This window comes from Amblyraja radiata, chromosome 5 (assembly GCF_010909765.2).
Source record: "Amblyraja radiata isolate CabotCenter1 chromosome 5, sAmbRad1.1.pri, whole genome shotgun sequence".
Taxonomy (NCBI): Eukaryota; Metazoa; Chordata; class Chondrichthyes; order Rajiformes; family Rajidae; genus Amblyraja; species Amblyraja radiata.
This window is the reverse complement of record NC_045960.1, coordinates 59,482,124-59,626,302: the sequence shown is the minus strand read 5'-3', so window position 1 is coordinate 59,626,302 and position 144,179 is coordinate 59,482,124. Positions and strand designations below refer to the sequence as shown.

General features: G+C 41.9%; 1 protein-coding gene across 2 annotated transcripts; it reads right to left on the bottom strand.

Moving 5' to 3' along the window:
- Positions 1-24,685: 24,685 nt before the first annotated feature.
- clic5 (chloride intracellular channel 5) lies at positions 24,686-141,814 on the bottom strand. Of its 2 annotated transcripts, none has more exons than XM_033021330.1 (6): positions 140,644-141,814; positions 48,734-48,843; positions 46,742-46,867; positions 44,158-44,264; positions 29,900-30,081; positions 24,686-29,092 (listed from the first exon to the last, which is right to left on the bottom strand). In XM_033021330.1, the coding sequence occupies exons 1-6, from the start codon at positions 141,076-141,078 to the stop codon at positions 28,925-28,927; spliced, it is 1,128 nt and encodes a 375-aa protein (XP_032877221.1). In that variant the 5' UTR covers positions 141,079-141,814; the 3' UTR covers positions 24,686-28,924. The 2 variants fall into 2 exon arrangements, with proteins under 2 accessions (XP_032877221.1, XP_032877222.1); XM_033021331.1 differs by lacking the exon at positions 140,644-141,814 and adding an exon at positions 92,164-92,582.
- Positions 141,815-144,179: the final 2,365 nt, after the last annotated feature.

The window sequence follows — 144,179 nt, the reverse complement described above, 5'->3', positions numbered from 1 at the left end:
ATAAGATGAAGGAAAATTTGTGGAGCTACTGACAGACAAAGCACCAGGACCCGACGATCTGCATCAAAGGTGGAGGCTGCAGAGAAAGTGGACCCATTGATTGAAATGTTTAAAAACTCTCTAAATTTAAGGAACGTACCAGTAGAATATTCGAACAATGTGATTCCCCTTTTCAAAAAGGAAGACAGTGAGGGTGAGGAACTATTTATCAGTGAGCTTACCATCTATTATTAGCAATACGCTGCAGTATATCATGTATTGCCTTTCTGCTGACTGGATAGCACGCAACAACAGCTTTTCACTGTACCGCGGAATACGTGACAATAAACTAAACGGACTGACTGAACTATAGAATAAAGAAGTATATGGCCAGAAGATAGTCAAAAATGCTGGAGAAACTCAGCGGGTGAGGCAGCATCTATGGAGCGAAGGAATAGGCGATGTTTCGGGTCGAGACCCTTCTTCAGACTGATGTTGTGGGGGGGGGGGCGGGAAAAAGAAAGGAAGAGGCGGAGACAGTAGGCTTGTGGGAGAGCTGGGAAGCGGAGGGGAGGGCGAAAGCAGAAGTGTAATCCAAAGGGTCATGGGAGTCAGTGGGTTTGTAGAAGATGTTACCTGCGATGGAGATGGTGAAAAATCTTCTACAAACCCACTGACACCCATGGCTTTCTGGACTACACTTCTTCCCACCCTGCTTCCTGTAAGGACTCTATCCCCTACTCCCAATTCCTCCGTCTACGCCGCATCTGCATCCAGAATGAGGTGTTCCATACCAGGGCATCAGAGATGACCTCATTCTTTAGGGAACGGGGGTTCCCCTCTTCTATTATAGATGAGGCTCTCACCAGGGTCTCCTCTATATCCCGCAGCACCGCTCTCTCTCCCCATCCCCCCACTCGTAACAAGGACAGAGCCCCCCTTGTCCTCACCTTCCACCCTACTAGCCATCGCACACAACATATAATCCTCCGACATTTTCACCACCTCCAACGGGATCCCACCACTGGCCACATCTTCCCATCTCCTCCCCTTTCCGCTTTCTCTCTGTTCCCTCCATAACTCCCTCATCAATTTGTCCCTTGCCACCCAAACCACACCCTCCCCGGTACTTTCCCTTGCAACCTCTCGACTCCATCCAAGCACCCAAGCAGTCTTTCCAGATGAGGCAGAGGTTCACTTACACCTCCTCCAACCTCATCTACTGCATCCACTGTTCTAGGTGTCAACTTCTCTACATCGATGAGACCAAGCACAGGCTTGGCGATCGTTTCACCCAACAAATCTGCTCAGTTCACATTAACTAACCTGATCTCCCAGTGGCTCAGCACTTCAACTCCCCCTCCCATTCCGAATCTGACCTTTCTGTCCTGGGCCTCCGCCATTGCCAGAGTGAGGCCCAGCACCTCATATCTCGCTTGGGTAGTTTACACCCCAGCACTATGAACATTGACCTCCAATTTCAGGTAGTCCTTGCTTTCTCCCTCCTTCCCCTCCCCTTCCCAGGTCTCCCACAAGCCTACAGTCTCCGCCTCTTCCTTTCTTTTTCCCATCCCCCCCGACATCAGTCTGAAGAAGGGTCTCGACCCGAAATGTCGCCTATTCCTTCTCTCCATAGAAGCTGCCTCACCCGCTGAGTTTCTCCAACATTTTTGTCTATGGATTTATCCAGCATCTGCAGTTCCTTCTTAAACAAATATGGCCAGAAGATTGTGCTTTTAATGAAAATTGTAATTTTCATATAGACTTAGAGCAGTGCTCCTTAAACTATTTCAGTATCATTCACCCTTGAGTCTTTATCACAAAATCTCATTCACCATCGACTAAATTTTCTTATGTTTTTTGGAAATTTTCGTCATTCTCCCTTGTGTATAATTTTATATATCATTTATTTTGTCACATGAGCAAAAAACATAAATTAACTCATTTCTTATGTGTTTATTTTATTCAACTTTTTGAACATTCTAAAAATATGTAAACAAAACTAGGAGTGAAAAAAAAAGTTTAATTATCACTTGGAGTTGGAAAATCATTCTATTAGAATGATTAAAAAAAAACATTCCAACGTCTAAACACCGGGCTTTCAGCCCCATCCTACCCTTTCGGGCTTTGATTCCCGCAGTTGTTTTCTTGGAAAACTAGCTCAAAAAACCATGTGATTTAATATATTAGTAAGCTCACAATACAAGCAAATATCAGCTAAATTGCTACACCAAGTAAAGTTATAGTTCAACAGTTGCCTACAGCGATCCTCTAGTGTTGCCATTTATACATTTATGATTCCACTAGCTCGTCTGGTCTTCCCTAAAAGGTTATATTACAGTAAATTTGGCAAATATCCTGCTACTTTGAAATTAGAAAATCATAGGTAGAGAGAAAAGAACATATCAAATTTCCAGCTCCACTGCCATTAATACCAATAAGAGCTTACTTTAATGGCACTTTAATGGCAAAGCCTTTTTTAAGTATAGAAAAAAAATATATATATATCTGAATCAATTAAGTTATTCACCCTTCATTCATCCCTCTAGTTTTGTTCACCCAAAAATAATTTCATTCGCCCTTGGGTGAACCATTCACCATTTTAAAAAGCACTGACCTAGAAAACCAGAACAATGCATGGTGAAAACAAAAGATTTATAGAAGGTATTTATAGAGACTCAGGAAAATTATCAAAAACGTAACATTTACATTTTTGTCAAGTCGCTAGCATAAATCATTCATGCAGACGCTTTATTTCTAGATCCCATTCTCCTTTTGTCAATATATGGTGTAACAGTATTCCAAGAGGGTGATAGATTCCGGTCAGGTTCATACACTGTAGCCATTGAAATAATGGGTGTATTTGGTCGCATTTGTGTGGGTGCTTCAGAAGTGTCCCTGGAAATTTAATGCAAGCCATTGATTTAAATTTGGACCATTTTGGTCTTTGCATTCAGGATTGCATTCAGTTACTAGGAGCATTACCACGTCTGAAGAATGCAAAATTAAATGCAATTTAAATCTCATTTTGGTCATTAACTTGCAGTCATGAAGTATTTAAGTTGGTACACAAAATTGCTGGAGGAACTCAGCGGGTGCAGCAGCATCTATGGAGCGAAGGAAATAGGCGACGTTTCGGGCCGAAACCCTTCTTCAGACCGTTTTAAGTTGGTTCTGAATTCTGAGTGATTTGTGCAGAGTATCCAATAAGCCATTCTTAATGCCATGAACATGGTTGCCTTCAGGTGAATACACTCTTCCATATTATTAGTAACAGCTTTATTATGACGTCAAAAGTTATGCAAACAATGAACAAATTGGCCATTATGCAAACTCTTAAAGTTTGCAATGAATACCAGATGTGCTTGCAGTATTCAGATGAGACATTAAAGGCCAACATTTTTCTGGTATGGTTGCAAGGCATTTTGTAAACCTGTAAGAGAATTGTAGAAAATTTACAACACAAAGGCGGTGACATGACCCATCGTGTCTGTGCAGGTTGTAAAAGACCACTCCAGCCTAATCCCATCTACCAGTGCTTGGTCTGTAGCCCTGCAGATCATGGGCTCTTCAAATATACATCCAAGTACTTAAATGTGCTTAAATGTGGTGAGCGTTTCAAGCTCGCAGTCTAATCCATGATCAGGTGAAGCGTTAATCACATCACTTTCTAGAGTTAGAATCAGCAGTTGCAATATATACATCAAAATACTACAGAAATCTGCAATACCCATTATTGCAGTGGAATATACGTGGAGTAAGAAACTCCAGATAATTCCAGGTAAGCGACATTTCATCAGAACATGAACTATCTATGATCTACCAAGCACGACATTCATGTATTTTCATTTTAAAGCAAGTGCAGACTGCAAAGACCAATATTTAATCATGGTTCATATACACCCTGCTGTAGTTATGGAAGGAAGCTAGGATCAGATGCAACAAGGTTCATGTATTGTGGGAAATTCATGGAGTCATATGCTGAAGCCTGGCCATAGATTCAGAGACAGGAATTCAAACAAAGAAAACTATGGATAAACTGGAATCAAAAGCAAAAACTGTAGACCGTATTGCTTCATTAGCCATGTAGTTCATTTACTTCCCCCTGGGAAGAAAATGTATCTTTACTTCACCTAATCTGTATTCAGCTCCAGATCCTGCAATGTAGCTGGGTTAATGTGGATGGATGAAAAGTACCAATCTTGATATCAATTGTTTAAATATAATACCGGTTTATTGCATGGTATAGAAAAGAGATTTGATTTTTTTGCATCCACCCACTCTCTCACCTCACTCTACCCCACCCCACCAATAATCCTTGTCTTGTCTTGGAGGGGACAAACAGCAATCAAAGTCGAATCTAAACACAGGTATTGTCCAAGAGGAACCATCAGAATCTTACACAAAACTCATCTTCTAAGCACCTTACTTGCCAATAGCACTTCTGGAAACTTTGGGCACAAACTGCAAACATTTCCAAACATTAATTTTAATAACCACACTATAGCAACCAATGTGTATCAACATTTCCATTCTGTGCTCCTGGTGGGTATGGCTTTGACCAGCACATAAAGTAATATCATCATTACTTGCTCCACATACGAAAGCATTCACTCTTTTATGAAGAGTATCACACTGACAAATTGTACTGTTTTTTTTTAATGTGAGCATTGTAACTAATAGCATTTTTTTAAAATGGTCAGCAATTGCAGAAAGCTAACCATGCGAACCTTTTTTTTTGCTAAATAACACCACCCCGATTGAATGTCTATTTTACTAATTTGTTTGTAGAGCAACATTGTTAATGTGATAAATCTTTACAGGAAAGCAGATTTTTATCAATGTGACTGCAGCTGATTACATTCTTGTTCGTTGAGTAGTAAGAGTTGTCTGTTGCATTTCCTGCCACTGGTCTCTTTATATGAAAGCAGAATGTTTAAAATAAAGGATAGTTTTATATGAAGTTCTTGAGCTTGCCAGAAAGGAATGTTGTTCTGATATTTCAAAGGTCCATTATGAAATCCTTAGGAATTTTACTTAAAGTACAGGTTCTGTAAGCAAACAATATTTATTGAAAGCAGTTTTATTGAAATACAAACTTTGGAAAGCAATTATTCACTCTTTAATGTAGTCAAACACAAACATATTCCCAAGTGTCCTTTTTTAATAAACTGGTTTTATCTCTGCTTTCTGATGTGGATTAGCGTGCTATTTGCATGGGCACATGGATTTTATCCATGTACACAAGGTGCCTGGGGCTGACTCGCTTTCTGAAAGCAAACCAACATTGGCAAAGATGATCCATGCCAAGGAATGGTTAAGTATAACCATATGAGGTAACAATGAAACAAAAGAAAATCAAATATTTCACTTGAAATTTTAGGATCACAAAATCCATCTAACTCACAATTGAATTACTTCTTGATCATTTTAAAGCCATTTTCTTATTTTCCTTCTTTCTTCAATCAACAGGCCCGAATCCTGAAATTGCAAGAATTTTATCCTGAAGTGTCTTCCAACAGTACAAACATTTTAATTTGCTCAGATATACGAAGGCGCCGGAGAGTGGCAACATTTTCCTCCTCTTAAAGCAGTTTTCTGTGATTGTTATTTCTGAATACACTAAGAAAGTCATTAGTTCCAGCAATGAAAATCTCCTGTTGATCATCATTATATCAAAGCAATTCTTGGAATAACAAATCTTCATTATACTCAACCCTATCGGCACAGCTATGAATATGAAGAAACCACGGATGTGTGGCAATCAGGGATGGGGACGGAGGTGGGTGGGTGGGTGGGTGGAGGCGGGAGGGTGGGTACGGGTGGATACTTAGGTGCAGCTGGAATGACAGGGATCTCAAAATTTGTCGGCCCAGATGGAATTCCTGGACAGCTTCGGGAATCAAGTACCAACCAGTATAAAAATTAAAGCGAAGAAGTACAACGTAGCAAAGTTGAGCGGGAAGCAAGAGGATTGGGTAATGTTTAAAGAACAACAGAAGATAACCAAAAAGACAATACGGGGAGAAAAGATGAGGTATGAAGATAAGCTAGCCAAGAATATAAAGCAGGATAGTAAAAGCTTCTTTAGGTATGTGAAGACTATTATCTGAATGGTGGCCGATTAGACTATTATCTGAATGGTGGCCGATTAGGAAAAGGGGAGATGCAACGAGACCTGGGTGTCATGGTACACCAGTCATTGAAAGTAGGCATGCAGGTGCAGCAGGCAGTGAAGAAAGCGAATGGTATGTTAGCATTCATAGCAAAAGGATTTGAGTATAGGAGCAGGGAGGTTCTACTGCAGTTGTACAGGGCCTTGGTGAGACCACACCTGGAGTATTGTGTACAGTTTTGGTCTCCTAATCTGAGGAAAGACATTCTTGCCAGAGAGGGAGTACTGAGAAGGTTCACCAGACTGATTACTGGGATGTCAGGACTTTCATATGAAGAAAGACTGGATAGACTCGGCTAGTACTCGCTAGAATTTAGAAGATTGAGGGGAGATCTTATAGAAACTTACAAAATTCTTAAGGGGTTGGACAGGCTAGATGCAGAGAGATTGTTCCCGATGTAGGGGAATTCCAGAACACGGGGTCACAGTTTAAGGATAAGGGGGAAGTATTTTTGGACCGAGATGAGAAAAACATTTTTCACACAGAGAGTGGTGAATCTCTGGAATTCTCTGCCACTGAAGGTAGTTGAGGCCAGTTCATTGGCTATATTTAAGAGGGAGTTATATGTGGCTCTTGTGGCTAAAGGGATCAGGGGGTATGGAGAGAAGGCAGGTACAGGATACTGAGTTGGATGATCAGCCATGATCATATTGAATGGCGGTGCAGGCTCGAGGGGCCGAATGGCCTACTCCTGCACCTATTTTCTATGTTTCTATGTTTCTAAGAGGAAAAATTAGTTAAGACCAGTTGGACCCTTGAAGACCGAAAAAGATGAATTTATTATGGAGAACAAGGAAATGGCAGATGAGTTGAACAGGTACTTTGGATCTGTCTTCACTAAGGAGGACACAAACAATCTTCCTGATATAGTAGTGGCCACAGGATCTGGGGTGACAGAGGAACTGAAGGAAATCCACATTAGGCAGGAAATGTTGTTGGATAGACTGATGGGACTGAAGGCTGATAAATCTCCAGGGCCTGATGGTCTGCATCCCAGGGTACTTAAGGAAGTGGCTCTAGAAATTGTGGATGCATTGGTGATAATTTTCCAATGTTCTATAGACTCAGGATCAGTTCCTGTGGATTGGAGGGTAGCTAATGTTATCCCACATTTTAAGAATGGCGGGAGAGCGAAAACAGGGAATTATAGACCAGTTAGCCTGACACGGTGATGAGGAAGATGCTGGAGTCAATTATAAAAGATGAGATAGCCGAACATTTGGATAGCAGTAACAGGATTGGTCCGAGTCAGCATGGATTTACGAAGGGGAAATCATGCTTGACTAATCTTCTGGAATTTTTTGAAGATGCAACTAGGAAAATTGACAAGGGAGAGCCAGTGGATGTAGTCTACCTAGGCTTTCAGAAAGCATTTGATAAGGTCCCACAGAGGAGATTAGTGGGCAAAATTAGGGCACATGGTATTGGGGGTAGAGTGCTGACATGGATAGAGAAGTGGTTGGCAGACAGGAAGCAATGAGTGGGGATTAACGGGTCCCTTTCAGAATGGCAGGCAGTGACTAGTGGGGTACCACAAGGCTCGGTGTTGGGACCGCAGCTATTTACAATATACATAAATGATTTGGATGAAGGGATTCAAAGTAAAATTAGCAAATTTGCAGATGACACAAGGCTGGGTGGCAGAGTGAACTGTGAGGAGGATGCTATGAGAAAGCAGGGTGACTCGGACAGGTTGGGGGAGCGGGCAGATGCATGGCAGATGAAGTTTAATGCGGATAAATGTGAGGTTATTCACTTTGGTAGCAAAAACAGGAAGGCAGATTACTATCTAAATGGCGTCAGGTTGGGAAAAGGGGAAGTACAACGGGATCTGGGGGTCCTTGCACATCAGTCTATGAAAGTAAGCATGCAGGTACAGCAGGCAGTGAAGAAAGCGAAAGGCATGTTGGCCTTTATAACAAGAGGAATCGAATATAGGAGCAAAGAGATCCTTCTGCAGTTGTACAGAGCCCTAGTGAGACCACACCTGGAGTATTGTGTGCAGTTTTGGTCCCCTAATTTGAGGAAGGACATTCTTGCTATTGAGGGAGGTAGGTTTACAAGGTGAATTCCCAGGATGGCAGGACTGTCATATGCTGAGAGAATGGAGCAGCTGGGCTTGTGCACTCTGGAGTTTAGAAGGATGAGAGGAGATCTCATTGAAACGTATAAGATTGTTAAGGGCTTGGACACGCTAGAGGCAGGAAACATGTTCCCGATGATTAAATGTGATCATGGCTGATCATCCCCAATCAATACCCCGTTCCTGCCTTCTCCCCATATCTCCTGACTCTGCTATCTTTAAGAGACCTAGCTAGCTCTCTCTTGAAAGTATCCAGAGAACCGGCCTCCCCCTCTGCGGTAGAGAATTCCACAGACTCACAACTCTCTGTGTGAAAAAGTGTTTCCTCATCTCCGTTCTAAATGGCTTACCCCTTATTCTTAAACTGTGGCCCCTGGTTCTGGACTCCCCCAACATCGGGAACTTGTTTCCTGCCTCTAGCGTGTCCAAACCCTTAATAATCTTATATGTTTCAATAAGATATCCTCTCATCCTTTTAAACTCCAGAGTATACAAGCCCAGCCGCTTCATTCTCTCAGCATATGACAGTCCCGCCATCCCGGGAATTTCCTTGGAAAAATATGTTATTTCCTCATAGGCTACAATTTCAGAGAGTATATTATTGAGGTAACAGAGAATTAACTGATATGTACTTATGGAAGTACACAGTAGCCTGCTATGCCTGGCTTTATATGGGAATGCATATGCTTCCCACATGGGAACGCAAATGCATATGCAATAGTACTGAGCACATGTAGGTGCAGATGTGCATAATCTCACACACTGGCAAGTGGGGAGGGGGCATATGTCCTTGCTTTCCCTTATTCGATGCACACCACTGACCCACCATATCTTGTTTATCTCAACTTCATTTTAAAGATTGAATGAAGATTGAAGAGGAAGGCTTGTAGAATTTCGGAATATAGTTTGAATTAATGCAGGGGGTTCAAATTCTTAGAAAACATATCTTCGGAAGTACTGAATGTTTACATAGCTGAAATGAACCATATTCATCTTCAGTCAATTAAAATAAATTGTTCAATTCTAAATTACCGACTTTGGTGCACACAAGCTTAAAATGAGACAATGACAAGAAACAGACTGCATTTATTCAGAATAACTTCACATCATTAACATCTGTTGTAATATGTATTTTGGATTCAGTCATTTCAGTTGTTATTATTGTACTTATTTTGTTAGTTTAGTTTAGAAATACAGCATGGAAATAAGCCCACCAAGTCCATCGATCATCGATTACCCATTCACGCTAGTTCTGCTAACCCATTTTCTCAGCCATTATCGACACATTGGGGCAAATTTACAGATTAATTAACCTACAAATCTTTGGGGTGTGGGAAACAAACTGGAGAGGCTAGAGGAAACCCATACAATCACAGGAAGAACGTGCAATCTCCACACAGGCAGCAGCCGAGGTCAGGATTTAATTCTGGTTTCTGGCGCTGTGAAACAGCAGCGCTACCAGCTGTACCACTGTGCCGCCCAAAGAAAATCATTGTCATTAAAGTATGCTAGAATAATTTGCTTCCTTAACTTTGGTCCTGCCCTCGCAGACTGTGGAATAATTGTTGATCAGCACTCAGGTGCAGAGAATATGGTTACAATAATATACTTAGAAAGTGAAATAAAAGGAAAACCTGATGAAATCCAGCAAACTCCAAAAGGCCACAAAATCTTACTGCATCCTCTGTAGGACTAAAATGCACTTTTGGTGACAATTATCTTCATCCAGTGGTACAGAATTGTGTATCCTTTGAAAATAAAGAACAATTTTTTGTGCCTTTTTCTAAAATAGTTACTCTTGTTGTGAAATATAGAGATAAGGAAATTGAAAAAAAAATCAGCTGTCAAACCTTAGTTCTGTTTAATAACAGAATAAACAACAGTTCCAGAATAACATACTTTAATGAAAACATATGCATTAATATAGGATCCGTCACAACCATAGAATGTCCCAAAGCACTTAACAGTCAATGGAGTACTTTTAATGTGTGGTCTCTGTTGTTATACAGTGAAGTGCAGCAGCCAATTGTGTTCAACAAAGCCTTAAGATATTAGTGACCAGATAATTCTACGTGGAAATAGAAAAGAGAATGCTGGAAATATTCAGCAGGTCAGGCAACAAGCACCGAGAAAGAAACAAAGTTAATGTTTGAGGTCAAGGAATTTTCTCTGTTTTAGTTCAGATGTTCATCGTCAGCAATTTTCTTTGCTTTCTTAATAATTGCATTCCCGTATTTTAAGTGTTTTCATATGTTTTATTAACTGAAACAATCAACGATGAACGGCTTAAATGAACTATGAAAAGCACAATCTGTACAGTAAACTGTACGACAGAACCTGGCACATTAAGACACCATGTAGGGTAAACATGCTACATCACAGTCAATCACTACTCAAGCCCCCAGCCATTCTCAAAGCACTCCGAAGAATAGCAAAGTTGAACTGAACTGAAAATTGGTCTGAAGAATGGTCTCGACTCAAATCATCGCCTATTCCTTTTCTCCAGAGATGCCGTTTGAACCGTAGAGTTACTCCAGCATTTTGTGTCTATCTTGAACTGAACACATTTCGATTATTCCACCCCTGTCCCAGTCAGGGGATAGGAGAGAAAGAGACCTAGTGGGTGAGAGAATGGCTGAAAGAGAAATTGGATAAGAGACAATGTTGTCCTTCAGATTACCATCCGCTCTGGTTACTCACATACAAACCTACTTTCAACCTTTAAATTTATGGGAACATATAAAATAATTTCAGTTAAAAGAAAAACCCTAATTTATTTTTGAAGAACTAAATGGAATGAAAATTGCTGAAATAAGATTTCTTGTTTGTTCACAGATTTGCTGCTTGATTTAAAAGAAACACCCTCGATAAAAGCAAAAATCATAAGGTTACTTTTCGAGTTTCTTGCCCCCTCACTACATTTTGATGGAAGTATTCATAAACAAATTGTACGCATAATTTTTGCCAAATCACAGTTCTTAAGTAGCATTGGAATTGATCAATGATTAAAATATCATGAATCCAGCTCTGGCTGGCTTTGTGACTGGCACTGGAAAGGAAACATGCAACATTGTGCAAATTGATGGGATCTGGAAGTCAGTGGTGGAACAGGATTCAAATTACAAAGAATTCCAGAACAACCCAAATTAATGTAATCAACATTCAGAGTCCAGCTTGTCATTCATTCTATTATAAAAAATGACAATGAAAGAGACATTTGTAACCATCCCAAATTTTGAAATTAAATATATGGTTAATGCATAATAAAAATCATAAATGTGCATGGTTTTCATCACAGTCCAAAATAAAAACTCGAACTCCACAAGAGCATTAGCTATCTTACATTCACCATTTAACATATGTAAATAATTACTTTTTTATATTATACAACTGCTCATTTGTTTAAACCTTGGAGGTAATTAGTAATCTGCGTTGATCTGGCCTCTGGTAAATATGATGTATGTTGCAACAACCAGAAATAGATAAACAGGAAGAACTACACATGGTGACATTAATCTGAAGCTAATTTAAATGTATGGGAATTGTACATTGTATTTTTCAAACAGATGCCTGTGTAAAAGCAAGAAAGCAAGGCCTCGAGTCTCATTCTTGCATCTTAACAGCATCCTTACATAGTGTGAAGAATGGTCTCGACCCGAAACGTCACCCATTCCTTCTCTCCAGAGATGCTGCCTGACCCGCTGAGTTACTCCAGCATTTTGTGTCTGCCTTCCTTACATAGCCTGGTGATTTTTGTTTCTTTCTAATGTGAAATCCTATAACGTAAATTATCTTAGTAGAGATAGATATTTGATGGCAGGCATGGTCATAGTGGGCCAAATGGCCTGTTTCTGCACTGTATATCTGGCTTTATAACCATGAAATATAATTGCATAATCTCTAGGATCATATATGGTTTATTCCATAAAGTAACAGACATCAATTAATTGTTCATAATTATCTCTTCAATTTAATTGTATCAAAATATAATATGACAAAAATATGTTTACAAAATGTAATACATATGGTTAAGAATTGTTAATGCCATAGTCCTCAAGTACCTGCAATACTACAGATAATGTTGGGTTTCGACCCGAAACTTTGCCTATTTCCTTCGCTCCATAGATGCTGCCTCACCCGCTGAGTTTCTCCAGCATTTTTGTCTACCATCTATGTTGAAAAACAGGTTCTCTACTTGCATCATGGAACCTGTCCACAGCCTGGTCTAAAAATGAGAATGACGAACAGCCCTCTTCTGCTGGGAGTGCGTCACATTTAGCTCAGAAAGATCCCTGAGATATAACAGCACCTGTTATGGCATTTCAAACTTATTTTCTAAGTTCTGGAGAATAATTTAAATTAATAGCTGAAGAATTGGAAGCTTCCCTAACATACTCTGATCTGAAAGTCTTTTAGTCTGATTTACAGTCTGTACTCTTTTGAATTTAGTAGTGTTTTCACCAAATGCCTTAGCACAAAGGCTAGAAAGTGGCTATTGGTGCAAGTTCTTGGTATCTACCCAATGACACTGGCTGGATAGAACTCAACTGTGCATGAGCAGTCATATGGTCAGGTTCACAGTGAAGGCTCAACAGTTTATTGGGTGGCTTGAGAGCAGGTGGAGGGGCCATGGAATTTTTGAAGATATGACCTTCATCATCCTCTAACCTTATAACTTCTGAATAGTAATAGAGGCAGGGAAAGACACAAATAGCCATAAAAGTGTTGGGTTGACAATTTAGCCATTTTAATGAAGTTGCCTGCCTGCCTGTTGGCTCTTTTTCAAGTCAAATGAAATCTGAGGAATGTTTCACGTAAGAGAAAGAGTTGGTTGTAGATGGTTGGATCACAGCTGGGCAGGGTGTGAGTATTCCCTCATAACTCAAGCATAGCTCCCTCAAAACATCCTGCAATTACAAAGCCTTAACATTAGCAATGGAGATAAACACAACATGGAGGGATATCTAAATATCCAGGTTCCTAGTTCAAAGCCACATCCGACCTGCATGGACATAGACTCTCCACCTTCCCTCCTCTTTATCCAAACCCACCATAAACAGCTCCATTCATGCCCAGGCTTTAATTTTAGTTTAGTTTAGAGACACAGCATGGAAACAAGCCCTTTGTCCTACTGCGTCCTTGTTGAGTGTACAATCCCTGTACACTAGCACTTTCCTATACTAGGGACAACTTACAATTTAACCAAAGCCAATTAACCTACAAACCTGTACATCTTTGGCGTGTGGGAGGAAACCGGAGCACCCAGAGAAGACCGACGTGGTCACAGGGAGAACATACAAACTCCGTACAAAAAGCACCCATGGTCAGGATCGAACCTGAGTCTCTGGTGCTGTAAGGCAGCAACTCTACTCATGCCAGCCCTTTATTATCTGCTATGCGTGAAGGATGGCACTTGGGTGAGTGTGTAAGGAGAGGTAATGTGTACCACTGAGACTATCTCAGCCAAAATGAATGAGGACATAGGGAGAAAGCTAGAAAAGAAAAGTACCATTCATCTATTTATATAAATAAGCCTTTATGACAATACCATCATTCAGTAAGTATAGAGATTAACATCAAAAATTCCTTCCATCATTTGAAGAACAAACACAGCAAACTGACAAAATGACATTCAAGTTTATGGTAACACTTGCAATGATATGCGAGACCTTTCAATATCTGAAATAAGAGCAAGTGTATTTTGAAATTTTAATAAAAGAAAATCTATTCTCTGGCTCCAAAAGCCAATGCTAATATCCTGATGAAGGAAGGTGAGTTAGGGTAGTGTGTGCCTCATTGAAGGATTTTACTTGTACAGTAGGAACCACAAGCTGACATTGATTTTCTCGAGCAAACAGTACCTCCACACAGTGATTTATTTGGACGAACTTGCCCGAATAGTTCATGACTGAAGGATTTTGAACTCATTCTGTAAACTAACACCATATAGTTTATTCTGAAATTATGCTACGAGTTTCCCCCCCCTTTTGGCATAAGTTAGACACTATAACTCTAGGAGATTTGACGGAATACCACGCACCCCTGGGATTCTTTGTCTGTGTTTGCATTTAACACAGCTACACCCACAGGTGGTGTAACTCACTCAACATTTTCTTCCTAGATTTTAAGGAAAAGCAGCTATTTTCCTTACATCAATAACAATACGTGACCATTCTAAATCATCTACTTCATCGTGTCACACAATCCGCACACGGATCCAAAATTATCATTCTGTCAATGGCACCCACTTATCTTCCCAATATCATTGGACAACCACATGGCTCTCTAGACACGCTATGGAAGGCATTTACCAAGACTAGGAATTCAACATCATGCACAGAGGCATTAAATGACATAGGATTGCTAAGAATCAACCACTATTAATTAGTAATCATTGCCTAAATTTTGTGGATATCATTCCAGTCATGAAGCCAACCATACAGCATGGAAACAGGCCCTTCAGCACAAATTGGCCACGCTGACTAAGATGCCTTACCTACGCTGGTCCCACCTGTCTGTTTGGCCTTATACTGTATCTTTAAACCTTTCCTATCCATGGACGTGTCCAAATGGATTTTAAATGTTATAGTATCTCCCTCAACTACCACCTCTGGCAGCTCATTCCATCACCCACCACCCTCCATGAAAAAGTTGCCCCTCAGGTTCCTATTAAATGCTTCCCTCTCACCTTAAACTTATGTCCTCTGTGTTTTGATCTGGGTAAAAGACTCTGTCCATTCACCCCATCTATTCCCCTCATTACTTTATACCCCTCTATAAGATCTGCGCTCCACGCAATGAAGTCCTAGCCTGCCCGGCCTCTACCTATAGCTCAGGCACTCATGTCCTCGTAAATCTTCACACCACTTTTTCCAGCTTAACAACAATTTTCCTATAGCAGGGCGACCAGAACTGAACACAATAGTCCAAATGCAGCTTCACCGATGTCTTGTACATATTTGGATTATTTTGCTTCATGTTGCTTTGCTTTAATTGTTAGTGAAGCAGTTAAATGTAAACCTGGGCAAAAGCAGGCAACAATGCTCAAGTGGACATTTGTGCTGCTGACACACGAGGTCTCTGAGGCCTCTGAAAGGAAGTTTTGCTTCATGAACTTAAGGCTTTTTGCAGACATATCATGGCCAGTTGAGTCCTTTTGGTTTGCATTATGTGAAAGTATTTATGTTATAAATCAATGTCTATAATTTCATCTGTGCTGATTAATCTCCCATGATGCTGTCACAGGGAATCAAGGTGTGGAGCTCACAAGTTAAAAAGATAATGTGCCAGGACAGTTGTACCGATGCTGAGAGATATAACTGGTCCCCATTTCAACGACATACGTTAAATCCTAATATAATGGTTTGATTTAACATTAGCTATAGTTTAACATGACAATATGGGAAACATAGAAACATAGAAATTAGGTGCAGGAGTAGGCCATTCGGTCCTTCGAGCCTGCACCGCCATTCAATATGATCATGGCTGATCATCCAACTCAGTATCCTGTACCTGCCTTCTCTCCATACCCCCTGATCCCTTTAGCCACAAGGGCCACATCTAACTCCCTCTTAAATATAGCCAATGAACTGGCCTCAACTACCTTCTGTGGCAGAGAATTCCAGAGATTCACCACTCTCTGTGAAAAATGTTTTTCTCATCTCGGTCCTAAAAGATTTTCCCCTTATCCTTAAACTGTGACCCCTTGTTCTGGACTTCCCCAACATCGGGAACAATCTTCCTGCATCTAGCCTGTCCAACCCCTTAAGAATTTTGTAATTTTCTATAAGATCCCCCCTCAATCTTCTAAATTCTAGCGAGTACAAGCCGAGTCTATCCAGTCTTTCTTCATTTGAAAGTCCTGACATCCCAGTAATCAGTCTGGTGAACCTTCTCTGTACTCCCTCTATGGCAAGAATGTATTTTCTCAGATTAGGAGACCAAAACTGTACACAATACTCCGGGTGTGGTCTCACCAAGACGGAAGTAGAGCAAAAATGTATATAGCGTGAGGATGGATGGTTAATAGTCAGATGACATGAGAAGAGAGAAGGATGAGGTTCCAGAGAATCGTGCAGAGAATCGGGAAAAAAGATTAAAAAACAAGACCTCAGTGTTATCTCTGAGTTACAGATGGTGCTAAGGAACAGGAGGAAAGTACAGATGCCACTGTAAAGAGGACCTTTGATTCGTGGGCCATGGCACCTCGTTCTAGTGGAGAAGAGACCTCTACAAACCAGACAATTTGCACCTCACTAACCAGCATATTACTGATCAATTCTGCGGAGTGAATAGCAGAGAATATATAAATTCAATCGCCATGAGGGAACTGGATGTGGCATTAGAAGGTAAACCAATTTGCACAAATAATTGGATGAGACTTTCACCGTTTGCAATCTGCAGACACAAATAGTCACGGGGGATAAAGATGTCGCAGTAACAAGAGATCTAAATCAAAACACGACAGACTGATCAGTGGAGTTTTAGACATTAAAAAAATATGGGGTATATCATCACAGGCTGCAAGCTGAAATCAGGGCGATCTCTAGCAAACAAAGCACCTCTACCAGATGTTCAATTACTTTTATTCAATTACATTCTGAACAAAGTCCACTCTAAAGACTGGTAGTGGAGCACATTTGTACCAGTCTTCTGGACAACGTAAACCCCTGTGAATGGGAAAAAATAGGTCTACAGTGGACTCCATCTCTCTTGTACTACATTCAACCCCAGATCACCTGGGTAATAAGAACACCTATATCTGGACAGTATTCATTGACTTCAGCCAGCCTTCATCACCATAATACTAAATTAACTCATCTCTAAACTTACTAATGGTGCTTGTGGGATTAAGATGTGCAACATAATCTAAAGTTTGCTTTCTGAGTTCCACCACTCTGCCGTGGTTTCTGGAGGATAAATAGAGTCATAGAGCGATACAGCATGGAGACAGGTCCTTCAGCCCAACTTGCCCACACTGGCTAACATATACCAGCTACACTAGTCACACCTGCTCACATTTAATCCATATCCCTCCAAACCTATCCAGTCCATGTACCTGTCTAACTGCTTCTTAAACATTGGGATAGTCCGTGCCTCATCTACCTCCTGTGGCAGCTTGTTCCATACATCCACCACCCTTTGTGTGAAATCTCAGTATCTGGTGTGTAACTAAGATACACTGAAAAGCATGATGTTGATGTACAGAGAGTAGATGCAAACTAAAGCAGCAACAATTAAGTTCTGCAGAAACTAGGAATTACAGATACTGGTTTACAAAAAAAAATGGCAGTGCTGGAGTACCTCAGGCAGCAACCCTGGAGAATGTGGATAGGTGATGTTTTGGGTTGGGACCCTCTATCAGAAGAAGTTACACCTGACCATTCTAGGCAAGCCAAGCATACTTTTAACAATCCAAAATGTATTAAATATTTAGCAGACAAAATCGAAAAGCAAGTGTAGATTCCCATTCCATCGGGGTTTACAATTTGAAAGTTGATTATTTTCTAGATTATTTCCCCCTTTCTTATTCTTAAACTTTTTCTCTTTTTGTAATTCTCCTTCTGTGCCTGTTTTGATGCCAAATGTGTTCACTCTAATTAAAAGACAATAGACAATAGGTGCAGGGGTAGGCCATTCGGCCCTTCGAACCAGCACCGCCATTCAATGTGATCATGGCTGATCATCCATAAACAGTACCCTGTTCCTGCCTTCTCCCCATATCCCCTGACTCCGCTATCTTTAAGAGCCCTATCAAGCTCTTTCTTGAAAGTATCCAGAGAACCGGCCTCCACAGCCCTCTGAGGCAGAGAATTCCACAGACTCACAACTCTCTGTCTGAAGAAATGTTTCCTCGTCTCCGTTCTAAATGGCTTACTCCTTATTCTTAAACTGTGGCCCCTGGTTCTGGACTCCCCCAACACCGGGAACTTGTTTCCTGCCTCCAGCATGTCCAAACCCTTAATAGTCTTATATGTTTCAATAAGATACCCTCTCATCCTTCTAAACTCCAGAGTATACAAGCCCAGCCGCTCCATTCTCTCAACATATGACAGTCCCGCCATCCCGGGAATTAACCTTGCAAACCTACGCTGCACTCCCTCAATAGCAAGAATGTCCTTCCACAAATTAGGGGACCAAAACTGCACACAATACTCCAGGTGTGGTCTCACTAGGGCCCTCGAATACTTCCTCGAATTGCAATGTTAATTTTATAGTCCTTCAGTCTGATTGTTCACGGAGCTGCTTATGCTGTTCATTCAGCTTCCAGCTGCCTCGTTTCCTTCACTGCTGCGTTATAATCTCGTATTTTCAGCAGTTCACCATCCAAAAATTGAAAACTTTTGGATATCTTTGGATAACTATCATGATGGCAGAAAGCATTAGGTGTTCTACTTATTAGTAATACATGCTGTCCAGTATTATCCTTAAAATGTTTTTAAACAATTCAATTGCTTTTATGAGGAAGCTTTGAGGGCATGGTGATTAATACTAAACTGTTCCTGATTACCAGATTGTATAAAGTGATCACATTGTTCCTGTGGATGAACATCAAGAAATACTGGACCGTATGGAGGCATTTATGAGCAAACCACATGTCTAAACTTAGGTTTTGCTTTCATAAACTTCTTCCAGACAACCTTATGATATTTTTATGCTTTAAAGGGAGTTTGAGTCCATTCATGTGCCTACAGACAGCTAATCAAAGTTTTAAGACAATTATATATGTGGAACAAGAAATGTACATTTAAACGAGCTAAATCTGCTTAAACAACTTCAGGAAAAAATAAAAGGGAATTCACCTTCATTAATAGAGCTTGTGGGGCTAGCAGAATCAAGGGATATGGGTAGAAGGCAGGCACGGGTTACTGATTGTGGATGATCAGCCATGATCACAATGAATGGCGGTGCGGGCTCGAAGGGCCTGCACCTATTTTAACAAAAAAAAACAATTATTTTAAATGTTTATGCTTTAATCAAGATTTAACTGCTCTTCAGAGGTGAGCGAATTATAATAGTCATAGAATCACTTCCATACGGAAACAGACCAATTGGTCCAAGCAAGTCCCATTTCTTTCTTCTATCACCGTGACCTTTCTGGTTCTCTGTTGACAAATCACAATAAAAAACAAGTTTATGTATGTAGCAGATAGTGGAGATTTAATGGAGACATGTCTTTTTAACTCGGACTTCAGCTGTGGAAATCCCCTGCCAGGAGCGCAATCCTAATGTTGGACATGGAGGAACACTCGCCCCTCATAATTTTCTTTCCATTAATACCTTTCAATTCCTGACATCTTATCTCAACAAATAAAATTCTAATCCATGGCCTCAAACCTGTAACAAATGAGCTTTGGGGTAGTTGAGATACAAATTCTCATTCAAAATAATAAATTATTCATCAGTGAAATAAGATTGTTAGCTTTAGAAACAAAATATTTTTGGTAGTCTTTCTGTTAAAATGCAACACATGCAAGTCGTTCTCTTGTTTACTGTCCTTCCGAACAGCCCAAATTGCTTAGTCGATGGGGCCATCTGCACATGGACTGTGTGAACAACACTCACTTTATTGCAGTTCTGAAAACATTAATCTAGTTGGATTATCCTCTCGATGCTTAGGCTAGTAATATTTACTCATATCACAAAAATTAACATTGTTTAAGACTATGAACCTTGGGCTTCAGTCTAGCTTATGACAAAGTTCTCCAAATTTGTAGTGTCAGATTAACCCACTGGCTAGTGGTATTACCAAAAGGAAATTGTTCAAAATAAAGCAGTTTAAATCTTGTAATCTTGACAACCTGCTCTCATTTTATTTAAAATAGGGGAGTACAAGGTCATTGTTGTCAAGCATACTGGACTGGTTGAAAGAACAGGCAAAGTTATGTAGTTGGAGACACAAGAGACTACAGATGCTGGAACTCAGTGGGCCAGGCAGCATCTGGGGAGGATTTGGACAGGCAACGTTTCAGGTCAGGACCCTTCTTCAGACTGATTGGAGGAGAGGGGGGAAAATTCTGTAAAAGCTGGGGGTGGGACAAAGCCTGGCAAGTCATTGGTGGACTCGGGTGAGGAGATCTGACCAGAAGATGAGTGGAGTAAGTGACAAAGGCTGGAGGTGTAAAATATGTCAGGTAACGAGTGGAGAGGAGTGAAATGTAAAACCAGGAGGAGGGACCTGGGTGGAAGAGAAAGGGGTTGGGGAAAGAGGGGGTATTATAGGCAAATGGGGGACTCAGGAATGGGAGATGAGCGCACAAATGTAGGGCGATGGTGGGAAAAATGGGAGCGCTCTGGAGTGGGAGTAGGCGGGGGGACACAGGGAAAAAGGTACGGGGGCATTACCTGTAGTTGGAGAATTCAATGTTTAATATACTGTAATTATTAGCTACCCAAGCTGAATGCGAGGTCTGTTCCTTCAACTTGCGTGTGACCGCACTCTGGCAATGGAGGAGGTCAAGCACAGATAAATTGGCATGGGAATAGGAAGGGGAGTCGGAATGGGCAGCAATCTTCTAGGTACTGCACTAAACTCAACAGGCTGCCTTTGGTTACGAAGGGAATAACCAGTTTTCACCAACTGGTGAGGTGAGGGGATCTTACAAGTCCAGGCATGCTGAATAACAATACTGGCATATTTGCACTCTGCCCAGCTGCAGAGAACAGTTGTTCTGTGATTGCCAGCATGAAGTTGGACGATGAGCCTTCTATTATTATGTTAAACAAATCTGGCGCAGAAGCCGTAAACCGCCTCGATTTGAATGGTTATTCTTGCCATGTGAATCAGATGGGAGAGAGTAATCCAAGTTCAGGGAAAAGGGGACCCGGTGTGGGGGACGGTGGGGGGGGGGGGGGGGGGGGGGGGAGAACAAAAGGAGGAGCTGGTGTGCTTTGTAACTTTGTCAGACCATAGGTGGCCGCTATTTGTATACATTGGGGATGCAAGCAAAGAATTTCACTGTGCCTATTCACATGTGACAATAAAGTATTCCAATCCAGTTATAGTCATAGAGTCAGAGTGATACAGAGTGGAAACAAGCCCTTCAGCCCAACTTGCCCACATCGGCCAGCATGTCCCATCTATACTAGTCCCACCTGCCTGTGCTTGGTCCATATCCCTCCAAACCTGTTCTATCCATGTACCTGCCTAACTGTTTCTTAAACGATGGGATAGTCCCAGCCTCAACTACCTCCACTGGCAGCTTGTTCCATACACCCACCACCATTTGTGGGAAAAAGTTACCCTCAGATTCCTATTAAATCTTTTCCCCTTCACCTTTAACCTATGTCCTCGATGCCCCTACTCTGGGCAAGAGACTCTGTGCATCTACCCGATCTATTCCTCTCATAATTATGTACATTTATTGGTAGTTATTTATTTTTTCACAGATTCATAACATGGAAACAGGCTACAGCATATAGCATGGAAACAGGTCCGCCGGCCCAACTTCATTTTAGTTTGATTTACTGTCACGTGTACCGAGGTACAATGAAAAGCTTTTTGTTGCTTGCTAACCAATCAGCAGATGGGAGTTTTGCTCAAGAAGAATAGAGTATAAAGGGCCTGGCCCTCTTAGGTGGTTTTTTAGGCGACTGCCGGCGACTAGGCTGTCGCCACATGGTCGCCGGAGTGCCGCCTGTATGGTCATGAGTAGTCTCCTCAATCGCCCAAAGAGTCCTAGCATTTTTCTGGTCGCTGCTGGATTTTGAAATGTTCAAAACTCTTCGGCGACCGTGGGCTAGTCGTAGCTTGTCTTCTCCTGACGTGGGTGCTGTCGTAGGTTGTCGCCAGGATGATGTAGGTTGTTGCTGGTGCTGACTTCGGTGAATTCCATTGTCGTGGTCGCCGGCAGTCGCCTAAAAAATCGGCTAAGTGGGGCATGCCCATTAGTCCAGTCGCCGGTTATTCGGCGACCTGCTACGACTATGACGTTTATTTGCACTTTATCTTTTATTTATTCATTTGTGTATATATTTATATAATGGTATATTGATACACTGATCTGTTCTGTATTCATGCCTACTATATTCTGTTGTGCTGAAGCAAAGTAAGAATGTCATTGGCCTCTCTGGGACACATGACAATAAACTCTTGAATCTTGAATCTCCCTCTCAAATTGTAGACTAAAACTTGCCATATTATGGTCACTACATCCTAATGGCTCCTTAACCTGAAGTTCCCTTATCAAATCCGGTTCATTACACACTAAATCCAGAATTGCCTTCTCCCTGGTAGGCTACAATACAAGCTGCTCTAAGAATCCATCACGGACGCACTCCACAAAGTCCCTTTCTTGGGGTCCAGTACCAACCTGATTTTCCCAGTCTACCTGCATGTTGAAATCTCCCATAACAACCGTAGCATTACCTTTTCAACATGCCAATTTTAACTTGATTCAACTTGCACCCTATATCCAGGCTACTGTTTGGGGGCCTGTACATAAGTCCCATTAGGGTCTTTTTACCCATAGTTCTATCTGTACTGACGTCACATCTCCTGTTTCAATGTCACACCCCTTGCAAGGGACATTTTTAATACTGTCCCTGACTTCCCTTGTCAGTCACGTTTTAATACTATTATCCTATCCAAGATCATCTCCAAACTTGTGGAACTTGGAGTCAGCACTCACCTCTGCAACTGGATCCTCTACACTGGTGCCTCGCAGGGATGTGATCTCAGCCACCTTCTACATTACTTATACACTTATGACTGTGCAGCCCAATACCATCCAACTCAATCTACAAATTCAAAGACTACCATGGTGGGCCAGATATCAAATAATGACGAAACAGAGAACAGGAAGGAGATTGAGAACCTCATAACCTTGTGCCATGCCACAACTTTTCCCTCAATGCCAACAAAGCAAAGGAGATTGTGATCAACTTCAGGGAGCAAAGTGGCATACATACATTGATGGTGCTGAAGTAGACACGGTTGATAGCTTCCAGTTCTTATGAGTAAATAACACCAGCAATGTGTCCTGGGCCAGCCACATCAAAGCAATGGCCAAGAAAGAATACCAATGCTGCTACTTCCTTAGGTTTAGAAGTTCGACATGTACCCAACAACCCTCACCAACTTGCTCTGCAGAAAGCATTTTATCAGGATGCATCACAGCCTGGTTTGGGAACAGCTCTATCGAAGACCACAAAACATTTGCAGAGAACTTTGGACATAGTCGAAACCATCACAGAAACCAACCTCCCCATCCATTGACTCCAGATACACTTCATGCTGCCTTGGCAAGGCCACTAGCATAATCAAGAATGAGTCTCACCCTGGTACTCCCTCTTCTCCCCTCAGGCAACAGGTATAGAAGTTTGAAAACACATACCTGCAAATTCTGGGACAGTTTCTTCCCAGCTGTTATCAGGCAACTGAACCATCCTCTCACCAACTAGAGAGCAATCCTGACCTCCCATCTCCCTCATTGGCGAAATTAAAACTATCTTTAATCTGACTTTATCTTGCACTAAACACTATTCCCTTAACCCTGTATCTGTACACCGTGGATGGCTGGATTGTAATTTATATAGTACTTTCGCTGACTAGATAGCACGCAATAAACGTTTTTCACTGTACCTCGCTATAAGATAAGATAGATAAGATAGAATTTATTTGCCACACAACCAGGGTCGGTGGAATTTGGGTTGTCAGCAGCGATACAATAATAAAGAACACACAACCACAATAAAAAATGTAACACAAACATCCACCACAGCATTCATCACTGTGGTGGAAGGCACAAAATTTGGCCAGTCCTCCTCCATTTCTCCCCCGTGGACAGGACCAGAGTCCAGAGTCAGTCCAGGATCACAATAAACTAAACAGCTTTTGTTACTTCCAGCTCAACATTATTGTAAATGCTGCAGTATTGTTTATAGCACTTACATGGCAGATCCTGATATGTTTGAGGAAGGGGCTGTTCTGGGAGCCTTTTCCTTTTACTGTTGGCTACTTAACTCTCTACCACCATTTACAACTGGATGTGGTGGGACTGCAAAACACTTGATCTGAATGCAACACATGTTGCACCTAGTGTGGTTCAAAACCTGTGCGCTTCATCTCCAAGCTTGTTAACAGTTTAACAGACTGTCAGCAACAGGACAGTATGTGCATTAAATGACATAAAGTTAAATATATTACAGCTATGTTTTCTACATGAACCTTGGTCTACCTACTCCTTACAATGACTACTCAGGAGAAACACCTCGAATCACCTCCAAATCATCCCAAATGTACCTAGTTGTCTCATGTTTAATAATCAGAGGTGACAGAAGATGCAGAGGTAATAATCAGTGCTCCAGTTATGGACATACATTGAGAATGGGCAAGATTGTACACATGCAGCAGTGTTGCACTATTAGGGTTGAGGATTTAATAGCAGTCAGTGAAAAGACATTCTAATGTGTGGTAATGTGTTAATTACAAAGACAACAATTTCAATTAAATGTGAAAATATACAATTTTATTTCTTTAGCAGCTGCCAGTCAAGACTGCGGCACAATTATCTAACCAGTGCAAATAATCAGAGCAAAAAATTAAATCACTTCAGCATCTAGTTTTATCCAGTGGTTTCGTCATTGTACATTCGGTGTTCAGATTCTCAAACAGCCTACAAAGCCATACACTTGTACATAAAACACTTGTACACATCTCAAACTAACAATGGGAAACTTTTGATAGTCTGTGTTCTGCTGTAAAATGACAAGTCATAATTTATAATCACTTAAAATTTCCAGATATGAAAAGTACTAATTATGTAATCAACGAGAAATGAAAAAGGCCTTCATCATGTCTATGATTGCATCACTTAACTCTAAGTAAATTAAAATGAGTTTACACACTTAGCCCCCAATGCGAAGTTTCACTTCATCAGTTTTGTAGCTAACTAAATTTGAGTGGCCATTTCTGATTTTTATTCTAAAACTAAACTGTTTGTTTTTAGTGTCAATACACTGTAAAGATAAACCTATAGTTTGTGCTTCACATGTGAGTTGCACAGGACATAAAGCAGTGACAGGGACAGGTAAACCTTTTACAGCTGACAAATTGATGAACCATATAAATTTACTATAACAGGCAACCAATGAATCCCTTATAGTCTTTACTTGAATAACCCCAAAACTGATCTTGTTCCCCACTCGCACCCCATTAATCCTACTTCTCCATTTTGGACCTTACAATATTTACAATTGCTTTCTGCGGCAAACATTCACATCCTGAACAATTCCCATTGTTCAGACATTTCTCCTAATTTTTCTACTCACTTTCTTGGTAGCAATTTTTAACCTAATGATCTTGGCCAACTCCCCAACCAGAGGAAACTCCTTTTCCTTCACCAAGACCGTTCACAATTTTAAAATCTCCCAATTCTTTCTTTACCCTTCAAAGAGAAATACTCACAATCAGTTCTCAGTCTTGGCAATCAACCTGCTGAAACTACATTAATTATCAACGAAAGATGGCAGTCAAATAAATGACATTTCCCATCACCAGGGTTGTCTGCTCTCCAGTTGGTGTTATGACAAAAACAGTGGATCGTTAAGTTTTCAATGTTTACAACACCTGCCTACAAATAGACGGTGCTGTATGTACATGAAAGTGAAAGATAGATTTGTTTCTTGTTATACACTTCATTGTTGGGTTACTGAACAATGAGATAATATTAAATAGATTTGTATTTATTTCTAAGATCTGTAATGATATTGCCAGTTTTGATTATACATGAGCAGCATTCCCTCTTGTTTCAGTAGCTGTTAACATAGAGGTTGAGGCCACCCAAAGTAATATAATGAAATGCTCACTTCAAACACTTTTAATGGTGTTGCTAACTTGCTATATCCCTGGGAAGGAAGCATCCTGCAGGTTTACAAGGGAGATGGCCTCAAGTCATTCGGCTGATTTTGCAGGCAGAAATCTTTGTGGGGGGAGGACGATTCAGGAAGGAATTTGATTTATGAAATTCCAGCCTTGTATTTGGTGCCTCGCACCAGTCTTTCTTACTGTTACCCTTCTGTGTATTCCCAAATAACACAAGAATCCCAGCTAATGCAAACAGGAAAACCTCCCAATAGTTCCCTCTAACATTTATTTGGTGACAGCTCAATATTACCTGAAAAAAACATTTTTCTCTAAAAGTGTCTAGCAAAAATACAACACTGAGTGATTAATGAAATTAGTTCTCAGAGGAATTCACCTACTAATTTATGGAAATAAAACAAATTTATTAAATAATAGAAAAATTAACATGCATGTTTCAAAAACGAAAGAAATGTTTAACTTGAGCTGATTAATCGTGTCTCATGCCTAACTTAGTTCTTTCAGGAAGCAATTAAAATACTGCAAAAATAAAATGGCTGGTACAATATTTGTATATTTGACAACTCACAGTAAAATAGAGTTTAATTCCCTCCCTACATTATACCAAATTCTGTACTCTGCTAATATCAGGAAGAATTTGCAAGGGGCAAAGTATACTTGTGCTAATCTTCATTATCCCCATCTATTGAACTAACCAAAAATGGGCCACTGGATGACTCTTGATAACAGCTTCCAACTCATTAACCATCACTGTCCCCATGTGTGTGTGTGGGGGGGGGGGGGGGTAAAGCGAATCAAAATCTAAACTCTCTGCTTGCTGACTCTTGGTACCCATCGTGACAGCGAATTCACTAATTTACGCTTAATGTGAAAAAAGTGTCGCTTGGCCAGCTTACCAGGAGTTAGATACATTTTCCCTTTCTATGCAGCTCACAATTTCAATACTTCATCCTGGTAAGGTTAAAAGAATGTAAACAATCAAAGGGAAGTTAAATTAACAAGCACCATTTGATTCAATATTCAAGGGATATGGGGAGAAAGCAGGAACGGTTACTGTGTTTGGATGATCAGCCATGATCATATTGAATGACGGTGTAGGCTTGAAGGGCCGAATGGCCTACTACTGCAACTATTTTCTATGTTTCTATATTACACAAAACCTTTTGTCAATTTTCAGAAGCAACACCAGAGGGCGCAATTTAACCATTTGTGTTTTACCTTTCTTATGAACAAGATGCATCATTTCATTCAACAGATTTGCAGTATCCCCCCAGAAAACTAGCTATATTGCAAATTTCCATAACAGATCCTTAATGAAAATTGTTGTTTCTTTAGTTTTTTTTCCCCTCACATAAATTCTGCTAGTGTGAATTTTTATTCCTCTTCTCAATTTTATTTGGTAGCGATTTGCGAGTTCCTTTGGGGCATATTTCCATTACCTAAAGTACTGTAGTGCAGTGATACATTATAGTATCTATATTGTGTTAACTTTTAATTTGCTTACTATAACTTCATATTTTAAAATCAATTCGAACCAGCTGCTTGAATCCCTCCTGATAAATGTGATAAGATAACCTGCCACACTTTTGAAATTTAGTATTTGCACATTTCAGTGCAACCCTTTCAATGTCATAAGGGGTTGTGATGCAACTGACAGTCAATGATAAGAACAATTGGGGATGATGCCTGCTGTGGATTACAGCTGTTTTTCTGCTCCTCCAGTAAAATTATGGACAAAAATGTCACACAGTAAATCACATTAAATATTAATACTATACACAATGAGAATTCATAAATTTAGATCACAGTTCTGCATAATTTTACCTGCAAAACATTTCTCATTCAAATTATTTTCACAGGATCTCAAATTCTTAAAATAAATTATGCAAAGTATTATTTTTCCTTTGCAAAACACTTTCCTTGGACATTGTCTGAAAATCAACTTTTGTTAATAAAGGGGTTCTGTGAGTTCATGAGTTTACTTTATTTGAAGTAAAGTCAGTCCTCGTTTTATTTTAACTACATGGTTAAAAGTCAAAAGATAAAAAAATAACAAAACAAAGAACAAAAATAAAAGTCAATGAGACACCTTTATACGAGAAACCATCATCCTATAATATTATTGACAATGTAGATCAAGTATACCACCCTTTATGAAACAGTAACTGCGTACAAAAGTATAACTGATTAGTTTGGTGTTCAAGAATCTCTTCTTGTGTGTTCATATCTGATTTGAGATTGATTGGCTCTCAGATACAATTAAAGTACTACAATGCAAGAATTTATGGTATTCTGATTGACGTCTAGGCTATCACAAAAGAAAGTTACAATCAGTTGGGCGCAAAGTAATTGAACTTTAACACTGCTAGCTTGAAGTTGAACTGCTTGAGATTAGTATGGGCAACTGAGGAAAGACAGTCCCCTGTGAATCCTAATTCAGTTCCTCAACCAGCCTTCACAAATGACCAACAAGCTGAGTTTTATGGTTCAAACTCAATAATCCTTGTGTTGGAGGGAAATGAAATGGAATCACTGTGGCTGGGAATATTGATACAACTTGCAGCACTTGTGAAATCCCAAAAGAAAGACGATTCTAGTTTTGGAACAAATCCACTAATTTGAAGTTCTTATTAGGTCACATACAATTCTAATGAAAAGCAATATGCTCCAAACAAAACAAAAAAAACATTGGGCTTTGATTAATACAGGGAAAAAATATCCATAATAATCAGATGCATTTCTTATTTACAAGCATAAAACCAACTAAAATGAACACAGCTGAAATGCTATAGGTTTAAAAAGCAAGGCAAATAAAAAGAGTCTTGGGTCATTAGTGTCGATTTGCAATGACTCCTCACTGATTTACGATTTTGAAAGCCGTCTTGCCACATCTGCATAAGCAGCTTCAATTTCACTGTCTGCAGCGCATGTGTTGGTGAACTCATCCCTAGCATAGGCAATATTCAGGTATCGCCAGACTCCAACCATTTCCTTCGGGATCTCAAAGTTTCGATATTTCTTTGCCACAACCTGAAAAGCAATAGAAGCAAAGCATTTAATTTAAAATCCATGTTGGTCGAAAGGTACCTGTGCACCCCGCTTTGAGAAAAAAGTCTAACAACAACCTTCCTTGATTGTGTTCTCTTCCCATCTTCCAACCAGCCAAAGTTAAATTCCCTCCATCCACCTATATACACTATAAAAATTATTGTGCTTGATATTTAGTCAGGTTAAATATACTTCCCACAATTACAAAATTTATACTTTTAGTTTATGATCTCAACAAAATGCAAAGCTCCATAAAATTTCTGGTGAAAGAAATTGCTGGTCCCTGCAGCCCGCTGTCATCATGACTTTCTCTAAAGGCTGGAAAACCGTGGTTTAGAAAATATCCAGTCAAGTAGAAAATGGGATTTTCTGATCACTGACATCCAGTAAGTGAAACTTTAGATGGACACAAAAAGCTGGAGTAAATAACTGGCAGCATCTCTGGAGGGAAGGATTGGGTGATGTTTCGGGTCGAGACCCTTCTTCAGATTTGATGCAAGATAATGCTGTTTGGAACCATGCTTTCATCATATACCAAGTAACTAGCTTGGTATATTCCCCCCAACTGATGAATGCATAAATCTAATCTACTCTAATGATATAGAGAAGGCCCACTGGTCAATCAGCACCATAACTGCCTTTGGCCTCAAAATCCCCACAATGTCCATCCCACTTGGAATCCTTGGGTTAAAAACGCAAGGCAATTATGAGCAGAATAAATGGAAACCTCTCTCATCTTCTTTGGCACTCAAAAATATATACAATAAAGGATGGGTGGATGTTGGTTACCTTCATGATATGCAGCTTGGGTAGAAGATTACAATCAGCCAATGTTAGTTCATCACCATCAAGGAATTTGCGTCGAGACACAGTCACTTCATCAACACTGTCAGCATCAATCTCTTCAGGCAATGGAGAATTCAAGTATTCATTCAACATCTTCAAGGCTTTGATCAGATTTCGTGCAAGACCTGAAAGTTACCAAATATATATTCAGCATTTATTCTCAGATTATCAGTTCGGATAAAGGGTTTATGAGCTAAAACATCAACTCTGCCTCTCGTCACAGGTGCTGTCTGACTTACTGAGTCTGAAGAAGTGTCTCGACCCGAAACGTCACCCATTCCTTCTCTCCAGAGATGCTGCCTGCCCCGCTGAGTTACTCCAGCATTATGTCTAACGTCTGACTTGCAGTGTGTACACAGCATTTTCTGTTCTTATAAATGCCAATGTTGCCCAACTTCCCTTCATCTCCAATAACACCAGTGAATGAAAACAATGTCATTGGGAATAACAGTTGCAGTTGACTGATTATATGTGCTCTGCCCCTCATCAAGAGGAGAAAACTCTCAATCATTAGCAAGTCTTAATCACCGAATTGTAATTTTTTGGCACATTAGCACGTCAAAAAGATTTCAATGAAACACTTGGATTAGAGTGTCTAGTTTTTTTCATTTAGTTTAGAGACACAGTGCGGAAACAGGCCCTTTGGCCCACCGAGTCCACACCGACCGGCGATCACCCTGTACACTAACACTATCCTATACACACTAGGGACAATTTACAATTTTACCAAAGCCAATTAACCTACAAACCTATACGTCTTTGGAGTGTGGGAGGAAACTGGAGCACCCGGAGAAAACCCACGCAGGTCGCGGGGAAAACATACAAACAGCACTCAAGATCAGGATCAAATGCGGGTCTCTGGCGCTGTAAGGTAGCAACTCTACTGCTGTGCCACCCCGAGGTTGCAAAACTTTTAATACATTTCAAATATACCCCTTTTCAATGATCAAATTTCCCATTCAATCACTGGGCATTAAACATATGTTCATCAAACCGCTACTGACATATAACAATGTTATTGCCCAATAACTAAACCTCAATGTTTGTGTTTATGTGTCATTCCTTACTGACACTATGTCATGTTGTCCCTTGCGGGCGGAGCACCAAGGCAGATTCCTTGTATGTGAATACTTGGCCAATAAACTTGTTCATTCTTATTCATTAAATATAAATGAACTCCATAGAAGAAAAAACATGCACCATTCACTTTTATAATTCCAGCCTTAGAAGATTTCTTGAAGGCTTTATAGCTTTTAATATTAATAAAATAGCTAATATTTCACTAACGTTAAATGAAATTGGCAGGATAATGTTCATTGAAAGCGGATATTATATCCCCCTGATTTGATAGAAATATTGCACTGGGAGCATAACGACAAAGCAACTCCATGGAATCACAAAGCAATGTTAAATATAGTACTATGTGTTGGAGGACAGTCGATCAGGCAGCATCTGTGGATGTAGACAGGCTTGGTGGGACCCTTCTTCAGAATAGGTAGAATGGGAGGTGGGATGGTGGAAAAAAGAGGTGGATACAAGGGGTGTGGGGGGGGGGGGGAGGGTGTTAAAGGCAGATACATGAACTAAGTGACAAAGGTTAGAGGTGAAAAGGATACAAAAATATATCAGACAACAAAAGAGGAGGAACTAAATGTAACAGACAGATGGATAATGGTAGGAGACAGCATGGAGGAACAAGTGGGGATAAATAGGAAATAGGACTGGGGGATGTGAGAAGAGCGTAAGGTGGACTCTGTGGGCCAAAGGGCCTGTTTCCGCACTGTGTCTCTAAACTAAACTAAAAAAACTAGGTGAGGAGCAAGGTGACTGGGGTGGTGGGGAGTTTGGCGGTAACTTTGTTTTTTGTTCAAAATTCCAACAGCTGCAGTTTCTTGCGACTCCAGTTAAATACTGCGTAATTTTTTGGTGTAAATACAAGCAGGTGAAAAGCTGTAATCAGATGTGAACTGATTGTCCATTGTCATTTAAAGGCAATTACAAAGAATTAGTCTCAAATAATCACTTCCTGTAGAGCAAATGGTACAAAGCGAGGATGTATTTAATCTATTTAAACATCTTCAGTCAGTTTAAGAAAACTTAATTACTAAAGTTCAGTTACAAACCTTGTTGCAAATACTTGAAATGTTAGGTATTTTTCCATAACAGTTACCATCAAGACACACAATTTGCACCAGTTAACAGCTGCACATACCATACCTGTTCTCATTAAACAGTAATATTTATATACAGAGAAAGAGTAAAGTATGTTACTCAAAGAGCATGAAAGGTCACCTTAGGATTTTCAAAATTATATTTCATTTCCAAATATTAAATGGAGGAGAAATATTAGTGTTAATTTTGAATGGGTGAGTAATAAAACAAATTAAAAGAGCAGTTATTAGAATATCACCTTTTAAACAATTGCCAATGTAGTAACAGCAGCAACATCCACTGTGGTAGATGAATCTGCACTATATAAAGATATCATATCTTAAATTATTTCTCTGACTTACTCTCTGACTAAAACCTATCAAAGCTCAATGCATTGAAACTTTTCCCAAAGTCACATTCAGAGAGAATTGTGACAGAAGAATTCAGGAATTGAGACTAATTTGTAATTTGTTGCATTGCAACTAATAATTTTGTTAACCAGGGTGGTACTAATTGGCTGGAGTTTTTGCAGATATCTTCAACCTCTCATTACTGAGGTCTATGCTTTTCAACAGCACTCAATGACTGCTGACCAGTGGAACTAACATCCACTTTGGGAGGTTGGATATGGCACATTTTAACTCCTACCGCAACAAGAACCTCGACGAACTACAATTTGCCTACCACCATACCAAGTCAACGGAGGATGCGTTCTCACTGGCTCTCCACTGGACCACTTGGGACAATAAAAACACATGCGTCAGGCTGTTGTTCATAGACTACAGCTCAACGTTCAACCCCATCATCTCCTTCAAACAGGTTACCTAACTCACAGAACATGACATCCCTCTGCACCTAGATCCTGACTTCATCAACAGACCGCAAACTGTACGAATTGGCAGCAACACTTCTCCTCAATAAGCATCAGCACAGGAGCACCTTCAGGCTGTGTGCTCAGCCCCCTGCTCTACTCATTCTATACTCATGTCCATGTAGCCGGACAGTCCCAACTTTATCTTAAAATTCAATGATGACACCACTTGTTGGATGAATTAGACGAGTCAGAGTATAGGCGATCGATCGATTGACCAAATTGTGCCAAAACAACCACCTTGCTCTCAACGTCAGTAAAACCAAGGAACTGATTATTGATTTTAGAACAGGAATGTCAAAGATCCACAAACTGTCTTCATCGACGAGAAAGTCATGGAGAGTGTCAACAACTTCAAATTCCTGAACATACATATCTCTCAAGATCGGTCCTGGACTCAGAACATTGATGCAATCAAAAAGAAAGCTTATCAATGCCTCTATTTCCCTAGAAGTTTGAGGAGATTCAGTACGTCACTGGATACTCTCTTGAACATGTGCAGGCATACGGTAGAGAGCATACTGACATACGGTAGAGAGCATACCGACATACGGTAGAGAGCATACTGACATACGGTAGAGAGCATACTGACTGATTGCATCGTGGCCTGGTTCGGCACCTCAAACGCCCGGGAGCAAAGAAACATAGAAACATAGAAATTAGGTGCAGGAGTAGGCCATTCGGCCCTTCGAGCCTGCACCGCCATTCAATATGATCATGGCTGATCATCCAACTCAGTATCCCGTACCTGCCTTCTCTCCATACCCTCTGATCCCCTTAGCCACAAGGGCCACATCTAACTCCCTCTTAAATATAGCCAATGAACTGGCCTCGACTACCCTCTGTGGCAGGGAGTTCCAGAGATTCACCACTCTCTGTGTGAAAAAAGTTCTTCTCATCTCGGTTTTAAAGGATTTCCCCCTTATCCTTAAGCTGTGACCCCTTGTCCTGGACTTCCCCAACATCGGGAGCAATCTTCCTGCATCTAGCCTGTCCAACCCCTTAAGAATTTTGTAAGTTTCTATAAGATCCCCTCTCAATCTCCTAAATTCTAGAGAGTATAAACCAAGTCTATCCAGTCTTTCTTCATAAGACAGTCCTGACATCCCAGGAATCAGTCTGGTGAACCTTCTCTGCACTCCCTCTATGGCAATAATGTCCTTCCTCAGATTTGGAGACCAAAACTGTACGCAATACTCCAGGTGTGGTCTCACCAAGACCCTGTACAACTGCAGTAGAACCTCCCTGCTCCTATACTCAAATCCTTTTGCTATGAAAGCTAACATACCATACGCTTTCTTCACTGCCTGCTGCACCTGCATGCCCACTTTCAATGACTGGTGTACCATGACACCCAGGTCTCGCTGCATCTCCCCTTTTCCTAGTTGGCCACCATTTAGATAATAGTCTGCTTTCCTGTTTTTGCCACCAAAATGGATAACCTCACATTTATCCACATTATACTGCATCTGCCAAACATTTGCCCACTCACCCAGCCTATCCAAGTCACCTTGCAGTCTCCTAGCATCCTCCTCACAGCTAACACTGCCCCCCAGCTTAGTGTCATCCGCAAACTTGGAGATATTGCCTTCAATTCCCTCATCCAGATCATTAATATATATTGTAAATAGCTGGGGTCCCAGCACTGAGCCTTGTGTTACCCCACTAGTCACTGCCTGCCATTGTGAAAAGGACCCGTTTACTCCTACTCTTTGCTTCCTGTTTGCCAGCCAGTTCTCTATCCACATCAATACTGAACCCCCAATGCCGTGTGCTTTAAGTTTGTAAACTAATCTCTTATGTGGGACCTTGTCGAAAGCCTTCTGGAAGTCCAGATACACCACATCCACTGGTTCTCCCCTATCCACGCTACTAGTTACATCCTCGAAAAATTCTATAAGATTCGTCAGACATGATTTACCTTTTGTAAATCCATGCTGACTTTGTCCAATGATTTCACCACTTTCCAAATGTGCTGCTATCCCATCTTTAATAACTGACTCTAGCAGTTTCCCCACTACCGATGTTAGACTAACTGGTCTGTAATTCCCCGTTTTCTCTCTCCCTCCCTTCTTAAAAAGTGGGGTTACGTTTGCTACCCGCCAATCCTCAGGAACTACTCCAGAATCTAAAGAGTTTTGAAAGATTATTACTAATGCATCCACTATTTCTGGAGCTACTTCCTTAAGTACTCTGGGATGCAGCCTATCTGGCCCTGGGGATTTATCGGCCTTTAATCCATTTAATTTACTCAACACCACTTCCCGGCTAACCTGGATTTCACTCAATTCCTCCAACTCCTTTGACCCGCGGTCCCCTGCTATTTCCGGCAGATTATTTATGTCTTCCTTAGTGAAGACGGAACCAAAGTAGTTATTCAATTGGTCCGCCATATCCTTGTTCCCCATGATCAACTCACTTGTTTCTGACTGCAAGGGACCTACATTTGTTTTAACTAATCTCTTTCTTTTCACATATCTATAAAAACTTTTGCAGTCAGTTTTTATGTTCCCTGCCAGTTTTCTTTCATAATCTATTTTTCCTTTCCTAATTAAGCCCTTTGTCCTCCTCTGCTGGTCTCTGAATTTCTCCCAGTCCTCCGGTATGCTGCTTTTTCTGGCTAATTTGTACGCATCATCCTTCGCTTTGATACTATCCCTGATTTCCCTTGTTATCCACGGATGCACTACCTTCCCTGATTTATTCTTTTGCCAAACTGGGATGAACAATTTTTGTAGTTCATCCATGCAGTCTTTAAATGTCTTCCATTGCATATCCACCGTCAACCCTTTTAGAATTAATTGCCAGTCAATCTGGGCCAATTCATGTCTCATACCCTCAAAGTTACCTTTCTTTAAGTTCAGAACCATTGTTTCTGAATTAACAATGTCACTCTCCATCCTAATGAAGAACTCAACCATATTATGGTCACTCTTGCCCAAGGGGGCACGTACAACAAGACTGCTAACTAACCCTTCCTCATTACTCAATACCCAGTCTAAAATAGCTTGCTCTCTCGTTGGTTCCTCTACATGTTGATTTAGATAACTATCCCGCATACATTCCAAAAAATCCTCTTCCTCAAAGAAGATTGCAAAAAGTGGTGAACACTGCCCAGTCCATCATGGATACTGACCTCTCCCCCCCCACCATAGACAGGATCTCCAGGAGTCGCTTCCTCAAATAGTTAGCCAACATCGGTGACCCACGTCACCCTGGCCACATGCTCATTTCACCCCTGCCACTGTGAAGATGGTAGAGTAGTCTGAAAACTATCGTCCAGGCATCAGGCTATTAAACAATACAATCTCTAAATAAGTTCCAAACTACATAGAGTTAAGGCATTTCACCGACATAAACACTGAGTTTTTTGTTGTTGTCTATTATGGTGTTTATAGAGTAATTTTACAGATCTGTTTTGCAGCTGCAAGTAAGAATTCCATTGTTCCGTTTTTGGAAATATGACAACAAAACACTTGACTTTTGATATATTTTCCTAAAATTCACCAAGTTTTACATCTGCAGGAAGTACTGTAATCCCAGTTTATAATTATTACATCCATATTTGTTTCAATTTCCTTGGAAATTAAAGTTTTCATTGATGGAGATATCTGAACTTGTTTCCTCTACCAGTCAAAAAGAATTTGACAGTGAGACTAAGTGTTCATGTAACATTAATTTTCCCAGAGTTCTTCCCATGAGGAACAATGACCCACACCATAATAAGGTAACTTTTGGAAAGAAAATGGGAGCCGTTTACAATGGGCAACACTATCAGCTGCCCCCTTTCTTGTGCCTTGCGGAAATTGAATTTAACTCCTACTGCAATAACAACTTCAACTACTTTCAAAATTATCTGTGATCAATAAAAAACTTGTTGACATGCATACAATAATCAATGCAAACTTGTTAAATTGAGGTTGTTCCACACTTACGAACCAAGCTGACTTGAAAGTGCTTGATACTGACACTTAATGAATGTTACATTCCATAAAACTGACATCCTTTCTCCTGCCCTTGATAAGCACACATATAAACAATTGCAATCATTAATGTGTTGCGAAAAAATCTTACTCACACCATGCAAAAATGTTCCCAATATCAGGGCTCTCGCTTTACTTTTTTCCCCTGGTGCCAGCCGGGTAACCTAGGCAGCTTTTTAGGTTGCCAAATGACAGTTTAGGTGGTCATTTAAGACGGCTTGCATGACACGTGCGATAATGTGCTCGGACGAAGTGGATAGTTACCAGACAGAATTATGGTCAATGAAGCATTCACATATTATGGCCAGAGTGAGGCCCACTGCAAATTGGAGGAACAGCACCTCATATTTCGCTTTGGTAGTTTACACCCCAGAACATTGGCTTCTCCAATTTCAGATAGTCCTTGCTTTCTCCCTCCTTTCCCTCCCATTCCCAGCTCTCCCACAGCCTACTGTCTCCGCCACTTCCTTTCTTTTTCCCGAACCCCCATCCCCCGACATCAGTTTGAAGGTCTCGACCCAAAATGTCGCCTATTCCTTCGCTCCATAGATGCTGCCTCACCCGCTGATTTTCTCCAGCTTTGTCTACCAACGGAATCCCATCACTGGCTACATCTTCCCATCTCCTCCCGTCGGCTTTCCGCAGAGACCGCTCCTTCCGTAACTCCCTGGTCAATTCGTCCCTTCCCACCGAAACCACCCCCTCTCCTGGCACTTTCCCTTGCAACCGCAAGAAATACTACACTTGTCGCTTTACCTCCCCCCTTGACTTCATTCAAGGACCCAAGCAGTCTTTCCAGGTGCGGCAGAGTTTCACCTGCACCTCCTCCAACCTTATCTATTGCATCTGCTGCTCCAGGTGTCAACTTCTCTACATCGGTGAGACCAAGCATTGGCTTGGTAATCACTTTGCCCAATACCTCCGCTCGGTTTGCAATAACCAACCTGATCTCACGGTGGCTCAGCACTTCAACTCCCCTCCCATTCCGAATCCAACCTTTTTGTCCTGGGTCTCCTCCATGGCCAGAGTTAGGCCCACCGTAAATTGGAGGAGCAGCATCTTATATTTTGCTTGGGTAGTTTACACCCCAGCGGTATGAAAATTGACCTCTAATTTCAGGTAGTCCCTGCTTTCTCCTCTGCTTCCCAGCTCTCCCCCAGCCCACTGTCTCCGCCTCTTCCTTTCTTCTTCCCACCCCCTGCACCCTCACATCAGTTTGAAGAAGGGTCTCAACCCAAAATGTCGCCTATTTCTTTCGCTCCATAGATGCTGCCTTACCCGCTGAGTTTCTCCAGCATTTTTGTCTCCCCATTCACACAAGTTCGGTTATCCCACTTTCCTCACCCACTCCCTACATATTAGGGGCAATTTTACAGAGACAAGTTAACCTACAAAGCCAATGCGTCTTTGGGATGTGGGAGGAAACCTACCTGCTTGCAGGGAAAATGTGCAAATTCAACACAGACAGTGCCCGAGGACAGGATCGAACACAGATCTCTGGCGTGTGAGGCAGCACGTCCACCAGCTGAGCCTCTATATTTTATTTTCCAACACACAAAAATGATCTTTGGTTACTAAAAAAAAAAAGAAACTATCCGTTTTAAGTCTTAAATCTCTAAGTGATGCTATGTCCCCCTTTACAGCTACGTTTTAATTCAGTTCAAGACTATGGGGCAGTACATTGGCCATAAAGTTGCTGCCTAAAATTGCCAGAGACCCGGAATTGATCCTGAATATGGGTGGTGTCAGTATGGAGTTTGCTCCTTTTCCCTTTGATCGCATGGGATTTCTCCGGGTGCTCTGGTTTCCTTCCACATTCCAAAGGTGTGCAGGAACCTTTTTCAGACCAAACCCAAAACTGAATATTTTCCTTTTGTCCAGAGATTCTGTCTGACCTGTTGAGTTACTCCAGCTTTTTGTGTCTATCTTCAATTTAAACCAGCATCTGCAGTTCTTTCCTCCACACACGATACTATACGATCGAACTTTAATCACAGGAGTGTGTGTGTGTGTGTGTGTGTGTGTGTGTGTGTATATATAGTTATATATTCATATATATACACTGTTTTGTTTTCTCGTTTATAACATTGTTTACAGAATACTATGTTTAGATATTCTGTTGTGCTGCTGCAAGTAAGGATTTCATTGGGACATGAGAGAATAAAACACTCTTGAATCTTGACTTATGTCGCTAATGTGTGGGATAGAACTAGTGTACGGGTGATCGGTGGTCGGCGTGGACACGGTGGGCCGAAGGACATGTTTCAACGTTGTATCTTTAAATTAAACTAAAACATTAAAACCAGAGGGAATCTAAAGAAGGGTCTCTACCCGAAACGTCACCCAATTTCTTCTATCCAGAGATGTTGACTGCTCCATGGAGTTCCGCCGCACATTTAAAGCATGGAATAGTCTTCACCCTACTGTAGGTACCAACCAGACACAACTAAATTTAAGATAAAATGCAATAGGCTGTTATTTTTCAGAATTTGGTGGTGGTGTTTAAATTCTGTTTAAATTCCATTTCGAATATTTTTGGAGGACCAGGAAACCAAGCAGCAAAAGTTACTCCAGAGGGTTACTCCAGCTTCAGCGAGTGATTCTGCGTTGGTTTTCAGCGGTCGCGGCGAGTGGACAGCAATGGCGGCCAGATCTCCCACCATGCAAAGGGAGGAACAAAGTGGCCGACACCGACCAGTTGCAGTGGCAATGCGCATGTGCAGGGCGGCACATGCGCACAACCACGGCCGATGATGTGCTGGCCAAACATCCTCGCTATAGGATCTTTGGTGCTGGCCGTGGTTGTGTGCATGTGTAATGCGGACGAGGAGCAGGCGGAGACCCAGGGAGGGAGAGGGAGAGAGAGGGAGGGAGAGAGAGAGAGGGAGAGAGAGAGAGGGAGAGAGAGAGAGGGAGAGAGAGAGAGAGAGGGAGAGAGAGGGAGGGAGGGAGGGAGAGAGGGGGGGGGGGGGGAGGGGGGGGGGGGGGGGGGGGGGGGGGGGGGGGGGGGGGGGGGGGGGGGAGGGAGGGGGGGGGGGGGGGAGGGAGAGAGGGGGAGAGGGAGAGGGGGAGAGGGGGAGGTGGAGAGGGAGAGGGAGAGGGAGAGGGAGAGGGAGAGGGAGAGGGAGAGGGAGGGGGAGAGAGTTAGAGAGGGGGCCCTCTCGGGTGTCCCGGGTGCTTGCCAAGCCGGACAAAATGGCATGGCTTTTAGGTTGCCCGGTGAGACTGTGGGTTGCCATTGGCAACCGGGCAACCGCTAATTTCGAGCCCTGCCAATATGCCCCTGAGAGAAACATATCTGGATATTCATGATAACATGACACTAACAAAAGGGGAATTCTTCTTCATCCCAAAGACTTACGTACGTTTATTGGCCAAGTATTCACATACAAGGAATTTGCCTTGGTGCTCTGCCCACAAGTATCAACATGACATAGTGACAGTTACGAATGACTCAGAAAACACTAAACATTAATAATAATAAAACATTAATGATAAAACACCATTGATCAAGCATTGTGAACCATTGTGAACCAACAAAATACCAGATCAAAGGGAGGCTACAGATTTTCGGCTGTTGAGTAGAGCAACTACTCGTGGATAAAAACTGTTTTTATGTCTGGCTGTGACAGCTTTGACAATACGGAGTCGCCTTCCAGAGGGAAGTGATTCAAAGAGTTTGTGGCCAGGGTGAGAGGGGTCAGAGATGATCCCAAAGACTTAAAAGATAGAAGTCTTCCTTGTCTTACTGGGAGACATTGTTATGAAAGTTAACGGCAAACATGTGGCTAGAATTTCCCCTCAGCTTCGTCCAACTAGCCATTAAATTTGACCAAGGGAACTGGTGGAAGTTGATCAGACAAAAAAAAAAAAAAAAAAAAAAAAACCAAATAAAGGATTGGTTCTCAGTAGGACAAGGAGGAAGAGTACTTTTTCTTCCTCCAGGGCTAACATTCGAGGTTCCTGTTAGCTTGCAAATTCTTTAATCTCAAATCACATCTTCTCCTTCCCCCACCAGTACAACAGGAACCTGACACCTCTTCCATTTCTCAGAGCCAACAATATGCATTTGATGTCCACAGTTTCAATGCATAAAGCAAATGAGGTTCTAAGCTTCAAAATACCTTGCACCTGACTGTAGCGGGTAATCTCTGCTTTTCCACGAGCCAGTGAAATCAACCCTCTGGCTTCAGAGAGCTACTTTGATTCATCATATCATTATGATCCTATAATATACTTCATTAATGACCATCTAGGTTTCCTTGTGCCGAATGAAACGAAAAATAAATCTTTCTTCCAGCTAATTTTCCTCCGCAAATCAAGTACGCCAAGAAAATATCCACATTGTTTTATAATTAACTATTTCAACAATATAAAATGTCAAACACCCTCCAGGTGTGGTTATTAATAAACTCTAAGCTAAAACTGAAGTTGTTTATGGGCATTTTAGAAATCCAAATACTTACTGTATCACATTATTATATTATCCTGAGAGAATTTATAGCAAGTATTAACAATGGATGTATTGAAATGTTATTCCTTACATTCTTTACCAATTATTGACTGTGACTGCAGTAGTAAATGTATCTTTCAACACGTGTATCACTATAGCAGCTTTCTGCTAATTTGAACTGTGACAGACCTGGCAACCAATACATTCACACATTCATAGTTCGTATTGTTAATTAGAGAGAATAAGGTCTTCATTTCTGTATTACCATAATGATATACAATGAGGTCATTATGGCCTCTCAAATTCATAGAGCCACCTCATTCTCCCCTATTTCCCTACATACTATTATCCCCACATTCCACCCCCCCTCCCATAAGATAGTACCATTCACCCATGCACTGGCCAATTTACAGTGGTCAATTAAATCAACCAACCAGCATGTTTTGGGGATGTGAGAAGAATCTAAAGTACCCAAGGAAGACAGGGTGGTTGCCATTGAAGGCTGGGATTAAACACAGTTAAGTCAAAAACCCTTTCATAAAGAGCGATTCTAAATGAATAAAGAAATGGAAAATGTATCAGACATTGGATGCCATGTGGTTTTGAGTCTCTAAATTATTGATCTTTCTGCACATTCTTGGATCCTTGTCAAGCAGCTCTTAAAAACGCTATGATGTTAGACAAGCAGAATGTGCCCCATGGATAAAAAGACAGGAGCTTGGAGACTCAAACCTGATGTTTCCTCCACATCAACCACTAAGCTAACAATAAAAAACTGAATTTAGAATTTTAGTATCACATTAATTTTAAACAGCCTACATATTTTCCAAGAACACTCTTGAGGCTTTAAAGCCTTTGCCTAAGTTGCTTAGGAACAGACGTGCAAATCCTGTGCCAACTTAGTTCCACTGACTTCCTTTCCAATTACTTCCGTTCCAGAGGAGCTGTTGGTGCAAGTCAATGACAATTACATTTTAATTGGTTCAAGTGTGATACACTGAGTTCAAGGCTGTTGCTACATCCGAGACTATAATCATGAACTGCCGGCCTGTCATCTCCACGCCAAAAAGCTGTGAATTATTATGCAAGGAAAACACAAATAAATACATGAGAGGATACGCAAATTTAGAATTATGAGTCCATTCATTTTTCACATAAAATGAAACAAAAGGGGTACTGTATGCAAAGGTGCTCCAGCAATTGTACAGAAAACATTTATGGCTTTAGCTATGGTAAAATATCCCGAGAGAACTTCCCTCTATGGCTTAAAACGTCCCAGTTCTGTACAGCTTGCTCCACCTCTTCCCTCACTCCATCTCCATCTCAAAGAGTAATGTGTTTGTGTCAAACATCCATTACAGGCCATAAAAATACCCATAGCTATTTCACCTATTCTTCATCCCATCCTGCCTCCTGCAAGAAATGCATTCCATTGTCATGGGTCACTTCTTTCCATTGCACTTGCTCCCATGATGAAACTTTCCATGCAGGTGATCTGAAAAGCCATGTTCATCTATATCAAGTTGCTGCACTGAACAGCTCTGTAAATTCCCTATTCAATGTTAGGAAGTACAATCACCAGAGGAACATCAGCACAAAGGCTCATCACTGCCATTGAGGATAAGCCAAGAAATTCTGGTTTTCAAGATATGCCCAGAAATTGTTGATTTGTTTACCAGCAATCCCCATATAGCTTGAATTAATAGCAATTGATACATTTCTGCTGCCCCCTGAAGACCTCACCAACAACTTTATCCAGTCTCTAGGCAATGCAATTCAAAGGGCATCGAATATTGCAAAATAATGAGGGCAGTACACTGGTGCAGCGGTAGAGTTGCTGCCTTACAGCACCAGAGACCCGGGCTCGATCCTGACTACGTGTACCGCCTGTACGGAGTTCGTATGTTCTCCCTGTGACCACACGGGTTTTCTCGGGTGCACCAGTTTCCTCCTACGCTCCAAAGACATAGGTAATTTGTAAATTGTGCCTAGTGAATAGGATAGTACTAGCGTACAGAGTGATCGATGGTCGATGTGGACTCGGTGGGCTGCGGGGCCCGTTTCCTCATTGTATCTCTCAAGTCTAAAAGTAAAGACTAATAGCCAGAACAATGGAATTGCGAGGGGTACAGCCGGTTTAGTAGCCAGTCCACTTGTTATTCTGTGCAGCCACACACTAAGGGGCGGTTGATGATGATGATATCAAAGAACCCTCAAAAAAATTAGTGGGAATTGAGAAAACCTTTCACCACTGGTTTTGGGCAATTATCTCAGCCCAGGGATTTTGGGGCAGAAGGGCTTCAGAAGATCCTTCAGGATCAAAATGTTTTGCTTCATTTACTTCACCAATGGGTTCTCAAAGGTCTTCGATTTAGTTTAACAGTTAACACTTGAGATAGCGTTCCCCGCCAGATTCTTAAAACATTGATCGAAAAATTCCACATGTGCCTTTGGGATTTTTTCTCTCCATTCTTCTTTCCCTTCCTTCCATTCTCCACTCACCTCCCCAAACTAACACATTAGCAATTTGAACTGTATCACACGGTTATAACATTTTAGTCAACAAACAAAACGTAACCTTTATTTCTATTGTATATAAAATTTGCTCCTAATGAGGTCAGGATCGTTAACCTTGGGTAAACCCAATCAATACCCAAAATTTGTTTAGGACTTTATTCATGCTAAAACTTCATAACATGGCATCAATACTCTCCACTCTATAGGTATGAACTGTAACTCTCACCGTCATTAGCATTAAGCCTTGTGTTTTTAATGAATGCTGAAAACTTTGCAAAGATGTCAATTCCAGCCGTATTAGAGTTATGTTGCTTAGCAGCAAGCTTGGGATACCTGAAAGAAATACAAAATATCTTTGATCATTATGTCCCATTGTCACTAGATGTAAGCAATGCAATAAAATCTGACGCAAAACTAATGTACGGCCGTAACATTCACGGAAACGCAAACTTTTTCCTTCTTTGAATTTTTGATTATTGGTCTAATGCTAGTAGTGGCACCAATTTCACGCCACTGTAAATACAGAATAACCTTCCTATTCCTTTGCAATTTATTCAGTTAATATTCATAATATTTTTAGAATTAATTCTGCATTTTAGTATTACTTTCACTTCTGAATTTGTGCACTTGACAAGGTGATTAGTATCTGTTTAGGAAACCAATCCGTATTGATGTTAACTACACTGCACATTCCCAGCAATCCGGTGCTTCGAGTACTGCCAGATGCAGAGTATATTCTATTGTAGTAGGATGCTTTAACTACCATACGAGTTGAGTTTAGCTTATTGTCACGTGTACCAAGGTACAGTGAAAAGCTTTTGTTGCGTGCTAACCAGTCAGCAGAAAGATACACAATTACAATCGAGCCATCCGCAGTGTACCAATACATGATGAAGGGAATAATGTGAATTACGTTAAGTGCAAGATAAAGCCAGTAAAGTCTGATCAAAGATAGACCGAGGGTCCATGCAGTACCAATGATTTATATTTAATTTTGTATACTAGTCATCCATGGCTAAGTCAGGTTTGTCAGTTTGGCATCTTTACATACCGTGTTAGTGCTGCACCATTATTTCTTATCTACTCTATATTAGGCAAAGACTAACAAATTAGATGTACAAGACCAGAATCATAAAGATCTCTGGGAGCCAATCCTTCCATCCTACTTGTTCCATAGATTTCAAATAAAACGTCACCAAAAGTGCTGGGTAACGTTATCTTTCAAAAGATGAGATAACATTTCTCCTGACTATTTTGTCGACTTTCCACAAATATCACTTGGAAATTCTCAATTATAATAATTACAGATGTTCATGGTTTAACATGTTTATTCGAGTTGTACTTTAATACCTTTGAAACAGGAATTGCATTTTAATTTCATTCAAATACACTTAGGCCAGAGCAACAAAAGAGTATTGTCTCTTTATAATTATATTCTCAATGTATCCACTAACACACAACATTATGTAGAATGCAGCATCTGCTTCAGGTGGTATATTCCTCCCATTAAAGCCCTGTTCCCTTTCTCTTCATAGATTTAGTAGTGACAACATGACAATCTGTTGAAGTCCCAGTGACAAAATCTCCAGTTACATTATTCACAGATGCATAAACTCACATTAATTAATGGTGGCTGTCTTTCAAATTAGAACAAGTGCACAAAGGAGGGGAATAAGAAATAACTTCGATATACTAAATTGTAGGGTATATTTCAGCAGTTCTCACCAATAGTCCAGCATGTAACTAATACTTAGGTCAGCAAATGACACATCAACGATTGACGTTTTTTACCGCAGGCAAATGCTCAGAAAAAAATCCACCTGTTCATTTCCTTTGGGTCTTTTCTCCCTCTCCTGCATATTAGATCTAATTTTGTAAAAAATAACCCTTCCAAACTATCAATTAAACGTTTTTTATAAATATATCCTTTCTATGTAAATTATATGATAATAAATGCTGTTGCATGTAAAAGGAAAAAACCCAGGTTTGAAAATGAAATTCACTCTTTGACCTTGTGTGCTTAGTGCGATTACAACAGCACAACAGACTCTTACTGTTGCTGCTCTTCGGGAGTTGCTCAGAACTGAGGAGGCCTCTATTCTAATTCCATGGTTTGGAGGTTGCTGATTAAGTCTATATATGTTCAGCAGACTACAATAAATGGTGCAGTAAGTACCTAAAATGTGCAGATGGGTCATTAGGGATATTCAGCATTCAATTGGCCATTTGGTTTGGTCTCCTCACGTTTCTGAAAAGATTCTGGTAGCTTGGTGCCACTTTGGAGGTGCCTTCTTTTGAGCAGTTGAGAGTCAGCGATTCCCACAGTGAACAGTCGATCTGTTCTGCAATGCCATGGGGTAATATTCAGAAAAGCAGATGACTACCTGAGCATAGGAGTTGGAAGCTGAAAAGTTGTTTTAACGTCATGATCAAGATTTGTTGTATAGGCTTGAGTGGGTCTTGCTCCAGCATCATTGGAGATTCGCACTGAACTGGAATGCTGCTCGTCTAACTTAGCTATGGAGCTGAAAAGTTATCTCGCTCATGTGTGATCAGCAACAACATTGTAATTCCCTTTCTCCTTTCCTTCTCCAAAACTCTGCCACTACCTCCCCTTCTATCCCCCACCTCCCCACCACCAACATCTATTTTGTCAACAACAGCCAGAAGTCACTAATATTGAATAACAATGATCTGTTCGGGACATTTAAGTTGCACCAGCCACAGCTGTTCATTATTTCAGAGGATAATACTGGACCATAATTAAGCACCCGCATCAAGCCAATGAGGAATTTAACAATGCAACTTACTTTGGTGGACACAAGGTCTCCTCCAAGAATTCTTCAATTTTATTGACATCAGTCTTAACCTCTCCATTAAAGGTCAGGAATGGAGGGTGAGTACCAGGGGCTAGGTTATGTAGATCAGCCGGTTTCCTAGAAATAGATAATCAAGGATGCAACTTTAAGACAAAGAATATCAGCTAAATCACTAATAAAGCAAGAATCACAGCTTTCAATTTCTCAAATGTTCTAGCAATGGTTTCCAAGTTTGCTGAAATGAACAAGGCTTTAAGGCCACATTAACATACTTGGAAGTTAGTCAAAATCTTATAGTAGTTTATCAATGCTGCAGCTAAATACAAGGGATACTTAAACTTGACACAAATATGAATTTAAGCTTTTACTATTAATTACAAACATCTAAATAACTTTGAACAGCAGAATAATAGCCCCATGATATTCTACATTTTCTTTTTCATTTAAGTCATGGATTTTCAACTCAGAATAGCTTAATGGAGGGTTCTCCATATGGCTGATTAATGCCATGCCATGACTGTCCAATAAAAAAGATGTTTGTTTTGCAATCAGAGTTAATTTATCATTCAGGTGGAATCCCTCACTTATCTGCAGCATTCCTGACAGCCACAGACTGGAGAACTGATGTTATCTATTAAACTGACATGAGACCCGCTGTGTGGTGTCAACCCAGACAAGGCATTGTGGTCGGCTATTATTTTCTTTTGTATGAGGGTTTCAAAAGGTGGAACTGATTTTAACCGCAATGCTAAATTTCAGAAAATCAAATCCAATAAAATCTCAAGGTAATGTTTTCGCAAGATAAATTATTTTTTTTCTTTTGATTAATGATTTGACAAAAATCTCCGACCAACTTGGACAAAACATGGATTCAGTTAATCCAAGTGTTATTGAAAAGTGATGTTTATACTGGACACAATCTTGATGAATATCAAGAAAGAAATATCAAAAATGAATATCAACGAAGATAAATGCCATTTGCTCTTTTCAAGTCATGTTGTAAACCTCTTATGTAGGTGATGTATACACGAATGGATATACTGGAGGATTTATATTTGGATCCAAGAAATGGTGTGCATGGTGCCAGAGAAAAGTATCCCAGGATAATTCAAACCATTATAAAATTGAAGAATCGGTCGAATTGCTCCCATTCTGCACCCTGCTCTGGACAATTAATTCTGGTAAGATATCAAACAATTACAAATAAAAAGATTAAAATATTAAACAAAGCAACAACAACATGACATGCTGTTTTAGCTTCCAAACAGTGGAGGTTAGTATTTTTTAATTTTTCCAATATTTGATTACTCATGAATCAGAAAATAATTAAGCAGGATTACTGGTTCTTGCCGAAGACAAAGCATATGCAAGCAAAGCTGTGCAAAGAAATCAGCATCAGAACAGATGTGTATGTAAACATCAAATGGAAAAAGATTAAGACCCATAATCAAGTGTTTGGTTTAAAAGCTGCAGTTAATAGGACAAATTTGAACAAAAATGTTAAGAATTCCAAGACTCAGGAAGCTACCAGCAATAGAAATGGTGAACATAGAGGAGGAATACAAATATAATGACAATAACAGGGAGAGATTAAAAGAGAACTTCACTTGTAACTAATAGCAGGCGATCACTAAATTAGCTCAATGTGGCATTCCAGTGTGGCAAGAGTTTCTGATGAGAGGTCATCGACCCTAAATTTTAAACTCTGCACAGATGCTGCCTGAGCTAGTGACTGCCTTTTCTATTTTATAACATTTCCATTTGTTATATTTCTTTTTGAAACAACATATTTTACATTATGGAAACACAAGAAATTGCAGACGCTGCAATCTTGAGCAAAAATAAAAACTGTTGGAGGTTAGGTTAGCAGGTTAGGCAGCACCTATGAATGGAAATGGACAGACTATGTTTTTGAATCAGAACCTTCTTTTCAGACATTGTGTTTTACACGATGGTTAACATCTGCTTACTCTAGTCCTTTACCTCTTCACGTCCACTGTCGTGACGTTGAACACAACACCTTTCAGCCAGAGAATCATAAAGAGGCGCTGGGAAAAGGGGCAATTACCGATACTCTCTCCATCAATGCCAGCCTGGAGGAGAAAAGAGAAGCATTTGTTTATACTACTTGCAACACAAAGATCATTTATCAACATTTGTTCTCAACTTTATTATTACCAATATTTAGGCATGCATGAACTCTATTCCATGAAAATTAAACTTTTATTTTCTTGACCATGATAAGCACAAGAAAATTCACAGATAGAATCGAAAATTATTAAGGGGACTTATTTCAAAGGCCATTTCCCCCTCATTGTCTTGGTACTGTAATGAGTCTTTATGAGAATACTTTGAAGAGCCAATATAAATTGATCAGTATAAATGCATTCTTTTAGGTAGATGACTTCATAATACCACTTGAAGTGAACAGATGAGACTTTTCTGCTCTCCTAGTTAACAATAATCCCCAAACTAATTTAACTGAAACATTACAAAAAAAATGCTGGAATAACATAGGCAGGATTTCTGGAGGACATGGATAGGTGACTTGACAAGTTGGGATGAGGCTATCCTCAAATTAACATATTATCAGATCATTTTCACGCTGATTGATAATACTGCCCGAATGAAAATAGTCTGCTACATTTTCAACATCACAACAATGACTGCACATCAAATGTGTTTAATTGACCATAGCAGGTGGAAAATCCAACTAACTAAAGTGAAAACCTCCGTTATATAACCTGATACCATAGAAAGCTTGATCGACTTTCACTACTGAAGACATACTGGAATCATTCATACATTTGCAGCTGATGGGCTCCACACTAAGCACATCTGTAAACAATGCTACAACTACTAATCTACTCAATTGGCATTGAAGCAAATAAGTAATCAAATAGTGGGACAATCAGACGCTTCAGTCACCCTGCAAAGCGAGGGTGGAGAATCGGTGACAGTAGGAATCAGCTGGAGTCCAAAACCAGTAAAGACCCTTTTGCACATACTGACATGAGGATCAGTTCTGTGGATTGGGACAGAAAGAAAAGAACAAAACTTTCATTTTTCAGTACACAAGAAAGCAGTAGTTGGACCCCCCACACATCATCTCCTTTCTGCCTGGGCAAAGGTTTCTAATCAGTCAAAACATCATTTGCACATTTCAGAAACCAATGTCCAAATAAAATGCCCCACACTTTAATTGTCCCCATTCATTTTTAACTAGCCTAAAATTCTCACTGCCATTGGATACCACAGTAATATCAAAAGGTAATGATTTACAATGCTATTAAAATAAAATATGTGGAAGGTGTAACAGAATTCACATATCAGGTCAACGACCTTTTCTCAGAAATGTAACTTTTACAGGTCTGATTAAAAAGCCATTGACCTCAAAGCAATCCTTCCCACTGCTGGTCTCTGACCTGCTGCAAATTGACCTGCTGAATATCTCCAGCATTTTCTGCCACTACATCTGGGTATTTGCTCCATCTGGCTTAATTTGCCCCTGGAGCTGTAAATGACACAGAAACATGAGGCTGTCGATGCTGAAATCTTGAGCAAAAAAACAAAGTGCTGGAAGAACTCAGCATATTAGGGCAGCATCTGTGGACAATGTTTCTAGGATTTATTGGTTTATATGACTCTGTAACTCTTTAGTTTGATCACTCCTCCCCACCCAACCCTCTTCCTCCCCAGGCACCTTCCTTTGTAATTGCAGTGGATGCAACATGTGTCAACAATACATGTCACCTTCATTCAGGGACTCTAACAACCAATCCAGGTGAAATAAAGGTTTTCTTGCACCAGCTCCAACCTCTTCTATAGCATTTGGTGCCCTCGATGTTGCCTTTTCGAAATCAGCAAGACCAAGTGTCGTCTGTTTTGCTGAAAACTTGCACTGCCTGCCAGGCCGATGGATCCCCTGGCTGCTAAACCATTTTAACTCCCAGTAGTATATCGACCCCTCTGTCCTGGGCCTCCTCCACTGCCACAGTGAGATCACATGCAAACTGGAGAAAGCTACCCATTCTGTTTGGGTAGCTTACAATCCAATTGCATGACAGTGACTTCCCCAATTTCAAGTAACCCCACTCCCATATATCATTTCTTTCTCCCTCTGGACGCACTCCTTTCTTTCAATTCCCCTCCCCTATCACCAGTTCCTACAGCTCAGGCTCTTGAGCCCTGGCTACATCCTCGTAAATCTTCTCTGCACTCTTCAGCAATGATATCCTCAGGGCCGGCCTTAAGCCGATTTGACTGATTTCAGGGCCCGCGCGTAAGGGGGACCCCGCGTTAATTTTCCGTATTTCGTATGGAAATACAAATTCGCTTTGTTAAATAAAGATTTTTTTTTTAAATTGCCATACAGATTTTTTTACAAAACAAACGTGGATAACAACCGTTGCATGGCCATCAGACACAAACGACTTGTTAACTACTACTGTAGCACTTGTTAACAGCCAGTAGTTAACAAGTGGTTATACAATGGGTCATCAATGCATCGATCCACATTCCTCAGTAATTGTAATTGTGTTTTGAACAAGTATTAATGACGCTGCGTTCCTTTGAATACAATTCACGCGGCGTCATTAATACTTGTTCAAAACACAATTACATTTACTGTGGAATGTAGATTGATGCATTGATGACACATTGAGAATTTCTTAAAACTCACCATCATGATTGAGGGCTTCTTCTTGGTGAACTTCTTGGTGTGCAGCAGGTTAGTCATTCAATTTATCTACCGACCCACGTTGTGTCTCTGTCCCTCCCTCTCTCTCTCTCTCTCTCTCACGCGCTCACTCCCGCTCCCAATCTCGTCTCTCTCTAGCTCTCTCGGCATTCCCGGAATCATTGAAGTTTTGCGGTAGACAAAAATGCTAGAGAAACTCCGCAGGTGAGGCAGCATCTATGCACTGAAGGAAATATGCAACGTTTCGGGTCGAAACCCTTCTTCAGGCCCAGCTATTTCCTTCGCTCCATAGATGCTGCCTCAAGCCCTGTCCCACTGTGCGAGTTCACCCAAGAGCTCTGCTGAGTTTAAAATTTCTGTGTAGCATCTCTGTCCCTATCTTCAAATTCCCACTTTGAAATAAAATACAACTTTCGATTTAAAAATTTCGCAGCAGGATCACGATTAGTCGATTCCCATACATTTTCAATCATCGTTCGATTCAGTGTAATTTTCACACCTGGTTGATGTAGTTTTTTTTTTAAAGATACAGGACATTACAATAAATTGTTTCAAGCATACCCGGTACTAAACGCACGAACATTAAGGTGGTTACAGATGTTACAAACGGTTATAAATGAATATAATTTCAAAGTGAAATAGGAGATTTCCGTGGAAAGAATATTTAACCAGAATATAAGGTGAGGTCGCTGCAAAATGCTCATTTAAAACATTACGCATTCAACTCAGGATTGTTTCTTAGCCCTCTGACAGGTGTTACAATCTAACCTCGTAGCTCGCTGTTAATCGATTCATAGCTATTAATTTTCATTCCTGGTCCGTATCGAACTTCTCCAATTGCAAATGCATCAAGTTACGCATCTTGTGTGGTGGGGGGGATGCAAGGATAAATTACCATATATTTGCATTTATATAGAGATCATGCTGTGAAATTTTTAAGTCGAAAGTTGTATTTTATTTCAAAGTGGGAATTTGAAGATAGGGACAGAGATGCTACACAGAGATTTTGATAGGAAGGAAACGTTACAGCCGCCGAGTAAAAGATTGGTCAAATGGTAGCTTCAATGAAGATCGGGCGAGGGGGATTGGAGGTAAAGTATCTATAGCTTGGGACTTGCCTAAATGAGTACTGAGATGGATTATCATTCCACACCAAATTTCTTAGACAATAATACTTTATGCAATTATCACAACATTTTGCTGGATATGGATCAATGGACTTGCTTGTACATGCTTGTAAATGAGTAAAACAAATGTTCTTCTTTAAGTACTGTTGCTTCTGGGATGGGATGGCTAATTACAAATAACCTACATTCTACATTCTGTTATAATGTGGCTGAAACATTGGCATATTTTGTGATAATTATTGAGATAAAAAGATACAACTGAGTTTGGGCAAAATATGACCTTGCAACATTCTGTATGTCTGATAGATATTGTGAAGTGAAACTCAGAAATTATGGGAGGATTACATAAAACTACAATTCAAAGGTAATGAATATACCGAGTATTCTTATTTCCATCATGAACATACAATAGTGATATAGGACACCAGGTCCAACTACGGTAAATTCACGAGCTACTACGGTATGACGTTAAAAGGTATAAAATTATTACATCCCGAGTATATTTTACTCGTGGACACTTTTCAACATATTGAAAAATCTTCACGAGTTACCACGTTTCCCGAGTACCTGCCGTTAGCGCTAAGAAACGTCCCACGCTCCGACGTACCCGCTACGTTCATTCTACATGCTTACCACGAGCTTTGATTTTTTTTAAACTCGGGAGAGCTCTTGGGTGAACTCGCACAGTGGGACAGGGCTTCACTCCCGCTGAGTTTCTCCAGCATTTTTGTCTACCTTCGATTTTCCATCATCTGCAGTTCCTTCTTAAACGTTTTGTGGTGACGGCTACAATTGCGGTTCATTTCTGTTGGGGGGGGGGGGGAAAAGAGTCCTGGACTGTGGCGGCTCTTGATAAGTGATATGTTCCCTCCATGGGTGCTGCCTTGCCCGCTGAGTTCCTCCAGCACTCTGTGTTTTTTGTTTGGCTCTAAAGTTGAAGGTGGACCCCCCTGTGTCTACCTTCAACTTCCTGTCTGTGGAGGCTCAGTGGGATGGGCAGGGGCTCTGGGGAGAGGGTTGCGTTTCTGGTCGAGACCCTTCTTCAGACAATCACAAGTACTCTCACCGACGAGAGTTCAGTTCAGTCTGAAGAAGGGTCTTCTCTCCAGAGTCGCTGCGTTGCCTATCCTGCTGAGCTACTCCAGCTTTTGTCTATCTTCAATTTCAGAGTTAGATAACATTTCTCATGGGGGGCTAATAGCATCTACCCTCCCACCCCCACCCCCTTCCTTCCCAACCTCAGCCTCACGGACCTTAGCGTACCCCTAGTTCCTAAAACCCATTTTCATCACTGATCTGGGATAATTCATGACAGTGAGATTTAAAAATCACGTTATATTCTTGTGTGAACGTGATTAGTTTGTTATTTGGATACTTAGGCTATTTTTAAAAATTATCCTTTTCTTAAGAAATGGAATCTACAGGACATTTTTAATGGGAAAGTAGTGGGCAGAAAGGCATGTCATGCGTGGTTTGAAGAGCAAAAACTTGTAGTTTACAACACCAAAATTGAAAAGTTGAGGAAAAACAAGGTGTACAGATTTGTTTATTGGTTACAATCTGAGGAGTATGACGATGTTACTGATTATGGTATGCCAATGTACCAGCTAGCAACTGGTCTACTCCATAAAGACCTGGTCTATTGTTAGAAATTGTAATTTATTTACCTATCAGTTACAGACTTACAGCATATAATACAATAATATTAAAGTTCTGATCTGGAGAATATCACATTTTTGAATTTTCAAGGCAGTCTGGGTGTTTATTACTATTTCCGTCACAACGGTCAATTTTGTAATTAGCTACAATTAGGTAATTAGCTAATTATATGCTTTAATTTCAGGTCATCCAAGTAAGATGTTTTATATTTGTTTCAGAATGCTTCAATCTATAATAACTGAAAATTTCATTCAATTCTCTTAATTTTTAAGAAAGTTATGGGCTTTTGACTCCTCGATCACAGCCTTTGTGTTAACGCAATGGAAAAACAATAGGGAACAAGATGCTAATTTCCAAGTATGAAAATGGCCATAACTTTTTTAATATTGAAGATATGAGAGTGAATTAGGTGTCAAATTAAACTTCTTTTCGTGCTTTATCTGATGGGATAAATTGCAGACTTGATTTTTAAAATCTTATAATTTTGTAACATTGCCAGAAAATGTACCTGCATCTTGGAGGCCGAAGGTTAGGTTGTTAGCCAAGAAAGAAAGACTTTGTTATCCCTCAGTACAGCAACATCAAGAACGATGTTGCTGGACTGGGGGATAGCCAAGTCTTCCCACTTTGCTAGCAGCTGATGGGAAGCGGCTGTAAAAGGACAGCGCTGTGTGGGGGGGGGGGGGGGAGAGTTCCTTTCACAGCGTGTGGGTAGTCTGTCCAGGGGTAAAGCTGCAGGGAGGGCAGGAGCATTGAGAAGGAGGCGGTCGGGAATCATCCAGCTCAAGAGCGGGTCAGCGGGCGATGGATAACAGGACACCGGGCAGTGGAGCTTACTCCATATGTCAGGGCAAGTAACCTCAATTGATCGCTTGTTCGTGCTGACACAGGAGTAAGTTCCACCGCCCGCTGTGATGTTATCCATCATCCGCTGACTCACTCCGCTCTATGATCTTTGCTCTTGAGCTGGTCCCCTCACTGTTCAGACAGAGAGCACTGCCAGAGGTGAGCGGGCCGGCAGAAGGCGCTGAGATGGCAGTCGGTTCCGCTGTCCGGTGATGGTGGCCGCTCGTAGCCACGCGAGCTGCTTCCCTCCCCAGCCACAATGCAGTGGTTCCGCGCCTGCAGCCACCGCATTGCCCACTTGCTCAGCTGATCAAGATCCAGCTATAACTTTGGACAACCATATTTATTGTCTACAATACCACCTATTTTGGTGTCATCTGCAAACTTACTAGAATCATGCCATGCACTCTCATTTAAATTGTAGATGGTTTCAGTTTAGTTTATTGTCACATGTAGCGTAACAGTGAAAAACTTATGTTGCATGCTATCCATGCAGCAAAAAGACAGAGATAGATGGTAGTTCAGATATAAACTACAAACAGCAATAAGCCCAGCACAGATCCCCGAGGCAAACCACTAGTCACAGGCCTGCAGTCTGAAAAACAACCTTCCACCTCTACCCTATAGCTTCCTTCCATGAAGCCAATTCTGTATCCAAATAGCTCTTCCTGGATGCCATGCGATCAAACCTTCCATAGCAGCCTACCATGCACACCCTTATGAATGGCCTTGCTGAAGTCCATCTTGACAACGTCTATGACTTGACCACGTCTATGACTTGACCTTTGTCAACCTTCTTGGTTACTGCTTTAAAAAAACTCAAAATTATATGGCATGATCTCCCATGTACAAAATCATGTTGACTATCTCCGTTTACCCAAATACATATATATATATGCACACACACACACACATATATATATATACATACACATAGCTTCTCTCAGAAACCTCTCCAGTCACTTACCTACCACACACGTTAGGTCCACTGGTCTATAGTTGCCAGGCTTATCCTTGCAGCTCTTCTTAAAGAGTGGCTCAACTTTAGCTGTGCTCCAGTCATCATTCTCATGTCTAATAATGTATCATAATCTTTTATTATCCATGTCATATGTGTCAACATGCACAATGACTTCTGATTCCCCCTCGAGGATGCTCTGCAGCTACTCTGAGACATTGTAGGGAGGTAACACACCATTCTGTCGTCTCGATTCCCACCACAGAATCTCTTGTCCGTCCCCTAACTAATGAGTCCACTATCACTATCTTTGCCTGAATTCATCCTTCCCTGCTGTGCCTCAGAACCAGGCACAGATACCACTGCTGTTACTCTCCCCTCCTCAGTCATGCCCCCCCCCCCCCCCCCCCCCCCCCCCCCCAATCCAGAGGGCCATTCCTGTTGTTGAGGGGAATGAGAACAGAGGACCAAGTGCTCTCTGCCTATACCATTTCCTAGTGGTCACCCATCTATGCTCTGCCCATATCGTGGGCGGGACCACTTCACTGAAGCTTCATCTATAACATCCTCCGTCTCCTGGATGGTCCCAAGCTAATCTGGCTGCTGCTCCAGTTCCATACGGGGTCTGCAAGAAGGTGCCACTGGACGTACCTCCTACAGATGTAATCCTCAGGGACACTGGAAGAATAACTGACTTCCCACATCGTGAAGGAGGAGCATTCCTCCTTCCCGATGACTGCCCAAGCTGCCATCTTTACAACACTTGACCAAGGAAGATTTACAAAAGAAAAGAAAATTAGAAGACGAGAGCTGAAACTGTTAGCCTTCCAAATTAGAATGGTATGTTTATCTGGACCATTAACAGTTTTCAGTTCCATGAGTTTGAACACTGGTACATAAATAATGCCCACATTAGGAACAGCAGATGCTGGAAACTTGCATATAACACAAAGTACAGTTCCAGCTTTTTCTTTCCCCTTCCCCCCCCTCCCGATACAATCAGTCTAAAGAAGGGTCCCCAATCCGAAAAATCACCTACCCAGTCCTCCAGAGATGCTGATTAAGTTAATCCAGCACTTTGCATCCTACATAACCAATGCCTATTGGCTGAGCAGAACCTCTGATGTAAACTTACACTTTCAAATGAGGAACTTTTAAAATGAGATCAACTTGAAGTAAGTAAGTAAGTAAGTTTAATTTATATACAGGTGCACAACCTTTTATCCGGAGTTCCGGAAACCGAAAAGCTCCGAAAACCGGACATTTTTTCCAGGATGTCGTCTGCACACCAAAGCTCGCGTTTGGCGCCAAACTTGAGCCGAAACGACCCACGGTCAACCCAGGTCTGTACTACTGTAGCGGCTGCCTCCTCCCCGGAGACCGGGGAATCATTGTAAATCATTGCTTAAATGTTAGTCAGTTAGTTTGGAGGGCTTTTATGTGAAGGGGGGGGGGGGGGGGGGTGGTGGGGGTGGTGAAGGGGGAAACTTTAATTCTTAGTCCCCTACCTGGTCGGAGAGGCGGGGAGCGGGCAATGCTTTACCGGGTCGCCGTGCAGTAAGCTGTGGCCGCAGACTCCCAACATCGCGGAGCTGGGCTGCGGGCGTCCGGCCACGGGCGGCGCCGGTTGTAGCTCCGACCCCGGCAACTCTACCCCTGGCTGCGCGGCGCTCAATATCCAGCGCCGCCAGCGACCGGACGCCCGCAGCCCCAGCTCCGCGATGTTGGGAGTCGGCCGCCGACTCCCAACATCGCGGAGCTGGGGCGGCGGGCGGGCGGCGCTGGATTTGGAGCGCCGCGCAGCCAGTGGTAGAGTTGCCGGGGTCGGAGCTCCAACCGGCGCCGCCCGCAGCCCCAGCTCCGCGATGTTGGGAGTCGGCGGCCACAGCGCTCCGGAGCTTACTGCACGGCGACCCGGTAAGGCATCGCCCGCTCCGTAATGGTGTCCCTGCGCTGCGCCTCCGCCGAAGCTGTAGTCCCGGCCGGTCCCGACAGGAAAACACCGCTCCATTCTCGATGGTAGGCCGCGTGGACGGGGCGAAGAAGCAGCTCGCAGGGATGCTGCCTCTCCGACCAGGTAGAGGACTAAGAAATAACGTTTCCCCCTTCCCCACACCACATAAAAGACCTCCATCTAACATTTTTTGACAGGACTTAAAATTTAAAAAAAGGTGAAGAGACGGACTGCGGGCAGGCTGCCATACACAGACGGCGCCCACTCCTGCACATCCGCCATCTATACTAAATGAAGAGTTTAACAAATCAAATACTGCTAGTCTTTGTAATTTAATTGAACCCACGGCAAAGAATCCTTCATATATCACAAGATTTCATTCAATCCCAAGTATTCTGCACTTCCTTTTAGTTAAGCTGTTAAAAATGTAAATCAATCCTCGGGGAAGAGCACAAATAAACCCAACAGAAATATATGGCTCCAAGTCACTTGCAGTAATAAAATATCCACTGGGCCTGTGTGTGATTTTACAGGTTCTACATTGACAGGGAAATCTGCAAAATAGAAAACAGCTGCTCCTTTGATAGAACACCGTTTACTGCTTGTCTGAAAACAGCTGACACCTTTGTCTCTGCGGATAATAACAGCACTCAAAGATGCAAATAACAGAAAGCCTGAGTCACATTATAGAAAATAACACTTATCGATTTTATAGTGATTCTTTCAAACGAAAGAAACACAAACAGATAACTAGAAGCAATATAAATTTATCATTTTCCAGTAATTAATTAGATGCACAAAGGTTGAATTTGTTGTTTTAATTCCTCCATGCTGCCACACAGAAGTACAGATTCATTATTTTAACTCAGACCAAATATGCATCAAACTCCTGAATTTTATCAGCCCTTACAATTTGCATGATCATACAGTGACACAATTAAAATATACACTTGCAATCCTATATTTAAAATCCTCCTGCACACAAGCCAGTCATGATTTGCATACCCAAAATTGACATGCATCATACCTTTCAAGGCTTTAATACCAGACCGCCTGGCCTAAAGATAGCACACTTCTAATTCACACGTGTTGATGATCAAGAACTATTTATGGTTCTCAGAACCAGTTAGATTCCTTAATCAAATGGAGCAAACATTGCATTGTGGACTGTGAAGTGGAGGTCAGCATTTCTTGCTTCGATATATTTTTTTCAATTCCGACTGTCCCTGTGATTTCTAATGTTTGTAATTGATGAGACAACCATCTCATTCAAAAGACACTCTGATGATGGCCTTTAGGCAGCAGAGTACGTGGCAAGACCAAGTCCCACTTTCAATTTTCCTTTGGTCATTAGGCAGAACCTTTAGGCCCTTGCAACAATCAAGTGCTTATCATTGGGAGATTGGCAAGCAGTATCATTTCTAATCAAAGTCGAGTTAAATCACCTATTTGATAACATCGGCATGCATGCAGATTTAAGAGGGGACCAAAACAAAAACTTTGGCCTCTGAACCAGGCCATGCCACTCCAGCCTGGGTGAGCAAGCTGCCACAGAGAGTCCAGTGGAGAGTGTACACCACTGCTGGCAGTGCTGAGCAATCAGTCAGTTTGAACTTTCAGTTGCATGACCAATACACAAAAAACACCTCAAGAGATATTTGGATCATCTTTAGCCAGAGGTGATGTTTCAGAAGACTGGAGGGTGGCTAACATCAGGGGTGCCAACTCTCACGCATTGAGCGTGAGAATCACGCATTTGGCCAAATTCTCATGCTCTCACGCTGATCACAAATTTCTCACGCTCTGTCGAGAGAAATTCTGTGATCAACGAGAGTTCAAAACTCATATCAACTGCATGGGCCGCAGGTGTTGGAGAGCCGGGGCTTAGGGAGGGATGGAACCAGCGTCGGGGGCAGATGCCGACGGGCAGCCGGGGCTGGCGAGTCGCTTGCTGCAGCTCTGGCCATGGAACAGCCCAAAGATACTAGAGGTACTCCTCTAATATCTTTGGAGCAGCCTCAGTGCAATAGTCCCGGGCCGTCGGAGGCATCAGAAGCATTGCGCCGCTGCTGTTAAAGTGTCTGCCGAATTCGCCCAGGTGTGGATCAGACTGCGGCCTGGTGCATCCTGGAGGACCGGGCAGTGAACGAGTGTCACCCAGCACAGCAAGGAAGGCCATGTCCTGCTCCCGGCGGCAGTCGGAATTTAAGGATTTGCGGGAAGCAGCTGACATGAGCGAGGCAGGTGAGCGGCAGGAGAGAGGTACATGGGCCGAGGAACCGGGGGGGGGGGGGGGGGGGGGGGGGGGGCTGGGGGTCGGGGGGAACTTTTTTGGCTAGACATGGTCCAATATCTCCGGCTTTGGACGAGGCACTGCTGTGCTCTGAGCAACCTAGTCGTGGGTGTTGGAGGCCGGGACGGAGGGAGGGATGGAAGCAGAGACAGGGCTGGCGATGTGTTTGCCGGGCTGGCGAGTCTCTCGCTGCAGCTCCGGCCATGGAGCAGCCACTGTGCAAGAGTCCCGGGTCGTCGGAAAAAACAGGAAAGGCAGTGATTTTAAATGAACAGCCATGATCATATTGAATGGCAGTGTTGGCTCGAAGGGCCGAATGGCCTATTCCTGCACATATTTTCTATGTTTCTATGCTTGAGTATATATGGCAATAAAACTCGACCACTTGATTTTGAAGCATTCATGCATGGTGGAGGTATAATGTAGTCATAGAGTGATACAGTGTGAAAACAGGCCCTTCGGCACAACTTGCCCACACCCGCCAACATGTCCCAGCTACGCTACCTGCTTTTGGTCCAAATCTCTCCAAACCTGTCCTATCCATGTATCGGTCTAACTGTTTCTTAAATGTTGGGATAGTCCCCGATTCAACTACCTCCTCTGGCGGCTTGTTCCATACACCCACCATCCTTTGGGTGGAAAAAGTTACCCCTTGGAAAAGTTATCTCTTAAAAATACTTTAAAAAAAACATTGAAATCCCCCCCCCCCCCGGTCGCTATGCTCCTTCGGGCTTGCTCTCTCGCAATTTCTCACTCCCAACTCTCACCCAATGTTGGCAGCCCTATAACATTGTGTCATTATTTAAGAAGGGCAGCAGAGGACTACAGGCTGGTGATCCTGACGCCAGTGGTGGGAAAGGTTTTGGAGGGAAGATCTGAGAGAAGTTATTTTGAAGAGGTCAAAGATGATTGATGAGGACAAGAAAATGGACATTGTCTATGTGGATGTTAGGCAGTATAGTGGGTATCGAGCACAAAAGCAGGAACATCGTGTTAGTTGTACAAATGGTTGGCAAGACCTCACTTGTAAAAGTGTGTGTAGTTCTGGTCGCTTACCCATGGGAAGGTTGTCAAGTTGGAATGGGTGCCGAAGAGATTCACCAGGAAGTTACCGTAAATCATTTTCCATAACGCTAATTGGAAATGACACCACCTCATTAATAATGAATAAAAGCAGGGAATTAACATAGGCCAAATTGGTTATAACGAGTTTACAACCAGGAACTAGAGTACCACTTAAAAGTCATTTGAAAATTGACAAGTAGGAAAACAAACTGTATTGGTAAAAAATACTGCTTCCATAGACACTATTGTTTCTCAAGAACACAGCTTCTCAGTAGGTGGCCATTGAAGTTGACAAGAAATCACTTCTATTGATGCTGGTGAACAACGTAACATACACCCTTCCTTCAGTATTTAGCTTGAACAATAAACTCTCATTACAACAGGCTATACAGGGGGGAAAAATTATGTCAACCAAACCTGGTTAAAAGGGAGGGGGGGGGGAGGGGGGGGGGGGAGGGGGGGGGGGGAGGGGAAGACCCATCACTACTAAGGCTCCCTGTGGGGGGGGGGGGGGGGAAGCAGTAGGACCCAGCGCCGAATGCGTGTGCCCAGAGCTGCGGGAGAGTCAGAGTGAGTTGGTGCTGGGCCGGCACCTCTGTAAAGATATATGATGACCGACTTTTTCTTCACTTGCTTGATAATTACATTTCGTGATAATTAGTGAGTGCAACCGTGCAATATTATGTCATATTATTAAATATATTTTTTTTTAAAATATTTTATTTTATTAGAAGTACAGTCATATGGCACCAAAGCGCCTAATATATATTTTCATAATCCATTTTATGTACAACTTCTTTTTTTTTTGTTACATTGAAAAAAGATTAGAATAAGAAAAAGAAGTTAGATAGTAAAGGATAGAAAGATGTGAAATATATAGTGTGTGAAGAAAGAAAACGAGTAAATGAAGAAAGTTGAGAAAGAGAAAATAGAAAAAAGAAAATAAAATAAAAAAAGGAGATCATTGTTTATAATCTTGACCAACCCTCGTCCAGTCCTGAAACAGTTATTTTTTACAATTGTGTTGCACCATATGATTAAAAAAAACGACGAATGGAGACCAACTCGTTATGAATTGGTCTGATTTATCCATTAGGAGGAATCGCATTTCCTCAAGATGAGCGGTGTCCAACATACTTGCAATCCACATTTTAAGCGTTGGTATTGATGTACCCTTCCAAAATTTAAGTATTCATTTTTTGCTATTATTAAACCATAGTTAAGGAATAGATTTTGAGATGTGTTCAATTTATTCCCATCTTCCATTACGCCAAATATAATCATTTCAGTATTAGGTTCCATTCTTGTCTTGAATAATTTTGTAAATATTTCAAAAATATCATTCCAAAATCTATAAAGTTTTATGCAGGAAACTAAGGAGTGTGTTATAGTTGCCTTTTGGGCTAGACATTTATCACAAGTGGCGGATATATTTGGATAAAATTTGTTCAATCTTGTTTTTGAATAATATAATCTATGTACAATTTTAAATTGAATTAGATTATGTCTTACATTAATTGAACATTTGTGAATATATATCAGGTATTTTTCCCATTTAACCTTCGTAATTTTTATCATTAGTTCCCGTTCCCACTCTTCTCTAAGTACCTCTGTCGATGGTAGGTCTATATTTAGAATACTATTATATAAATATGATATTAATTTTTGTGAGTCAGCTTCATCATATTATTAAATTAAGTATATGTTTTATTGTACTAGTTATACACTGGGATGTAAAGATAGGCTATAATCTTGTTTGAAACTCTTGTTTGACCCCACCCCCAACAAAACCTGAAATGATGCCCCTGTTTGACAGCTCCGGCACCTAAACAATTAGCACTGCAAAACTGCATGTAAGATGTTTGTAAAATGAGGAACATCTACAAAAGGGGGTCAATGTCCATGATTACAGGACTTGCTCAGAACTGCCAAGTTTCAATCCAAATTGTGCCTTAAAGGCCTGTCCCACTTGAGCGTAATTTGCGCGTCATTTAGGCGACATCATTTACGCGTCACGACGCAGGCGTGGCGGCGTAGGCAGTGACGCGCGGCGCCCCAGGATTTTGCGATTCTCAAAATCCACGGGCACACCTGCTTGACGCGCAAATGACGCCGTGGGACAGGCCCTTTAGCTCTTCTGGAGTGAGCTTTAGGTATAATCATATGCCTCAACAGGAAGAATGGCTAAAGAGACACAATAAATTAATTTAGTTAACAACTACAAAGTTTCCATTGCACTAAGTGTGCTGGACTTGTACTTAAGTTAGACTCTAGTTACCCACTACACAACCACAATTCTGGACCACAATGGTTCAGTGGATATTTTATTATCACATATACAATCAAATTCATTTTGCATATAATGCGGCGCTGCTATGTTTGGCGCCATTTCATCAAGTTCACAATCCCAGCCTGGCCAAGCATAGCTGTAGGTGTCCTCCTCTGTTGCGAGCCACACCTGATCCACGTGCTTTTAGTGGACAAATGAAGGTCATAGTATTATTATGTCAGAAAGGCAATGATGTGCATGAAATTGTGGCAGAGATTTAGCTAGGTTACCATAATCCATGCAAGTTAGTGTACTTAACTTCTAATGTTTCTGAATGTAAAGTGAATCTCTACCAAATTTCCACATCCCCTTCCCACCCCTTAGCAATACCCATTCTTCAGGACCTATTATGCGAGACACATGATGAAAGCAAAGACTGAAATTTAAGCCACAGCTAAAATATTTATGGAAATTCCACTGGCTGCTTCATTAGACTTAACTTCAATCGAATCATCAGTAAAATGAAAGTGTCTCAATTTAAGCACCTCAAGTAAACAATAGATAATAATCTGGCACTGCTCTTCAAGACACGTCTCAGTAACATTTATGATATCCATAATGCAGGGCTGCCAACATTGGGTGAGAGTTGGGAGTGAGAGATTGTGAGAGACCAAGCCCGAGGGAGCATAGCTACCGGGGGGGGGGGGGGGGTACAGAACGTTTGCATTTTTCAGCTTGAAATTGTGCAATATGGTGCATACTGTAGCGAGTCTTTTAACTTACACTTGAATGCAATATATATGCTTTAAATGGGATTGGAGTGTTTTTGAAAGGGGGAGGCTGTGCGATCACTGATCACTGGCCTTGGGGCTACTCGGTGAGGGAGTGGAGCAACCGAGTGGGGAGAGGGTATGGAAGAAGGATGTTTCCCCTCCCAGGGTAGGAACATTTTGAAATGTGATGTATTAAAATCATGTTTTAGTGCACTGTAGAAGTATGATTTCAATGGTTTTTGTATGAAGTATTTTTAAGAGGTAACATTTTAAGGGGTAACTTTATCCACACAAAGGGTGATGGATGTATGGAACAAGCTGCCAGAGGAGGTAGTTGAGGCAGGGACCATCCCAACATTTAAGAAAAAGTTAGACTGATACATGGATAGGACAGGTTTGGAGGTATGGACCAAAAGCAGGTAGCGTAGCTGGGACATGTTGGCGGGTGTGGGAAAGTTGCGCCGAAGGGCCTGTTTTCACATTGTATCACTCTATGACTACATTATACCTCCACCATGCATGAATGCTTCAAAATCAAGTGGTCGAGTTTTATTGCTATATATACTCAAGCATAGAAACATAGAAAATAGGTGCAGGGATAGGCCATCGGGCCTTCGAGTCTGCACTGCCATTCAATATGATCATGGCTATTCATCTAAAATCAGTACCTCTTTCCTGTTTTTTCCTCATATCCCTTGATGCCGTTAGCCCCAAGAACTAAATGTAACTCTCTCTTGAAAACATCCAGTGAATTGGCCTGCACTGCATTCTGTGGCAGAGAATTCCAGATTCACAACTCTCTGCATGAAGAAAGTTTGTTCTCATCTCAGTCTTAACTGGCCCCCCCTTTATTCTTAAACTGTGACCCATGGTTCTGAACGCCCCCAACATCGGGAACATTTTTCCTGCAGTTACAGTAAGTGAAAATCTAGCAGGCAAGCAGGATGCTTTCTCCAACCACCCCCATTTGAAGTCCACTATCTTCCACCGTTTCTACCCAGTGCTTGGTACTTACTTCCAGCAGCCACTGGTTGTCCTCCAGGATGCACCGAGCCGTAGCCTGATCCATGCCGGTCACCTGGGCGAATTCAGCACAGAGACTCTCTCTCTCCCCCCTCTCTTCCGCTCTCTCTCCTCTCAACCCCCCTCTCCCTCTCTCTCTCCTCTCCCCGTCTCACTCTCTCCCCTTCCCTCTCTCTTCTCTCTCCCCCCCTCTCCCTCTCTCCCTCCAACCTCACTCTCCCCCCTCTCTCCTCTCTCCCCTAACTCTCTCTCCCCCTCTCTTCCCATTCTCTCCCCTCTTTCTCCCTCCCTCTCTATCTCCCCCTCTCCCTCTCCATACACTCTCCCTTCTCCGTCTCTCCTCTCACCTCCCCCTCTCTGCATCATCTCTCTCTCCTCCTCACTCTCCCCTATTTCTCCCTCTCACCTCACTCTCCCCCTTGCTCTCTCTCCCCTCTCTCTTTCTCCTCCGTCTCTATCTCCTCTTTCTCTTTGCCCCCATCTCTCTCTTTCCCCGTTTCTCTCTTTCCCCCTCTCTCCCTTTTACCACCCCTCTCTCTTCCCCCTCTCCTCCCTCTCCACCCCCTCACTCTTCCTTCTTTCTTCCCTCTCACCCCTCTCTTTTCTCCCCTCTCGCACCTCACTCTCCCTCCCCTACCTCTCTCCCCCTCTCCCTCCATTCACCCCCCCCTCTGTCTCTCCCCCCTCTCTCTTCCCCACTGTCTCCCTCCTCTCTCCACCTCCCTTTGAGAGTCTGTCCCTTCGGCACAAAGACTCCCGCGGCAGCAGCGCAACACTTCCGACGCCTCCGACGGCCCGGGACACTCGCACTGTCCGGAGTGCTCCATGGCCAAAGCTGCAGCAAGCGACTCGCAGCCCCGCAAAACACTCGACTGCCAGGCACTCACCAGCCCCGGCTCCCCGCATCTGTTACCACCGCTGGTTCTGCTCCCATCCCTCCTTCAGCCCCGGCTCTCCAACACCCGCGGACCATGCAATTTATCCGAGTTTTGACATTTTTGTTGATCACAGAATTTCTCACCACGTGAGAAATTTCTGATCAGCGTGAGGGCGTGAGAGTTTGCTTGAGGGCGTGAGTCTCACCATAATGTTTGGGACAAAGACCCATAATTTATTTATTTGCCTCTGTACTCCTGAATTTGAGATTTGTAATAGGAAAAAAAAAAAAATCACATGTGGTTAAAGTGCACATTGTCAGATTTTATTAAAGGCCATTTCTATACATTTTGGTTCCACCATGTAGAAATTACAGCTGTGTTTATACATAGTCCCCCCATTTCAGGGCACCATGATGTTTGGGACACATGGCTTCACAGGCATTTGTAGTTGCTCAGGTGTGTTTAATTGCCTCCTTAATGCAGGTATAAGAGAGCTCTCAGCACCTAGTCTTTCCTCCAGTTTTTCCATCATCTTTGGAAACTTTTATTGCTGTTTATGATGACCAAAGTTGTGCAAATGAAAGTCAAATAAGTAATTATGAGACTGAGAAACAAGAATAAAACTGTTAGAGACATCAGCCAAACCTTCAGCTTACCAAAATCAACTGTTTGGAACATCATTAAGAACATCATTGGGTTTACTAATTGCAAAGGGACTGGCAGGCCAAGGAAGATCTCTACAGCTGATGACAGAAGAATTCTCTCTATAATAAAGAAAAATCCCCAAACACATGTCCAACAGATCAGAAACACTCTTCAGGAGTGGATTTGTCAATGGCCACTGTCCACAGAAGACTTCATGAACAGAAATACAAAGGCTACACTGCAAGTTGCAAACTACTGGTTAGCCGCAAAAATAGGATGGCCAGGTTACAGTTTGCCAAGAAGTACTTAAAAGAGCAACCGCAGTTCTGGAAAAATGTTTTGTGGACAGGTGAGATGAAGATTAACATATCAGAGTGATCGCAAGAGCAAAGTATAAGGAGAGAAGGAACTGCTCAAGATCCAAAGCATGCCACTTCATCTGTGAAACACAGTGATGGGGGTGTTATGGCCTGGGCATGTATGGCTGCTGCAGGTACTGGCTCACTTATCTTCATTGATGATACAACTGCTGATGGTAGTAGCATAATGAATTCTGAAGTGTATAGACACATCCTATCTGCTCAAGTTCAAACAAATGCCTCAAAACTCATTGGCCGACAGATCATTCTATAGCAAGACAATGATCCCAAACATACTGCTAAAGCAACAAAGAAGTTTTTCAAAGCTAAAAAATGGTAAATTCTCGAGTGCCCAAGTCAAACACCCGATCTGAACCCAATTGAGCATGCCTTTTATATGCTGAAGAGAATATTGAAGGGGACTAGCCCCCAAAACAAGCATAAGTTAAAGATGGCTGCAATACAGGCCTGGCAGCAGGGCTGGCCTTAAGCCGATTGGACCGATTTCTCCCAATTGGGTCCCGCGCCTTAGGGGGGGGGGGCCAGCGTTAATTTTCCATATTTCATACGGAAATACAAATTCACTTTGTTAAATAAAGATTTCAAAAAAAACATTCGCCATACGGATTTTTTTACAAAACAAACATGGATAACAACCGCTGCACAGCCATCAGACACAAACGATTTGTTAACTACTACTGTTAGCACTTGTTAACAGCCAGTAGTTAACAAGTAGTTATACAATGTATCATCAATGCATCGATCCACATTCCTCAGTAAATGTAATTGTGTTTTAAACAAGTATTAATGACACTGCGTTCCTTTGAATACAATTCACGCGGTGTCATTAATACTTGATCAAAACACAATTGCATTTACTGAGGAATGTAGATTGATGTATTGAAGACACATTGAGAATTTCTTAAAACTCACCATCATGATTGAGGGCTTCTTCTTGGCGAGCTTGGTGTGCAGCTTAGTCATTCAATTTACCTACCGACCCACGTTGTGTCTCTGTCTTTTGCTCTCTCCCTCTCTCTCTCTCTCTCTCTCTCTCTCTCTCTCTCTCTCTCTCTCTCTCTCTCTCTCTCTCGCGCGCGCGCTCTCTCTCTCTCGCACCCCATCTCGTCTCTCTCTAGCTCTCTCATTCCCTCTCTCTCACGCTGTTGCCTCGGCATTCCCGGTTTGCGGTAGACAAAAATGCTGGAGAAACTCAGTGGGTGAGGCAGCAACCATGGAGCGAAGGAAATAAGCAACGTTTCGGGTCAAAACCCTTCTTCAGACCCGGCCCGAAAGGTTGGCTATTTCCATCGCTCCATAGATGCTGCCTCACCCGCTGAGTTTCTCCACCATTTTTGTCTACCCTCAATTTTCCAGCATCTGCAGTTCCTTCTTCGACGTTTTGCGATGACGGCTGCATCTGCGGTTCCTTTCTGTTGGGGGGGGGGGGGGGGTGGAGGAAAGAGTCCTGCCCCATGGCGGCTCCTGATAAGTGATATGTTCCCTCCGCGGGTGCTGCCTTGCCCGCTGAGTTCCTTCAGCACTCTGTTTTTTGTTTGGCTCTGAAGTTGAAGGTGGACCCCCTGTGTCTACCTTCAACTTCCTGTCTGTGGTGGCTCAGCAGGGCGGGCAGGAGCTCTGGGGAGAGGGTTGCGTTTCTGCTCGAGACCCTTCTTTAGACAATCACAATTACTCTCACCGACGAGAGTTCAGTTCAGTCTGAAGAAGGGTCTTCTCTCCAGTCGCTCCAGCTTTTGTATATCCTCAATGGAGGGTTATGGTATGAGTGCAGGTAGGTGGGACTAAGGGAAAATAATTGTTCGGCACGGACTTGTAGGGCCGAGATGGCCTGTTTCCGTGCTGTAATTGTTATATGGTTATATGGTTAAAATGTATAAAAATGGACTTTATTAAAATCTGATAATGTGCACTTTAACCACATGTGATTTATTCTAAGATCAAATATCAAATTGAGGAATACAGAGGCAAATAAATAAATGATGGGTCTTTGTCCCAAACATTATGGAGGGCACTCTATATCCATGCATCTGTGAACCCTAAAAACAAGGTGCAGATGCCTCATCATAAACAAAAAATATTGGGCAAAAAGGTCGCTGATGGAATTTAATGTTGAGAAATATGCAGTAATGTTAATTATTGTTTGGAAAATGAAATCAGAACATTTAAAAAAATAATCTAAAACAGGATTATCCTTTATTGTACAATTCTGTTCACCTGTATTTTCAGATCTCGCATACAAAAGGTTTGCAGGATCCCACCCAGTCATTCAACCCTAGCTTCTGTCAAATATTTTAAAATATGGCAACTTTGTCTTACACAAGTCAAAGGATCCTGACTATAACCATCTGACTCAAATGGTACATTTGCATTTTAGCATTAGCCAAGGTGGCAATAAGTGTCTGTAGCCAGATATGCAGTGGCAAATCTTCTCAAGAGTGAAAGTTTCCTGCATGAAAATGTTAAAAAAAAAAAATTTGCACAATGTTTATAGAAGATTTTTGCAATAATATTGTGCAACAGTTTTCCACGTGTCAAATTAATTGTGAAATTTCCTTATCATAAAGCTATCTCTAGTCTGCTGTCAAGGAACAAGAAAATCGTCCGCCTTTCACAATGGTGACCAGGCAGATAGATATCATTTCAGAAGGTTTTCTCATTGATGCCAAGATTTGACTACAGGTGTTAGTTGAGATTGAATGTCAGGATGGATGGGATTTGGGATGCAACAGTCTGGATAGTGAGCATAATGTAAAGTCCATCTCTCATCAGTACCATCAAACAATTGGAGAAATTGGGAAATGTAAAACACTTTCATGAAGAAAGTGATCGCTTCCATGATTAGTCCTATGAGCATTGGTAAACTGCAAGGAAAAAAAACGATTTAAATGCTCTCTGCACATGTAACTAAAAGTATCTGGTGCAAGATGCTACTAAACTACTAGCACTAAACTAACCTCAATTAAACTAAAAAATCAAGAAAATCACAAAATACGGTCTGAAATTCACAAAACTATGAGAGTTGCTATCAGGTAAATCTCAACTACTACCTGCTATAAATGTAGTCAAATCTTGGCATCAATTTGATAAAGGAGAGCACCTTCTGAAATAGTCATCTATTAGCGTGGTCACCATTGTAAAATACTGGTGATATCCCTGTTCCTTGACTGCAGACTAGAGATAGCTTTGTGATAAGAATATTTCACAGCTAATTTGATATGTGGGAAAGTGTTGTACAGTTTTATAGCAAAAACCTTCAATATCAACTTTCTGCCATAATTTAAAAAAACATTTCAGTGCAGGAAACATCCACTCTTGCTCACAACACTGCAGTTGGCACAATAGTTCAATTGGCAAACAATGATAATATTTTATTCACAGGGTCATGGGGAATGTAGGGCTCATTATATAAACCTTTCCACTGTGCCTGCTCCAGATGGAGTCACTGAAACAATTTTTTTTAAACCAATATTCAATCAAAATAAAACAAACAACTGCTCATATACAAAATAAAGCAGAATTTGTATTAGTCTAATGCAATGTGGAAAGTGATCACTGACATTCAATCTTTGTTACTGTGTTGGCTTTGACATGAGGTTTCAACAAATGAATGGAGTAGAAAAAAAACACCACAGTAATTCAATACAATACAACTACAATGGAACAAATGGAATAACGATCTAGAAAATAACTGACAATAGCTAGCAAACTTCAATGACTGCACACATTTGTTAACACAGATTCTACTCCTGATGAAAAAAAGGTGCTAGCTGTGGTGTTACACAATTAGCTATTGAAATCATTTGGAATGGTGGCCGATTCATCTCCAGTCATTCAATCGGACACTGCTGGGCACAAACCTTTGCACACAATTGAAACTGGGTTTACGTGAATTCCTGGTTGCCCAACACTAACTCCCCTTGTCATTCAAAACTGACCTTTCTGTCCTGGGACTCCTCAATTGTCAGAGTGAGGCCAAACGCAAATTGGAGGAACAGCACCTCATATTTCATCTCTGGAGCTTACAACCCAACTGTATGAATATTGATTTCTCCAACTTCAAGTAATCCTTGTATCCCCTCTCTCTCCTCCCCTCCCCCACCCTAGTTGTTGTACTAGTTTCACTGTCGTCCTGCTGAGTTTCATTGTCTGTATAACACTTTTTCACCTGGCCCACAGCTAACAATGGACCAGTTCCTTTATCATCGTTACTTTTTTGCATCTCTTTCATTCATTGGTTCTATTTCTCTCCATCAAAGTCTATATCTCTCAATTCCCTTTTCCTGGACTGTCAGTCTGAAGTAGGGTCTCGACCCGAAACATCACCTATTCCTTTTCTCCAGAGATACTATCTGACCTGCTGAATTACTCCAGCTTTTTGTGTCTATCTTTGAACCTAATCTGAAGTTCGCATCCTACAGTATTATACACTAGAATAGTTGCACGAAAATAAAATTAAATCATAAATTTAGTGAAGCATTTTGCAGTCAATTAGGAAACAGCATCAGTGCCTTTTGCTCTGCAATGATAATCTTGGCATTCATTTCCCCACCTCTAATATTTGTCGTTGGATGCACAGATTAATTCATCCTTCATGTTCCTCTCGTACAAGTTAAACATTTAGACAACTAATTGAAAACTGAAACTGTTATTTTTGCTTCTTTTTTTTTTTGTTGCCACTCCTGCCTCATTTGGCAGGTGGGCAGGTGTCATGGCTTCTGATAAAAATGTAGACCAGACAAGTAGCAGGGTCAGAAACAGAACTTCTGACCCGGGAACTGGAGCTGTAAATTCCAGTTTGACCCCTGTTCAATTCATCCACACACAGTGCAAATGTGTTTGACCAAATTATTGATGGATCACTGCATACAAGTAAATAAAAGAGAAACTTATGCCACTCCGATGCGAAATGGCATTACTCTGTCCATGCTGATACATTGATAAAAGAAAGATAACAGTAGAGACCAGCAGTTAAAGGATAATTAAGCACAAACATCAACATGTATATTATCAGTACATTTACACAAAACACAATTCCCTCAACAATCTCTCTTTTGACATATTTCAGTCTCCAAGTTAAATCTTATGGGTCCCAGCTACGCCTGCCTTTTTAGACACAAAAAGCTGGGGTAACTCAGCGGGACAGGCAGCATCTCTGGATAGAAGGAATGGGTAACGTTTCGGGTTGAGACCCTTCTTCAGACTGAAACGTCACCCATTCCTTCTCTCCAGAGATGCTGCCTGTCCCGCTGAGTTCCTTCAGCTTTTTGTGTCTATCTTTGGTTTAAACCAGCATCTGTTGTTCCTTCTTACACATGCCTGCCTTTTTTTTGGTTACATTGAACAGTCCTTGTTCCACTGGCAACATCCGCAAAGCTCTTTCTCTGCTACATCGACGACTGCATTGGGGATGCCTCCAGCATCTGTACAGAACTTGTTACTTTCATCAACTTTCCCACTAACTTCCACCCCTACCCTCAATCATAAAAGTCTCAACCTGAAACATCACCTCGCCATGTCTTCCAGAGATGCCGTCTGATCCACTGAGTTACTCCAGCATGTTTTGTTTATACGACATTTTATCAGGCCCATAACAAACATTTTCTGCTGCAAAAGTAGTAACCTGTCAGTTCCAGAGTTAGCAACAGGCAAAATGCTTTCTTTGCTGTTCATTGAAAGGGTCCACATTTTCATGTTACAGCTTTGGATACTACTAAATTATAATAGTCATGAAATCTATACCCCAGAGTGCAATTCAATGTGATTAACATCCCTGACTCACCAGGCAATAAACTACCTAATCACAGGCAGGCAGACAAAATAAAACCACAGGCTTGTCACTAACCTCAAGATTTAAGAAAACATTTGTTACCCACCACCAATAAATTAAACTGAAAAGAAAGATGAGAAACAAATGTTTAATTTCCTGTTGTCTTTATTGGCCTGGACTCGGATGCCAAACACTATGGCAGAGGAGGCTTCTGTTGATAATGTAAACCAAACAATCACATTTATATCCATGAAAAAATACCAATACAAACACAGGAGCAAAATGCTCCGGGTGCACAAGGGTCATGGATCCCAAAGTCTTCAAAAATAATGTTTAGTTTCAGATTAATCCAATTTTTTTAAATAAAAGGGGAAATCAAGTAAACTAAACTCTAAGCCTTCGCATCCCAATTCTTTATAGACTGTTTTTTTTATAATTGTTAACATCAGCTTATTTTATAATAATGCTTTGCATATTACAAGTGGAAAATTCGTTTTAACATTTGCAAAGGCCTGCATACTTCTGTTCAATTTAGGAAGGTCTTATCAGGAATACCAAAAAAAACTGGTGAAGCTGCACAAAGGATCAATGTAAATGAGTTACCAAAACTGCAAGCAAGAGTTTGGAACGTCACAACCAAGAGATTCAATGAACGTTTTGCCATCTTCCCCATCTAGATGTGAATGGAGGACAATTAAATTGCTAACAGGAGACAGCTGCAAGAACATCCCTACCCTCAACAATGGTAGATTTTAACACAAGGACGGAAAACAATGTGAAGTAGTTATAACAACGCCTAGTGCAGTATAGAAGATCTACTTTGGCTGGCTCCCAAGATCACCACCATCACAGAAGGCAGGCTTCAGACACTTTGATTCACTTTATGGTGATATCAAGAAATACTGTAGGCATTTGATAAAGCAAGTCCAGACAACATAATTTCATAGTGTAGAAGCAAGGAATTGCAGATGCCGGTTTGTACTAAAGATGGACACAAAGTGCTGGAGCAACTCAGCGGCATCACTGGAGAAAATGGATGAGTGGCGGTTCAGGTCGGGACCCTTCTACAAACCTAAAGACCCTTTTGACCTTGACCCAGAATTGCAACCCTTTTGGCATCAAGGCCTTTGCAATTATCAAAACTAATTTTCCACTTGTAATGGCCAGAGTCTGAAGAAAGGTCCCGATCCGTCACCCATCCCTTTTCTCCAGAGACACTGTCTGACCTACTGAGTTACTTCAGCATTTTGTGTCCATCTTCAACATCATTTCATAGCTGCACCCCAAAACTAGTTGTGCCTCCAGTCAAATTGAACCAGTCCAATTACCCAACATTATGACAATTCTCCAGATTGAAACTATTCCCAACAAACAGTGCGACTCCTATTAGCCAAGTACCACTCAATCAATTTATGCTCAATGATCAGCAAAGTGATGGATGATGCCAACTGAAATTGAGCACCACTTGCTTGACCTAAACAGCTAAATTCCAAGAGGGGAGGTTAGAATGAAAACCCATGACATATGTGGCATTAATATGTCTTGTAGAACTAATGCCAATTCACGTCAAGGTAAAACACTCCAGTGGCGTAAATCATATCGCACGCAAAAGGTGGCAATGGTTGTGAGCTTGGACGGTGTCCTGCCCACTATCTCCAGCTGTTTTGTTAGTGGTTTTCTTTCCATCAGAAGATCAGAAATAGTGCACAATCAATTTGCAACTTATCAGTAGATCATGTGCATGTAGCAAGACAAAGACAACTTTTACATGTCAGCTGATATGTTGTTCATTGCAAAAGGTGGGTGAAGATGGAAAGGTAAGAGCATGAGACAAGAGGTGAAAAACAATTTTATTTATAAACATTCTGCAAAATATTAGGACAGGCAGGGATTTTAGTCACTCAATTTAAAAAGCAAATTTTAACCATGTTTAAATGAAAGCTTTCCACAATATAGTTCATAGTAAATTTTAAATACCTGAAGTGTCAGATCAGCATTCGCATTAGTTAAAATGTTGCTACCTTAATTAGATTGCTTATTGCAAAGCAGGGAATTGTTTGTGTTTCCATAACCAAACCTTTGATGAGCTTTCCAACAACTAGACATGTCTGGGCATGCTGACTGTATTCAGCATTGTACCTCTTGGCAGAAGACCTTCCTGTTACTAAGGTTCAGAATGTGTCGTGATTATAATCAGTGTGAATAGTGGCAGCAAGGTAATGCATTTGAGGGGAAAACTAAATTCATGAGGGAGAAATAAATGGTAAATAAGCATTGAGAATAAGTTGGTCAGATGTTTAGTAGAGCATAATAAGGGCTGTTCCATGGCAAAAGTAAAGAAAAGAGTAATAGTTTAAGCAACATACAAATATTTCACCAGATGATAAACAGGCTCCCAAACCTCTAATATGCAGGGCAGGAGATGTATATTATGAGCCAGAACAGAACTGGTTGTTTATTCTGGAAGGAAATTGGGAAGCAGTGCTCATGAAAGAGGGATTCAATTAATTGCATCCATCATCGGTAAGTACATTGAGCACTGAAGTTTTGAGAAATGTGCATTTGTGTCTTTAAAAAAAATGTTAAATGCCAACCCCAATGCTCCGAGTCTATGCCATTTGTGATAAATGGTCAGCATGGACTCGATGGGCGAAAGGACCAGTTTCCACGCTACCTCCAAAACTAAACAGAAACTAAAGGCACCCACCACAAAGGTTGCACCAGGCAATTAAATCTATTCCCCTCTCACCTTAAACCCATATCCTCTGCTTCTTGATACCCCTCGTCTGGGTAAAAGATGCAGTGCATCAATCCTACCTATTCCTGTCATGATGTTCTGCATCTCTATAATATCACTGCTCAGCCTCTTGCGCTCCAAGAAATAAAGTCCTTGCCTGTTCTCACAATAGACCTTGTGTCTTGGCAACATCCTTATAAATCTTCCTCTGTGTTCTTTCCAGCATAATGACATCCTTCCTTTAGCAAGGTGATCTAAACTGAACACAACACTCCAAACGGCCTCACCAATGTGTTGTACAACTGTAACAGAATATCCCAACTTCTATACTCAACAGCCTGATTGATGAAGGCCAATGTGCAGTGGCACAGCGGTTCATTTGCAGCGCCAGAGAGCAGGGTCCCATGCTGACCATGGGTGCTGTCTGTACAGAGTTTGTACATTCTTTCTGTGACCGCGTGGGTTTTCTACGGGAGCACCGGTCTCCTCACATATTCTAAAGACGTGCAGATTTGTAGGTTAATTAGCTTCTGTAAATTGTCCCCAGTGTGTAGGATAGAACGAGTGTATGGGTGATCGCTGATCAGTGTAGCTGAAGGGCCTGTTTCCATGCTATATCTCCAAACTAAACCTCCAAAAGCTTTCGACCCATGTTGTCACTTTCAACTAACTGTTTACCTGCACTCCTAGATCCCTCTGCTCTGCATCACTCCCAGGGGCCTACCATTCATTGCTAAGATCCTGCCCTGGTTTGAGTTCCCAAAATGCAAAAGCTCACACTTATCAGCAGTAAACTCCATTAACCATTCCTCAGCCCATTTGCCCAGCTGATCAAGATCCTGCAGTAATTTTTGATAATCATCTTCACTACCTACAATACCATCCACGTTAGTGTTATCTGTAAACTTAATAATAAAATCTAGTACATTCCCATTCAAATCGCTGATAGAAATCTCAGCAATAGGCCCAGCACCGATCCCCAAAACACACCACTGTCACAGGCCTCCAGTCTGAAAGACAACCTTCCACACTGCTTCCTTCTATGAAACCCATTCTCTATCCAGTTGGATCCCTTAGGATCTAACCTTCCAAAGCAGCCTGTCGGGCAAAACCTGAAAAGCCTTGCTTTAGTCAGAATTGACAAAACACTCTAGCTTTACCTTCAACCACCTATTTGGTTACATTGTAGAGGTCCACGTGTTGGTAAACACTATGTTTAATAATTAAACAATACAGCCCCGTCGCTCATGCGCATAAACACTAGTTCAACTGCAACCCTTCGAATTCCAACTGCCAATCCTTCGAATTTCAACTGCCTAATGGCCCGCCCCCCCTGACCAAAGATCATAGAGGAGCATGATCTTTGCCCCTGACCGCACAATTGGTCGACCCGGTCCACATGAGATCTTGAGCCCGACCATAGAAGGTTCGAGAGACAAGTGGCTTGACCACAAGATGGCGGCGCATGACCCCCCCCAGAACCAGAGTAATGGAGGCGAGTAGGTTTACGAGTGAGGCGGCCAGATCTCGGGTCCATGTCTCCTGTGCTCGGGGTCACAACCGGCAGAGTTGACGGCGGGTGCGGTCATAACGATGGACGCCCTCTACAGCGTGGCTGTGCCACCTGCACTGGCTGATCAATGTCCAAATGCACTGGCTGTGTACGGAAACGGTCTTGTGCCTACCACCCAGGTTGATGACAAAAGTCGAGGTACCGTGTTGCAGCACCTGGAAAGGTCCCTCGTAAGGCCTTTGCAGTGGCGTACGGCGAGAATCGCAGCAAAGGAAAACATACTGGCAGTCTTTGAGGGCGGGTGGGATGTACTTGGGGGTGAGTACGTGGCGGGACGTTGGGACGGGAGAGAGCATGCCCACCTGCTCCCGGAGCGTCAGCATGGTCGTGGGCAGTTCCTGATGTCTTCATTCCGCTGCGATGAAATACCCTGGGACAAGTCAATCATGTCCTCCAGCACCAGTGCTTCCACACCTCAAATTTTTTTTTCCTTAAATAGAATCCCAAATTTCCTGGAATTTTATGGTATTTCCTGAAATTTTCAAAAATGCTTCTTGCGTGCTATTTGTTGTTTTTTTTCACGGGCACACGTTAACAACACAAAGATCAAGGCAAAATAGATCTATGTAACAACACCGTATCTGCCTACTTCTGTTACTCACTTGTACGGTGTTATGTAAGGCAGCTTCCGTTGCCTTCAACAGCTTTCGTTGTCTTCGTTTTTTCAACCTGCTCTCATGTGTCTGTCTCTGCTCCCTCTCCCTCCCACTCTCCCTCCCTCCCCACTCTCTTCATCCCTCCCTCTCTTATTCTCTCCCTCTTATTCCCTCCCTCCTTCTCTCTCCCCCACTCTCCCTCCCCGCTCTTATTCTCTCCCTCTTATTCCCTCCCTCCCTCTCGACCCCTTGAGCCCACCCACCATTCTGTAAGATCAAGGTCAATCCCAATGTAACTGCAATCCCACCGCCCACTGGTAACTTTTCACCACTGGCTTATCCAGAATTCTACCACTGCCTGAAAAATCATCAAAGGCTCAACTTCCACTGAGAAAGAGAATTCCAAAGACTCATTGTTATACGAGAATTTTCCTGAACAGTCTGTGACCCATAGCGCTGTGATCATAGCGCTATGTTGAAAGCCCATAGCGCTGCAGCCAGTAGCGCTATATTTAGAACTCATAGCGCTGCAGCCGACAGCTCTTTGTTTAAATTCCCAGGCGTTAAACTGACAGCTTTCTGTTTAAACCTTTGAGCGCCAAACCGACAGTGCTGTGTGCATTGCCGTTACACCCCTTGGCGGGCCTGATGCGGAAATTTCCAGAAATTATCTAATTTCCCCCAAATTACCTGAAGACAACCAGAATTTCACGAATTTCAGGTAATTTCCTTCAAAGTGGAAACACTGTCCAGCACCTTCCATGAATGTGCAGTTTCAACAGACGTCACCGAGTAACTGGTATGAATGGGAACTCTAATTACTTTACCTCACTAAGACAAGAACATCACTGTCAAATGTGGTACTTCAGCAATCGTGAATATCATCGGGTTTTTGGTCTGTACAATGGAAACCATTGAACTTGGAAAAACTGAATATTGAGCAAATTCAGAATAGACTAATTTTTCCTCCTATCTGAAACTGTGGCCATGCACTCTCACGTTGTCTTGTTGCTGCAGGCTTTAATACACCCAATTGTACAATGCTGTTGTGTTTGTCAGCTCAGCCCTTACTTGGTTCAAATCTCAGCCACTCCATTGCAGACAGTACATCTCAATCCAGGGGGGCAATGGATCAGCGTTCTCGTCGCGCCCCCCGTCAGTACCCAGGCTCGCCTGGGGAAGCCAATGATCCTTCCAGCAGACTAAATTCTACAAGACGATGCCTGAGAGCCAAGTCAAAGAATCCTAGTCATTATCCCAAAGCCGAAAGCAGCAACAACGACCAGCCTCAAGAGCACCTAGCAGTTGGACCTGCTCTCCGAATACTACAACTGAATGTTGAAGGCCTCTCTGCAGCCAAGCGACGCCTCATCGAAGTCCTCGCCCACCAACACTCCATCGACGTCATCTGTCTCCAAGAGACTCACGTTGGGCACAGAGGAAGCGGGCCGTTACACCATCAATGGCTTTGATCTTCTTTGCTATTCAGGACTGGACATGGCCCCTGCTTGGCCATCCTTCACAAATGGGGCAGCAGCCCAACCCCACGGTGTGCTTGTGGAGAGCAGCAAACAATGCAACACATCATTGAAGCATGTCCTCAACAAAGACTCAAAGGAGGACTTGTCACCCTTCATACAGCAGATCAAGAGGCAACTGCTTGGCTAAAGGACTTTGCATTCGCTAAATAAATAAAATCTCAATCCAAGGCTTCTCCTCTATGCTTCTACAATCACATACGATACTCTACGAATCTATTTTTTATATTTATACTCATTCGCATTCTCTCACTTCATTAGATGGCATAGTTGGTTTCCATGTGTCCAACAAAACTATCCATACTTCTACCTCATGAAAAATAATATGATAATAAAACAATGGGTACAGTTGGTTGACTGGTGAAGACATTTATCCACATCTCTGTCCTAAATAGCCTAAGCAGTGTCTTGTGATCCCTCAACCTAGATGCACAAGCCAGAAGAAATACCCTCCACATCAGTCTAACCATATCGTAATTTTGTACATTTTAGTAAGATCACTTTTTATATTGCTAACCTCAATCATTTTTCAAATATATTTTCTTCATTACATAAATGCCAAATGTTATTTTGTGTGTTTCTCTACATTCATTGTGCCATCAGGTTAATACATTACAAAGATTCAACATCACATATTATCTGGTAAATACAGGCCTTGATGGCACAGTGTCTCTTTATACAACAGACCCGTTATTGCAGAAATCAGTCTTGAAGGCTTTCACTGCACATCCTCCATAATAAGTATGTTATTTATTAGATAACAAAAACAAAAATGTACAATACTCATGGGCCCATTTCATCAAGGCTCTGTATAATGTAGCAAGATATCCTTGCTCCCATATCCAAACCAGCCTTCCCCCTCCAAAGAGTAAAAAGATCCTAAACAAATAACTACATTTAAAGGGAAATGCAGCAGGGTATAGCACAGTTTAATGACCAGGAATCCTATGATCTGCTTCTGCAATCTGGCCACCAAATCACTTATTTTTGCATATTGATAGGGATTTCAAGATTGAAGATGCCAATTCCATTTTAGGAGAGAATATACCAAATCCTTTTCAAAATTCACATACCCCCGCAGACAATTTAGCTGGTCTTTGTAATCAAACCACACATTTTCTTGGCGCTTGTGCAACTCATGCTGAAACCCTAGGACAGAAAATAGACATGGACAGTAGTATAGCCACTCCCACCTGGCCACTGTTCTCTCTGAGAAGGTGGTTGTTTCCATTAACTTGGCTCCTAGATAATTGATTGTTTCCCAGCATCATTGTAGAGAAAATTGGCCTTGCATCACTTGCATAGACTATTTTACTACTACCTTTTCAATTAGCTAAGTTAGGTTCATAGATCAGTTTTTGTGTTATTGGTTGAAAAAAGGTTACTCTCAGTTAATATACTAATTGGAGGAACATATCGAAGTGAGAGGGTAAATGTGTGGGCTTTCAGCAAAGAGGGATGTTAATATGCGAGTTCGGTATTCCGACTGCACATGCCCAGGTCAAAGGTCACTATGCATAAACATTGCTGGGAAGCATTGGAGCTGTTGATGAATTAATTGTATTTATTGTTCCTTTGTTAAAAGCTAAGATTATTTTGTCGTTTTTATTGTTTTATGATTTGGTGAACAAGCAAGCTCGTGCTCGTCTGTGGTCGGTGTTGGGTCGCCGGCATTGCAGGAACTGTTGAGTTGCTGCTGGGCCGTCCCCGTCCCGGGTGTCCCGTCCCTGTCTGGGGGCGGCTGGAGGTGTTAGGCCGGGCTTGTAGCTGGCATGGGGAGGAGCAGCTGAGTTGCTGCAGCGCTTTGTGTGTACCCCCACCCAGCCTGTCGGGGAGCGGGTTCCTCTCCCGTCTCCCATTCGCATCTGCCCCCTCTCTCTCTTGCCGTTACACCCCGCTCTCCGTTCCTTTTGGGGGGGGGGGGGGGGGGGGGAAAGAGATGAGGAGTTGACCATTTATGGGAGTCTCTCTGGAATCGAGAATTTCATTGCTCATTCATATTCATAGATGAGGCTGAAGAATTCCATTGCCTTGAAATTAGAAGAATATTTCGACTCAGAAACTATCATTGTTGTGTTCCAGTCTGGAATACATTAATTTTCCTATAATGTGACCACATTATGTGACTATAATGCACCCATGTTCCTCAGATTAAATATATTTTTACACATAAATTATGAATAAAGAGAAGAATTTATACACGGTTTCTTCAGCCAGCGCTTTGTTCGCTTTTTCTTTATGGTGAACGACCTTTGACAAATCCCATGATTCCTTGTGTTTTTCGGAATACCGAACTCGATTATTTATCAGTGCAGATTGTGTGCTCTTGTTTAAACTTCATGATAGAGAAGGTTAATTATTATCTTGGTCACACCAAGGCTAATCTGACAGTGTGTTCATATAGTACATATTGATTTTGGTGGACAACAGACCAAGTGGTCAGAGTTGATTTATTAAGAGGCAAATAGGTCAGATACATTGGTCAGATAAATATTTTTTGATTACACTGCAAATGTTGATAATTATAAAAATTGATTCATACACCATCAAGGTATTCCTCATATTTTCCATGGTGTTGCCATTAATGGGAAACATTAAACTTCGCTAAATGTTGCGAGTTTTAGCTCCATGGCATTCTATTAAGGAAACATTATAACCACAAATGGTGCAAGTTACCTTTCATGACTGGAATCAGAATACAATCTGTTGTGCAAAAGCTTCCTTCAAACCCAGAGAAATGCTCTCTCCTTTTTCTGATGTCTGCTTGGCATATACCAAATTTTTAAAGTGCATTTTGAAGCTTGTTATTTGAAACTGTTATTGCCCATTCACTTTAGTTGGAAACATTCCAATGATGCATCAAAATGCATGAACTCACCAACCAATTTTCTCCATTGAATGTTGAACACCAAGCAAATTTTACTAATCAGATATAAACAATACATTTACCATTCCAATAGTGCATGGGATACAAAAATAACACGTCAATGCAGCGATTTCCAAATGCAAACCTGAAAATTTGCTGAGGCTTTTGGGAAAAATTAGGATACTTCAAAGGCAGTAACAGCAAACATCAAACTACTGCATTGGCCCAGGTATGTGATTACATTTAGAAAAAGCTCATGTATCAATTAAAATACTGCAATAACAAATAAAGTAACATATCAAATGTCTGTCCACCTTGACTTAATTGTCATACCTCAAAACAAATAAATTCTTCACAAGCAGCATTTACTATCAAGTATACACTATCTAACTTTTAGCTTCCATCCAAGATCACTTTCATTTTTTGTTTTAGCACTTTGGACTTTCAAACTTGTATACCTTTGACCCAACTCACTCGGGTGCACAGACCAGTGGCAAGCAAGAAACAAGAAATGACTATCATACCACCTCTTCAGAGCTTAGTAATACTTGGATAAATCGCTATCCAAGTATTCAGAAATCCCAATGGTTCAACATTTGGCTCACCAGTTGCCAATTCCTGTGCCCTCCTTAACACACCAGGAACCCAATTCCTGTATTTCCTCGAATCTCACCTAGTTCGGTTTCACACACTCCTTTAACATTTACCAAGTCCCTGCTTCCAGTGCTCTTATTGGTGATGTATTATTATGTATTATTATCTACTGCACGCCATCTAAAAAAGCAAATTAAAAGCACATTGGATGTTATTCTATTAATATGCCAATAATCTGGAAAAACGACCAGTCTGGCATCACCAAACTCCCAATGAATGGAGTTTTACTGAATAGTCACAATGCAGCACAGGCTTAATCGTTGCAAATTGTATAACCGTGATATGGTCCTTACTCAGAATTAGATGATGACTGTCTTTTCAGTTATTCATTTCCTAATAGAAAGTAACATTTGTTGCTGACAAACTCGGCCACAACACTAACGCCACAATTTTCACTGTATACTCAATGCACCAGTGAATTTTGCTGCTGGTATTTCAGGACAAAGGATAACCACACTGTTCTGGACAGTTCCTTACTATCAAGTGTCTGCTAAATTAATTAGTAAATCTAATTAGGTAAGGGGGAGGTGCAGCGAGACCTGGGCATCCTTGTACACCAGTCACTGAAAGTTGGCTTACAGGTACAGCAGGCAGTGAAGAAAGCTAATGGAATGTTAGCCTTCATAACAAGAGGATTTCAGTATAGGAGTAAAGAGGTTCTTCTGCAGTTGTATAGGGCTCTGGTGAGACCACATCTGGAGTATTGTGTACAGTTTTGGTCTCCTAATTTGAGGAAGGACATTATTGTGATTGAGGCAGTGCAGCGTAGGTTCACGAGATTGATCCCTGGGATGGCGGGACTGTCATATGAGGAAAGATTAAAAAGACTAGGCTTGTATTCACTAGAGTTTAGAAGGATGAGGAGGGATCTTATAGAAACATATAAAATTATAAAAGGACTGGACAAGCTAGATGCAGGAAAAATGTTCCCAATGTGGGGCGAGTCCAGAACCAGGGGCCAGTCTTAGAATAAAGGGGAGGTCATTTAAAACTGAAATGAGAAAAAACGTTTTCACCCAAAGAGTTGTGAATTTATGGAATTCCCTGCCACAGATGGCAGTGGAGGCCAAGTCACTGGATGGATTTAAGAGAGAGTTAGATAGAGCTCTAGAGGCTAGTGGAGTCAAGGGATATGGGGAGAAGGCAGGCACGGGTTATTGAGCCATGATAACAATGAATGGCGGTGCTGGCTTGAAGGGCCGAATGGCCTCCTCCTGCACCTATTTTCTATGTTTCTATGTTTCTAATCATCAGCCCCTCATTTATGAATTCTACCAAGTCAAGAACTTGCAAGGAAAAAATAAAATTACAAACTAAGGCGTTTCAGTAAATCTTAAGATACAACAAAACCCTTTAAAATCATATAATGCATTCCAATTTGCCATGAAAATTCAGAATTTCAACCTGCCTTTTCCATCTCCACTGCAGTTATTTGATCCAGTCACCATGTTTCAGGTTACTGATCTAAAGTACTTTGCACTCTGCATGTCAAGTGTCATGGATAGCTGTGTTGGAATGTAGAACTAATATTTAGTTGTAAAAGAACAAACCCTCACAACGATGTTGATTTCACAAGGTGCAGAGTCAGATCGACAGGAGGAGCGCACCCTCATATTTTAATACTGCCTGCTCAATAACAATGTGATTATAGTTTAGCAGGGAGATTTACTCTAAAGTTAATTTTAGAACCATTTGGACAATAAGTACGTATATAGGCTGAGGTTGCAGGGCTTTAACCCAAAAAGAGAACTGTTGTTGAAAATTCACTAATGCTTATTATGTCAATGGGAACTTTACAAATTCAGCAGATTGTTTAAATAACCACATGGTTACATGCATAGGATTACGGATGCACAGAAACTCTCAGCACCATTGATTTTTACTATACGTTTGCATGTGTGAGTGCAAATGGGCACAAGCATTTCCAAGAGTTTAAGGAGAACTTCCAGCATCTGCTTTGATCTGTCATTTTCACACCTTACCCTTCCATATCTCTAGACTCCCTCTCCCCTGACTCTCAGTCTGAAGAAGGGTCTCGACCCAAAACGTCACCCATTCCTTCTCTCCAGAGATGCAGCCTGTGCTGCTGAGTTACTCCAGCATTTTGTGTCTATCTTCTTTCTTTACACAGATAATTCCAAAGATTGCGTTTTCTGTTCACAGCTGTCTTCAGCTGCCCATGACTCAAACAAGGCAGGAAAAAGTCATGAGCCAATGACCTTAATAATTTATTTGATGGGGGTTATTTATAAGGTTCAGAAACTATATTTAGAAGCAGCTGCCACAGGACAAGATCAAAATACAGAACACCTTTGCCAAATTCTATGAATAAAGCAGTAGATGGATATCATTTTTTGTTACAAAATGTTAGGTAAAAAATTTAATTTGGGCACTAATTGCTGGGTGCAATGTACCAATTGATCTCCTAGAAACAGTTCTCCCAGCCCTGGGATAGAAGTGCCAGCAGAGGGTGTAAACCATGCCCATTACCAGTCCTATCAAGTTGCAATTCCTAACACTTGCAGATAGCTAGTAAGGGGCAAATACACATTAAGCAGTTTTATTTGCTTCCCACACTTTGCTCTGGAAGTCCTTCAACAATGTAGCAAATGTCAAAAGTTATACAGCACGGAAAGTAGCATTCCAGCCTAACTCATCCAGGTCAACCACTTAGAAGAGCAAAGTAACAATGCAGTATTCTAGGTAAGAGGGCAGGATACATGATTGGAGATTGCCACCTCCGACTGTCTGAAAACCCGTTCCCCCGAGCTTCCTTCTCAACTAATTTCTTGCTCTATAATTTGGAATCCGATAACAAATAAATAATATACACCCTCTAGCCATCCATAAGTATGGAAGTGCAATCGGATGCTAAGTTTTTGACCAATATTTCCCCACTCATTTGTTCAGAAAATGGAAGTCAGACCACTTGCCAGTTTTCATCAGTGAGCGATGAGAGTCAGCAGCTTCAAATCCCTGGAAGATAACATCTCAGATGACCTGTCCCAGGCCAAGCACAGAGGTATAAATAATCATGAAGGAGGCACACTAGTGCATCTACTTTCTTGGAAGTTTGAAGAGATTTGTCATGTCACCAAATACCCAAACTTCCACAGATGTACTTTAGAAAATGCCCTGACTGATTGCAACAAGACCTGGTATAACAATTCCAGTACACAGGAATGCAGGAGGCTGTACAGAGTTGTACACTCAGCCCAGTCCATCACAGGCCGTTTCATCCCCTCCATTTAAGCATCTACACAAGGCACTCCTAAAGGACCTGTCCCACTGTGCGAGGTAATTCAAGAGCTCTCCAAAAAATCAAACTCGTGGTAAGTACGTAGAATGTACGTAGCGGGTATGTCGGAGCTCGGGACGTCCCTTAGCGGCTCGTAACGCTTAAAGGGCAGGTACTCGGGAAACGCGGTAAGCTCGTGAAGATTTTTCAACATGTTGAAAAATGTCCACGAGAGCCCAGAGTACCTACGAGCGGCTATTACCGTAATTCTCCGAGTTTGAATCAGGGGAAACTCGGGAGAACTCTTGAATTAGCTCGTACAGTGGGACAGGCCCTTAAACCAGCAGGATTATGAATAGTGGAATAGGGATTATTGGGCCTTTATTGTATACTGATTGATCTGGATCTTCTGATCAGACATGTGGCTGAGTGGAATCAAGGATTAGACTTTGGCCAAATGTTCAGCTTGGCTTTGGCTGACAGTGACTCCTGAGGAGTTCAGAGTTAAATCTCAGTAGGGATGGAACTTGTTTGAAACAGGAGACCAATAACTTACACAGATAAATAGCTTCTGAAATTTATTTTAATCTATCGCTGGGCAACTAGCTTTTCAAAAGTGAATGAATGGACACCAGATGGTAGCATAATAAAGCACCCAGGGCAGGAAATTACATATATTTCAGCATTATATTTATAATATTAATATTTCAGCAAAGAAGTAGGATGACAAACAATTGTTTTCTATGTAGGAAAAAGAACAGTGTGGCACCAAATCTTTCCCAGATCCAGTTATTTTAATCTCATCCGAAAAATGATTGTTGGGGAGTATGGTTCTTTAGCACCGGTTATCATTCAAAGTTGAAGATAAACACAAAATGCTGGAGTAACTCAGCAGCACAGGCAGCATCTCTGGAGAAAGATAATGGTGACCTTTCGGTCGAGACCCTTTTTCAGACCCGACCCAAAACATCACCCATTCCTACTCTCCAGTTGTTGCCTGTCCGTCTGAGTTATGCCAGCATTTTGTGTCTATCTTCGGTTTAAACCAACATCTGCAGTTCCTTCCTACACCATTCAAATTTGCTTTCTATATGAACATGCAGAGGTTCATGATGCATGCAAAGAAAACTAGAGAAAGAAACTTAACTCTGGTCTATATCTATAGATACATCACTCCCTGATGTCAATAGATAGTCATGGGTTTCTTGTTAAATTTTCCTCTCTACAGCTCAACAAGATGGGCAAATCACCTGCAAGGTCTAAGTTTGTAAAACAAGGAGGATGAGGACCAACCACAACACATCACCCTAAAGACCTCTTGCAACACATCACCCCAAAGACCTCTTTAATTGCAGCATGTTTAAAATCGATTTTCTATATTTTACCCAATTTTCTTAAAGCCGATGTGTATTCTTTATATACAGTAAATCTTCTCAACATTAGCCCTGAATATACATTTAATTAATATTATTCATCACCAGCTCTACCCACCACTGACCTTCAATTACAAGATGGTCTAGTTTGAAACAATGAGCAACCTTTATCCTTCTTCATTTTATGTAGGCTCCACAAGGGCTTAGAGTTCAACTTTCTACATTTTGTGTTTCAAAACTCCATTCTCTAACATTAGCAACCAGTCAGGTTTATTCTCTGAACTACGAAATAGCTTAAATGCCTGTCATTTGTCTTGGTGATCAGAACTAGACAAGGCACACGAGGGCAAACCAAGTACAGTCAGTCTTGGTATGATTTGTGGCCTACCGAGTTTAGCATTAATTGATTTTCCTGCATTGATCACTTTACTTGACTTACAGCGATTTGCTTTACTTGAGATACAGCGTGGAAACAGACCCTTTGGCCTGCGATCACCACTAACATTATCCTACACACTAGGGACAATTTACAATTTTACCCAAGCCAATTAACCTACAAACATGTATGTCTTTGGAGTATGGAAGGAAACCTGAGCACCCACTGAAAACCCACGCAGTAACGTATAAACTCCATACAGACAGCACCCGTAGTCAGGATCTAGTTCAGTGCTGTGCGGCAGTGACTCTAACGCTGCACCACTGTGCTGCCCCCACTTGGTTTCCCATAACTTGTGGATCTTTATTTTATCTTGATAAGATCAGCTTGCTGAGAACAGACAAGAAATAAAACGTGGTTCTCCCAAAAAGCTTGTCCAGGGCACCCTACTTAAATTGCTTCAAAAATTACTGATTTGGTGGCCCTTGCTTCCGTTACAATTAAGTGCTTTTAGAAGATGGTTATGACACATATCAACACCTGCCTTAGTAAGGCCCTGAACCCACTCCAATTAATCTACAATAACAAAAAATAAACAGCAGAGATGGCCACTCTGGCTTTCAACCCTGCACTGGATCAATATGAACATAAACATCAGGTCATTGACTACAGCTCAGTATTCAATAACACCATCCTTTCTAAACTTATTGTCAAACTCTGGGAACTAAGTCTCTGCTCATTTCTATGCAATCGATCTTCGACTTCATCAGCAGACCTCAATCAGTATGAATTAGCAACACTTCTCCTGACTGGCCATGAACATACAGGCAACTCAAGACCCTGTGCATGGTCTCCTGCTCTACTCTATATCACTGGGTATAGACTGACATGGTCACAGCAGCAACATCTATAAATTTGTTGACAAAACCGTTGTTGTTGGACAAATAATGGGTGATGATGGGTCAGAGTACAGGAGGGAGATCGATAATCTGATTGAATGGTGCCAGAGCAACAATCTTGCTCTTAATGAGCAAGAAGGAACTGCAGATGCTGGTTTACACCGAAGATAGACACAAAATGCTGGAGTAACTCAGCGGGTCAGGCAGCATCTCTGGAGAAAAGGAATAGGTGACTTCCTTGGGTCGAGACCCTTCTTCAGACAGTCAGGGGAAAGGAAAACTGGAGGTACGAGGCACAAAGAACAAAAGAAACATGTGAAAAGAACAAATTAAGGCCAGCAAGGATGATCATGGAAAGGTGGAACAAGGTAGATCAAGTTAATAGTCTGTGGAAGATGTGATAATGAGGGGGTATGAACAGTGAAACTAAGCAGGCCGACAGTAAAACTATTAGCACTAGGGTGACGGAGGAATTGAGAAGGCATACAAAGGTTACTTAAAATTAGAAAAATCAGTATTCATACCGCTGGGTTGCTAGCTGCCCAAGGGAAATATGAGGTGCTTTTCCTCCAATTTGCGTATGGCCTCACTCGGACAGTGGAGGAGGCACAGGACAGAAAGGTCAGCATGTGAATGGGAGAGGGAATTAAAGTGTTGAGTAACCACGAGATCATGTAGGTCTAGGAGAACTGAGCATAGATATCCAGCGAAACAATCACCTAGATTGCGCTTGGTCTAGCCAATATATAGGAGTCCACACCTGGAACAGTGAATACGGTAGACGAGGTTGGAGGAGGTGCAAGTGAACCGCTGCCTCACCTGAAAGTCATGGTCCTTGGTCGGAGTCGAGAGAGGAGGTAGAGGGACAGGTGTTGCATTTCCTGCGGTTGCAGGGGAAAGTACCTGGGGAGGGGGTGGGAAGGGATGAGTTAACCAGGGAGTTGTGGAGGGAATAATCTCTGCGGAATGGGGTGGAGATGGGAAGACGTACGATACGAAAATGTCGGGAGGATTATGTGCTGTACGCAATGGCTGATGAGGTGAAAGGAGATGACATGGAGAACTCTGTCTCTGTTGCGACTATGGGGAGGGGGAGCAAGGGCGGATCTGCGGGATACCAAGGAGACTCGAGCGAGGCCCTCATCTATGATAGAAGAAGGGAACCCCCATTCCCTAAAGAATGAGGACATCTCTAATGTCCTGGCACGAATCACCTCATCTAGGGCACAGATGCGATGTAGACGGAGGAATTGGGAGTAGGGGATAATCTTTGCAGGAGGCAGGGTGGGAAGAAGTATAGTCTATATAACTGTGGGAGTCAGTAGGTTTGTAATATACATCTGTTGATAGTCTATCTCCCGTGATGGAGATGGTGAGATTAAGAAAGGAGAGGGAGGTGTCAGAGATGGTCCATGTGAATTTGAGTGCAGGATGGAAATTGGTAGTGAAGTTAATGAAGTCAGTTCAAGAAGCAGACTTCTGGAAGGAAAAGCCTAGGATCCATAAACTGGTCTTCCTTGGCAGGACGACAGTGGAAAGAATCAACAGCTTCAAGTTCTTGGCCATGCACCTTCCTGAAGATCTATCCTGTGCCCAACACATTGATGCAATAACAAGAAATCTCATTAATGCCTCTTACTTCCCAAGAAATACAAGGAGATCTAGCACCATTATGAGGGTACAGTAGAGAGCATACTGACTGGTTGCATCATAGTTCGGTACAGTAGTTATAATGTACAAGAATGGAGGAGGCTGCAGAAAGTGGTTGATATTGACCAGCCCATTACAGGTTTTGATCTCCCCACTAGATCTACTCAAAGCACTGCATCAAGGTGGCATCTAACATGAAAGACCAACATCACCCTGGCCTTGCTCTCATCTGGCTGCTTCCACAAGGAAGGAGTTAGAGAAGCCAGAGAACAGTTCCCTCCAGGTTCAACCCTTACCTCCGGCTTCCTCCCAGTAACCATCAGGTTCTTGAAGCACACTTCACAAAGCTAACCAGTTCCACCTCATCGGTGAACTACAATTGACCTAATAGATTGCACTGTGTACTTCAGTTTACACTATTATGGTTTGGTCACCTATTCTAATGAATACTCTATTGTTTATATGTTTTTGTGTTGTTGCGCTAATGTGCCTGTAAAGCTGCTGCAAGAATTTGATGGTTCCATTTCCAGTGCATATGACAAATGAACACTTGACTCTTGAAATTCAACTGCAAACAGTTATGACTTCAGTTTACCCTGATGAAAGGGTTTAAAATTTGTTCACACCCAGGACACTTTTGGATTTATCAGAGTAGGTTATTAGATTTTTGCTAAATGACAGAATGTGCAAGATTAATCACTATTGACAGGTTCTCATGACAACACCAAGAAACAGTTAACCAAGGTAGTTTAAAAATAAGGAGTGGAACAATGGAATAAAAGAATACACCTGTTTACATCCATTGTTTTGAAGAAACCCAAATATTCTTTAATGTCCTAGGTCATTACATTTGGCGAACCATAATTTGTTATCAATGATGAATGCCAAAAGATCCCATTTGAAAGAGGAAAAAAAAACCAAATGATTGAGAAGGACAAAAAAAGGTTTAAGGTACTAATCACAACATGACACGGATGTTTATTCCGCTGCATACTGCTTAAACCAATTGGGATTTGAGACAACTATATTAACTGAACATTGCAAATATATTCTAGTGCTAAAACTGAAGTGTTATAAATGTGCTCCAGTCACACAAGGCTGTGCTACTTTCACTTGATTCAATGTAGCATTTATCTCTATTCTGAAAATATGACTTTTATTTTAAGGAATCAGGATTACATTAATTTTCCAGCAAAACAAACAACCCAAGGTTTTTCATCCACCCATTTTGAGTGATGACATTATGTACTGGCCAGTTTATCTTATTTCAAATAAGACAGAATCATCGTTTCTGACACATTTGGTGCCTTTTGAAGTTATGATACTACAAAAAAAAAACACAATATTTTTCCAGCATTCATTCGAAAGCAATTTAAACTAATGTTTTACTGAACACACCTGCTGTGCAAACATGATAAAACATTTACTGCCTCTCCGCAGACCAACAATTATAGAATGCTTCTTAAAAACTCCAGTGCATTTAAACTAGAAATACATCATTCTTCGTACAACTCTAACTACAGACAAGATCCCCTTCCCCTTAATTGCACAAGGCTACAATTTAAACAGTACCTTACCTTGACAAACAGTTCTATTTCAGGATCCATGTCCAGGCCATTGACAGGTGTCAAGCCTGCCATGTCAAAGTGGGTCCTGCTCTTCAGATTGCAGTTGTTCCTCACCTCCGAGCTTCAAAAATCCACTTGGAGCCCTTCATACATTCCTCCTCCGGGACAGTTCCAGCAAGTTCGAAACACCATCTAGTCACACTCTATACCACCAACACGATCCTGACATCCAAAGTAAACACCGGCCAAAATTTATAACACGCTTTTCACAGGATTGCTAGTCCTCCGGGAAACCTACAAGTAACGACAATATCTTTCCATTTCATGCAAAGCTCCTCTCCGACAACTTCTATCAATTGTACGTTTTGTAAGTGAGACAGCAAAGCAGCCGAAAATAGCACCAAGTGGAAAGAGGCTGGGTTACACACAGAGGGTGGAGCTAGCTGCTGTCAGCAACCACTCATCTCCTTTTATTTATTTTCAACCAACCTCACATAGAAAGCTGCTTTTATCTAAATGATTAATGCTGCCACAATGTCAAACACCAAGTTTATTCTATGTAAACATACATTTAGACACCCTGACGCTTTCATTGATGGGAACTAGCGAGCAGTCAGTGAGCAGGGTGGTTTTGTCAGCCGTACACCTATATGTATATTAATCACTACAGAGGAGCAACCAGCCTGTGACATCACAAAAAAAGAATTATCAGACATTGCTGTCAATAAATTGGTGGGTAGAAACCTGTAATGCATAGTGTCTATTTTACATCTGAAAGGCACAAATAAAACATACAGATTCAGCAGTATTCAGATTGTGCTGATGTTTCTAATTTTAAATTTATAGGAACTATTCTTTTTAAGGGCATCCAATCCCCGAGATATGGTGCCTCATTCCTAAATATAATCTTTACCCCAATAGCATAAAGCAGATACGCACTGATGATGCAAGGTTAAGCCTAAGTTTGTAAGTGGCTCCAGACTTGTCACTATCACATAAAAATATATGTGCTCTGCTGATTTGTACCACCAGTCATAATTACATACTCCATATGAAATTTGCTTTATGCATGCTTGCCATCATGTTCGGCACAGATATGGTGGGCAGAAGGCCTGTTCTTGAGTTGTACTGTGCCAGGTTCTGTTCTTCAGATTCAGATTCAACTTTAATTGTCATTGTCAGTGTACAGTACAGAGACAACCAAATGCCAGATTATTCGCCAGATTGGATTTTGTCAGGTTAGCATCTAATGAATCTGGCAAGAAAGTTAGGTATGCGAAAGTGTTTGAGCACGTAACAAAGTTATACAGTACCGATAAAGGACTTTCGACCCACTCTGTGCATGCCGACTAAATTGGCATTCTGGCTAATCCTATTTGCCTGCAATTGGCCCATATCCCTCTAAACCCTTCATATCCATACATATATGTCCAAATGTATTTTAGAAATCATAATTATATCCAGTTCTATAGCTTTCTCTGGCAACTATTTCCAGATACGGACTGCAGCCCAAGTGAAGAAATAGCTTGCGATGTCCCTCTTAAATCTTTCCCGTCTCACCTCAAGTCTATACCCTGTAGGTTTAGAATTATCTACCCTTGGGGGGAAAAACTGAGCATTCACTTTATCCATCCCCTCATGATCTTATGCAGCTTAATAAGGTCGCCCCTCAATCCCCTACACACAGAGGAGCAAAAAAAACAAAAAACCCCAGCCTATTCAATCTCCCCTTTTAACTCAAGCCTGCAAACCCAGTTAACATCCTGATGAATCTCTTTTGCAACCTTTCCAACTTAATGACATCCATCCTTCAGCTGGATAAGCATAATTACACATAGTATTCCAAGTGTAGTCTTACCAACGACTTGAACAGCTGCATCATGATGTCCTAACATTTCTGCTCAATACCCTTCCCAATGAAGGCAAGCATGCCAGACACCGCCTATTTTAGGGAAGGTGGGTCTGTCTGTCACACAAAATCATTGGACCTAGTTATTGAAAAGCAACCTTATTATATGTTGCAATTTTCAACTTGTAAGTACTGTAAGATTTAAAAAAATCTGATAATTGAAAATTAGTTTGAATGGCAGTGAAATCTATCCAATATCCACAGGAAATATATAACTACGGTTGATTACAGTAGTTACTTAATGTGCTAATCCTATATTCTGAGCATCACCACCAAGTGGGTTGAAAGTCAATACTGAATATAAATGGAGTCCATGAAAATGAGTATCCTTATGCCATGGAATATTATTTGCAATGCTGCCTTGTATTTAAGCAGACAGCATTCAGTATATGGTATATAAAGATCAATGAGGAAAAGTATTCCTTTCAAAAGTTTTCTAAATATTTTAGAAGAGAATCTAGAAGGTTTTTTGCTGCTTAATTTAGAGAATGTTGCAAATTCCAACTGAAATTTTAAGTTTGCCACATTTCATTTCCTGCTTTACTATCCTTTTAAAAAAAATATCAAGTCATTTTAAGCTAGTTCTTGAGATGGCTGTTAGTTAACATACTGCACCTTCAAGTTTCAAACCAAAGCACTTTCATTAAAATTAAAGCATGAGTTTTGGATTCGATTTCAATCGGAACGTCATATAACTGGTAAAATGACTAACGTAACCTTGAGCTTTGTTTGAAGTTCAAAAGCTATGAGAATGCTAAGATTAGGGAAAATAAGTAAACAACAGTTACTGACACTGCAAAACTGGCCCAGAGGTCAATTTTACCATCACATGCAGTAGCCTGAATGCAACAAATGTGTTCAATTTGAGAAAAGTCACAAATATATTACCAAGAAATTGTTTAATGATTGGTGAAAAAGGGACAGAGAATATATCAAAGTTCAGACCAAATTGATATGTGCATGTCAGTTCCCTCGTTAATTTGCACATGTATGTATACCAACTGTCACCCATCGCACTTTGGTCCCATTTAGGAGACAACTTGTGTTTCGCTCAATAGGTATTTGGAATATCCCAAGGTACGAAGGAAATAGAAACCTTATTTATTTTTAAATTGTAATAACCTTCCACAAATAGTCATATTAGCTGCCAAATGTTGAGGGGAAACCACCATGGAAGATAAAGAGAGGAGCCAGAAAATGCAGGAATCTCCAATAGCCATTTCCTTTAATAACAAGTGAACCCGTATGGATACTGTTGGGGGATAATAAAACTGATATTAACAAATTTAGCCCAAACTTATCTACTGCAAACCAAGATGGCAGTCTAAATAGGATTCAGAAAAAGGACATCAAAATGTTAATTACAATGGAAGTCAACTACAATCCATTCTTCTTTGGTTCAATGCAGCAAAATTCCAGCTGGTGTCAAGAACAGTTGCCTGCAGTCCCTCAGCAACCATCCCAGCAGTCCCCTAAATGTATAAACGGGCTATACACAAGGTCGGGATGTATGTAAACTGTGGACCTCCTATAGCAGATTCAAAATAGATTTACCTGTAAAATGGGTATGTGCTTATTTCAAAAACTTTCATGAACCTTGGATGGGAAATAGAGATGATGCAGGAAATTATAAACCAGCATGCCCCTCATCAGTAGTAGGAAAATTATTGGAGAATACTCCTCGGGATAGGATATACTCGCATTTGGAAGAATTAAGGATGGTCAGCATGGCTTTGATCATATCCGGTCGTGTCTTATGGCCTTGAGTGAGTTGTCATTACATCGATCAAATTTCCTTATTCTTGCCCTTCTGTTGTAAAAAAAAAAACTCTCCAAATGAATGGATTTGCATTTTATCATTTTATTTATTCATGTGTGTATATATTTATATTATAGTATATGGACACATTGATCTGTTTTGTAGTAAATGCCTACTATGTTCTGTGTGCTGAAGCAAAGCAAGAATTTAATTGTCCTATCAGGGACACATGACAATAAACTCACTTGAACTTGAACACTTGAATGGGTATGTTATTCATTATTAATCTTGAACAGGTTCCCTAGAGCAATTACTGGGAAATGTTTGAGCTTTGACAAGTACTTCAGTTGAATCCAACAGAAGTATAGCTGGGAAATTATTGATAAATTTCAGCCATCAAGTCCATAAAATCTGTAATTGTGTGGGAACCTGAAATGTACCCATGCTTAAAGATAAATATGATGACATTTCTCAGCAAGCTCTGTTCCAAGTCTGACTGTTTTTAGGGAACAAGCATGTTAAATGACACACTCCCAAACAAATAAGGCAACGCCGAGTTTGACGACACTCGCTCAATAACATAGGCAGAATCTGTCTACTGCATAATTACTCAGTTCCTTTATGGCAACCACTCAGGCTCCCAGATTTATCATCAATTCCCCCCAAAAATTCCAGATTATTTTGCAATCTCCACCACCACAAGGAAAATAGTTTTCAGATACGAATACAATCGAAAAAGTACTAAGTACCCAAAATCACACTTGCTGCATTTAAAAAAAAGAGCAGTTACTGAACTAACCTGATTGCTGAGGTACAAATCAATATTTCTTCTAAATGCTACTGCGAGGGATTGTTTTGCAGGGCAGTCAATCTGCATTTTAATCATTAACATTTGCAACAATAAACTTGAGTGAAAAATATTCAAACACATTCCACAGATTTGATGGATTCTCATTATGAGCTTCAGACTATTTTTTATAGAGAAAGGTTTATTCTAAGCTATTGTGTCCAGTATATTATTGCATCATTGCTACACAAAATGTTGGTATTCCAGGGCAAGATGGTGTTTTGAGAACTCACTTTAGTATAAGGGGTTCTCTATGTATGATTGTTATTACATTTATGTTGAAAAAATGCTGTTAAAATAACTCAGCAACTTGTCACATTTTCTCTCCACGTCTAATAAAGTAATTGTAATGTGCACAATGCTTTTTGTACAAAATGTGACACAGCTAATTAACTGTTTCCTCAGCACATTTAATTCCAGCAACCCCTGTTCAAATGATACAGAACCTTTGAGAATATAGAAAAGACAGTAACTAATGTACTAGATAAAGACATCCTAATTTATGTAGCACAGAAGATTTGTTTAGATTCTATTTTAGGTACCATGGAACAAACCATCACACAATCCGAAACGTCACCCATTTCCTTTGCTCCATCAATGCTGCCTCAACCGCTGAGTTTCTCCAGCATTTTTGACCATCGCTCTATCAATATTTACTTTCCACAATTTGTGAGTATGAATCCAATTTGGGTACATTCCTGCTTTATGTAGGGATTTTAAATTTGGTTGATCGTCTCCCTTTTTTGAAAGTGGCTTGGTGTTGGTATTGGTTTCATATTGTCATGTGTACTGAGATACGGTGAAAAGCTTTTATTTGCGTGTTATTCAGTCAAATCAAATCAGACTCTGCAGTGGCTGCATCATTTCAGTTACACATTCAGCCTTCAGTGATCAAACTTATCAATACCTGGATTCATGAAACTGATCAATTAAAAGCGAAGACAGTTTCAGAAACACCACTTTAAGGTTTATTGGATGGATTTGCGAACTGCAGGAATATCACTAGGATTTTTCATTTCCTGCTTTCAAATTTAGTGTTGACTCAAATCATAAATTCAAGCTAACAGGGCCAAAATCTTGAATATACAGTGCATTCAGACCTTCACTTTTTCCACATTTTGTTACGTTACAGCCTTATTTTAAAATTCAATCGACACACAATACCCCAGAATGAAGAAGTGAAAACAGGGGTTTCAAATTTTTTGCAAAGTAATTAAAAATAACAACTGAAATATCACATTTACATAAGTATTCAGACCCTTTGCTATGACACTCACAATTGAGCTTAGGTTCATCCCGTTTCCATTGATTATACTTGAGATATTTCTACAACTCAATTGGAGTCCACCAGTGGTAAATTAAATTGATTGGACATGATTTGGAAAGGCACACACCTGAAAGGTCCCACAGTCGACAGTGCATGCGGTTTCATTAAAAAAAAATTGCGATTTTCATTGTGGGGGTGTGGGATATGGGGAAGTGAGGAGTGGGGGAGCGGAGGGGAGTGGTGGTAGAGGGAGAGGGGGGGGTATGGAGGGGAGAGGGAGATGAAAGTGGGGTAGATGAAGAGGGAGCATGAGGCGGAGGGGAGATAGAGGGAGAGGAGGGGAGTGGGGGAGATGAGGGGGAGCAGGGAGATAGAGGGGTAGGAGGGTGTGGGGATGAAGACACTGTACATGAAGCTAAACTTTACATATGCAAATCAGGAAAAAACTGATTATGAAGATGGGCTCAAATTATTGGTAGTAAGTTTTACCACAACCGACCCCAGCCATCAGGGGACCTGATTTTGTGACTGTGCAACAAATGCATCGGGGTGCAACTTATTCTTAATGACCCCAAAATGGCAGTGGGAGTAAAATTACACAAGATTCAATCTAATTGTCACATGTACCAATTAAGGTAAAGTGAAATTTGAGTTACCATACAGCCATACGAAGTCAAAAGCAAAAATACACACAGCACATAAAATAAAGTTTAACATAAAACATCCACCACAGTGGAATCAACATTCCTCACTGTGATGGAAGGCATCTTCCTCCTTTGTTCACCCGCTGTTCAAGCCCTCTCGTCGGGATGATCGAAACTCGACGTCGGTACGGATCTGAACACTCCGCCGCATGGAGCTCCCGAGTCGGCCGCGTCTGACTGGAGACCGCTGCTTCATGGTGTTAAAGTCCACAAGCCCCGCGGTCGGAGCTCCAACACTGGCGATCCTCGGCCAAAGATCCCAGGCTCCGCGAAGGTAAGACCGCTCCACACCCGCGGCTTGAAGCTCCAGGCTGGTCTTCAGGAAAGGCCGCACCACTCCACGTTGTAGGCCGCAAGGGGGGGGGGGCAGAGATGCGACGCAGAGAAAAAATGTCATCTCCGTCGAGGTAAGTGACTAAAAAACTAAAGGTTTTTAGTGACTAAAGGTTTTGCAAAGAATAGTTTGCAAAATTGTTGATACAAATTGTGCAGGAATGGAATCACATGAACACTTGTGTCCAAACCTGAAATTTATTTTCTGCTTTAACAGAGGTACAATGCCATATGAAATAAAGTTGAAATCTTAAAATTTCAACTTTGTGTTAAGGATTTGTACTCCAAAATAGCAATTTATGCGATTCAAAAAATTCTGATATTTAAAATGTGTTGAGATGATTTGCTGTATAATTGTTCTTCCAGACTTGAAAATGTTCTGCAATAAATGGCAATGAGTTCATGCTGTCATTTTTGGAGCTTCAATACTGGAAACGTAATTGAAACTGCAATCCGACTTCACTAATTAGCATCATGCACAGTTCTGAGAACAGCAGTGGATTGGGTTTTGCTGTTGTACACCATGTACTGGTGCCCTCTAGAGGGGCAGTGCAGATATTAAGGTGCCAAAACTCTGCAGATTTAAACCCAAATGCTAAAAGGCGGATTTAAAATAAATGTTTTAAGAGCAAGCCAACTAGTAACTCAGTAACAGCATCAGCAACAGACTAGGAGCACCCGCTGATTTCTCCACTCTTTTTATACACAAACTATTTTTAACTCCAATCAAAGCTCAAATTGGACCAATCACAGTCCGAGGAATTATCAGCCAACTCAGTCTACACGCCCCAGTTCAAATTCCATTTATGAAGCCATCAAGACAAATGATAGCTCTTTATTTTTTTACAACCAACACCTTCCTAAATTGCAATTTTTCAAGATTCGTTATTGGTTTCATGCGTCAACTTGTGTGCTCAATCAAGTCACTCAATAAAGCCACTGGCTTTAGTCCTCATCACAAATATTAATTCTGTTGTCACAATCTCAATCACCCTCTCTCTGAGATATGACTGAAACAGAAGCAGATTGTTCTCAGCCTCATTGTAATATTTGAAAGGGAGATGAGTGTTTGACCCATCTCTATGAATACCAATACAAACAGAAAATATTGCAAACATCTAAAACAGGGCAACTGTGTTTTGAGCAGTCAGTTTTTATTTCAGATATCCAGCATCTGCAGCGTTTGATTTTTCAACTAATTTCCACCTCCAGCTGGAGGGCCTGTTTCCATGTTGTAAGAGTCTATGACTCATGATGAAGTTTGTGACAGCAATGGCATATTCATCTAGGTTAGCCACAGTCCTTGAATATTTGTTTAATACTGTAGATGGGTTATGCATGCAACCTATAATGTAGTTACCTCATCACCACTAACCACGCCCCATCATATTAGTATAACTGTAGTATCCTCCCTTTGTTCCTCCCACTAGGTCCCAGTACGCCTGAAGGCTGGATGCAGTCAGTGCTGGGACGCGTGTGCCACGTGCTATATTAAACTCTCAGTAAAGGTTACAGTGTGTCAGAAATCACTCCTTTACATGGCGTCAGAAGTGGGATAAACTTCCCCAGGTAATTCACCATACCCAGGAAACGCTGCAGACTGACAACGTCTGTCGGGGCAGGCAGCTCTGAGATGGCGCTGGTCTTTTGCGGGTCTGGCTTCAACCCTTGGGCCGTGAAAATGTGGCCAACATATGTGACCTCAGGCACCCGGAACTTGCACTTTGACCGATTAAGCTTCAAATTTATCTGCCGAGCACGGTCCAAAATCCGTCGGAGGTTGCGGTCATGTTCGGCCACATCCCTCCCATAGACCAGTATGTCGTCCACAATGATCGCGCAGGGCAGACCTGCAAACAATTGTTCCATTGAACGCTGAAATACCCCGCTGGCGGAGTTGATGCCGAACGGCATCCGCAAATACTTAAACCTGCCGAAGGGCGTGCTGAATGTGGTCAGGTCCGTGGAGCGTTTGTCCAGGGCAAAACGAACTTCTGGCATCGAGGACGGAGAACACTGTGGCTTGTCCCACCTGGGCAGCAACATCTTCGACAGTCCTCATGGGGTAGTGGGGCCGTTTAATCGCCATATTCAAGTCCTTGGGGTTGATGCATACCCGTATCTCATTTTTTCCTTTCTTCAACGTGGCGACCATGGTGGAGACCCATTCGGTTGGATCGCTGACAGCCTCCAGCACTCCCATGTTGACCATGTCTTTCAGCATACTCTCCACCTTGCCCTTCATGGCGAACGACACTCTATGGGGTGGACGGATCACAGGCACCACAGATGGGTCAGTCACGATCTTGTACACCAACGGCAGCTTCCCCAACTTGTCGTCAAACAAGTCTGGGTACTCGGATAATGGATCCATCACAGCTTGCACCTCGTGGACCGTACGGTCAAACGACACCAGACCAAGATCCTGGCATGCCTGGTTGCTCAGCAACGTCACACAGTCACTGTCCAGAATAAAGAAAGACAGGTCCTGGGAAGATTTCTGCAGCACGCAGTGGAAGGTCGCCCTCCCCACAGGTGTTAGTTCCTCTCCCCCATAGGCACGCAAAACAGAGCGATCTGCAATCAGCAGCTCATTATTCCTTATCTGGTGGAACAGCTTTGTTGACATTACGTTCACTTTCGCCCCCGTGTCCAGCTTAGCAGAGAAGGACTTATTGTTTACAGTTATATTCACAGAAGGATCAGGGAGGCGAGATCGGCTGTGGAGGAGAGTGTAAATACTTACATCTCCCGTGGAATAGCTGAGCTCAGAGTCGGGGGCAGCGTCAACAGAGGACTGAGAATCCATCTCGCTATCAACTTGCAGAAGGTTGTTTAGGAGTTGTCTGGGAGCTGAGGGCACTTTCCCACGGGACCGGCAGGCAGCTGCAAAATGGTTCCTTCTCCCGCAGAAATTGCAGGTCTTCCCAAGGGCTGGGCACTGTGATTCTGTGGAGTGCACGTAATTGCAGTTTGGACACTTTTGAGATCTCGGGTCCCGGGATGTACGAGCGGGCCGCAGTGGAGGGCGAAAGTTGTCCCTCATACGACGTTGTCCAGCAACACCAGTTAGATTTATGGCTCGGCTGTCAGACCCCCTCTGTCCATGCGGAGGGGTGACCACTTCGGCAATGCGGCACGCATGCATTGCCTGAGTCAGGGTTAGGTCAGGCCGTTGCAGCAGGTCGGCACGTAGCTTCTGATCAATCATGCCAGTGACGAGAATGTCTCTGGTGAGCTGGTCGCGCATGGTTTCAAATCGGCACCGCTGGGCAAGGTGCCGCAGGTCGGCGATGAAGCACTCAACAGGTTCATCCGGCTGTTGCTTGCGTGAGAAGAACCTGGCCCGCTCCAGTATACGGTTGGAGGGCAGGTCGCATATCTCCGCGAACTTGCGCGAAAGACATACCGGGTCGTCGGCCGATTCAGCTGGCTCGACCGGCTGGTCGTTGTCATCCAGGACTGCTGGTTCGTAGACAAAGGCTTGAGCTCTCTTCATTGCGTCGGGACCAGCCAGGTTGAGCAGGAGTGATGCTTTGACCGCGGCTGGGTCGTTCCGGTGCGCAATATTGACGTAGTGAGTGTAGTCCATCACGAAAGTCGACCATCGCTCCGCAATGTCAGCGTCGAAGACAAGGGGAGATGGCTTTCGGCATGAGGATGCCATATCAAAGGAAACCCAACACTGGGCACTAACGGGGACAAAATAAATAATAACCGGTAACGTGAAACGCGAGTTTAAATTTCTGACGCCATGTAAAGGAGTGATATCTGACACACTAACCTTTACTGAGAGTTTAATATAGCACGTGGCACACGCGTCCCAGCACTGACTGCATCCAGCCTTCAGGCGTACTGGGACCTAGTGGGAGGAACAAAGGGAGGATACTACAGTTATACTAATATGATGGGGCGTGGTTAGTGGTGATGAGGTAACTACATTATAGGTTGCATGCATAACCCATCTACATCCTTCCCCTTACAATTTAAACAAGTTACAACAGTGGCAGGTTTATTATACAGAACCTGCAAAGCTAAGCATACTCTCCGTAGCGAGCCGGAGGTTTTACAATCCGACCCGAGCGAGTGCGCACAGCACCTTCTCACATGGGGCATCCCGGGGCAGATGCCACTATCTCACATGCCCAGGAACAGTACTACTGGCCGGCCATGGCTAAGTACATCCAGGCCAGGGTGGATTCCTGTCCGGACTGTAACTCTCTTGCCCCGCATCAGCAAAGACAGCCGCTTTTGCAGCAGCCTGCCCCTGACATGCCCTGGTCTTCCCTGGCTGCCGATATTTTCGACTGGCGCGGGAGGCAATACCTTGTGCTAGTAGACTCTTACTCGAATTGGTTCGAGGTAGACCTCCTCCCTGCCATCACCTCCGAGATGGTGATCAGCAAGCTTCGCCGTCACTTTGCCACGTTTGGTTCCCCTGTCCAGCTGCAGACAGACAACGGACGCCAGTTCACCAGCGCTGTGTTTCGAGCGTTTGCTGCAAAGTGGAACTTTAATCATTTCACCAGCAGCCCGGAGTACCCGCAGAGCAATGGTCTAGCTGAACGGGCGGTCCGCAGCGCTAAGCACCTGCTTGAACAGACCCGCCTCTCAAACGGGGATTTCTATCAGGGTCTCCTGAACCTTCGGAACATTTCCAGAGACAGTACCATGGGATCCCCTGCCCAGCGACTCATGTCCCGTGTTGTCCGCCCTCCGATGCCTATTGCCCAGCAGTCCCTGATGCCCAAAGTCCTGCAGCCTGCTGATGTCCAGCAACGTATTGCACAGAAGCACGAGATCCAGCGCCGCTCGCATGACAAATCCTGCCGCCCTCTTTCGCCACTGATGCCTGGACAGGTCGTCCGTTTGCAGACGTCCACCGGCTACTCCCGACTTGCCACCGTCGTCGGGTTTGACAGCGCACCACGGTCCTACCTCGTGGATTTCGAAGGGATTGTATACCGACGCAGCCGCCAGCACCTGTTGGCGGTTAACGAGCCCAAACCACCTCCTGCGATTCCGTATACCCCTCCATCGCGTGTCGAGCCTTCCTCCACTAACGTACCCTCTGCTCCCTGCATGCCACGGTCGGTCCCTTCGCCTCGGATACCCCCCCCCTGCTCCTCCCGGCTTCGCTCCTCAGGCTCTGTTGTCCCCTGCAAGGTCTTCTCTCTCTCCCACTTCCGCTCGTTCTACCCCTTCTGTTTCACCTGGCTCACCTGTGCCTCTCCGTTCCCCCTCCAAGCTGGGTTCTCCACCCACCTTCTCTCCCCCTCCTGTTTCTGTTCCTGTCCCTCCTCCTATTCTTTCGGGTGGGGAGGGTGAAGGTGCTGTGCGCACTCGCTCGGGTCGGATTGTAAAACCTCCGGCTCGCTACGGAGAGTATGCTTAGCTTTGCAGGTTCTGTATAATAAACCTGCCACTGTTGTAACTTGTTTAAATTGTAAGGGGAAGGATGTAGATGGGTTATGCATGCAACCTATAATGTAGTTACCTCATCACCACTAACCACGCCCCATCATATTAGTATAACTGTAGTATCCTCCCTTTGTTCCTCACACTAGGTCCCAGTACGCCTGAAGGCTGGATGTAGTCAGTGCTGGGACGCGTGTGCCACGTGCTATATTAAACTCTCAGTAAAGGTTACAGTGTGTCAGAAATCACTCCTTTACAAATACCATTATTAAATTCAATATATATTTCCATATTTATTACTTTCCTCAGAGGGGGCGCTGCTCTGGCAGCAGCCATGTCATGCAGCTCGTCAGTTTTTCAACTTTTTTTTTTTTTGGGTATGTTTTAAAGTCTGTATTTAATGTTTCTTTGTGTGTTTTATGTGGGGGGTGGTGTGGGGGGGGTAAGGGGGAAACCGCTTCGGTCGCCTCCTCCACGGAGAGGCGAGTTTTTCCAGGTCGCCTCCCCCGTGGCCTAACATCAAGGATTGACGCGGCCTTTCCCGGAAACACGCCCGGGGCTTCAGCGGCGGGCGCAGCGTGGACTCTCGGCATGGAGCGGGTGAGCCCTCGCTGGAGGGGAGCGCTCCGTTTCGCTGGCCCAGGGCAGCCGGCAGCCTGAAGTCGCGGCCTGAAGTCGCGGTCTGCAGAGCTCCAGCTGGTGCGGCGTCTACAGCCCGGGATCTCGCGTTGGGGACCCGGGGGAAGAAGAAGCCATCACTGCCGGCCCGCGGCCGACTTCTACCGTGGGTCCGGCATGGACTTACCATCACCCCTGGAGGGGAGCTTGGACCGTCGGCCCTGCAGTCTACGGTGCTTCTGGCTGCGGCGGGGACTTTAAACCTTGACCGCCGGCCTGCGGCCTACAACAACTTAAAGCCGCGGTCTCCGGTGAGGAAGAGCCGATCCTGGACTGACTCTGGACTCTGGTCCTGACCACGGGGGGGGAAATGGAGGAGGACTGGCCAAATTTTGTGCCTTCCACCACAGTGATGAATGCTGTGGTGGATGTTTGTGTTACAGTTTTATTGTGGTTGTGTGTTCTTTATTATTGTATCGCTGCAGACAACCCAAATTTCCACCAGCCTGGCTGTGTGGCAATAAATTATATCTAATCTAATCTAATCTAATCTCTATTACTATTAATATTACTGAAATGTGTACGATTATAAATTGGGCGATTTATACTAGCCCCGACTAACATTTGTATACTGAAAAATATTCAGTGAGGTGCTGTATGAATGAGAATCACCCACTGGAGACCATTTTACCATTCATTCCATGCATTATATTCCTATTACCGTATTTCCCGGCAATGAAGACGCACCCCCATTTTGAGTTGCTAAATTTTGAAAAAAGACTGTCAGGACATAGAATTTCTCACGCTCAAAAAATAAAAAAATAAAAATAAAGAAACAATTCAATTTGCCCAAGGCTTCCAGATCTCCTCCATTCTGAATGACTGAATGGGTGGGGGGTGGAGGGTGACAGCAGGTGGAGAGATGGTGGGAAAAACGGGAGCACATCGGGACAAGTTGAATCAGTTGTGATCTTAATGATAATACTAGTTCAAGGGACCAATTGAGGTTACTCGCGTTGACACAGCTCCACCGCCCGCTGTCCTGTTATCCACCGCCCGCTGACCTGCTCCGCTATATGATCTTTGCTCTTGAAAGACACAGACCGGGCAGTGAATGCCATGTAGTGTCACCCAGCGCAGCAAGTGAGGCCATGTCCTGCTCCCGGCGGCAGTCGGAATTTAAGGATTTGCAGGAAGCGGCTGACATGAGCGAGGCCGGCGAGCAGCAGGAGAGGTGTTCAGACGGAGAGCACTGCCAGAGGTGAGCGGGCCGGCAGAAGGCGCTGAGGTGGCGGCCGGTTCTGCTGTCTGGTCCCGGCGGCCGCTCGCAACCACCCGAGCTACTTCCCTCCCCGGCCACAATGCGGTGGCTCCACGCCCGGAGCGCCGCGGCAACGGTGAGTGAGTGAGTTGCTGGCATGTTCCCAGACCCCCTCCTTCTCAACGCTCCTGCCCGTGCTGACTCGGGCCAGACTCCCCACATGCTGTAAAGGAACTCTCCTCCACATAGCGGCGCTGTCCTTTTACAGCCGCTTCCCATCAGCTGCCAGCAATAAGGGATAGACCTGGCTATCATTCTTGGCTAACAATCTAACCTTTGGCCTCCAAGACGCAGGTAAATTTTCGTGCTTTATTTTTGGGTAAAAAAAAAATAGCGTCTTCATTGCCGGGAAATACGGTAGTTCTTTTTGTTCAATCCCAATAAACCAAATAAGTTATTGCAATACAGATAAAACGGTCTTATTTGCCATCAAACACTCAATATCCTGAGGGATACATGAAAGCTTTAACTTGTAGAACAAAGTAATTAATTTTCAAAGATTGAAAAATCAATATTATATAGAACTTGCACTGAAAACTTAAATTGTGTTTCAAACCATTCTAAGCGCCTGCTCTCCATCAACATATTCATTGGCTTTTCAATTGCATCAGCATGGGAAACTTACTTCAATCTCCATTTCAAGGTAGACACAAAAGCTGGATTGACTCAGCGGGTCAGAAAGCATCTCTGGATAAAAGAAATAGGTGATGTTTCTGGGCTGAATTCCTTTTCTCCAGAGATGCTGTCTGAACCTTTTCTCCAGAGATGCTGTCTGACCCACTGAGTTACTCCAGCTTGTTGTGCCTATCTTCAGTTTAAACCAGCACCTGCAGTTCCTTCATACACACTCCATCTCAAGGGTTAGATTAGGAACTAGCAACCATTACAGGTCGCCGTTGCACTCCTCGCACCTTGTGTCCTTTAACATCATTCCATTCTCCCAGTTTCTCCAACTGAGCTATAGGGAGAGGTTGAGCAGGCTGGGACTCTATTCCTTGATGAGAAGGATGAGGGGTAATCTTATATAAGTGTATAAAATCATAAGAGGAATAGATGCACATAATCTCTGGCCCAGAGTAGGGGAAATTGAGAGCCGGAGGACGTAGCTCTAAGCTGAAGGGGGAAAGATTTATAGGAATCTGAGGGCTAACTTTTTCCACATAAAAAGTGTGGTGGGCGTATGGAATGAGTTGCCCGAGGACGTAGTTGAGGCAGTGAGTATTGCAACGATTAAGGAACCACTAGACAGGTACATGAATGGGACAGGTTGAGAGGGATGTGGGCCAAATGCAGAGAGGTGTGACTAGTGTAGATGGTACAGGTTAGTCAATGTGAGCAAGTTGGGTCAAAGGGCCTGGTTCCATGCTGTATGACTAACTACATTGCATCTACTCCAACGATGAGTTGAGACCTTTTACAGCAATATTTCAGAAGACGAGACACAAAATATGGCAACAATCTCTTGCCCCATCCCCCCCTCACCTCTTTGCACTAGTTATCTCCACATTCAGTTCAGACTCAAAACCTCACTGTCCATTTCCCACAGATGTTGTTTGATCTGCTGAGTTCTTCCGACAGTCAGTTCCCCCCCCCCCCGTGTTTCTGTAATGGCCTCCTTTGTCCCTCAGCACACCTTCCCCTCCACCATAGTTAACAACGCTCTCAATCTCCTCTTCTATTTATTGGTGTTCCTTACTCAAGCCCTCTGCACCCATGACAAGGGCATGGTTCCGAACCTTTATTCCACCAGTCTCCATATACAGTGGCTTGCAAAAGTATTCATACCCCTTGAACTTTTCCACATTTTGTCACGTTACAACCACAAACGTAAATGTATTTTATTGGGATTTTATGTGATAGACCAACACAAAGTGGCGCATAATTGTGAAGTGGAAGGAAAATGATACATGGTTTTCAATTTTTTTTACAAATAAAACTGAAAAGTGTGGCGTGCAAAAGTATTCAGACCCCTTCACTCTGATACCCTTAAATAAAATCCAGTGCAACCAATTGCCTTCAGAAGTCACCTAATTAGTAAATAGAGTCCACTTGTGTGTAATCTAATCTCAGTATAAATACAGCTGTTCTGTAAAGGCCTCAGAGGTTTGTTAGAGAACATTAGTGAACAAACATCATCATGAAGCCCAAGGAACACACCAGACAGGTCAGGGATAAAGTTGTGGAGAAGTTTAAAGCAGGGTTAGGTTATAAAAAAATATCCCAAGCTTTGAACATCTCACGGAGCACTGTTCAATCCATCATCCGAAAATGGAAAGAGTATGGCACAACGGCAAACCTATCAAGACATGGCCGTCCACCCAAACTGACAGGCCGGGCAAGGAGCGCATTGATCAGAGAAGCAGCCAAGAGGCCCATGGTAACTCTGGAGGAGCTACAGAGATCCACAGCTCAGGTGGGAGAATCTGTCCACAGGACAACTATTAGTTGTGCACTCCTCAAATTGGGCCTTTATGGAAGAGTGGTAAGAAGAAAGCCATTGTTGAAAAAAAGCCATAAGAAGTCCCATTTGCAGTTTGCCACAAGCCATGTGGGGGACACAGCAAACATGTGGAGGAAGGTGCTCTGATCAGATGAGACCAAAATTGAAGTTTTTGGCCTAAATGCAAAACGCTATGTGTGGAGGAAAACTAACACTGCAGATCACCCTGGACACACCATCCCCAATGTGAAACATGGTGGTGGCAGCATCATGCTGTGGGGATGCTTTTCTTCAGCAGGGACAGCAAAGCTGGTCAGAGTTGATGGGAAGATGGATGGAGCCAAATACAGGGCAATCTTGGAAGAAAACCTGTTAGAGTCTGCAAAAGACTTGAGACTGGGGCGAAGGTTCACCTTCCAGCAGGACAACGACCCTAAACATACAGCCAGAGCGACTATGGAATGGTTTAGATCAAAGCATATTCATGTGTTAGAATGGCCCAGTGAAAGTCCAGACCTAAATCCAATTGAGAATCTCTGGCAAGACTTGAAAATTGCTGTTCACCGACACTCCCCATCCAATCTGACTGAGCTTGAGCTATTTTGCAAAGAAGAATGGGCAAAAATTTCAGTCTCTAGATGTGCAAAGCTGTTCGAGACATACCCCAAAAGACTTGCAGCTGTAATTGCAGCGAAAGGTGGTTCTACAAAGTACTGACTCAGGGGGGCTGAATACTTTTGCACGCCACACTTTTCAGTTTTTTATTTGTAAAAAAATTTGAAAACCATGTATCATTTTCCTTCCACTTCACAATTATGCACCACTTTGTGTTGGTCTATCACATAAAATCCCAATAAAATACATTTACGTTCGTGGTTGTAACGTGACAAAATGTGGAAAGGTTCAAGGGGTATGAATACTTTTGCAAGCCACTGTACATCAAATTATCCTCTGTCATAACAAGTCTTCCCCTCCCCACTCAGCTTTCCAAAGGGACCATTCCCTCCAACTCCCTGGTTCTCTACTCCCACCAATGGCCACTCCTCTTCTCAGAACCTTTCCATGCAATTAAAAGGAGATGCAACAGCTGACATTTTACTTACTTCCTTTCCACCTTCCAATCCAGGGAACACAACAGATCTTCCTGGCAAAGTAGTGATTCACTTGTATTTCTTCCAATATAGTACAATTTCTTTCCAATAAAAGATTAGATATCCACTTTGAGAACAGCTCTGTTCAGTCCACCGGGGTGACCCATTCTACTCTGACCTCTTTGGCTACTTCCCCGGTTCCAGAGCCAGAGTAGCCAAACATCAGCTCAATGAACAGCATCTTGTTTTACATAATTTCTCTCCCCACAGATGCTGCTTAACATAATCAATAGCCAGCATAGATGTGGTGAATTGAAGGCAGTGTCTCTGTATTGCACAACTCTGACTGAATACTTGCTGTATTTCTTTTATTGTCAGAAAATCATACATCTGCTCAGGTCAGACATCAGTGGACAGAGAAATATTGTGAGCATTTCTTGTCTAATCAGATGTTTCATTAGAACTCAGAAAACAAGCATGTTTTCTAGCATCTGTGTATTTTTGCTCTTCAATAGATTTCTACACCAACTGACAGCTCCCTGCTACCCCCTGGGTGTAAATGTCTGAACAGCAAGCAAGTCCCAAAAATGCTTATTTTTGTACTCTTGTACCATAATTTTACAGGACAGTGGAACATACTTCCCTCAAATGCCAAGTTCCCACATGCTAACAAACTGCCAAGAGTTGCCACATCTGAGACAGAAACGATAAGAGGAAATGTGGGGGGGAAGGAGATGAGGAAAAAGTGGGAAGTTGAAAACTTAGATTATGATCCATTACACACTGCAAGAAGCAACATGCTAGCCAGCCAGCTGGTGTGGAGCATGCAAGAAGAGCTCAACAAGGAGTGAAGCACAAAGACACTCGGAAAGCATCCGGCCATGATGTTGTACCCTGTCACTTCCTTAAAACCAGTTGGTGCAGACCATCTGACAGTTTTTGCAGACATCAATCTCTTATTACTAAGGTCCGAGACACAAACCTGATTTAGAAGGATATTCATTAATAGCAGTGCCCAAGAGCAGCAAAGTACATGCCTCAATAACTACCCTCGAGTGGCACTAATGTGCTTTCAGAGGTAGTTATGATGCACATCTACTCCTACCTTAGGAAGGACTTGGATCCATTACAATTTGCCTGCCATCACGACAGAACAACGGGGGATGTGATATTGCTGTCTCTCCACTCTGCACTGCATCACTTGGATATGGAACTTCCATAGGTGTATAGTAGAGAGCACACTGACTGGTTCGGCAATGACCAGGAACAAAGGTGGTTACAGAGAGTGGTATGGGCCAGTCCCACTTGGGTGTTATTTGCACGTCATTTACGTGAGATCATTTACGTGTTACGACGCATGCGTCTCGCGCGCATGGCGTGCATTATGCGCACATGGCGCATGGTGAGACGTGGTGACGTAGGCAGTGATGCACGGTGAGCGCGCGGCGCCCAAGGATTTTGGGATTCTAAAAAATCCTCGCACGCCACCTGCGTGACGCACAAATGACACCCAAGTGGGACAGGCCCTGTAGACATTTCCCAGTCCATCGCAGGTATTGACCTCCATAACATTGGCAAAATCTATCAGAGGAGCTACCGTAAAAAGACAGATAATATCAAAAACTATCATCGTGGCCACAATCTCATTTCACTAGTACCAAACTGTGAAGCAGCAAAAGGTGCCCTAAAATCATGACCAGATTAAATAACAGCTTTTACCCCCCAAACAACTATCAGGTTCCTGAACACTGTACAACACTACCCACTACTTCAGCAACTACAGTGTTCTTTGGACTTTGATTGCACTATGGACGTTGGTTTTGCACTATCAGGAATACCTACCATTACTATTAACTTATTTTATAGATTATTATACATTCAATTTGTGTGCATTGCATTAATGGAACTGTTGAGCTGCAACAAGCAAACATTTAATTGTTCTGTGCTGGTACATATGACAATTAAACACTCTTGACAGGCACATAAACAAAAACAGGGCAAGGCAAGGCAAGAGAAAAAGGATTTAACAGAACAGCGAAAGCCATAGTTGTTCCTCACAGAATAACTGTGGCATTACTTCAATGCTCTGAAAAGAAGAAAAAGGGACAGGCTTGTACTGACATGCAATGCTATTGTTCTTCAAATAACAAACATGTTAGCTAAGCTCTGTTCCTTTATATCGACCAACATGGTTAAAAATGTTTCTGTAACACAGTAAATTGCCAAATGAGAGCCAATCTACAAGCCAAGGAAACATTTCATTTACTAAGGAGCACCGCAATAGTGAGGTTCCAACAGTCCGTAGAATCAAGACTGCAGACACTATTACATTAAACAATCACTCTGCAATGAGGCCAAACTGTTCAAATCATGATTCTCTGTTCAGGTATTCTATGCCATCCTCCCAATCCATGATTGAAGATTTGACACCAAAGATGTTCAATTTAAATTTGCAGTATTAAATAATTGCTATTTAGCAGCTAAGATATGAAGGGAAACTACTGGGGTTAGTTTAGCAGAGTGCACATTTCTAGAATACTAATAGCTCTGGGTGAGGAATAATAGCTGCTTACAGTTCTTTACCAATAATTTCCAGAAGTCACCAGCAAGTATTCACGAAAATTAACCCAGGCTGACTGCAATGAAACTCCCTGCCTATGCCTCTCAGTAAATCAACTTAAATAAATGCACTCAAAATCTGTAGACATCCTACCCACCCAATTTTTAATTTTGCCTCAACACTACTCTAGAAATTGTTGGAATTCAGTGCGCCTAAAGTAAGCAAATAATCAGAGATGATAGCTCCAGTATAATAAAATGTGTAATTTTCCATCTATTCAATTTTAAGTACTTAATGGATGCATGATTTGAGTATATGACAAAACACATAAGAAAGCTGCCTGGAACTTGGCATCTAACATTGGGAGTGGATGGAGCAAAAGAAAAAAGAGATAAGATCAACAATGGAACAATTTTACTACGATTATGATATTCCATTACAGGTTATGGTTCCATGGAAAGAATGCTGATGCCTGCTGTTGTAGCCTAGCATTTCCAATTCCTGTGGATTGCATGGTTTAAGGGATTAGCAAAAGCTGCAAAGTCAAAAATCAGATTAGGCCGAGATCACAGTAAATACCACTCTCCAATATCGGCATGCTCAGTAACAGTAAATGCTGATTTGCAGCTGGCAGTTCAGCAATGCAAGCCCAGAAAATGCCATCAAAAGAAAATCAAAGCATTGAGGATACGATGACCTAATAAATAATCTACAAACAAAGACATGCCAATTGAGTGATGAATTACCAAACAACATTAGCGGGAATTGTCTCAATGAAGTGTTCGATAAACTTTTTCGGAAAGTTAAATGACCAAATACATTACTCGATTGCAACGTGACATTTTCTCAGACTGCTCCTTTAACACTTTACTTTCCTGAGCAGATGTTTGCTAGTCAGTTTTTCAGGAGGTATCATTCAGTTTTCAACGACCAATCAAGAATCCAACAAAAAAAAAAGAACCTGCTGATTAAGACAGGAGGATGCATTATATTAAATTAAAAGTTTTGAGTATATCCTTTGAATTTACATCATATCCACGAGATGAGGATCACAAATGCAACTTTGAAAAAAATCTACTTAATTCCTCATTGGTTATTAAAATATGAAAACAGCAACAAGATCAAACTGTATGGAAGGAAAGAAAATGAGATTTGGTAAATATTGCAGATATGCATCACAGGAAGACACAGAAGGAGGAAGACACTTTCCTCGACGGAGATGAGATTTTTAATCCGTATCATATCTCCGTCCGCACTGCGGCCTAACATCGTGGAGCTGGCGGCCTCTTGCTGGGGATCGACTTCAGGAGCTCCAACCACGGGAGCTTCGACCGCCCCGATCGCGGGAGCTTCGATCTCCCCGAATGCGGATGGTTCGACTGCCCCGTCCGTGGGAGAATAAGAAGGAAAGAAAATAAGACTTTATTGTCTTCCATCACAGAGGAATGTGGGGGAGCCACTGTGGTGGATGTTTATGTCAACTTTTAAGTAGTTGTGTGTCTTGTTGCTTTTTTCTGATATGACTATGGTAAATCAAATTTCACTGCACCTTAAATGGTTCACGTGACAATAAAGGATCGTTGAACCATGACTCAAAGCATTGGAATATTTAACGGAAGGCATCGTTCAGATTTATGAACTAACAAACTATGTAAATTATTCCAATTAAAATGCACTTTCAAACGTCATATTTGGTTTTCCAGTCTTATTTCAGCTGGTATTTATTTTAGCACCAACCAGCTGTGAACTGATGGAAGTCTTGGTGGAGTAAACCAAACTTGAGAATTATAAAACAAAAAAAAAAACAAAAAAGCGTCTTGGAGGAATTTCAATATCAGGCAAAAATTACCATCATAGATTTTATTCTGGCAGTGTAATCACAATAGCTGCCAACACAAATCTCCTGTTAATCATCCAAGAATTTTTTTTTTCAGGAATTTAAAAAATCCAGCATAACATTAAGATGACTGAAGACCAAGCCAGTAACGAAGGCAGTAACGAAGACAGTGATGCAAAAGACACTGGATTTGGAGAGTTAAAATATATTGAGTATGTCTGGATGACAGAGATTGCAGAAATTGAGTGAAAGAACACAAGGCATTTTGAAATGCACCATTAACATGGACTCAGCACTCAGCATTATTTTGTGCAAAGGTGGAAATGAGGCTAGAGAAAAAAGAAAACAAGACCAGGATGCATCCGAACAGATCATCAACAGGTTGAGCTGGGAACACGAAGATAGGCAAGGCAAGGCAAGGCAACTTTATTTATATAGCACATTTCATACACGAGGCAGACTCAAAGTGCTTCACATAAAAACATGTCATACAATAAATGAAATAATAAAATGAAATAAAATAGAAGAACTAAAAGAAAAGAAAAGCAAAATTAAAAATGCATTATAAAAAGTGCAAAAGTTAAAAGAATAGAATAGAATAGTTTCTTTATTGTCATTGTAACATGAACCATGTACAACGAAATTGTAAAGTGCAATGTAGTTAAGATTTAGCTGAAAGCTAAAGTAAACATAAAAGTTTTCAGTCTTGTTTTAAAAGTGGTCAAAGTTGAGGCAAGTCTTAAATCTTCAGGAAGTTTATTCCAGCTATTTGATGCATAGTAACATAGATAGCGAGCAGAAGCACCAAAGCAAGACCTCCATGCAAAAGAACCATAAATACACTAAACCAATTACTACAATTCAATGGACAATGCTTAGAGCACCAAGGTCAGTCACAAAGCATATTACGGAGACTTTCTGATAATAGCGAATGCCTATTGCTGCCGCTGGAGCAAGTGTATTCAATACAATAATACTTTATTAGCCAAGTACGTTTTGCAACATATGAGAAATTTAATTTGCCAAATCAGTCATACAAATAAAAAGCGACAGAACACACAAAGTACATTTTAACATACAAAAAACATCCACCACAGTGACTCCTCCACATTCCTCACTGTGATGGAAGGCGGAAAAAAAGTTCAATCTCTTTCCTTCTTTGTTCTCCCACGGTCGGGCGTCTCAAGCCTTCCGTAGACAGGACTATTTTACTTCTGTAGCTGGCGATCAGGCCCTCCGCATTGAGGTGATCAAGCCCCTGCATCGGGGGGAATCTCAGGTCCCCGCGCCGAGCAATGTGACCCCGGGTCGGGGCTTGTCGAACCTACTGGGTTGTTGGAGCTCCCGACATCTATGATCTCTACCCGAGACTGCGAGCTCACGATGGTAAAGTCCACAGGCTGCGGTTGGAGCAATCTTTAAATAGGACGACAGATGCCAGCCGAACACTTTATTATTTATTAACCTCCCAAGTCTGATAATCAAACTGCCAAATGCTATGAGTAATTTTACTAAAACAGAATTTTCCAGTTATAAGTTGGTGTACTAATTTTTTGGTGCAGTGAATGGTGCAGATGAACAAATGCTTGCCAGTCGAACATAAATAATAATAAATAGGACGACAGATGGCACAATGGGCTAAGTGTTCGGCTGGCAACCTGAAGATGGCCGGTTCGAATCCTGCTTGGAGTGTGTACTGTCGTTGTGTCCTTGGGCAAGACACTTCACCTACCTTTGCCTGGGACTAGAGACGGAAATTAGCTACTGATTGGCTACAATCTCGCATATTTACATGCAAATGTTCATTAATATGCACTGTCCCTATAAACAAATTATTATATTATTATTATTATCCTAGACAAGGAATCGGCTCCGATGCAAGTCCACGCCCCGCGGTGGGGCTCAAAGTCAGTCCCGAGCGAGGCCTCCAGATCCACAATGTTAGGCCACAGAGCGACCAAAGATACTAGCCGGAAAGCATTCACATACAAAAACTTACTCATGGAGAAGCATGTAAAGAAAACTGAGTCTCATTAATTTGTTCCCCATTGGCAGCGTTATCGCAATATCACAAATCTCCTGCTAATAAGCTACAAAGAAAAGTTTTTCTCAAAGACTTGCAATTCTGATCTACATTTAGTGAAAACCATACATAGTTCTGCTTTCAAGAAGCACACCAAGCCTTATGTTGTGATGGCGTTGCTGGTACAAGCAAGGTTGGAAGCCACATGTCAGGAAGGTGCAGACCATCTGGGAAGCTTGTGACATTAAAAACTCAGTAAAACCTGTAACTTAACATCAGAAAGGTTCAGTTACCTCAGAACTGGCTGAAAACCTTGATAAATTATTTTATCTGGAAGACAAAGGAGGCTGCAGATTTTGAAATAAAAAACAGGAAGGTGGAAAATGTAGTGGATCTGGGGAACAAAGGGTGTGTCAATGTTTTAGGTCCATATCAGAACAGAGAGGGAACAGGATTGCCAGTATATAATATAATACAGGTGTGTGGGAGAGGAATTAGGGGTGGGTGGGTGGTGGTAGAAGGAGGGTGATGGGAGAGGTGTACAGAGGGGAGAAGAAAAGCAGATGGGTGGGTGAATGTTCATGGGAACATTCGGGGCAAGGGTTATCCAAAGTGGAAAATCCAACATACTTTGTCACATGTGACTAGGCACAGTGAGATTCTTTGCTTGCAAACACAATGTATATAAATATGCATAGCATACCCAATTTTCACAGAATACCCATTGTTACCCAAGCACGATACAAGAAGAGAAACTTTTACCTCCGCAGTTACAAGAAATTACCAAGTTCAAAAATGCATTACATAGTTGATTTAGACAACTCAATAATGCCCCACATGACTGGCCTGATGCTCCTAGGGCTTGAAATTAGCGGTTGCCCGGGTGCCAATGGCCACCCAAAATGCCGCTGGGCAACCTAAATACCGAGTCATTTTGCCCGGCTTGGCACTGCAGATACTGGTTTATACCGAAGATAGGTACAAAAAACTGGAGTAACTCAGCGGGTCAGGCAGCATCTCTGGAGAAAAGGAACGTGATGTTTCGTGTCGGCAGCCGCTGTAGTGGGGGGGGGGGGGGGGGCAAAGATACTAGGTGCGGGGTGACGGAGGTTCGGAGCGAATGACGGACCCGCACAGCGGCAGCGGCAGCGGCTCCACCTCCTCCAACAGCCGCACCCTGCCCGCCCTGATAACTGTACAAACTGGGTATCTTCATTGTTGTTCACACCACATTCATCCAATCTGAATGTCCGGTAATGTGGCGTTTTAACACCTTTAAACATATTACCAAAAGAACATTTGCTGCGGTTATGTCCTTTGGCCATCTCTTGTCAGTCAGTGTAATGTTTAACCTGTCAGATGGGTATAGTCGGTTTTAACAGCTATTATCATAAAATGCCTTTAGAAATTTCCATGCAACCTGTATATTTTTTTGTGGATAAATTATGTGGGAAGCGAGTGTTTCTGTAACAATAGCAAAAACGACCCATGCTATGGCCATGTCATGATCATTTTCGGTCCTTCACAGAAAACATGCTTGCATCAATCTGTAGTGTGCATGGTTAAGCATATTTGTTACCATGGTCCAGGATTTATTGACACAGGTTGATCATACGCTGAATAATCCAACCACATTTTTGTTTGGAAGTGGAAAGAAACAATAGAAATTGCAATAATTGCAATGTGTAAAAAGAGTTGAGATACTGTATTGTAATTTTGCCGCATGCCATTGTGGTATATATCATGTCTTGATTGGTGAATACGTTTAGTTTGTGACTTTATTTGAAGCAGAAATAATATGTGCATGCTTAATTGACCATAATTCCGACTGGTAACTACGCACTTCGTCCGAGCACATTATTGCACGCGTCATGCAAGCCGTCTTAAAAGACCACCTAATTTTTTCTGCAGTGAAGCATCAGGCATGTAATTTTATCCCAGATGCTAAAAATAGCAAAAAAAGGAGAGCAAATATAAAGAGCGTAGCAATTTCCAAACTATTGTTCCACACCTTTTGAAACTGGGTCAAAAATGGAGGAGCATCAAATTTCAATATAGTCCGCATTAGTCTCAAATATTTCATCCCTTGTATTTGGTGTTGATGGCCTCAATATCTGCCCCTTTTCTGGAACTTCCACGTTCAAAGGGAATTATTACACTCATTCAGAAAATGCACACTTTTGATTTACTAATCCTTTATGTTATGAAATTGATTCTAAATTTGGCCAGCAAGAAAGTGTTAAGGCAGATTAAACTTTATGGTAAGAATTGCCCTACTACAGCTTTTATAGGCCTACTTCTTATCAATCAGCAATTCTTTAAAGATTGGCAGATTACTGTTCACTATGGAGGATAAATTTAAGAGTTTAATAAGTCAAAATATTCAATTTACTAATGGAAATATTGTACCCCAAAATCTTGTCCCAATAAATCATTTCCTTTGTTTATTGGATTTCTTAGTAAGCAATTCAATCCACTTATCGATTGTTAATTCGCAGGCATCCCATGAATAGACTTTGTTTAAAAATGTGAAAACTTATCAATGAAAATGAGGGTAGGCAATTAAATAAATGACAATTATAAACAAGGACCAAGAACAAAGATGTGGAGTTGCAAGCAGACATCACAAATCTTTGGTACTAGCAGAATGAGTTGAGAATATTCTTTAAATAAAAGGGCATATAATATTCTTGGCATAAAGTACAAATCAAGCAAGTTACACTAAGCTCTAAAAAAATGGCAAGAGTCCAGTTAGAATAATGTGGCCAGTTCTAGACACCTCATTTTAGTAAAGATAATCGAGGCCATGATTTATTAGAATGGTATCAAGGCTACTGGCTTTCAGATTGTAGTCATCAGAGAAGTTGGGTGTTCGCTCCTGTTAAAAGTAAAAATCCAAAATGGAAAGCAATTTCTTCAATACTCTCATTAAATGTAACAATGATTTTGTTCCCACAGTTCTCTCAGTGTGTGTTCTGTAGTCTAATTTACTAAAACAAACTGATCTCACCATTGCAGAGTTGAGTGATTCAACCAATACACTAATATATTAAATATTACAGAGCTGTTTGCGATGTCATAGCAACAATACACAAAAAGCCGTAATTTAATTCGCATTTCAGATTACTCAATAAACCACAAGGTCATAGATCATCTAAATTCTGATTAAGAATTGCTAGTTAAACATACCATGAACCCAAACTACTGATAGTGAGAGTTAAGAATGCTGACTGAAAACCTTTACAAAACCAATTTATCCTGAAGACTAAAGACGGATTTTATCCAGGCGAGTCTAGAAAGTTAGATCACATGGGATCTAGGGAAAGTTAGCCAATTGGATATAACATTGGCTTAGTAGGAGGTGGTGAAGGGTTGTATTCAGATTGGAAGCCTGTGACCAGTGGAGGCAAAAGTTGCGCAATGTTTCAGCTTGAGACATTGCATCAGGATTGAGAGGGACGATGAACGATTGCCTGTATTTAACAGGGGGTTGTATATACGCCAGAAGATCACGGGTGCAACAAGTTGGGTAACTTTAGGCCTAAAGTTTGTAAAACTTACCATCTAAAGGAACAGTTTCATGTTCCACACTTTGCAAGGAAAGCTTTTGGGGAAATTAATGGAATCTATCAAGAAGAGGAGCAACTGAGCACTGAGGCAGGGAAGCAAGAGAGCAAGTCACAAATAAAAAAATCTCAAAATGTTTAGCGGGAACCTTGGATAAGAAGAGAGAGCCCAAGGAAATTACTTGTATTGATTTGTTTTGAAGTATTTTATAAGACTCAGTAGAAGAGCTATTATGTAGAAATCAAGCTGCCAGCCTGTTCATTAACCAGCGATGGCATATTGTTGAAGAACTTCAGAAGGAAATGTGCAGTGATTTCTCACAAAATAATCAACAGTCAGAGTAAATTCTGTACTCAGAGTTCACAGAAGCATACACTGTGACGATGAATTTTAAGTATGTTATTTTCACTTTAATGCATGGCTGCACTGTGTTGATATTGTCAGGTTGTGGTTTTACATTTATAGTACAACTAACTATTCTTATAATATTCCACCACCAGTCCAAGCACAGGTGAAGATTGTTCCATTACAATCTCCTTGGTAGAGTTCACGTAGATCACTTAAAATACAAAATTAAAAAGAAAATCTACATTGCCCAATTATTAGATAAAAAACAGTAATAGTAACTTTCACATGATCAATCTTTTTATCCCTTTATCTCTCAGTCTCCACCTCAAGGGATAAGTTAGTGAGAAACATTCATTGAAAACCCAGGGACTTGCACAGTTCCACCAAGATGCAGTATTGAACGCCACAGGAGATCATTTTTCTCCCCCATGGCTATCAAACTGAACAACTCCTCCCCCTTCTGTTGTGGGGTAGACCAACTCCCCCCATCCCAAACTATGCACATCCCAATCCTTTCCACTCGTCACTTAAATTTCATGTTTTATGTATATTGTGTTTTATGACTGTTGGCAGACCAATTTCCCTCCTAAGATAAATAACGTTGTATCGTATCGCACATCTTCCCATCGCCACCCCTTCCCACCTTTCACAGCAACTCCCTGATTAACTCACCCCTTCCCTCCCCCAAACCACCCCCTCCCCAGGTACTTTCCCCAACAACTGCAGGAGATGCAACACCTGTCCCTATACCTCCTCCCTCGACTCGTTCCAGGGACCCAGACTGTCCTTTGTACCTTCACTTGTACCTCCTCCAACCTCATCTACTGTATCCGTTGTTCAAGATATGGACTCGTACATCAGTGAGACAAAACGTAGACTCGGCAATCGTTTCACAGAGCACCTTCGCTCAGTCTGCCTGGACCCACCTGATCTCTTGGTTGCTAAACACCAACTCTCATTCCCATTCCCACATTGACCTTTCTGTCCTAGGCCTCCTCCATTATCAGAGTGAGACTAATCGCAAATTTAAGGAACAGCATCTCATATTTGGCTTGGGCAGCTTACAACCCAGTAGTATGAATATTGATTTCTCGAACTTCAAGTAACCCTGGCATAGGGACATTACCACTAAGGGGCGCCGCATGATGGCTGCCTCGCCAACAGTCTGTCTTTGACTTTTTCATTCTTTGTATTTTTAGTTTGTTGTAAAATGTATGTTTTAGTTTTTGTATTTGTGGGAGGTGGGTGGGGGAAAATGTTATCTCTTTCCTCGACAGAGATGCAACTTTTTCCATGTCATATCTCCGTCCGTACTGCGGCCTAACATCGTGGAGTTGACGGCCTCTTGTTTGGGACTTCTAGACCTCCAAAACAGCGGAGCCTGCCGACTTTAACATCTCGTAGCGGGCGATCCCTTAGCCAGGGGTTGGCCTTTGGTGCTCCAACCTGCGGGAGCTGCGGACTTTAACATCATGAAGCTCGATGTCCCTGGTTAGGGACTGATTTCGGGAACTCCAAGCCGCAGGAGTTTAGACCGTCCTAACGTGAGAGCTCGTTCGCCGGCTACGGATTGTTTGACTCCCGGCCGCACCATGAAACGAGGAAAGAAGATAAGACTTTATTGCCTTACACCACAGTGGGGAATGTGGTGGAGCCGCTGTGGTGGATGTTTATGTCAAATGTTTATGTAGTTGTGTGTCTTGTTGTTTTTTGGGTATGGCAATGGTAAATTCCTCGTATGTTGCAAAACATACTTGGCTAATAAATTACGATTATGGATATTGAATTCTCTAACTTTAAGTAACCCCTGCATTCCTCTCTCCATCCCTCCCCCACCCAAGGCGCACAAGCTTCTCGTTCTCACCCAAAAAACAGCTGGCAATGGCCTGTTTCCTTCATCATTGTTACTTTTTTGCATTTTTTTCCATTCATTGTTCTATATCTTTCTACTTCATCTATATCTCTCGTTTCCCTTTCCTGTGACTTTCAGTCTGAAGAAGGGTCTCGACCCAAAACGTCACCCATTCCTTCTCTCCAGAGATGCTGCCAGTCCCGCTGAGTTACTCCAGTTTTTGTGTCGATCTTCTGATAAAGGGAATAACATTTAGTTCAAGATAAAGCCAGTAAAGTCCGATCAAAGTCTCCAATGCGGTAGATAGTAGTACCTCAGGACTGCTCTCTAGTTGTGGTAGGGTGGTTCAGTTGTCAGTTGGCAATTTACGACTAGCATATTCTTTTGATAAGGTTGAAAACTGCATACTACGGAATCCCGTGCCGGTACAAAATGCAAACTCCACACAGAACACCCAAAATCAGCATCAAACATGGATTACTGAAACGAGGATTATGCAGCAGCAGCAGAAATAATGTTGCACCACATGTCCCACACTATCCAAATGATCATCCTTCACAATTTCCACCCGATTTAATGAGATTCCTCCATCTTCCCTCCCATTTCAGATTTCCAAAGGAATCCTTCATTTCACAACTCCCTGGACCACTTTTCCATCTCCATCAACCACTCCCCTTCTTGCAGTACTCTCCTATGCAACAACAGGGACACCCAACACCAAAGCTTTTACCTCATCCCTCCCCATCATTCGGCAACACAAACAGACCCTTCAGGTGAAGCACAATTCCCTTGTACTTCTAGCAATCTAGTGCTCCCATGGTGGTCTCCTGCACACCGGAGATACAAAATGCAGATTGTGGCTACTTTGCAGAGCACCTTCATTGCCATCACCGTTAATTCTCCATCCTACTCCCAGTTTGACGTATCCATGTCACTTCCTGAAATATTCCATAGATGTTGAATCTAGGCTTGAAGAACAGCACTTCATGGTCCATTTCAGTATATCTTCCAGCCTCAATGCTGAATTTAACATTTTCGGATAGCTGGCTTTCATCATGCAAATTAAAAACCAACCATTTTGAGTTGTTGTACCCACCTGCCACATAACTCAATTTTTTTCCTCACTATTGACACTGCCTGATCCACTGGCATTTCTTACAGCTCTTAACAGCAACTCTCAATTTTTGCACATACCTTTGTTTGTTTTCTTTCTAACACACCTATCAACCACATGACCTCATTAACAAATTATCACAATGGCACTCCTGACCCCACCTCAGTTATTCCCTTTTTCAATCCATCCCTTCTGCATCTTCACTACAATTTAAAACAAACCAGTATTTACTTTCTCAAGCTCTAATGAAGGGTCTTAGAGCTGAAAATATTACATGATTTATCTTCCACTAATGTTGCCCGACTTGCTAAGAGAGTCTGACATGTTGTGTTTTTAATTAGAGAAAGCATCGTCAGCATTACAAATAAAAGTCAGCATTAATTAGTCATGCAATATATCAATAATATTTTAAAAATTGCTTTATTTTCAGTCTTATACATGTTCATTTCATCACTAATACCAACTAGGATCTTCTGCATAAATTGCATAATTTACCTTTTTGTCTGCAAATTCCTTCCCATAATTGTACCTTTCAGGATTCATGTCCTTTCACACAGATGTAATAGGAAGGGAAAAGCTGGAAGAACATTAAGCATCAAAGGTGCTACAGGTGGTAAAGTTAATAAGAATTTTAAAAGGACTATATCAAAGTGTTTATTCCTGTTATACTCGTAGCAATCTCAACGCATTACTTTTAATGTCCATTTTTAGTAATATCTCATGCAGTTCGAGATCAATAAATGATTTTCCTCATGTTTTCCCTTAATTATGCTTTTAAGTTATATTATGTTGTAATACATCCCTAGCAAATTATTTAAAACAAGCAATGAACTTTAAAAGATAGTATCATTTTCTTATTTTAATTTACATAAGCTCTTAGGATAAAGAAATTTCACATGGCTGCTGTTAAATAAGGATATTTCAGCATCATCTAAATGGAGAGACATAGCCAATGTTGAATACGGGGCTAGTCATTCATATATCCTGCACTGTTCGGGCAATGAGAGTCTTGGCTGTTTCCTATTGCTTTTTCCTGGTGTCCTTCCAGTGGAGACAAGAGTTTCCCAATTGTGTGCATATGACCATTATTCTCGCACTGTTTTCTCATTTCATTATACTCGTATCATGGTCTCAGATCTGTTTTCTTTGATGTTGAATGAATTAGAACTGAATCTACTCCAACAATAGATGTATTTGCATTTAATTTTATTTTGCAGTTATTTTTGCTCTTGGCAGGAAGCTAAAAGTGACTTCTCACAAACATTAATGACTGAAGACAAACACTTTTTTTTATATATAAAAGGACATGTTCTAGAAACTGAATATTCAGTATGGTTTGTTTTATGACAAATCTGTAGACAACATTTTAATATACTTAAGGCAAGTTTCATTCAACTATGATTTTGCTGCATTGAAGACTGAGCACGTATCAAATATGCTGCAGCTTTGCTTGTGTAGTTTAGTATTAAGACTCCCTGACACACTAGAAATGCTTACATGATTGCCAATTGTACGATGTATACACAGTGAAAATAAATTATATTTTATTTTTGCCTTGAAACAAGAATCAATTCAGTATTTAAATCTTTTGAGATACGATATTGTTATTTACACTTTGAATAAAATACAAGCATTTTCACTGACATCACTCACAGCAAACCAGAGAACACTTTTCACAAAGGAATACCTTCAATGCACGGTGAGGGAAAATATTACCCGAACTCAATGCAACACTTCGTGAAGTTCGCAATTTTTTTGCTCTGTATTGCTGGATAGAGAATTCCTCTTTATACTTATTTTCTTGCTTTCTAACTTTTGTTTCTTTTTAAACTTCCACTAATCTCTTGACTTTTCCTCCTTTTGTTTTAAGTTACTTATGACCAAATGCCTTTTTCCCATTTTCTAGACAAGAACAGAAATGCACACCTGCTAGTTACCCCATGGATAGCGCTTGTGGTTAAACTAAAAGGCTCTTAACAGCATGCCCTCATATTTGAGGAACTCAAAATTGGGGCACTTATGACTTTGCTTCTGTTTTGATTTAAGGATTTAAACAAAAGTCAGCATTAACTAGCCATGCAATATATTAATAATATTGTTTAAATTGCTTGAATGTCAGAGTCTAAAAAAGTACTGCAATTTAATGCATTTATTATAAAAAGCGCGAGGACCAACTTATCATACCCAATACCAACTTGCCCCCATCAGGCTCGGCAAGAAGGCATAACATCACTTTTTCTAGTATTTTAACCATCACCTCTCACAATTTCTCTTGTACCTCTTAACTCTTATCACTAGCCTGCTCTTATCACTACTGTCAACTACCTTCCTGCTCACAGGTAAGGTGCTACCTCACCATCCCACTTTGTACTTCAGCTGCCTAAAGATTGCCTATATAAGACGGCCTAAAAGATTGACAAGTATAAGACTGCCTAAAAGATTGACAAGTTGGTAGATAAATGTTTAAAAAAAAAAATATTGGGCCAATTGGTGCCACAAAATGGGAAAACACTGCCCAAAAGAACTAGTTTGAGGAGAGGAGATTTTAAAGGAATTTGGTGGGAGGGGGTTGAATTTATTAATCATATTCATGCATACTACTGAATACCTAGAATAGGGGCTGGTGTTACAGCAGGTTGGACAGCCTAGGTTTTTAATCCACTGGAGTTGAGAGAACAACTTGACTGAAACAAAATCCTGATGCATGGAGAGAAAATGTTTCCTCTTCGAGGATTTAGAACTGGGGCTACTATTCAAAAGTACCCATTTAAGACATAAATGAAGCAAGATTCTCCTAAAGGGCAAAATTCCTGAATTTTCTTTCCCAAAAGACAATGGAAGCAGTGATTAAGGCTATGATTGATAAATATTTGATAAACAAGAGGATGAAACGCAGATAGATAAAATGGAGGGAAATTAGATCAGACAAGATCTTTTAAATGACAGAGTAGAATCAAGAACCCGAGAGGCCCATTTTCACTCTTAATTCATTGACGGCCCAGTAGGCCAAGACACAAAATAAGCACACAAGGACAAGAATGATGATTGGATCGTACACGAGTTTTAAATGATTTGGCTGGCAAACCAGCCTTTAGGGCATCAACATAATTGTACTGTGTTCCATTTCCAATATTAAATATTGTTCAACCAAAAACTGTTTATTGAAATTTAAATTTTTTAGTGAATTTTGAAGTAAAAAGATTTGACATTTATATCTTCTGCTGAACAAGTTTGAAGGTAAAATTCCTAATTTTCTCATTTCATAATGTTAATCTTGTATGTAAGAATCTGATAAAGGCTTTCCTGTTAGTTTAATACAATGCACTTTTCTCCAAATGATCAGGAGAGTCCTGATGGGGTCTTATCAATTCCAGACTTATTAACTCCAGTGACTTCCTGACTGATCTCTCATCCTTCAACTTTTCCAAATCTCTTGAACCCCATTCTTTTATTGTGCAAATTTCCACTCAATATTACACCTGTCCCAAAGACTCCCAGTCCTCTAAATTTTAACATTTAACATAATTATCCTCGTCAAATCTCTTTGTAATTTCATTATTTACCATATCTAACATGCATCACTTTTAATTCAGCTAACTGTATCCATTCATTTGTCGCATATTTTCTTTCACCTCAATATCACTTATTCCTTAAACTCTCTGCTTGGTCTCCAAAAGCCCTTCTTTTAAATCATGACTTTCTTGACTAAGCCTTGTCATCCTCTCTTATTATCAGTACATTTGACTTCCTCATGCCAGTATGAAATGCCTTGGGGTTGCGCTTTTGTTAAGATATTACATGAACAACATGGTGTTGGTGTTAAATAACAAGTGGTCGGACATGATCATACAAAGCCAGGAATGAGCTAGGATCAGTTTCAGTCAGAATTACAGTAAGCAGTACAAAACAGTTTGGTTTCTTTCTTTCCAAGTTGACAATAAAAGAGGTCGAATTATATAATTTTTTTCTTGGAAGCATTGAAAAAACACACACAAATAACTGAAAGTGGTATATTCCCAAGAGAAATTGTGAATGAAGCAGCTGTCCCTGGTTAACAACAATCATCAAACATTCATTGTACTCTGGTATGCTTTATATTTACTTCAAAATACTACATTGCTTTTCAAAGCCTACCTACCTCAAAACATTAAAAGAAAATCCATGAGACACCAGCTCTTTCACTACCCACCAACATCAGTTGTCATAGTAGCATCCTTACAGTTGGATGCTTTGGCATGTTTTATTCCTTTAAAGAAACAGTTGAAACCTACAACTTGCTCCATTTTGTCTATCAGTCTGTGTAGCTGTGCAGACAGGAGCAGGGAGAATTGTTCTCCACAATGCACCATTATCTGAGCACAGAACAATAGAGTTTGCATATCTTTTCTGTTAATGTTTCATACAATATTTGAAGCCAACTTTGATTGTTTATAAAGATTGCACCTCAGCTTACAAAAAAGATTGCCCAATAAAAGGAGGCAGCAGTGATCTATTTAACTAGTCTCTGCTCAGATGTTGTATCATCCATAAGGCACATCTTGTACCTCATCTACTGACCAGACCACATCCTTCTGAAAAAGCAGCAAGCTGTGCTGCCACAGTGCTGCTAATGTAGAGGAACTTACATTAGCGGAGCTCGGATTCAGCCGCGGGACTGACACTACTTACCATCGCCCGGCGGGGTCACAACATCCGAAGCCTGGATCGCCTCGGCGCAGAGGGAGAATAAGAAGGAAAGAGACAAAAACTTAAGACTTTTGCCTTCCATCACAGTGAGGAGTATTCAACTCACTGTGGTGGATGTTGATTTGTGTTTTTTTGTGTATGTTTTTGCCATTTTTTACTATATGTAGGACTGCAAGGCAACAAAATTTCGTTCAGACCGCAAGGTCTGAATGACAATAAAGGCTACTTTACTTTACTTTACTTATTAGATAGGCACACGGATATGCCCTGCATCCTACACACCATTCTCCGACAATTCCACCACTTCCAACATGATCCCACCACCAGTCACATCTTCACCCCTTTCTACTATCCTTAGAGACGATTTCCTCTGCAAATCTTTGGTTCACTCATCCCCTCACACCCAACCCACCCCTCCCCAGATACTTTCCCCCGCAACAACAGTAGATGCAACACCTTTTCCTGCTTCCTATACCACTTCCCTCACATCCATCCAGTAGTACCTCCAGTCGAGACAGGGGTTCATGTGCACCTCCTCTAATTTCATCACCTGCTGCATCCAGGGCTCCCAATGGGGCCTCCTTTACATTGGCGGGACAAAGTGTAGACTTGCCAAACACTTCTCCTATTCCAGCCACAGTGTTAAAACATTTAATGTTGTAACATTTCAAAAGCAACAACTTGGAAAATAAAACATTACAGAGGACTTTGACCAAGATTAAACAGTTAAGAATGCAATCCAATGAGTAGTGGTGTATCTCAGAGGAAGGAAAGTTAAAAAGGCTACTGGGAGGTTAAGAAGGCATCGCCGTGCTGTACACAATAAGTGAATTTCAGACAAGTTGTTTTAATACTGTGCCTGGAATAGGGATCTTTCCGAAAGAATTCAAACTTCTGAGAAAGATGGTCCTGAATTTAGAAGCTGATGCAGCTTTCAAAGATTCAAATGTGGTAATGGAGACAGGTTAATAATTTAGAGATTGTTTTTGATGAGAGGACTGCCAATTTGAAGGGAGTTGGGACAAAAGTACAAGATAAGTTTCACAAATCAACAATTCTACATGTCTGAGATCAGAAGTTTATCAAGAATTGCTTCCAACTTTTACAAACTTGAAGATAGACTCAAAAGTAATACAGCATGGGAAACAGTCCCTTCGGCCCAACGTGCGGGACTGTGCGGGATGGCACTGTGCAGGGCGGGATGGGGCAGGGCGAGGTGGGACCGGACCGGACGGAACTGTGCTGGACGGGACTGAACGAGATGGGGCGGGACGGGTCGGGACTGTGCAGGACGGGATTGGTCGAGGCGGGATGGGACTGTGCGGGATGGAGCGGGACTGCGGGGGACGGGTCTGTGCGGGGAGGGGGCCCGTTCACACCGACCAACATGTCCCATCTACACTAGTCAAACCTGTCTGCATTTGGCCCACATCCCTATCCTATCCATTTTCCTATCCAAATGTTCCTCAAACATTGCGATAGTACCTTTCTTAATTACCTCTTCTGGCAGCTTGTTCCATACACCCACCACTTGTGTGAAATAGGTTACCCCATGGTGACAATGAGCTGCTTAAAATTGTTGTCTGTCATTTCCCTCCACAGATGCTGCATGACCTGCTGAGTTCTTCCAGCACTTTGTGTGGAGGAACTCGCTAGGAGCATGTTTACTGTTGAGGGAGATATACCATGTGACACATTGATATGGCCATCATGAGGCTTTTGCAAATTATGCCAGAAGGATTGTGATAATATTTAAATAATTCCACTCATCTTAGAAGCCCAAGACCTTCAGCAGTTCCTGAAAGAGCATTAGGATGGGCGTTCCCTCATGTTTTGCTCACAATAAATGTGCTACTTCAGCTGTGCAATGGTAACAATGCCGAGTAAACAGTTGATTTATTGGCAATAAAACCAAGAACTTTGAACTGAAACCAGGCAGGTGCTCATCAGCACAACAGATACAGAATTAAAATTCATGTTTATCTGACTGTTTGGAGTGTGGGGGCAGGACAAAGCCTGGCAAGTGATTGGAGAATTTAATGTTCTTACTGTTGAGTTCATACCATTATCTTTTGGAATAGCACCTCTTATTCTGTTTGGGTAGTTTACAATCCACGGGTACCGACATTAAATTCTTCAATTTCAAGTAATACCCCCTCACTATCCCATTCACCCCCCCCCCCCCCACCACCACACCAGTGTCCACCAGCTCCCACCACCTCAATAACCCTTCTCCTTTTCCTTCACTTAACTCCCATCTTCACCCCCTATTTCCCTTTTATTTCCCCTCACTTCTGCCCTCTTCCAACCATATCCCTCAATCCAGCTTTACATTCCACCCATCCTCTTCTTTCCCTATCCTTTTGTCTCTTTTTAACCTCCCACCTTTGGCAGGTTAAACAAGTAATGGGTGTAACAAGTAACAAACAATTCCCTCCCCAATTTGTCCACCCATCACATGCCATGCGTTGTCCCATTCTCATCTCTCTTTCCACCCCCCCCCCCCCCTTCTCCAATTAGTCTGAGGGGTCCCGACCTGAAACTTTGTCTGTCCATTTCCTCCATAGATGCTACCTGGCCCATTGAGTTCCTCCAGCACTTTGTTTTATACACAGGTGTATTTTGCAGGCAGCTTCACTCAAAAGTACAATGTGCAAAATAATCAGCACAGCCTAAGTGCAACTGATTTATGGTTATAATGCAGCAGAACAATAAAATGCAAAGTTCACATAGATACGTTTCTGAAGCAAAGGACAACATACCACACATGCTATCTTTATTGCATTGGTCTTAAATTCCCCATTTTGACCCTTCATGGTTTATTGTGCTTTCAGTGGCAAATTGTGTGAGAGAGCAACTCTGGTGGTTGCAAATTAAAAAGGGAGATGAAATAACTAAATAAGCTATGGATTCCTGCTACACTGAGCAGATCACAAAGATACTTTTTTTTCAGTTTTAAGATTTCTGGTCTTGCACTGTGAACTTTTCATCCTGATCATGGAGAGTAGGCATTGAGTTTTATCCACAAGAGCATGGAACACAATAACAACACAGTGGCTTTGTTTATGAATCAGGTGTTTCAAATCGGCTTCCCAAATACTTTGGAATGGTACTTTGCTTGTCCATAATAGAATACACATTTTACCCTCCTAATCTCAAGTAACAAATTTTAGGTAGATTCTTCAATGATCACATCATCTATTCGCCCCAGAAAATGTTGAAAATGAATCCCTTCTGCTTATTCTCCTGCCACAAACATAGTCCAGAAGTCCATCCACTTATATTCTACCCATGCAATTTTGATGGTGGGATTGGCTACCACTTTTGCTAATAAAAGCCCGTTCTACCTTGTGGCCACTCTGCTTCTACATTCTTCAATCTTAGATGAGTCATAAATGTTATCATAACTAAATATTGGGAAAATTGAATTTGAGATCTTACCTCCATCTCACCAGCCATTCCCACAAGAAACACCTTCCCTAATCTAATGCAGCCAGTTCACCACCTTCAATTTGCAATGTGCTTCCAATAGCAATTATCTCCTACTCTCCCCACTCATGTGCTGATTCCTTTTTATCTCATCATCATGTACAATCATGCTTATGTCTATCCTTAAACTTCAATTCATCAAAACAGCTGCACAAATGTATCTTGTTGCAAGTCCTATTCACCCATCACTCCTGTTCATGCTGACCTACAATACCCATTTCCCACGTAAAGAACATAAAAATTAATCTTAAAATCATTATAACTTGAATCTGGTTGAAACCAGCTCAAACACCCAAACCTTTCAATGCTTAGCCAGTTACTCGCCTCTACATCATCATTTAACTGGGTTTCCAGTAGCAAAGCCCCATGCGAGGTGGAGGATAAATGCGTGGATGAGAGACTGGTGCAGTGGGTATGGATTCAAGTTTCTGGATCATTGGGACCTCTTTTGGGGAAGGTGCGACCTGTACAGAAAGGACGGGTTGCACTTGAACTCAAGGGGGACCAATATCCTGGCGGGGAGATTTGCAAAGGCTACTGGGGAGACTTTAAACTAGTATGGTTGGGGGGAGGGACTCAAATTGGGAAAGCTAGCAGTCAGTGTGTGAAGCAGGGGGCAGAGAATGGTAGCACTCTGACCCAAAATGTAGGGGAGAGAGAAGAAAAAGAAAATAATCAGAGAATAAGAGAGGGTGGGTTTCTTAAATGTGTATATTTTAATGCTAGGAGCATTGTAAGAAAAGTGGATGAACTTAGAGCCTGGATTGACACCTGGAAGTATGATGTTGTGGCGATCAGTGAAACATGGTTGCAGGAGGGCTGTGATTGGAAACTAAATATTCCAGGATTTCATTGCTTCAGGTGTGATAGAATTGGAGGGGCAAGAGGTGGAGGTGTTGCATTGCTTATCAGGGAAGATATTACAGCAGTGCTTTGGCAGGATAGATTAGAGGGCTCGTCTAGGGAGGCTATTTGGGTGGAACTGAGAAATGGGAAAGGGGTAGCAACACTTATAGGGGTGTATTATAGACCGCCAAATGGGGAGCGAGAATTGGAAGAGCAAATATGTAAGGAGATTGCAGATATTAGTAGTAAGCACAAGGTAGTGATTGTGGGAGATTTCAATTTTCCACACATAGACTGGGAAACACATTCTGTAAATGGGCTGGATGGGTTGGAGTTTGTAAAATGTGTGCAGGATAGTTTTTTGCAACAATACATAGAAGTACCTACTAGAGAAGGGGCGGTACTGGACCTCCTGTTAGGAAATGAGATGGGTCAGGTGGCAGAGGTATGCGTTGGGGAACAGTTCGGGTCCAGTGATCACAATACCATTAGTTTCAATATAATTATGGAGAGGGACAAAACTGGACCTAGGGTTGAGATTTTTGATTGGAGAAAGGCTAACTTTGAGGAGATGCGAAAGGATTTAAAAGGAGTAAATTGGGACAGTTTGTTTTATGGGAAAGATGTGGAAGAGAAATGGAGTACATTTAAAGGTGAAATTTTAAGAGTACAGAATCTTTATGTCCCTGTTCGGTTGAAAGGAAATCGTAAAAATTGTAAAGAACCATGGTTTTCAAGGGAAATTGGACACTTGGTTCGGAAAAAGAGGGAGATCTACAATAGTTATAGGCAGCATGGAGTAAATGAGGTGCTTGAGGAGTATAAAGAATGTAAAAAGAATCTTAAGAAAGAAATTAGAAAAGCTAAAAGAAGATATGAGGTTGCTTTGGCAAGTAAGGTAAAAGTAAATCCGAAGGGTTTCTACCGCTATATTAATAGCAAAAGGATAACGAGGGATAAAATTGGTCCATTAGAGAGTCAGAGTGGCCAACTATCTGCAGAGCCAAAAGAGATGGGGGAGATATTGAACAGTTTCTTTTCTTCGGTATTCACCAAGGAGAAGGATATTGAATTATGTGAGGTAAGGGAAACAAGTAGAGTAGCTATGGAAACTATGAGGATCAAAGAAGAGGAAGTACTGACACTTTTGAGAAATATAAAAGTGGATAAGTCTCCAGGTCCGGACAGGATATTCCCTAGGACATTGAGGGAAGTTAGTGTAGAAATAGCAGGGGCTATAGCAGAAATATTTCAAATGTCATTAGAAACGGGAATAGTGCCGGAGGATTGGCGTACTGCGCATGTTGTTCCATTGTTTAAAAAGGGGTCTAAGAGTAAACCTAGCAATTATAGACCTGTTAGTTTGACGTCAGTGGTGGGCAAATTAATGGAAAGAATACTTAGAGATAATATATATAAGCATCTGGATAAACAGGGTCTGATTAGGAACAGTCAACATGGATTTGTGCCTGGAAGGTCATGTTTAACTAATCTTCTTGAATTTTTTGAAGATGTTACTCTGGAAATTGATGAGGGTAAAGCAGTGGATGTTGTGTATATGGACTTCAGTAAGGCCTTTGACAAGGTTCCTCATGGAAGGTTGGTTAAGAAGGTTCAATGGTTGGGTATTAATGGTGGAGTAGCAAGATGGATTCAACAGTGGCTGAATGGGAGATGCCAGAGAGTAATGGTGGATGGTTGTTTGTCAAGTTGGAGGCCAGTGACGAGTGGGGTGCCACAGGGATCTGTGTTGGGTCCACTGTTGTTTGTCATGTACATCAATGATCTGGACGATGGCGTGGTAAATTGGATTAGTAAGTATGCAGATGATACTAAGATAGGTGGGGTTGCGGATAATGAAGTAGAGTTTCAAAGTCTACAGAGAGATTTATGCCAGTTGGAAGAGTGGGCTGAAAGATGGCAGATGGAGTTTAATGCTGATAAGTGTGAGGTGCTACATCTTGGCAGGACAAATCAAAATAGGACGTACATGGTAAATGGTAGGGAATTGAAGAATGTAGGTGAACAGAGGGATCTGGGAATAACTGTGCACAGTTCCCTGAAGTGGAATCTCATGTAGATAGGGTGGTAAAGAAAGCTTTTGGTGTGCTGGCCTTTATAAATCAGAGCATTGAGTATAGAAGTTGGGATGTAATGTTAAAATTGTACAAGGCATTGGTGAGGCCAATTCTGGAGTATGGTGTACAATTTTGGTCGCCTAATTATAGGAAGGATGTCAACAAAATAGAGAGAGTACAGAGGAGATTTACTAGAATGTTGCCTGGGTGTCAGCAACTAAGTTACAGAGAAAGGTTGAACAAGTTAGGGCTTTATTCTTTGGAGCGCAGAAGGTTAAGGGGGGACTTGATAGAGGTTTTTAAAATGATGAGAGGGATAGACAGAGTTGACGTGGAAAAGCTTTTCCCACTGAGAGTAGGGAAGATTCAAACAAGGGGACATGACTTGAGAATTAAGGGACTGAACTTTAGGGGTAACATGAGGGGGAACTTCTTTACTCAGAGAGTGGTAGCTGTGTGGAATGAGCTTCCAGTGAAGGTGGTGGAGGCAGGTTCGTTTTTATCATTTAAAAATAAATTGGATAGTTATATGGATGGGAAAGGAATGGAGGGTTATGGTCTGAGCGCAGGTATATGGGACTAGGGGAGATTATGTGTTCGGCACGGACTAGAAGGGTCGAGATGGCCTGTTTCCGTGCTGTAATTGTTATATGGTTATTATATGGTTATTCTCTACACTATCAAATTGCTCTTGAAATTTTACCTCAAGCTTTTGAACACTTCTAATCCCTCTTTTGCCAATGCCCATTTCCCTTGTACTTCCACACTTTAGGTCTCAATGTTTTTCGTCCCAAATACTCCTGGCAACTGTAATAGCACATAACAATGTTAATTCACTTATTTATGAACAACTAATGATGAACAGATACCAGTATACCAGAACCAAACAGTCAGTCAATGAGAAAAAATATGTACAAATCCAGAATCAACAAATTTACCCCCTGGGTAGGTGAGATTTACCCCCCTGGGGTAAATTTACCCTAGGTTGGAAAACCTTGCTTTATGGTTATTTATTTGGATTAAGTTTATTGCTAACTTTTTCCATTGATATTTTTGGAAATGCCTGTCATTAAAAAGCACAGGAAGACTATGAACACTATGCCATTCCACTAATATTAAAATGTTTACTAGGTTACAACGGAGTATGCAAGACACCTTGTGCGGCCTTCACTTGATCCTGACACACAATACAGGGGAAAAGTGAAGGAAAGAAGTCTCAGTTCTCAGCCTCAGGGCAATATTTTATGTTGCTTTATTCTTGTGCTGGAAGCGCAATGTTCTTACAGTTTCTGGGAATTGTCTATAAACTGGCTTCTGTACACAAGGCACGCTATAGAAATACAAGGTGTTATTGCATGGAGTTAATACAAAATGTGGTCATGATACTACTTTTTATTAAGTGAAGCATGGTAAGAGAGCCAAGGGTATACACAAAAAATATATGTATGCTAAGACGGGTGGAAGTACAATTGAATGTGATTCCCTGTAAACAGCAGGTTAGGTAGCTAAGCAAAGTTAAAGTATTATTAAAGATTTGCCTTAAATGGCCAAGACCAAATGCAAGAATAAGTTAGTAATGTTAAAAAGGTAGACAATATCTTGTAATTGATAATGGAAAATTTTAATAATGTATGACTGATGTATTTTTTTACTATAATATGTAACTACATTTTATAATATGTCTACTTCTAATAAATAAATAAAAAATAAAAATAAAAAAAGGTAGACAATATCTGACAAGTTAGACCGCAACTGGAGTGTTAAATATTGTTCTAGTCCCACTGCAATACGGATAGTGAAGCACTGGAGAAAGTGCAAAGAATATTTACAACAATGTTGCAAAGGTTGGAGAATATTAGTAACGATGGCTGAGCTGGTGTTCTTTACTTCAAAGATGAGTAGACCGAGAAGAGATTTAATGAAGATCAATAACATTAATTGAATATTCCAAATGAACAGATCAAGTCCTGCAATTTACAGAGTTCACGTTATTAGGTTCACTGCTTAACAGTGAAATAAATGAAGATCAAAGTGTTGCAAAAGAATAAATTGGCTCAGCCGACAAGCCTTATCCCCCTCAAGGCTTCTATCCTAGACGAGGCTCTGACAAGGGTCTCTTCTATACCCCGTGACACTACTCACACTCCCCACCTCCCCCACTCGTAACAAGGGCAGAGTCCTCTTTGTCCTCACCTTCCAACCTACCAGCCGTCAGGTACAACAAATAATCCTCCGTCATTTTCGCCACCTCCAACGTGACCCCACCACTCGCCACATCTTCCCATCTCCTCTCCTGTATGCTTTCCGCAAAGACCGCACCCTCCGTAACTCCCTAGTCAATTTGTCTCCTCTCACCCGTACCACTCCCTCTCTGGGCACTTTCCCTTGCAACTGCAGGAAATGCTACACATGTTGCTTCACCTCCCCCCTTGACTCCATTCAAGGATCCAAGCAGTCTTTCCAGGTGCGGCAGAGGTTCACCTGCACCTCCTCCAACCTCATCTATTGCATCCGCTGCTCTAGATGTCAACTGCTCTACATCGGTGAGACCAAGCGTAGGCTTAGTGATCGCTTCGCCGAACATCTCAGCTTGGTTCGCAATAACCAACCTGATCTCCCGGTGGCTCAGCACTTCAACTCCCCCTCCCATTCTGAATCCGACCTTTCTGTCCTGGGCCTCCTCCATGGCCAGACTGAGGACCACCGTAAATTGGACGAGCAGCACCTCATATTTCGCTTGGGCAGTTTGTACCCCAGCGGTATGAACATTGACTTAAATGAATGTCAACTGAGGCTTACGGAAAACACAATTACAGAATCTTGGAAAAGAATGATAATTCTGCATTAACAGCCGTAAGAGTAGAATATTCCTCTTTGGGGGGGGGAGGGGGGGGGGGAAAACAGTTATTTTTGATTATTTAATTATTAAACTCACTCTCAATTGGCTGGTTAATAAATAATAAAATAAATGTTTATCTTAGTCACACGGGCTGGAACATTTTAACCAAACGGGTTAAGAGTAAAATTAAAGGACAGAAACTGCACATCAAAAAACAAACAACAGAATATGTTAGAATCATTCTCACCTGGAAGGACTGCTGGAGTCCATCTCACATAGAAGGACCTTTACCTCTATCCAGGGTGCAACACCTGTCCCTATATCTCCTCCCTCAACTCAGGAACCCCATCAGCCCTTTCAGGTGTGACCGAGGTTCATGTGCACCTCGTCTAACCATATCCACTATATCCGGTGTTCCCGATGTGGCCTCGTGTATATTGGCGAGACCAAGCACAGACCTGGTGTCCGTTTTGCAGAACACCAGGTCAGTCTCCCAAGGATTACAGGATCTCCTGGTTGCTATCCATTCTAACTCTTCTTCCCAGTCTCATACTGACCTTTCTGCCCTGGGCCTTCTCCATTGTTTGAGCGAGGTCACACACACACACACACACACACACTGGCAGAATGACATCTCATAGTCCACTTGCAACTTACAGTATGAATATTAAATGTCCCCCCCCCCCCCCCCCCCACTCACACACACACACAAACACACACACACCATCACTTCTCCTTTCCCCTCCTTGCTATTCCCCACCTGGACTCGCACTATTACCCATTTCACTATATTTCATCAAATAACTTCACAATTTATTAACTCTTCAGTCCATTTGTATCATACCTTCCGTCTTTTCATCTCTGGTTTTTGTCCAACCACCTGCCAATTACCTGAAACCATCCTCACCTTTGTTGGCCTGTTACCCATCAGGCTTTGTGCTGCCCCTACTCTCTCCCAGCTTTCTTCCCCTACCCCCCAGCGATCAGTTTGAAAAAGGGTCCCAACCCAAAATGCACCTATCCATATTCTCCAAAGATGCTGCCTGTTCTGATGAGCTAACCCAATACCCTGTATTGTCAATTTAAATTGATGTGTGTTAACCACAAAAAAACTCAGTAAACAAATCTGACAGTGCTGAAATTATCTCTTGAAAACTTATCCAACTTCCAAGTTTACTTGTATTGTCTCCTCAACTACATTATTTAAAAGTCTGTATTGCAAAGTTACACCAGTTGTTTGGCTTGTTTTTAGTACAGGTACTTCGAAATTGCCAGAGAGAATTTTATTGGACCCATCTGCTCCATAAAGCAAACTCCAAAAAGTCTAAAAGGACTTTGCACTCATGTGTCATAAACAAGTTGTCTATTTCTGGAACGATATATGACATGGTAATACCTTTGATGTAACCCTAAAGACCACATGAAGGATAAGAGAAATTGTGTACAAGATGAAGATCAAAAATGCACTTTAACTAACCTAAATATATATTTTTTCTTGATACCTTAAAAAGAGCATTAAGACACCGATTTTTCTGCCAGGCTCGACCCAAATAAATAGAAAAATAATAGCCTCCCTTAAAACACATAAGTGGCACTTCCCTGCTCCCCACGGCACCTAGTGCAGTGCTGATCACATCAAGGGAGCTAAATTATTAAAACCCCAAATTCGAGCATTGCAGTTACAGTTGTATTTATCCCGAATAAAGGCAATAATAAAGTTGTAATCACGTCATTGAACTCTCATGCGCTACAAGTGCTGATCTTTGAACGATTACAAAAGATTGCGGACAAGAGATCTCGCAATCTGTTTCGCGGAACACCTTCGCTCAGCCCTCGAGAACCAACCTGACATCCCGGTTGCTGGACACTTTAATTCTTCTTCCCATTCCTACACATACCCTTCTGTGCTAGGTATCCTCCATTGTCAGAGTGAGGCTAACGCAAATTGGAGGATCAGCATCTCATATTTCGCTTGGGCAGCTTACAGCCAGTGGTTTGAATTGTGATTCTCTCACTTCAGGTAGACCCGGCACCCTCTTTCTCTCTCTTTCCCTCACTCACCCAAGTCGCACTAGCTTCTCATTTTCACCCTACAAACAGCTTACAATGGCCTGTTTCCTTTATCATCGTTACTTGTTTTTGCATATATTTCATTCATTGTTCTTTATCGCTCGTTGCACATCACCGTCTATATCTCTCGTTTCCCTTATCCCTAACCAATCTGAAGGGTCTCGGCCCTAAACGTCACCCATTCCTTCTCTCCAGAGATGCTACTTGTCCCGCTGAGTTACTCCAGCTTTGTCTAACTTCGCAATCAACAAATCTTTGAAAGACGCTAGGTACACAAAATTGCTGGAGAAACTCAGCGGGTGCAGCAGCATCTATGGAGCGAAGGAAATAGGCGACGTTTCGGGCCGAAACCCTTCTTCAGACTGAAAGACGCTGCCAGCTTCAAGTGACAATCTGTCTTCAATAGGCCACATTCATTCACAAGCGGCGATTAGCATTCAATTTCGCTCAGATCTATAGCGAAGACACATAAAAGCGAAGACACAAAATGCTGGGATATATGATGAATGTATAGAAGCTGTGCCTCACGACGTGGCGGCATATTTTAATGTACGGTTCACGCAGTGAAGAACTACGCAATTCTATTGTTAAACTAATTCAATTTATCTGCTGCGAAAGGATTATTAATGGAAAATTGCTCAAGTGCATAACTTTTGACGCGGTTAACACAGCTGTTCTATTCCAAGCAATTCAGAATAACAGCCACAATTGTGGTTGGCAAAAAGTTATTAAACTCCGACTAGCAAGTCATTTATCAAAGGTACACAAAAATGCTGGAGAACCCCAGCGGGTGCAGCAGCGTCTATGGAGCGAAGGCAATAGGCAACGTTTCGGGCCGAAACCCTTCTTCAGACCCAGCTCCAAGTCATTTATCAATTTAACTATGTACATAAAGTAACACTAAGAGTGTTTTGTAATTTGACTGACCATACCAAGCCGTGTACGATGATACGAATGAAACACGACTCGATTTTTTTACAAATTAGTTTTTCATTCATTTCACTCTAATACAGCGTTCTAAAATATTACCACGGTGAATGCGGGGTCAATTCGGTAAAGGTCACAATAGAAACTGCCCTTGGTTTATTCTCAATATATCGCAGAGTTTCACGTCTATATTGTGGATTCACAATGTGCAGGAAAACCTCGGCTCGGAATGATCACAGAAAGGTACACAAACCCAGTCCTGACTGCAGTGTGTATGTCCCTGGTATCCGGGGAAACGGCGGCTCCCAGCGGCGGGTGGAGCTCAAGGCGGATCGCAACGCACACACGGCAGTCAAACATCACAGGTGGGGAAACCGCCACAGTGCCCCGACATTTTCAGTAGAGAGGGGTGGGGGTTGTGTTTACCTGTAAAGTACTCGGCAGCACGAAAAACATTTTGCAAACACAAGTAGGAGAGGGGAGGGGATGCGCCTGGAAGTTGTGGGGATGATGGGGCAAGGTGGGAAAAGAAAGTCCATGGCTTACCTTGACATAGAGGGAGATGTCGAAATTCTGCCGCAGTTGCTGGTCGCAGTCGCCCGGGCTGGGACTGCCGTTGATGTGCGGGCTGTGGGTGTCGGGGCTGAGGCTGCGGGTGTCGGGGCTGTGGCTGTCGGGGCTGTGGCTGTCGGGGCTGAGGCTGCGGCTCCGGCTCACCCGCTCCTCTATGGTCACGAACACCTCCTCTTGCTCAGCCTCCCGCTCCGAGCCGCTGTGGTGATTATCCCTCTCCCCGCTCGCCACCGAGGAGGAGGAGGAAGAGGAGGGAGTGGGGGACGAAGGGCTAGGCGAAGGGGAGCGAGCCACCTCGTCGTATTCGGCGGCGACCTCCTCCCCCCCCACGAACACCTGCATCGAGGTTTGGCCGTGGACGCCCGCATCGGGGATTTCGTAGATGTTCTCAGTCAAGCCGTTCTCCATGGTCGCTGGACGTGTGCGAGCCGGTTGGCGAGGGTGTGAGTGAATGTGCGGGTGTTCTTTCCCCCTCAAGGTGTGGCGTTGCTCAGGTGAACGAGCAATAAATGGCGCCGCGGGCTCGGCCAGCTGTATGTCCTCAGGCGAGCGGTCAGGGACTGGGTGCCGAGCGCTGCGCTGCGCTGCGCTGCGCCGAGGAGGTAACTCGCTCACCGGCTGCCACTGCTTGTGCAAAGCTCGCAGCTGGAGTGTGGCCAGAATTAAGTCGCGTATAACTGTGCAGATTTATAAGGTGCAAACTTGTTCCAAAGTTTTCGGTCAATCATTAACTGTTTGGGTGAAATATAAACCCACTATCGGGATTACCTGCTGACTTGCCAGTAAAAGATGCTTTATTATGCACCACTTGTCACTATGCACCGCGTTTAAAAAGGTGCTGATCATGTCACAGCTGAAGTGTTTGAGACACTTTTCAGAAGCTCCATGGGACGTCGGACACTTGCTTTTAAGGTAGAAAAAAGTGCAAACACATTAGGAAAAGCAAAGGAACTGCCAAAGGCAGGATGTGAAAAGAATATTAAAAACCTGGACAGCGGTGAATTTTAATTCTAGGAATGTAGCTGGGAAGGGTGCAATTTGTATCCAAGCTCACTTGGATGAATTGAATTGTGAATTTCTGACTCATGATTACTCAAAATGGAGGTTAGAAATTTGGGATGCATTGAGAGAATTTCAGATTCTGTTACATTCTGTTTGTAGTTTGTTTGGTTGTTTGTTTGTCTTTTTGCACAAAGTCCGCGAGCATTGCCACTTTTCATTTCATTGCACGTCTCGTATGTGTATGTGACGAATAAACTTGACTTGACTTGAATCTTAAGTCTGCTTTCGGAGCAGGCATAAATTCAGTATAAATAATGGATTAAGCACACCACCACATATTACCCATCGCCCACCCATTAAAAACCTGCTTATGCAACTATACCACGCAAAGTCTACAGGTCTCACCTTGGACTCATCAGTCACTTCAATGCCCACACCGAACCAAACTAGAGGCAAGACATCCTTGTTCCTGAGGGAATGCCTAAGTAGAGAAGTTGGTAACTTTCACATTAACATAAAAGAGTGGTGCTTCATAATAGACTGAATGAGATTGCATTAAGGCTTGATGGTAGGAATTAAGAATGGTAACACAAAGTAGATTTTCATAGAAACTCGCATTTAGAAGATGGGAGAACATCAAATAGAAGTAGCAAGTAAGTTCCAAAGAGTAGGACTAGGTTCTACAGTCAAACATGGGACAAAGAGAGAAGCTGGTGCATAGAGCATGATTTGTATAAAGTATTGGTCATGTTTCATAGCTTTGTGACTACACACTCTTCAATACAAGTACATGGGTTGATTTTTCAAGTACAATAAATATTTATAATCTTCAATATAGGTGAAATAACCAATCATCAATTTTAATTTTCCAGTTGACTAGAAATTACTTTTCAAACTGAAAACACACAAAGCCATTTATCACATCATACGCAATGTAGGATGAGATTCTAAGTTTAAATATTACATATTATCATAAGAAGAACTGTGACAGGCGAATAGCAGCAAATTAACACCGAACTCCTACGCCTTTCTCTTGTCATATCCAGTATTTATGAATTTAGCACAGATGTTTATCAATTAGGAAATTATTCTGTTAATCGATTCAAAAATAGATTGATCAATCAGCTAAAAAGATGTGCAAAGGAGCACCTCCTTTCAGTTCGCATTAACCAACCTGATCTCCCGGTGACTCAGCACTTAACTCCCCCTCCCATTCCGAATCCGACCTTTCTGTCCTGGGCCTCCTCCATGGCCAGAGTGAGTCCCACCATAAATTAGAGGAGCAGCACCTCATATTTCGCTTGGGTAATTTACACCCCAGCGTTATGAACATTTACTTCTCCAATTTCAGGTAGTCCTGGCTTTCTCCCTCCTTCCCTTCCCCGCTCTCCCACAGCCTACTGTCTCCGCCTCTCACTTTCTTCTTCCCACCCCCACATCAGTCTGAAGAAGGGACTCGAACTGAAACGTCACCTATCCCTTCGCTCCATAGATGCTGCCTCACCCGCTGAGTTTCCCCAGCATTTTTGTCTACCTGCAAAGGAGAACCAGAATGTTTAATTAAAGCATGCCAATCAGCCTATTAATTAATGCCTTAAAATTAAGCTTAAACCGGTAACAATAGGGTTATGGTCTGCAACATTCAGGAATGGATCCCACAACTGGTAAGACATAAATTAGAGACACAGAGTGCTAGAGTAACTCAGCGGAACAGGCAGCATCACCAGAGAGAAGGAATGGGTGACATTTCTGGTCGAGACCCTTCTTCAGTCTCAACCCAAAATCTCACCCATTTCTTCTCTCCAGAGATGCTGCTTGTGTCTATCTTTGTTGTAAACCAGAGATGCTGCTTGTGTCGATCTTTGGTGTAAATGACACACTTTCTCATATTCTCATGTAATTTGGCTACTTATCTTAAACATTTTTTTTCTAGTTACAGACCATTTTAACGACCATTTACTCCCTTATTCTGTCAATAACTTCAAAGCTTTGAACATCTACTGCTCGGAGAAACATAAATCCACTTATCCATTCTTCACAGATAACTCCTAAAGAGATAAATCACAGGTAAGTATCAGGGTGAGACCTCTCTCACCCCAGTACATCCCAGAAAATCTCGATTTAGAAACAGCACTTTTTGTATAAACCTATTGAATAAGAAGGGTTTCGGCCCGAAACGTCGCCTATTTCCTTCGCTCCATAGATACTGCTGCACCCGCTGAGTTTCTCCAGCATTTTTGTGTACCTTTGAATAATTTGCCATCCTTTTTTATGTTTCTATTTGCAAGATTAACATCTACACACCTCGTGGCCATTTCTGACCTTTTACCGTGTTTTGCTGAATTTCAGATTTGAGGGAGAACAAAGTGCAGGCAAAACAGGTTTATTGGCAATTTATAATGCGATCTGTGAACTCTTGGAGATCAGTGTGAGTCTTATCAAAATCTGTACTAATCACCTTGTCGGTAATTGCTGAAATGGTGGAGTGGATGGGTAGGAGATAAAGA

Bases quoted from the DNA above. Each gene is read 5' to 3' on its own strand.
- clic5 (XM_033021330.1), bottom strand. From the start codon at position 141,078: ATGGAGAACGGCTTGACTGAGAACATCTACGAAATCCCCGATGCGGGC. The intron at 48,844-140,643 runs GTAAGCCATGGA...TTTCTCCTCCAG, and splicing joins ACATCTCCCTCTATGTCAAG to GCTGGCATTGATGGAGAGAG. The intron at 30,082-44,157 runs GTGAGAGTTACA...GGTAACTTTCAG, and splicing joins AAGGCTTAATGCTAATGACG to GTCTTGCACGAAATCTGATC.